The sequence below is a fragment of the Haliotis asinina genome, chromosome 6 (genome assembly GCF_037392515.1).
Source record: "Haliotis asinina isolate JCU_RB_2024 chromosome 6, JCU_Hal_asi_v2, whole genome shotgun sequence".
Lineage (NCBI taxonomy): Eukaryota > Metazoa > Mollusca > Gastropoda > Lepetellida > Haliotidae > Haliotis > Haliotis asinina.
This window is the reverse complement of record NC_090285.1, coordinates 53876116-54020294: the sequence shown is the minus strand read 5'-3', so window position 1 is coordinate 54020294 and position 144179 is coordinate 53876116. Positions and strand designations below refer to the sequence as shown.

At 39.5% G+C, this 144179-nt stretch overlaps 5 protein-coding genes across 10 annotated transcripts in view; 2 read left to right on the top strand and 3 right to left on the bottom strand.

Moving 5' to 3' along the window:
- LOC137287537 (uncharacterized) overlaps positions 1–5054 on the bottom strand; it is a 7127-nt gene extending 2073 nt beyond the window's left edge. The window contains exons 1-2 of the mRNA XM_067819889.1: positions 4692–5054; positions 1–4499 (exon numbers count right to left, since the gene is read on the bottom strand). The exon at positions 1–4499 is cut by the window's left edge and continues 2073 nt beyond it. Coding sequence (XP_067675990.1) covers positions 1–3626 — 3626 coding nt within the window. The 5' untranslated portion in view covers positions 3627–4499; positions 4692–5054. The remainder of the gene's footprint in view (positions 4500–4691) is intronic.
- Positions 5055–52281: 47227 nt separating this feature from the next.
- Positions 52282–62835, bottom strand: LOC137287512 (dehydrodolichyl diphosphate synthase complex subunit Nus1-like). Its single transcript, XM_067819850.1, has 5 exons — positions 62449–62835; positions 60980–61111; positions 56248–56406; positions 55835–55934; positions 52282–54987 (listed from the first exon to the last, which is right to left on the bottom strand). Exons 1-5 carry the CDS (start codon positions 62723–62725, stop codon positions 54897–54899), a joined length of 759 nt encoding a protein of 252 aa, XP_067675951.1. The 5' UTR covers positions 62726–62835; the 3' UTR covers positions 52282–54896.
- Positions 62836–66396: 3561 nt separating this feature from the next.
- On the top strand, positions 66397–80705 carry LOC137288214 (polycomb protein EED-like). Its single transcript, XM_067820656.1, has 12 exons — positions 66397–66506; positions 68547–68699; positions 71197–71289; positions 71768–71833; positions 72457–72579; positions 72714–72795; positions 73864–73955; positions 74478–74611; positions 75182–75287; positions 76578–76736; positions 77370–77443; positions 77961–80705. The coding sequence occupies exons 1-12, from the start codon at positions 66417–66419 to the stop codon at positions 78085–78087; spliced, it is 1299 nt and encodes a 432-aa protein (XP_067676757.1). The 5' UTR covers positions 66397–66416; the 3' UTR covers positions 78088–80705.
- A 984-nt stretch (positions 80706–81689) lies between these two features.
- LOC137286441 (src substrate protein p85-like) lies at positions 81690–102436 on the bottom strand. 6 transcript variants are annotated; one of them, XM_067818307.1, is made up of 16 exons: positions 102360–102436; positions 100546–100629; positions 99739–99812; positions 98578–98707; positions 97021–97131; positions 95988–96042; positions 95299–95409; positions 94704–94814; positions 93460–93570; positions 92914–93024; positions 91777–91943; positions 90579–90645; positions 90060–90208; positions 89418–89688; positions 87835–87890; positions 81690–86399 (listed from the first exon to the last, which is right to left on the bottom strand). In XM_067818307.1, the coding sequence occupies exons 2-16, from the start codon at positions 100624–100626 to the stop codon at positions 86319–86321; spliced, it is 1686 nt and encodes a 561-aa protein (XP_067674408.1). In that variant the 5' UTR covers positions 100627–100629; positions 102360–102436; the 3' UTR covers positions 81690–86318. The 6 variants fall into 6 exon arrangements, with proteins under 6 accessions (XP_067674408.1, XP_067674410.1, XP_067674409.1 ...); XM_067818309.1 differs by lacking the exon at positions 92914–93024; XM_067818308.1 differs by lacking the exon at positions 94704–94814.
- Positions 102437–110980: 8544 nt separating this feature from the next.
- Positions 110981–132276, top strand: LOC137286131 (uncharacterized). The gene is made up of 5 exons (XM_067817794.1): positions 110981–111155; positions 119314–119351; positions 123896–124089; positions 124981–125091; positions 130862–132276. Exons 1-5 carry the CDS (start codon positions 111124–111126, stop codon positions 131798–131800), a joined length of 1314 nt encoding a protein of 437 aa, XP_067673895.1. The 5' UTR covers positions 110981–111123; the 3' UTR covers positions 131801–132276.
- The last annotated feature ends 11903 nt before the right edge of the window (positions 132277–144179 follow it).

Sequence of the window (144179 nt, the reverse complement as noted above, 5' to 3'; positions counted from 1 at the left end):
ACGTCATGTCTCTCAGCTCTAGATGTCATAGTGTCCTTATCCTCAACCCTAATTTTAGGAACTATACTCTTTTGAGAGGAGGAACCTCCAAATTTACTATCAGCAAGCTGTTTGGTCTGACTAAATGTACTAGTTGCTTTGTCAGTCTTCGAAACATAGAAAGTCATGGTCCCTTTCGAAAATAAGTGTCGTATAGGTGTGGATGTCTCTTTCTCAAAAGTCATTTTCGACACTGTGTTCACACCAACACTGACGGAGTTCCCGAGTAGATCTTCGCGTCTCTTCAGGAGGGGACTACCCTCAGGGGTAGAAGCAGGAACGAGAGTCTGGGTTCCTGCTTCTGCAATTTCAAAGGAGTCAGTCCACGTTTCGCTGTCCACCATCTCAACATCTTCTTCATCAGTTGTCAGATCATCGAGCATGAAGTCAAAGTGTGCTTCAGGAACAACGATAATATCATCTACATCTATCTCACTTAGTAAACCTATATATGGCAATGATTCTGTTGAGGTTGCCGCATCTCTGCTCTCATATTTCAGTTGGTTCTCAAGATCGTCAAAGTCAGTGGAGGTTGATATACATTTGTCGTAAAGGGTGATGGTAGATGTTTGTGTTTCACAGTCAGTTACATCAAATGTATTTGATATTATCGATAAGGCCATTGTGCCGACATCTTGAGTCAAGGGCATCTGAGGCATGGTACAACTATCTGCGAAATGTTTCTCCTCCATGAACAGAGACTGGTGTTCACATATAGCACAGTCTATCTTACTTATATCTGTCTGGACTTCTTGAAACGACATCGTTTTGCCACTTAACACTTCACGGTCTGGTGTAACCTGAGTTTCCTTGCATTCTGTCTCCGGTTTGTCATAGACAAGGATCTCAGTTGTCATAGACCCTTCATCATGGAGTTTGATGATGTCTGTCGACGTCTCAGAGTCTTCGGTCTTTAACTCAACACCTGTCTGGGCATCGGTCATCACAAGCCTCTCCGTCAGTGTTTCATTGTCCGCTACTGTAACGAAGGTCTCAGTGCCATTATCTCGCATGGTCACAACTTCTGTATATGTTGAAGACTCCATGGTAATCACTGGGTTCGTACACACACCCATTTCTATGGTAGCCGGTCGTGGTGGGGAGACGCCAGTGTTGATCATCTGAGGTTGAGTGGTTGTGGTCCACTGGTCAACATAGTGTACGCGAGGGGTCCCTGTTTCCTTGTCACTGGTGTTCACGCCTAATGTTTCTGTACTTACACACGATGTTAGCACCTGCATGTCACATGTTTCGGTGGTCTTTGTCTCTCTTTCTACACACTCTGTGCCCACATTCATGTCCTGACATGGTGCTCGTTCATCACTGCTTCCACGCCTGGATGACGGAAGATCAGTGACAGTTGCAACTGACTGAGTAACAGTTCCAATGTCTCCTTTAAGCTCTTTAACAGGACTGGTCCTTGAATCTTTCGTATAGGATTTTGTCTGTATCTCCTTGTCATGGATCATAGTCTTCAATGTGTTGGTTGCCTTCAGTCTACTGTCGGGACTTGCCTGTGTAGTCTTGTCACCCTGGTTCACTTTCCCTGTAGAGGTAGCACGGTCAGAGGTATTTACACCGGTTGTAATTGTTGCTCTCTCAGACGTGGACAGCTTCTCCGTCCAAGTTACCTTACTTTCAAGGCGTACCGGCGCCATCGAGGTTTCCGTGTCCACGCAGTTAACCTTCTCCGTCCATGTGACTTTACTGGCCTGCCCACTGTAGTCTGTTCCTATACCAGTATCACGTCGCCGGACACGGAGTGTTTGTGTATTAATTGTCTTAGCATCTGGCACTGCCATTGTGAACATGTCCTTCATTACTAAAGGTTCGGGTGAGGTTTCTTTCTCAATCATCTCCGGTATGACTCTAACGGGATATATAGTGTTGGTTTCCACATCAGTCATTTCAACTGGTGCCTGCCTGTATCGTTCCCGTTCTCTCCTTGTCGACCTGGAATCACCTGCACGGCCACCAGCTGACAGTGAGCTAATAAAGTCATCTTCTGACTCAATGCCTATTGAAGATATCTCTGTCTGGATCCTTCTGCTACGTATGGGTGTTTTGGGGGATGATATCTCAGTCTCTGCTCTTCCTGATAAGCCACCAGTGGTGCTTGACGGTTTGGCTGCCGTGCGATTAACCCTACCGGATGCGGAGGCACTGACATCCTGAGTGGGCTCTTCAACTTTCATTGTTTGGACATATTGATCATACACGATCATCTTTTCTGTCTGAGTTTTCAGTGACCTTGAATCGGTTGTGGAGGTCATGGTCCCTTTAGTTTTGGAATCATAGCAATAGACACTGACACCCCTGTCTCTCATTTCCGGTGTCTCCGTGCACATTTCCCGCGACGTAAGCACGACCTTGTCTGTTTGAACTTCACCATCAACATTTTTCTTGGTCACATCGGATGACATTGTTGTGCCACTGTCAACCACTGTCCGAACATGGTCCGCATCTGTTTGTGTTTGCTGACATTTGCTCGCGGTAAAATCTTCTTCTACACCGTTGATATCAGAGCCGTTTGACACTGAAATATGCCCCAGTCTAACATCCCCTGGAATAAAATGTACCTGATTCATCATGTCACTGGGCACACAAGGAAGACTCGGCTCCAACAACAACGACATCTTCTGCTGAATTTCTTTTTTCAACAACAGCATTTCGACACCTTTGTCCTTCATTATTATCTGTGTCAAGTTGCAAGTGCTTTGCAGGTTTTCGTAATTCTCCTGCAGCCAGTTTTTGTTCTCAATAAACTGCAAAACATTGTCCCCTACCAAATCGTCAATCTTTTTCAGGAGTTCCTTCTCAGTTGAACGCACTTTAGAAATGTAACTTATGGCTAGATCACGAATCCGTTCCCGGATTTCTTTTATAACTGTTTCATACTTTTCAATGACTTTCAGCCTCTGCCCCGTCTCCCCCATCCTACCTTTGCACTGTTGGAGCAGCGTGTCAAGTGTCACCTTGTATTTCTCGAACCCCTCACTGAAGCAACACACGTCGTGATCCCGATGATCCTGGAACGTGCAGACAACACATATACACTTCTCACAAGGCTCGCAATAGAATCGCACAATCTCCTCCGGATGGCTCTTACACTCAATATCCTTCTCACCTTCAATATCAATTAAACTATGCTTCTGGGTAACCTTGGTTGTCATATGAAGCTCCACACAGTTTTTACATAACAACTTACTACAGTCCAGACATTTGGAACATGCCTCGTTCCTCCGAGGTCGAACAGTGTGACATATTTCACACGGGGGAACTTTACAGCGCGTACGTTTTTGCACCACCTCGGTTAGATTTGACACAAGGAAATTGTCCTGTAACCTCCGAACTCCGCCGCTCGGTATCTCGGTCTTCTGACGACACAGAGGACAAGTGATGTAACGGCTGTAAACTCCATACCGCGACGGTCGTGTCGAATCCGCGTCAATCTGTTTCTGCAAACAGCCGGAGCAGAACGTGTGTAAACACACCAGGGTCTTCGGCTCCTTAAAAGTCTCCAAACAAATCTTGCAGATCAGAAACTGATCGCTAATCTCCTTCATTAGTTTTGTGCCCGTAGCCATATTGGAAAGTGTTTCTCAAACAAGTTTGTTTATTTTAGGAAATTTTCTAATCTGGCATCTAAGGCCTATCTGTTGATGATTGTGCCATCAGTGATGAACACCACTGATTTATCGTGGCGGAATAAATCCATATAAAGTACTTTTGTATGATACGAAACAAATGTTCATACCTGTTTCACAGATATCCATGAATTTCACCACTGTCGTGTTCCGATAGTGAAACAAGTGTGAAACAATTATACAACAAACGCCTTCTGTTCACAGATTACAACGGGAAGGTGTACTCACAAGCTCTTTCCTTACTTCATAAAGGGGGGATTTTTCCCACCACTGTTTGATAGCTTGTCTCGGTATGGTGGTAGGTAGTTTTATGCCCGGTAATGTTTACGTGTCGAGTTCCGTCGACTGCAGCAGGCAGAACAGCTGATAAGTGCTGTAAGGTCTTCAACAACTTGTAATGAATTTAACAGCTCGGCTGAAGTAGGTAACATAGCATAATGCAGATATGTTGCAGTTATCCACACACAGGGTATCACATGCAGCAGGAGGGCTACAGGGGAGGCATTCAACCACCTTTAAGGTAATAACCGCGTCGGTCGAGCGAGTCCATAGGTTCTCACTTCCGAGTGCTGTGCTAGCATTGTTCGCACCACCTTCACAAGCGGCAATGAACATCTGGAATCGTTCTCCGGCCCGGTCGAGCTGGCATGGGAAGGCGATGCACAGAAATCAAACTTTCTCAATGTTTATCGAATTATACCTCGTGAGAAAGTTCCTCATGCCAATTAGCCCATGCGGCGTGCTATTGCCTAGCGTCAGAGACTGGCTGATATTACTAGCCCACAGTTGACGATGCCATCAAGATTCCATGATCTGTGAAAGAGATAAACCATGATTTAGTTACTTACAGAATAATTCCCTTGCTCAACTTCTATTCTGATTTTTCAAGATATATTTTCACAACGGTGAGGATAATGCTCATAGATTAAGCGTCGATAACACACGCGTAAACAAACGATGCATAAACACAACGGGAGAAAACACCTGTGAAAACATTATATTTACCTGACACACAATCGCACGCTACATGCGTCTTCGCAATCAATACAGACAGCCGTTGGTAGTAGGGTACTAGTGTGGACGTTTCATTGCAGCAAGTCATTCCATGGATCCAGTTAGCTTTGTCATAGTCTTGGTTATCTTAGCACCTTGTATGAGACCTTGTACTGACAAAACGGCCTTCAACAACCTCCACGTCCAGTCTTTTAATACCTGTAGCGTCCACTAAGTCAATAGGCAGCCAAAATGTGTACTCAGTCTCTTTTCTGAGTGACCATGGCTTAAACGATTAGAGGGACACGTAACAGCCGGCACTGACCATCCAGCCCCATTTTCGTCCTAGGTCGGCACGGTAGGCAGAGGAATGTTAGAACTTCTCCGGCAAACAGAGGCTTCGTTATGTTCTCGCTGGCTACAAATAGAGGTACTAGTGTTCCAGACCACCTCACACACGCCTCATGATATATTAATCTTCCTTCCGCTCCTCATATTTCTGTATCAGTTTTTTTTGTTTCGCAAATGCTGGCGAGTGTTTCTATGCGCTGTAACTCTATAATCCAGTTATGAGATAGTCCATTGTTGCAACGACTGATTCCGTGAAATTCATGAATGATAAATAGGCGAATGGTTGTCCTAGTACCTACATTATCCACCGCGTGAACGAATCACCGTCTTCTTTTACCAGGGTTTGGTTCGTGTATGCCGGTATGCATCACAATCGGCACCTCTCCATTGATAAACCACTCCGATCGCTGTCAGAGTCAACATCCCATCTCCACGTGCTGTGACGTCATCATCTCGCGCGTTCTCACAGACTGTTCCTTGCTCCTCAACTCCCAAGTCGCGGTATGCTGTATCTTTGTGTGTAGAAAACCTTAGCTCCGCCGTGCAGGCTGTTGACTAGATAACGCCATCCCTGAGGCTTCAAGAATGACATACGCACGTTCATGACACAAAAAACATCGTGTTTCTCTTTATCCTTAAGGGCGCCTCGCTTGGTCGATATGCAAGTGCGCGCAACCTTACGTATAAAACAGAAAAAAATGTTTATTTTATTTTAACGCTTGTAGTTTCAAGTTGTAAATAACTTGTAGAGCCCGTCTGTTATCGGCTCCCGTGACCGGTTTTTGATATGTCATCGCACGATTCCAAGTATAACCAGGCCCAGCGTGCTCCGCTTGTCTGTCAGGAACTAACCTACATAATCAGATTGTACACAAACACATTGAAGATGGTGCCGGCAACATTTAAATTTGAAAGGAGGAAGTCAAAGACAGAGTCATATTAGCTCTCTTGTTTTCTTTTTAGCCTGATATTTACAACTAAGAGACAACACGAACAATTTCCTAACGTGTGCTTGCATTCACAGGATAACGATTTTCTGAGTAATATTAAATCATTTTGAAATGGGGGAAAATTTGTTTGTTGTTCAACGCCACATTCAGCAAATTTCCCAGATATATGGCGGCGGTAAAAACCAAATGTTAATCCAGTAATTAACAGCATGAGTATCGATCGATGATGAACTGTGTCAACCACTTCAGCAGGTCTCACCATCCGATTCGGTTATTCGCCTCATGGTCAACTCAATTCTAACTTGAATCTTCGCGGGTCGAGTAAGCAAAGGAATACAATCTACAGACATAATACTCGATATGTAGAACAGAACACGCAGTATTTAGAACGCAATATACAACACGCAGCATCTAGAACACGATACATCATGCGACATGCACAGCGGACACAAACAATGTACAACAGTCAGACAAAAGGCTGCCGCAGCACAACAGAGCGTGTCATTCTTGGATCTTCAACACACCTGACCGTCACTCTCGAGAACACTGATTCAAACTGCTGACAACTGCTGGGTTAACTGTTTGTGACAATCGCCCCATCTCTTCGTCTGGGAACTTCATCTTCCAACGTGTCTGGAAAAAAGGTACAAATTCTTCTTACGTAGGGCAAATTACCCAATTAGTCGGACAAATCTACAAGGTCTGGCCCCACCGCCCCCCACAGCACTATTATAGGTGGAATATAAGTCTGTTTAAATCCCCAAGAGTTCAAAGCGGCTGATGGGATTCTTTCACAGCCATTACTTATTAAATTTGTGTTCTGGACTAAATAGCTCTGTCTGGCTGTGTGCAAATTGAACTGTATCTCCGCCTGAAATCGGTAATTATTTATCGGTGATAGGGTTATTGTAAACAGACCGCTTTTGTACAAGAAAAGTGTTTCTGAACCCATTACTTAAGGTGGGGAATCAGTGAAGTGATAAATGTGCTCAAGTATATCGTCACATTCATGTTGAATACCTCCATATTTTCGAAAATCCAGAATGAACTGTCACCCAGGTTTACCAGAAAAATGCATGTGCACATAGATGGCTGGAACACCGGTTGTAGTCATGGTAGTGTTGTTGTATCAGTGACACCGGTTGCATTAATGTAATCTGTCATACAGACCCTGAAGCAAATATCCCCAAGAAAGCCTACGCAAGTCTACAAAATTTGGCAAGTCTAGACAACCACAACATCAGGCAACTGAAGAGAGTCTGTGGGCTCCTTTCTGTTGTATGCATAATTTTAATTTAAGGACTAATTTTCAGTAAAATATGTTCATGTCAGAGACTAGGTGTTTCTGTAGCATTAATGTTCATGGCTGTTTTTAAGTGACAGTGATTGCAGTAATGTTGGTGTTGGTTGTTGTTTTATCAGTGACATTGGTTGCAGCAATGTGCAGTAATGGTGGTGCTTCTGGCTGTTTTATCAGCCACAATGATTGCAGTAATGTTGGTGTTTCTGGTTGTTTTGTCAGTGACAATGGTTGCAGTAATGGTGGTGCTGTTGGCTGTTTTATCAGTGACAGTGGTTGCAGTAATGGTGGTGTTTCTGGCTGTTTTATTAGTGACAGTGGTTGCTGTAATGGTGGTGTTGGTGGTTTTATCAGTGACAGTGGTTGCAGTAATGGTGGTGTTTCTGGCTGTTTTATTAGTGACAGTGGTTGCAGTAATGGTGGTGTTTCTGGCTGTTTTATTAGTGACAGTGGTTGCAGTAATGGTGGTGTTTCTGTTTGTCTTTTTAGTGACAGTGGTTGCAGTAATGGTGGTGTTTCTGGTTGTTTTATCAGTGACAACGGTTCCAGTAATGGTGGTGTTTCTGGCTGTTTTATTAGTGACAGTGGTTGCAGTAATGGTGGTGTTTCTGGTTGTCTTATTAGTGACAGTGGTTGCAGTAATGGTGGTGTTTCTGGCTGTTTTATCAGTGACAACGGTTCCAGTAATGGTGGTTGTTGGTTGTTTTATCTGTGAAAGTGATTGCGGTAAAGTAGTGTTGTGGGTAATTCGTTACAAAAGCTTTCAAGTACCTATAATGTCACTTATTGCTGTTCATAAGGTACGAACATGCGTGTACATCAGACATGTTGGTGGGGAAGGAAATCATGTGACAGCTGAGAGTCTTGTCGTGCATTATAGCATGTTTGTCACACAAAAAGTGTGACTGCCCTGCAAAGATATGCCACTTACTCACATCCATCATGTTATGGTACGCACGGGTGTATGTTTTTCATCACAAACATATCATACATAGGCTTTAAAACATACACATTAATGATTCGAAAAACAAAAAAACTTGTATTGCCACATCGCGTAGCTGTGACGTGAGACGTTTCCTACACACGATGACACAAAACAACGGCGTGACTAAGGTAATAGGCACTTTCGGGCAGAACGGAACGACTTCATTTTTTAAGCTTATCTCTAAACATCTGTTTACAACCAACACCCAGGATGTGCTACGTTTTGCTCATGCAAATAAGAATTTGATCCAAATAAACATTTAAACCCCCATTTTCTTATGATATCTTAAACTGAATTATGCATATAAGTCACACATGGCAAAGAGGTTCGTGTAGAAGAACTTGTGTCTTATACATACACAACGCTCCAAGGCTCATTAGTCAGGTGAATCATTTAAGAAGTAGAACTTGTATATATGATGAAAAAGTGGTTATCCAATATATTCGCTGTCCGTGATTTATATCAGACTCTACAACACATGCAGTTTTAGACTGGAATGGACGCCACATATTTGGGTAAGACTCTATACGAGTGTATTCAGTTGTTCCAGATTATTCAACAAACAGCGAAACGGATTAAACTGTTTTCGTAAAAATATATTTAGAGTGTTTGTGAACAAAACTATGGTGGAGTGGAGACGTCTCAATAAAAGGTATTCTATGTTTATTTCATATGCACCGGAGGTTAGCTGTCGTGTGATGAAGATCCACATATGTTATATAGTATTTTCTGAATCAACGACATTTTTGGTCTGTAAAGCACGCGATGTGTCGGTTCAACACCGCACTCAGTAATAATAAAGATATATGGCGGCGATCTGTAAATAAATCAAGTCTGAAACAGACAACCCAGTGATCAACAACATGAGCATCGATCTGCACTATAGGGATACGATATGAGTCAACCATGTCAGTGAACCTTACCACCCGATCCCGTTAGTCTCCTCTAACAACAGGCATGGGGTGCTGAAGATCAATTCTAATCCGGATCCTCACGGTCTGTTAAATTAGACAGGCATACGGAATACAATTTAAAATTTTATCTGGCAGACTGAAAAGAACGAGTACAGTATTGTTGAAACGTTTTCGTACCTCATGTTCATGTGCTACTAATGTTGTCCACCAATAATTTACCTGCCCAGCTCGGTGGGATCAGCTATTGGTTAAAGAGTTCGCTCGTCACGCCGAAGACCCATTCCCCACATAGGTACCAAGTCTGAAGCCCATTTCTGATGTCCCCCGACATGATATTGCTGGAATATTGCTAGCAGCGGTGCAAATATAACTTCTCTTACCTGTGATTACACGATGCCATTTCTTACCTGGCTAAGGCCGAGTGGTTAATAGACAATCGTGATAAATTTGAAACACTGCTTCGACTTAACACTCACAATGCTGAGAAAACACGAATGTCAACACTAAATAATGTTCATAAAATACCTCAGAACCATGAAGTCGAAATGCACATATCATTGATCGAAGATATATACATAGCCAGGTGAGAAGCCACAGGTAACATAAGCATGTAATATGGAATGCTTGTTCCAGTGCATTCCTGTTATCAGTGAAAAAAATCAATTTGCGTTTTCCTCCATGTCTGCAGCCGCAGAGGTTTAATGGAAGATCGGCTAATTGGAACTTGTTATCAACTTCTTCACATATTTGCACCCTTCCGTGTTCGAAAAACCCTTTAAAACAGAGAGGAGGTTAAGTCTCAGGAAAATAACACTTTGGGTTATACAGTCCTTCTCGAACAAAGGTTGCCACTGTAATGATTTAGTGAGAGTGGGGGTATTAGCGTGTCTTTAGACGTAATTTGACTTCTTGCTGTCATTATAACCAAAGATATTCCTTAAGAAATGGCGTATCCAGTTGCCAGAAAATCATAAGCAGATGGTTGTTCAGCATGTTGAAGTCAGGGAGTCATTTACTGCAGGAAAACACATGGTCAATATGAACAATATGTGTAATTTCAATTTTCAGGAGGAGCCATTCTTCTTTGAGTGAGTGAGTGAGTGAGTGAGTGAGTGAGTGAGTGAGTGAGTGAGTGAGTGAGTGAGTGAGTGAGTGAGTGAGTGAGTGAGTGAGTGAGTGAGTGAGTGAGTGAGTGAGTGAGTAGTTTTAGCCATGCACCATCAGAGCGTCAAATCATTTGTCATAGAGAGTTACGGATTCCAAACTTTAGGACAAAACCATCCTCAAAGTAATATGGTAGTCACGCCATTGAAATTAACAACGTTTAAAATACGAAACATGAAAAACAGATAAATGAAAACTCTTAGTTGTCTGTCATTGATTTTAACAATTTCAGAACAAGCTTTAAGTTCGATCTGTTGTGAAATACGTTTTGATCCTGTAAATTTAGCTATTATTCCCGTGTTGTTTACCTGTTGTGTAAATACATATATTGTCTTGTACCGGTCCTTGGTCATGGCTGCTTGGTGTTTATATGCTTGTGTGTGTTAGATCTGTGGAACATATTGATCTGTACTTCCCTTCAGAGTATATGAGTCGGAACGAACGCGTTCAGCAGTATGGGGCTCATAAAAATCGACAAATGGTGTTTGTAGTCCATGTAATATTTAGATCATGCGATTATGTTGTGAACCAAGTATTGTCCGCGTCGCCTTATATACCTGATCAATATTACCTGGGGGCGGTTGTGTGATGCATATCAAAAATACAAAAAACAAGTGTCATTCTCGTTCTTTCTGATAGGAACAAATCGCAATTCCAGAAATAAACTGAGGGCAAAAAATAAGGGATCACATGAAAGCACATGTGCTCCCTTATTTTGTCCAGGTTTTTACAGTTATTTCTCAAGCAATGCAATAAAAAAAAACTGAAAAAAGGAACACTTACCCTTTCACGTGTTCTTGTGTCCCATATTTCTTTTCCTTGAGTATAGGTACTACCACTGAAAATAGTTTTTTCGTTGAATAAATGTAAGAATGTTGCTGACTGCTGCCATTAGTACCATTATGCAAATTACTATTAGGGCGGTGGGCTAGCCTACTGGTTAAAACGTTTGTTTGTCACGCCGAAGACCCGGGTGCGGATCCTCAGGTTCGATTCCTCACTTAGATAAAAAGTATGAGTGGGTGAGTGAGTTTTGTTTTACACCGCACTCAGCAATAGTACAGCTATATGGCGGCAGTCTGTAAATAACTGAGTCTGTACCAGCCAATCCAGTGATCGACAACATGATCATCAATCTGCGCAATTGGGAACCGATGACAAGTGTCAGCCAAGTTAGCGAACCTGACCACCCCACCTCGTTAATCGCCTCTTACGACAAGCATAGTCGCCTTTTATTACAAGCGTGGGTTGCTGAAGGCCTATTCGTCCACGTACCTTTACGGGTCTACAAAGTGTGACACACATTTCTGGTGTCTCCTGCCGTGATAGTGCAGACTGTTGGCTAAAAAGTTCTGCCATGTCCTCAGTACTATTGCAACCTATCAGGCTTACACAAAGAAATGAACTTGCTACGTAGGTGCTGATATATTGCTAAAAGCGGCGTAAAACTATCCCCAGTCGCTGATGATATAATGGTTGCAGCATATTCTTTTACAGTCTGTCTCACAGTCCCTGAACCACATTATTTTCCCTACTGCCCTAGCCATCTCTGCAGTGCTAAAGTCCAGAATGAAGGAAGTCCTGATTTCCTCAGGTTCTGAAGCTCTGGTCTCCAATGGGGCTTTTTTCAAATCAAATGGGTTTGTTTGTGACTTTAAAAATTCTATATGCTCAGAGACTGAATTGCTTCTGTTTTGGTTGTTGCTGTAGCTGCTACTAACACAACTACCACCGCGACTCCTATCGTTGCTGCTACCTCTATGATTGCTGCTGCTGCTGCTACTACTACTACTGCTGCTGTTGCTGCTGCTGCTGCTATTACTACTACAAGTATTACACCTGCTTCTACTAGCATCATTACTACCACGACCATCAGTCAAACCGTTACTTCTAGCACTATTTCTACCAGTAGACTATTTTCTGCTGCTGTGGAACGCTGTCGGCACTGATGGACAACGGCTATCGTCCACTGATGTGATAAATATGATACAGGAATGTAGACATGTGAGTTTAACACATTCGTGGCTGGTAATCAGAGCAATAACGGTCACTCTCAGGCTAACACGCGTACGGACGAGGCCTAACACCCGTGGGGTCAAGGATACTGACCAAGAATTGCCTGCATGTTTTAAGATGGTTCAACTAAATACTTACAAACACTTGAATGTCTAAAACTATAAGAGTTACTGGTATTGGGTTTGGTTGTGGAACACTAAAACCTAATTCATTTTGTCAAATAGAACGTTACTTAATATTTTCACAGTCACATTTTTAAAGCAACAGCTATATATTTTCAACTATTACTTTGTCTTTTTAACGACATGTCTTGACTTGCTAAGTTAAGGTTTCAATATCATATATATGATATAGAATTTGGGCTAATTAAGATAACCCTGTAACCTTCCACGGAGCTTGCATCATTTAACCTCGACATTAACACAAAATTAGAATCGTTATTAAGTATTTCTGTTTGGTTATGCTTCTGATAAAACTACTGTCAGTTGTGAAACAGTAACCGATGTGGCCATTTAAGTTAAGAGAAAATTACTTTTACGTTCACGAAAAATCCAACAAAATCGGGCAAACGTGGTAGATTGCATACACACCTTCAGGACGAGACAGATAGGCATTGTGTCCACCCAGTCCCCATATCAGTCGAAGAATGCCAATGCAGAACTCGTACCCATATAATACCAAAAACCTAATGTGATGAATATAGTTTTGCAATATGATAACAACGGAACGTGTTATCATGCCAGGAATGTTATGTTTGTGCCCGAAGCCATCCTTTAAAGCACCAGATGACACTCAATGTCTGAGAGGTATATAAGTATCCTCGCCTTTCCTCGTCTATCTCTCATCTATATATCTCCACAAATACCCCCGTGCTATCATCTCACGGGAGCAGGTGGTCAGCAGTGCCCAGGGAAAGGTCAGCATACATGGGCTATAAAAGCCGTGTAATAGTGTAAACCTGATACTAGCCGCTACATGGGGTGGTGGGAGTCGATGTGTTGGACGAGCAGCTCACACTGAACCGATTCTCGGACCAGATTCATTGACCACAATGGAACCGAGATAACGAAAACTTTTTCGGAAACCCGCAATTCTAAAATTAAATATGCTTCTGATATATAAACAACATTTATTGGCCCACCTATTCTGAAGGTCATAGCGGTTCTGACCACGGCTTAAGGGTTCACAGTTGGACGCGGTGGGAGTGAAATTACCGTTGATGCTGGTGTAGTCTGTTTAATCAAAGACTTCAGCCATCAATACCGACCGCGGCGAGGGTGAGTGTCTTTAAACAATCAACACAGATTTATATCAAAATAAAAACTTATTCTGCGCCCTGATCTAAATGCGTTCCTGGCGTGTCTAAACACCAAAAGCAAAAATGTCATTTACCAATCCGCTTTTGGAAAATATTGTCACTGGATAGGCACTGGAGCAGTCTTATGAACGGCCCTGCAGTAATTTCGTTTTCTAAAAGAATTTAGGTAAGCAATGTATGTATACGGTAGTTGAGGCGAGGAACAGATGGCAGCTTAGGGGAGGAATGCACAGTAATGCAGGAATGCACTTAAGTTAAGGCTGGGTAAATATGAAAGTTTTGGGAACGAAATGCGCGGTAGTTTATGCGAGGAATAACTGGTAGTAAAGTTGGTGAATAAATGGTAACATAGGCGAGGAATAAATGGTAGCATAGGCGAGGAATAAATGGTAGCATAGGCGAGGAATAAATGGTAACATAGGCGAGGAATAAATGGTAACATAGACGAAGAATAAATGGTAGCATAGGCGAGGAATAAATGGTAGCATAGGCGAGGAATAAATGGTAGCATAGGCGAGGAATAAATGGTAGCATAGGCGAGGAATAAATGGTAACATAGACGAAGAATAAATGGTAGCATAGGCGAGGAATAAATGGTAACATAGGCGAGGAATAAATGGTAGCATAGGCGAGGAATAAATGGTAACATAGGCGAGGAATAAATGGTAGCATAGGCGAGGAATAAATGGTAGCATAGGCGAGGAATAAATGGTAGCATAGGCGAGGAATAAATGGTAATTCAGGAATGCAGGGAATAGTAGGCGAGGAAAACCTGAGGCACGATAAGGTAAGGGTATTGGTATATTTATGATTCATATTTCATCAGTATGTCAATGAATAAATAGTTCCCTATACATAATTTCAAAATTTACACATATCCCTAACCATTTTTGTCCAGTTTACGTAAAGAAGGATTCATACAGCATATATATGGAGTACACTCACGACTCTCAAACAATCGGATGTCGGACAAGTGTAAACTGGACCTATTGTTTGTACAAACAGAGTTGATTGACATGTAATTTGCAGGGCGTATCTGTCTGACAGTGCGTGTTTGACTTCCAATCGGTTATAACTGGTCTGACCCCCGACTTGGCCAGGCTGCCACTTACTGTATACCTGCCAAGAGTAATAATAACTGCAACGCCGACCAGAAAGGCCAGGGAAGCCCCGCAACCAATGTTAACATTATCAAAATTGATCCAGAAACAACAAACATTAAAACCACACACAGCCTGGTGGACGTTTGTCCTACTGGGTGAAATTACTGTCCGTTAACGTCATATGACGGAGCAGGACTGGTGTACAATACGTTTTCCGCTGACGCCGCGGGGACGACTTATTGTACACGGAGTGTTTGATGCTGGACTCAAGTCTGAGTATGCTTCTAAGAATCCCCACCTGTTTCAGTCTCAGTCTCGTCGTTAGACGCCATCTTTGTCAATCTCAGTCTCGTTGTCAGACTCCATATGGGTCAGTCTCGATCTATGATGTCACCATCATTTGTGTAAGTCATTCTAAGAAACTTTGTCAGACCCAACTGGCCAGCTTCAGTCTCTTTGTCAGACTCTGCGATTGTGTCAGTGTCAATCTCGTTGCCAGTCTCAGTCTCCTTCTCACGCTCAGTCAATGTGTAAGTGTCTGTCCTCAGACTCCATCTGTGTCATACTCAGTCTCGCTGTCAGACTCTGTATGTCTGTCAGCATCTTTTCGACCGATTTACTGAGAACTGTGACTTACTGGGGTTTTTTTCTAGTGAACCACGGTTTATTCGTCTACGCCATGGATCAACCTAACTTTCCCACAGAGTCCTAATCTTCGTTTCGGTTCAGCTAAAACCCCGATAAGTTGATAATAAGTCGTCGATAAGTTCAATATATTTGTCCAGCGTATATATTCATCCCATCAAAGAGTACTGCATAGTTTTCCTTCCTTCATAGGAAGACCACCACAATGATTCACCCACAGACACTGTAAGGCGCGATGATGCCAAGTATATATGTCTGGTAGTCAGTGTCCGTCAATATTTACCCTGTGTTTGCCGGTGTTGTAATCAAGGAGAGTCACTGATGCTAAACAAATTGGGTATCACTCCTTACAAAAATAACCAGCACTCAGATACACTGTTTTATCTGGACTCTGCTTATTTTCGTAAAGTTTGATACTCTGTTTGCGGGATATCTACATCTGATATATTCCAAAAGTGATGACCGGATGTTAGTACGGGTTTCAACACCGGTCTATTAGAGGCAGACGCTGAATGATGAAAGGTCGCATCAGACACACTCATGCAATAAACTACAGTAAACTACTTGATTCAGTTCGTAACAACCGTATTTCGTTCAACGCATTCCGATTGAAATATTCAGTGGTCAGGACAGAAAATCCATAAGTTAGTGTTCGTTAAATAAGAGAGCGGTTTACTTTTAATCCGTTTATAGTCATATTCCAGCTACATCACGGTGAGAGACACTAGAAATTGGCTTCACACATTGTACCCATGTGGGGAGTCGAACCCATGTTTGGCGTGACGAGCGAACGCGTTGACCACTTGGCTACCTCGCCGTCTCCATTTTCGTTAAAAACGTAGCTAACTGTACTTCAAAACATACTACAGTTGGATTAGTGGATAGTCATAAGACTACTGTCATCCTAGAAGCTTTCTCGTGCCAGCAACACTAGAAAAAAGTAAAAATAATCAGTGATATGGCTGCGTGTCACGTTGGTGTTTCTGTCAGCACCTCTCCAGAAAGAATGCGTTCCATGCTCACAGAAACTTTGGCAACAGAGAAGATATCATCTCAGTGGGTTGAAGAAGTTCTGATCGACAGACCCGTGAAGGTCCGGGTTAGAATAGGCTTTCAGCAACCCATGCTTACCATAAAAGGCAGCTATGCTTGTCGTAAGAGGCGATTAACGGGATCAGGTGGTCAGGATCCCTGACTTAGTTGACACATGTCATCGATTCCCAACTGTGCAGATCGATGTTCATGCTGTTGATCACTGGATTGTCTGCTCCAGAATCATTTATTTACAGACCACCGCCATATATCTGGAATATTGGTGAGTGCGGCGTAAAACACAACTCACTCAGATCGACATCTTACAGAAACGCAGCAGCCTCAACGTCACGTGATATTTAGCTCTGTTAGATGCTGATCCAGAAAGGTTCTTGCGACGGTTTTTGGTAATGGATGAAACCATAGTTCAAACAGCAATCACTTAAGTGGAAACATGAACATTTACCGACGAAGATAGCAAAGCCTGTGCCCTCACGTTTGAAAGGTTACGGCTTCCGAGTTCAGGATGTCAGCATGGCCATCATCTGAAAGGTCCTCGGTGAGGAACTGGGCCCTTATTCTCGAAACGCTCGTAGCCCTAAGAATTCTTAACTTTGACCGTATCCAATGTGTTAAGAATGGGCTTAAGAATATCGCAGGGCTACGAACGTTTCGAGAATAACTAGCCTGGTGTTCAGCAACCCATGCTTGCCATATAAGGCAACTATGCTTGTCGTAAAAGGCGACTAACGGGATCGGGTGGTAAGGCTCGCTGACTTGGTTGACAGGTGTCATCGGTTCCCAACTGCGGAGATCGATGCTCATGCTGTTGATCACTGGATTGTCTGGTCCAGACTCGATTATTTACAGACCGATGCCATATACCTGGAATATTACAGACTTCGGGGTAAAACTGAACTCACTCACTCTCGTATAACGTACAACCGTATAGTTTACAGTATTTCCCTACCCTCGGGGGCTGAGTAAGCCCTTTAATCGTAACCCTATCATTAGGTGATAGAGGTAATCTCCTTTCCTCGGGTCTTATATAAACAGGCACAATTACAGAGTTTTTCCCGACAGTCTTGAAACTCTACCTGTGTTTATCTTCAGGAAGCACACATAATTCACTCCAGGAACCTTGAACATTTCCTCACGAATCGTACCCAGATGGTAGATATCGTATATTGTCCCTACACAGGCAATAACACTATTGCTATTTCTGGAATGGAACCGACGTATTGCGATACCCAGCCGAGTTGGGTAAATGTTTAGATACGGAAGATGGCGCTGGAATGTTACATACATAAATGTTTAGATATACCAGATTAATATGGTAATGATACTCAGCTGATACTGTTCTGTTAGTTATGATCGAATCATTACTAGAGCGGCCAGGATATAATCGCTGAGGAAAACACCCAGTGTGATAGTTTCGTTATTATCGCAGAGACGTTCCTTTAACTAAATAGGCTTAAATACACTTTGCAAATGGTCGCTTGTAAGTTAGACAGACCCCAGTTCTATTTATACGCAAAACAAACGAATCGGCTAGGGCGAAATCCCATGGTGATGGAGGTTTCCTTGTTTTAACACGCCTCAATATATTTATTAAGAGCCTCTTGTTCTTTCGTGATGTAACTGGTTGCGGAATGTATTTAGTTTGGATGTTAAGTAAGGAATGATTCTGTCCCGAAATTAGGAAAGAACGTAACGAAGGACACAGATCATATACATGTATACTCAAACTCAAGGGGATCACTAACTTTAACACGTACGCTAGTGGTTCGATTCACCACATGGGTGCAATGTGTAAAGCCCATTTCTGGTGTCCATTATTGCTGTAATGATAAAACAGCTTAACACTAACTCACGCCGCACATAATCTAAATCTAGTTCGTTTACTTAGTTCATTTGACTGCATTTAACAACAAGGGATCTGAGGAAACCTACATTTATTTATTTAGCACGTTACCATTGCAGGGAGGGATAGTCAGTAGGGTAAATATATGCTTCACGGGCTGTGAGATAGATTAGTTGGGTGATAAGTACCGATGGGGCCGTCACACAACTCCCTCGAAGAAATATTTAATCTTCTCAAAAATATCACAATCGGGGCACATGTTTTGATGAGACGTTGAACATAAACTCACCTAACAGAATTATTAAAACTTTTCACCAGTATCACATCCATGCAGTACTCGAACCCAGGCTGTGGACAGTTAACAAGCAGAAGCACAACCCACGCCATAGCGATGTGAACGATCCCGCACACTGTAGCCACCGTGCACTACATGGCCTACATCCGTCTTCAGGGAGGTTATTTTCCGTCGGCACCACGCCTGGATGACTTACATAGGTAGTTGTAGACGTATATCGTAACATCTTCGGTAACATCAACGACCCCGACATCAACACGTCTAATTAAGGCACGTCGCAAATATCTCCCGACTCTGACGTCTTAGACTGGTTGATTCACCATGCGATTACGGTTTCTTCTTTGTCAGTGTCACTGATCGATCTCTGCGTCACCAGACTGAGAAGATTTCTTCTTGTGGTTTAACCTCACCCCATGTTGTAAATCTCCTGGACATAGAGTAGAGGGTGTTGAACGAATCTGCCCACAGAGCTCCCGGCGAGTGTATGCACTGGTAAACGGATGCAGGTAACAGTGGTGTCATGAGTGAGTATAATTTTACGCAATAACACGGCAGGCAATAACACATACCAGAAATGGGCTTCACACATTGTACCCATGTTGGGAATCGAACCAGGTCTTCAGCGTGACGAGCCAACACCCTAACCACTGGACCATCCCGCCGCCCCAGTGGCGTCTTCAAACCAAAGGTGGTCGTATGGCTCGGATGACCACGTTCATGGCGTGTCGCTGTGATCTCACGGCATGGATTGTTGGTCGTAATATAGATCACGGGTTTGTTTGGTTCAGGCAAGCAGACATTGCGCATCTTGGATATTGATGGGCTTGGTGTTAAACAGCAAACAACGCCCTAAGCATGAATGAGAGGACTGGGTTAATGAGTCGATGTTAACGATGAAATAACGTTTCCGGATTATCATCGAGTCCAGGGGAGTGAGTATCTGCCTGGAGAGTGGAAGGTTCGTGGGTCAACAACTGGCCCAGTCACACCAAAACACCTAACGGCATGAAACAAGGACTGATCGACTCAGGGGCTCTGAAGTGTGCCTCAGTGGGGTGACCATGTTAACTTTGGGCATTGTATCTTTGTGCGTTAGCACTAAAACAACGGATTAGTGCGCGCACACCCATACGCGCACACCCATACACGCACACGCACACGCACACGCACACGCACACGCACGAAGACGCACACGTACAGGGACACACGCGGTTATCTTCGAATAAATTATTATACATTTCATCAATCGGCGTCTGTTAGTCCAGGTTAGGGCGCACACACAAAACCTACACTCATACACAGCACACGCACGCACATCCCTTTGTAAGTGTGATATGTCTTATAAGCCAGTTTAAACTTCACCTCACCTATATATCGTTACAGCACCAATTCAAAAGGAACATTCCGGTTCTTAAATGCCACGTAATAAAACAAGATACCCTTCAACTTAAAGTAGAAACACGTGCGTGGCACGGTGGCAGCGTCTCCTCCTGCCACCCCCTACACCATGAAGACGTCAGACACCAGTCCCGCCCCTATAACCCAGCAGGGGGCGACAAATATACAGACGTATCATAGATAGTTGTGAGAGAGACAGTATCTGGCCTTCTATCACGATGTTGTTGAAGACACGTGCACGCGCCTTATATATGTTTTCATCCTTTTGATAAAACGGAAAATCGAGATGTGTGTATGAAATGTAAATAAAATGGTAACCTAGAAAAACACGTTTGGGGATGGCTGTAGTCTGTCTTGTAGTCCCTCAAATATACATAGTTTTCCTCCCGCCGTTTTTGGTGGTGTTAATTCATACGGTGAATGAAGTAAGGACATGACAACTTCATTAGGTTCTGAAGTTCGCAGTCTCACTGTGGTCAGTGTTCCCTATTAATGTTTTGTGGAAATATTTATTGTTTCTGTATGAATTATATATTTCCCTGGACTCAGCGTTTGTCTAAAAGCCTGCGGGGTTTTGTAAAAGCCTTGATTGTGATTGGATTGGACACTCGGAAATATATATTCGCCTTAAGTCCACACAGAAACGTTGCTGGTGTCCCATGTCCGATCGATCCTGACAACAGATTTTTCCACCATGCGTTTGCCTACATGCAGCCTACTAAATTATTAAATTCAGAAGTTTTACATGTTGATGTAATCCGTCATAAAAGGCTCTATGTTGAAGCATTGGTCATGTATGGTAGTACTGTGATTTTTAGCTTGGAGTACTCGGGAAGCTGAATTGAAAGAACATTATTTTGATAAAACTGCACCTGTCTAATCAGAAAAGACAAAAATAACTATTCGTGTCATCTGAAAAAACATGTCATGACTTCTATTAGTTTCTGCTCGAACTACTTTCTGTCTAGATCTGAATGAAGAAGAAAGTTTTTTAAAAAAAAATCATATTCATTTTTACAGCTATTAGGCAGTTTATGTCAAACGGGGTTGTAATTGTTTTGGTTGAAAGGAAATACTTAAACAAATATACAGTTAACTGTGTTTTTACTCTTTCTCTACTTATAGGATATACTGGAATAGATCATCACGTACAAAAAGCACATTTGGTGTGAAATTTGCACGATTTTCCGTCAGATATGTACTTCCCGGAAATAGGTCGTGGTGACCTTGACCTGAACCGAACTTAGTTTGGGAACTTAGCACGAGAAATATAACCAGAAGGCTTTAGAACATTCTTTGCATATTCTTTCTACTTCACATTCCTCAACGTATGTTGTCTGCACATTCTATACACCCATTGCAAAAATCAGTTGCGTGCATTTCAGCCCTGTCTGCATTAACAACATCCTTTCATCCATTATAAATAGAGAATCTCACCCAAGTGTCTACTGATGTCAAATATATCAACACAAGTTGATAAAGTAGCAAATATCCGAGGCTTGCCGAGGATAATTTTACCTTTATCAAAGAGTTTTTATGTAATTGATAGTTGTCACCTAAAATCATTCTTCATTAGTTTTCAATGAAAAATGTACATCTCTGAACACATAACTGCCATTAGATTTGCATTGCAATGATGTCATAGCATTGTGACGTCATCGAGTTCATGACGTCATAGCATTGTCAGGCCAGTGTGCAAAATCTACTGTCAAAGCGATATCTCCAACGAGACATCGTCTGATCTTACACAAGCGATATCTCCAGTGGGACACAGTTTTGGATGATAATTCCATTTATCATCATCACGGACATGCTCAGTCCAGTATGCTTCTGCCGACTATAAGTATATATACTACCCTTACTTCAGCTGCCTTGGTCACTACGGCGACATCCCGGGTTCCATGGGTGCAGTGTGTGAAGCCCAATTCTGGTGACCCCCAATCGTGATATTGCTGGAATATTGCTAAAAGTGGTGTAAAACACAATTCACTGATTATAATTATGTCCATGCAGACTTCAGCAATGACGTAAACTCTTGTGACCTGTTATGAAAACAGAAATATTGAATATTTCAGCGACATGTTCCTACTATGCCTCCGGTATCTACATTAAATGTGTGTATTTATGTATCATGTTTGCCACAGTCATTAAATAATTTTTAGTATCAAGCAAACTGTATATCTTTTTGTGTTTATATATAATTATCGGATATTGATGACAGCGGAGAATAGTGACCGTTACACATGTCACAAACACATGCATTGGAAAGTCAATTGACGACATGAAGAAAGCACGGGAACACAGGTCAAGGCCCATAACAGTCAAAAGAGGGTATTTCACCTGAAATGATATTTGTCATCAATACTTCAGTTTGGGATATAGCCTTCACATGTCTGCCAGTGAATATTATGAAGACCCTGAGCATTGTAACCGTGATTTAACAACGTTTGAGCAATAGTTATACATCATGGATCAAGGGTTAGATATCCCTGTCGGTGATGGTTGATGAATGCCTAAACGTCGTCTCACGGTTGTCACAATCTGCGTCTGTTGCAGATACATCTGTCTGGCGTTGTTGGTGCAAGGCTGTCCTAATACGCCAGTCATTTGCAGAATCGGTATCACATGCCCGCAGCGCATGTTGCACGTGTCTCTTGTTTACTTGCAGGATTCCTAGTGGCATTGTCAGGAAATGAGACAGCTGTATATTCTTTGTTCCAGTCTCGCAATAGATATTTATCTGTTGCGTTTTGGCACCGTTTCTTTTTCGTACGGAAATGTTCTTGACCTATATTAAGCTGACACGCCATGACATTTCAATGTGGTATTACTCACTGTGCTCAAGGAATATGTAGGTTAACGTTCTGATGGTGATGATCAGCATGTTACAGGCAGACTTTAATATCCATTCATCAATCAATTTATTTAAAATATGTGACTTAAAGACACTTGACAATTACCAAACGGAGTAATGTTTAAACTGCTTGGCAGAGGACTACCACACCCCCATCCCTCGTTGTGGCTGAAAATGAAACCAAATGTTTATGTGATGGTGGTGTAATGGGTATTCGTGCAAGTTCTGTGTTGGAGCTTAAGCCATGTTTCGGTAACTGTATTCATCCAAGTAACATGTTTCCCATATTCTCTTTCGCCCGGCATATTATTTATATCAGACAAATATATCAAATTATTGAAACACGGGAAAATGTTAAAAAACGTGTACTTAACACCTGATTGAATTAGTATATATTTGTTATACTTAATATTTGTGGTGTAGTGATTCGGCGTCCGTATCCAGACTAGACTTTGTCCGGGTAACAGAGGAATAATGTCACCTGCACGGTGTGTTGAGGGGTTTTTCTGGTTGGTTGTTGGTGTAAGGGTTGTTGTGGCAGAAGATTTGCCAGTTGTATAAATAACAGACGCAGAAGATACAACGTATTTTATGGTTGAGTGTATTTACGTCGTTGCCTTCAGGCGTTGCTAACAATAAGCTCAATGAACCATATAGTAATGAAATTGAGGAGAATGTTAAATAAATGTTACATGACCTATATCCGAAAGAAGGGACACATATAAATATGAAGATTCTATTAAAATATGTTTAAAACGTCAGCATCAGAGACAATGTCTGGTAGCACAAACTCCCACTAAAGCTGGTTTTATTGAATTAGAGCCATCAAGTCCCTGTTTTAGTGGGAGCGTTCGATTTTATGCCGCTTTTAGCAATACTCCATCAAAATCACGGTGGGTGACACCAGAAAGGGGCTTTACACTTTGTATCCATGTGGGAAGTAAAACCCAGGTCTTCGGCGTGATGAGTGGACGCATTGACCACTACACTACCCCAACCGCCCCATGGCCAGTCCGTGTTTTAACCACATTGTCGTGAGCCAGAGTAGCGAACAGTCAGTACCATTTTTAACGTATTTTGGTCTGACATATTTCGTCATAGCCCTGAAACAAATATATCCAAGAAATTCCATACACGTCTAGAAAGTGTGACAAGCCTAGAATACCACAGCTAGGCTCCTTTTCATTTTATTAAAGTTTTTTTCTGTAAAATATGTTTAATTTAGAGACTAGATGTCAATCTAGGTCTGAAAAAGGAATAAGATCGAACCGCCATCCTTCTCAACTGCGATAAGATGACATGTAGCGAGGCTGACCACGTCATCGGTCGCCCCTGACAGCAATTATGGACTGCTAAAAACCATGATTACTCAATGCCATTTAGAAAGTGGTAACATGCCACATGTTATATTTGGGTTTACACTTTTCCAGTGAAGTACAGATGCTAGTACCATTCTTGGGAGTCCAATCCGGCACACAAAGTCAGCCACCTAACCCCCTCAGCCACCGCGACTTCCAGAAAACCAGTTTCAGTAAACCTCGCTTTTAGTGATGCCACTGGCGGAACTCACTAGATCGGAATAACATCCTATTCCAGATGCTGCAAACCAACAACTGTGCTAAGTAACCTTAGTAACAAGAAGACAAAGTCATCAATATCCTCCGCAACCGCAGAATACTCTCCATGAACATGTCTACTAAATATGATTACAGTATGTCAATGTTGTGGAGTGCATATGGCAGAATTTAAGTTTTTTCAGTTCTGCACCACAAAGGAACGCTACCACTAAATCCAGTCAAGGTCGAACTTGCCGCCACTGAAACGCAAAATATTTTTTTCTTCAGAAATCCACACTTACCAAAGGCACTATTATACCACCAGATCTATCTATGTACCAAGTGTGGTGAAGAAATTATGAATGGCTCTAAAGTTCTGTTCCGCAAAAGAGCACAATCATCAATTTCAGTCAAAGTCAAACATGTCATGGAAACCACGCAAACTAAAATTCATGCACTGGTGTAACACCCAAAAGGCACATCTAAGGATCATGGTGAACATGGCGAACATTTGTACCAAGCTTCATAAAGCTTCCTGTGATCTGCTCCGGACAAGATAACATCCTCAAAGCTACAGTAATGTTTCCATGGGAACCGCAATAAATACAATTCATATCTGGGTCTAACCCCTAAAAGGCACATCTAGGGATCATGCTTGATTTGTGTACCAAGTGTGATGAAGCGAGCATGTACAATTTAGGACATCTGCTCCGAACAAGATAGCATCCTCATCATCTGCTAAAATAACAGCTTTAGTCATGTTTTCATGGAAACAACAGTTAATATATTCATACCAGGGAGTATATCTACGGATCATGCTTGATCTGTGTACCAAGTTTGGTTAAGTTATCACAAATAATTTAGGAGATATACTTCGGACAAACTGTTGCGGAAACTCGTTTCTGTATTCCCTGCAACTTAATTCGTTGTTGCGAGGGATAATGAAGTAAGCGAATAGAGTCAGTATCATAATAACCAACATCATCAGAAGGAGGGGTAGCCCAGCGGTCAAAGCGTCAGCTCGTCACCCTGAGTTCATGGGTTCGAATGTCAACACGTATACACTGTTTTCCGGTTTCTCAGTCGCTATACTACTGGAACACTGCTGCAGGACCCATAACAGATACTGCTAGCAATAATATTAATGGATCGAGATTGGTGTCTGTTGATCGGTGTGGTCTGAATGTACGCTGAATGTGGAACGGGCCGTGCATGCTGTTCAACGTCTGAACATACCAAATAACTCCAGCATCGTGTAAGCCACGTAGTTCCTGCCAACATAAGCCTCAGAGCTGTTTCCACCAGCATAAGAAATCCCCCTGAAAAGCAAGTCACGATTCAGACTGCATTACGCACATGTGTTTATAATTCACTCAACTAGTGATGATACAATAGTGGGTTTAAGGTGAGCGTCTGTCGACATCATGGCTCTGAGTTAGCAAACAATATTAGAAAATATGGACTGTTCAACAGTAGTAAACAACCAAACTCTTATAGCAGGCGCCATTGTGAATCCGCACGTTGGTAGGGTTTACCTCAAACCTGTTTCACGGGTCACAGCGAAATCAGATTGCTGGTTTACCTGAAACTCGGATCTGGAAACGAAATATGACCATTACATTAACGTGATTTTGTGAAAACACTACATGTTACATTTACATTCGCTTATAGGTTGACTTGAATTTATCACTGTGTTATGACGTTCAAACCACTGACGTCACGCAGGCAATATCTCCAAACTAGGTGAACAGGTCTGACAGATGCCATATCGTTATCAAAACATGGAAACAGTGGGACGCCATCGGTAGAAAAGGCCACCTGAAGCATCGGCATCAATTTCATTCGATAGCGAAAAATAAAGAATACCTATGATTATCTAATTCCGTCGGAAACAGCTGTTTTGTGGCTGTTATTCCAAAGCGGTCTATTTACGCCATATTAAATAGCAGACCCCCTGTCAAAACACCAGCCTAATGTTTCACTTCAGTTGACTTATCGCTCAGCGCAGTAATGCCGGCAAACCAGTCTGTGGCGTTACGGTGCCACAGTCTCTTCGTGGCTTTTACTGCATAAACAATATACTTGTTGCGCAGTTCACGCCTTTCTGGAAATAGATTGTGTTAGCAACAATTGGGCTTTGGTTCCAAGGGTTTACGTCAATTACTGCTAGCGAGCACAGTCATTGTGGAACGTACAGTGTATAATGGTTCCGTACAGCCAGGCAAATAATTTGGTATAAAAAGTGTAGGGTCGTACGTAATGAATTGATCGACTCAAACTGTTGTGCGTGTATCTATAATGCTTGGAACTGATGGCGGGGCCACGAAGAAATATGCTTTGTTTTTATGAAATCATTGTAGTATCTTCAAATTACTGGCATTCCAGTTAATTCCAAATCAGTTAGTGAGCTTAGGTAGGCCGCTATCAGTTATATTCCAGCAATATCATGACGGGGCACATCAGAAATGGGATTTCCGCAGTGTATTAAGAAAGACCCATCTGACCGTCCGAGACGGGCCCGATTTCTGACGGGTGGTCTTAATTTACACCTAGCCAGTCCGATATTCTGGTGAAAAGTTTTTTAAAAATTCCATTCATCTGTGTTGAGTTTTTGGCTTCTTTCATTCAGTGCTTCAAGTGTGTGGGGAATCGAACCGGGGTCTTGTCATTTTAAATATGCAAGACTGATGTCTCCTCGTGACAAAATTAGAGAAAATACATGATGAATATAAAATATATTTAAGTAAAAATACTGATTCACCGAATCTGTTATCAGCGTTATACTGATAACGTCACCAGAAATTTGCAGGAAGCGCCACATCAATCTATCCGTTAAAATACGGGAATTCTAATCATTGGTCTCCATCATGCTTGTCGTAAGAGGGGAATAATCGGGTGGTCAGGATCTCTAACCGATTTGACACATGGTATCCCAGCTACATAGGTCGATGCTCATAATATTGATCACTTGAATATCTATCATTTACAGATCCACGTAAAATAGCTGGATTTTTGTGGCGATATCGAGTACGGCGATAAACAGGTAGCAAAAACAAAACAAAGACACCAATGCCCAATACTATTCGGACCAAACCATCCCAAAATCAACCTAATTTAAAGATTATCCGGAAATGATCTATTTAACAAACTATTTCTCTTTTATTGGCGCTTTAAACGAACAGAGCGCACTCCGGACACCAGGATCCACCTGCAGACTGACGTAGATACACTAGCTGCTGAACCTGTAGATCCAATATACCATTTATATCTGGCTGACCTTGAGAAGTAATCTGTATCCATGGATACGGTCAAACGTAGGACAACGATTAACGCTGCGATATTTGGAACACTTGTTGTCAACTGGTTAGATTGTACTGCATGAACGTTGATATGGGTGTAGGGCTATCATGCGGTAACCTAATGATTAACCAATGGTGGTTTAGGCACCACAAAGAGATGATACCGAAAAAATATAACCACTCTAATCAGATTTAGCTTTTATCGTCCTAACGTTGATTCAATGCTTCGCTCAATTGGAAGCGAGTTAAGATTACACCAGCATCGGCGATTAACCAATGCAGTCAGAACTTTTTACAACCTTATTGCAGTCGTTTATGTAATTGAGTTTACGCCAGGAAAATCAGAGGTTTATGCATATAACATATATTATCCACAAGGTCGCTGATAGAGGGGAACATATTTTCAGAAATTCTAAGCGAGCTTAATAATGGTTGTTTCCATTGTCTGCTGAGAGACCATGGCAACGAGACGTCAGATGCATTTATAGTCGCAAATATATGAAAAATGCGACAGTGTCTTCAACGGTTTGTGTCACGTGACGCTTTAACAACAGAAGACACCGTGAGGATATCTCCGTTGGAATGCATGTTGGTTCGTTTCCTACGAAAGTATGGTAACATGGATAATGAAAAGAATTACCAATTATCTGTCCTTTGTGAATTGTTGGGAGTTCATTGCCAAGGCTTGCACATACAACCTTAATTCCGTAATTATTCATGGTTTTTAATCAGGAAACAACCAGCCCTGTCCACCAAACCTTCGAGACGGAACACCAAGGATCACTGACAGCTCTGACTATTTGGCTGCATGACACCTGCCACTTAGTGTGGCTGTTGACCCCAATCCTAATAAGTGAAGGGAGTAATGAGACTGGAACAGCCACATCGCGGACTACCGGCACTCATAATCAATCGCGGTCTAGCGGGAGCGGACTAGCGGGATGATGCCAGTGAAAGTCTCACTGAAAGAAATGCTGACCCGGCGTCCTCGTGTGGCGTTGTAGATTAAATCTCCATCTAGACACAGAAATGTGTCTCAAACTCAAAAGTAGTCAACATCATAGTTTATATATCATCTTTTCCCTTTCTGATTTAGCCTTTTCTCTAATGCCAAAGCATCACATAGATTCTTTGCAGTGTTTACAGCACAAGTGTTCCTATATTCTTTTTCCGGTTTCCTCACAAGGTAGGCATTGCACTGTGAAAGGAAGGAACATAGGAACACTAGTACTATCGTGTGTTCCATTATTCGCCTCCATGAGTTTATTTCAATTTTGTGTTTCGTCAAAATAATATCTTCTCCGCGGCTAAGCGTTATTCTAATACCGAACCTAAACCACCCTGGTCGGTATGTGTTTCTTTGTTTAAATTGATTATCGTCATTAACGAGTTTTGGTCAGGAAAAGTAGGCTTTTTGTAACTGTTGCTACTTGAACCACGAATAATTCATGATATACTACAGAAACGTAGTGCACACACCCCACATCCCGAAGTGAAGAAAACCAGTAAAACCGAGACAACAGGCTGACACGTGTCGTGTCTGAAGAGGGGTCGGGGAGGGGGGTGCGGGGATGGGGCAGGACCTTCCGAAATCCTCTGGATCCACCAAGACACATTCTGCCAGTGTCGAAGTACACTGACATTTCTAAACATTGAAATTCTTAAAAAGCATCAAACTCTTTTCATGTATTTAAAAGGTCATAACATACAGAAAAATATAGCTAACAACAAGTCCTCGTGGATATGTCTCTGTAAGCAGCAGCAACTATCAAGTAAATATCGCCATGAGCTGCTAACCTTGACATTCTGACTAAATTCTTCACGGTCACAATGTTTTCCTTGTACTGAAGTGACCAAATAGACTGATGACATACTAGGAGGAAGCGTGGTGTCTTGACAGCTTCACTCCAAACAGTGTGGGTGATATGTTTATGCCCGACTTCCAACAGCGTTGTACGGAGCCGTACGAATCGTACAGATTAACAGTAAACACGATAAAGCACTTAAATATCTAAACGTATCACTCACATTCATTTTGTATATATACCGCACTGGCGAACGAAAAAAATATAACTGGTGTAATTAGATTTAAGCTCTTTATCATTCATACGTTCCTTCAATGCTTCGCTCATTTGGAATCAAATTACGATTAAATCTCTCATCGGCAATGTTTTTAAACTAGGAAACTCACACAGATTGCTCTGCGTAAGAAGAAAAAAATAGAGGTAATTTCTGGAAATAAATCTTGCAATTAATTCCGCCAATCAGCAGACGGATTGGTCATTACCTGCAAGCTGTGTTCCAGCTATGTTAATTGCTGCACGTGGACCTCGTGAACGTTTACACTCACGCCAACGTTTCCGACCGATTCATCAGCAGCCCGTACCGGAAGATGAGGAATGTTTGAAGAGATTAGTGGTCAGTCTGGGATAGCCATTAGGCGACCTGGCAAGTTTAACGACTGGTCGGTGTGGCAACAGGTCGACGTATGTGGACAGCCGAAGCTTGTTTCCGAATTTGTTATTCACATGGGTGAGTGATTGAATTAGTTTTACGTCGCACTCAGCAATATTCCAGCAATATGTCGATGGTCTGTAAATAATCAAATCTGGACCAGGCAATCCAGTGATCAACAACATGATCATCGATCTGCGCAAATGGGAACCGATTACATGATTGTGTCAACCAGGTCAGCGAGCGTTACCATCCTACAATGTTAGTTGCCTCTTACGACAAGCATGGTTGCTGAAGATTTGTGGGATTAGGGTGCAAATGTTTAACGGGTGGGGATGAAAAGCGTGGGTTGTAGAGGTGAAAGGTAGTTTTCACTGCGCATCTTACTTTTCTATATGGTTTGTATACGTACTATGTATTGCTGTTTACGATCGTACTCAGTAACAGTCCAGTTGTATGACGGCTTGTATAGAGACAGTCTGACAATCCAGTGATTGACATCAATAAGAGTCGTTCTTCGGTTGCTTTCATATTTGTTTTTTTAACCCCGCTTTGAGCAATATTCCAGGTTTATGGCGGCGCTCTGTACATAGTCACGATAAACTCCATGGAATTTAGACACAATGATATGTGTCAACCAGGTCTGCGAGTATTCGATTCCGTCATGTTTGAGTTGTGCTCTAATTCGACAACAAATTCCATAACGCTTGGGTGTATCAGAGAATCTGTTCTGGGAATATCTACCTCAAACCAACGTTCACCCTTGTTACTTCAACATCTGGCAGCATTGATATTCCATGACAACGAGTGTTCCCTGTTTACTTACTTAAAGAGAGTTGTCATTAAGATGTTCAGCTGTGGTGGTGAAAGTAGATTGAATAGTTCAATCGTCACGCCGATGACCCGAGTTCGATTCCCCGCATGTGAACAGCGTGTAAAGTTCATTCTGGGCGTCCCCCGTCCTAATATTGCTAGGTGTTTGCTACATCAGTCGTAAATTCCCTTGGTCCATCAACAAGGGTCGACTAGTGAAAACATTGTAAGTAATCAACCGTAGCCAGTGCACAAGATTCGACATTGTTTCAAAAATTCATCTCCCGCGTGCCTATCATACGATCCGTAACCGCCATATCTACTATATGGAGACTGTTATGAGAAGAACAGTAATTTGCTACGATAAGTGTTTATGCGGCACTCTAAACATCGGCTTGTCTTTCATCTGACACTCTACTGTTACAACTAGATGGCCTATATCAATCTTTGTAGACAGCCTGAAATGGTAATTGAGTTCAGTTTAATGCCGCCTAGAACAGTATGCTATAGAACATTACATCTCGGTCCTTAAACCATTTTGGAAAAGCCGAAAATAATGCCAGGTTGGAATCGGTTTTCAGCAAGTCATGTTTGTCGTAAGATGTGACTAAATGAATCGGGTGGTCGGGCTCGCTGACTGTTGAAACCTAATTGCGTAGCTTGGAGCTCACTGGATTGTCTAGTCCAAATCCGATTGTTTGCAAAGCGCCGTCACAGAGCTGGAACATTGCGTTCAACGACAAGCAAACCACACATAATGCTGTTCTCAGATGAGTACCAGGTTGGTGTGATCTACGAGCTTAGATACGGTTGGGGCGTATCGATATTCGAACTCATAATGATAGATTTTACCTGTGCTTGTGGGTTTCGCCAAGGCAAGATGGTGAACCTTTGAAACCGGCTTCACTACCGGTTATATTCCGGTATCAAGCTGAGACGCTTTATTATAATAAACTATAACAGTAGCACTGATCAAATTCGGTGTAAACTTAAACTCACGTAACCACGTTTTGGAACTGTGGGGTATTTTTGAAGCAAGCCCTGCCGTCAATATTACAGGACAAACAGTTTCTATGCCTTCAGGGCAGAGTGTACGTATAGGTGTGTTCGGTATGTGATATAACCTACTCGTTCTAAAGCTTCCTGTTCTACGCACACTGTATATAAAGAGTAGAGGAAGTGGACATTCCTTCCCAGAGTACGGCATCAAGAACAAAAAGTCAAATATATGACATTATTTAAAGACAGGAAAGTGCAAGCACGCGACTGTACGACGCCTATTGTTACACCGCCGACAACGTCAACCACGACAGCACACCTCGTCAAGCGGCAACAGACTGTAAAGAAACAAACACATTACACAAGTCACCTCGAAGAATAATGGAATGAAGCCTGATGGGAATGTCCAAGGTTGGTGGTTTGCTTATTGTTTACACAAATGTTACCGAAAAGGCAAACAGTGCGCTATCGGAAGTATAGGATTTTGAGCGCCCCCTATTGGCATTTGGCGCTTGTTAACACGTGCGAAATGCACTGCGCTGGGGTCAGAGGTAAATCCATCCCTGCCCCCCAACGTGGGAGCACTTTACTGTACAGGATGTCGTGTCCATCACGAGCTTTCAGAGTGCCCGCAGAGGTTAGTGGTTGTGAATGGGTGGACATCTTTGTTGTTTTACAATTGTAATGGTAAGTAGAGAGCACTCAGAAACTTTGAGAATAATCTACTAGTCTAATCAATTGTTTGTTATTTTTCGTATACAATATTTTAACGAGAGTCGGATATTTCTAAGTAGGTTTACTATAATCTTTTTCTAAGAATTGTAGGAGCGCGTTTAGTAGATACGGGACAGCGTACTGTGTCGCAGTAAACAATGGGTGATGTCACTGCTTGTAATGTGTGAGGATCCGGATTAAAACTTGTCTGTAGAAACCCAGGTATACGGTATACGGTGGTCGGGGTCGCTGATTCTTGGTTGATACATGATATCGTAACACAGTTCCGAAGATCGATGATGCCCGTGATGCCAGTCACTAGATTGTCTGGTCCAGATGCAAATATTTCCCGACCGCTGTCATAAAGCTCGAATGATGCTGGTAGCGGCGTTGAACAAGAAACACTGCATTCGACACTGCCGTGCGCAGTATTGTTTATAAAGTGAAACAACAGCCAATCATTATGAAGCAACAATTGTAAATAAGAAACAAAACAAACTAAAGCCAATTACACCTGTATCTCACCGACCACAGCAGTTTCAACAGTGCTCGTATCTGATCAACATATAGTGTCACATCCTTTTCACAAGCGCTATGTTTCATCTGTACCCTTCTCACAGTGCCCAGTACCTCGTCTCACCGGTACCGCTGCCTCGTAACACAGTATCTTGCCTTTCCTTCACAAATGTCGTGTAAACTACACATAAGTCAACCAACAGATAACGTCAAATTAGGTATGACCTAATTTCTCACACCCTTTATTTGCCACTGAAAGACTTGTACAGGTACTCAGTTTTAAAGCACAACTCACTTGATGAGTCGGACATGATAATTGCTTTCGCGAACAATCCGCCGGTGCCCGCGACTCTCATTACCAGGGGCTGGACTGGCCACAAGGGATCCTGGAGTGTTTTACGACTGTTTTGCCATTATTTCAGTCAGATCACGGCGGGTGATACCAATAACGACTTTGACGCACACATGTGCACTGAACTCCTGTCGTTCGCGTGTACAATACCGATAACCAGTTCTCCTTACTTGCTCCAAATTGCTGACTCGCTGCTGAATGACAAAGGCTTAATATGATTACACGGCTGTAACTTACAGTAGTTACATTGTTTGAGTTACATAAACCAGGAGAACCTGAGTCAGCCCGTGTCAGGATATAAAAAGGTTTCGATCCTGGCAAAAAACTATGTGTTTGTGGTAAAGTTATATAACATCGCAAGATCGATAGCGATATTCGTGAATAATATGCCCGCGAGTTAGATCTTCAGTAACCCATACTTATAAGATGCGACTAACGGCATCGGGTGGTCAGGCTTGGTTGACACAATTATGTCATCGGTTCCCAGTTTCGCAAATCGATGCTCATGCTGTTTATCATTTAATATTGTCTGGTTCAGATTCGTTTGCATATAGCTGGAACATTGCTGAATGCGGCGTGAAAGTAAACTCACTCACTCTTGAACAATAGATCTTGGTCGCCTTCAACATTAACTACTACACAGGGTGTAGCGCCGTTGTGGTCCGTTCTTGGTCCGTTCTTGGTCAGTTCTTGGTCAAATGGCAAACTGTTCAAAGATTATGAGCGGTATTTTGTTAAGACTGAGGATACGGTGGTCGAGTCATATTTACAATTTGACATGCAATAACATCGACTTAACACCCATAGCAATGGAATTCTTTAGCATTGGAATGGTCAGGTCTAATTAATACAGAACAGTAAAACCTTTGCTTACCATTTAGGACTAACACACCGAAAGAAACTCAGATTCCGTCCACAAGGTGGCACTGTGCGTAGGTTCTTTCCTTTCCCTGGGTTACGAGTCCACAGAATGTGATCGTCTCGTCATTATCTGTCTTCGTGTTCAATCTGACATCAGCACGCTCTTGGGATATGGTTAACACATGTATCGTCTGGTTATGTGTTTTGATCACAGTGATACATCGGATCTTTTATATCACAATCTATAGTACATCGTGTCTTAGAGTACTGTACAGCGGTGAAATCTTCTGCGCGTTTCTGTAATAAATAAACATGACTGTTCGGTATCACAGCTGTCACTTCAATAGAGTGAGCAAGTGAGTTACCTTTACACCGCTTTCGGCATGACGAGCGAACGCTTTAACCACAAGGCTACCGAACCGCCCTTACTCCATCTGGAGAAAGATGAGTGAGTGAGTATGATTTTACGCAGCTTTTAGTTATATTCCTGCATTATCATGGCATGCCCTTCACATATTGTACCCATGAGAGGAATCGAACCAAGGTGTTCGGAGTGAACAGCGAAAACTTTAACCACTAGGCTGCCCAAACGCCCCCATTTCAACAGAGCGTATTAGCAATGGATAAACAAGTTTGTATCCCTTTGTACAGTTGTATTAAGGAAAAATGAGTATTGTTTTACGCCGCTTTTAGCACTATTCCAGCAATATCACAGCGTGGTAGCCCGAAACAGGTTTCACACATGAGACAATATCATACCAACAATGATAAAAACTATTAGAAAAGCAACAACATTGAAATATTTTCGTATACAATGTCTTTGAAATTGATTAGTATATTTTAGTAGACCGTGAAGAAGAAGCAACACCAACAATGACAACAACTCCACTTCACACTTGCCTGATTCTGTATACCGAGTGAATGTTCATGGTGGCTGCATAATTGATACCCCGGTCACTGCATCCGCGTGCATCGATTTTCATTCCCATCTGCCTGGGAAGTGTGCAAACTGAGCTGTCTTTGAGCAGCTACAATGGCTGATCATAGTATACATGATATTTATTACTATTGACACAATTTTAATATAAATAATTCAATTATTGAACGGTAATCGACATGTGTATCAGATTACTACGCATCACCGAGTCTTGATCTATTAACCCTGTATACGAAAGCACATTTTTGATTGATGTTACCGCCTCCCCGGAGCCCCTAATGGGCCTCGGTAAAGTAGCGTAAAGACCAATACAGGCTAATTCTAGCTTATCATCACTCACTGGGGGGTCAGCAGAATATGTATCACTTAAAAGGTGTCCTTTGAACTCAGTCATTTTTGCAACGATTATACATTTATCATTCAGGAAACTTCAAATGTGTATGTATAAGTGTATTAGTAAAATAGTTAATGTGAGCGACAAGTGATCTGAAATGCACTCGGAATATATCAAAAAGAAACTCCCTTGACATAAATTCTGTCAGTGTAGCAGGTCAGTCCCAAGTTCATAAGCATATCATCCCAGAATCCAATCCAGCCCTTTACACACCTGTTTCGGACCACTCTATACTGGAATGAAGTCCCGTATCCGACAAGGTCAGTCCCGCAGCAACACACGTCGGCCATTTTGAAGTCTCGCAGGGAAGAACCTCCTTGACTTGTAACATGTCGATTGTTTCCATCTCAACGACGGTTATATCAACACCGTCTGGAACATACAGACAGATTATCAGCAGTGTACTGACGTGTTACACACAAAACACATTAAGCAAACCATTAAAAGTGTAATAATGTGATTATTACTTGTAGTGATTGACTGCATGTTGTCATACGTTGTAGTTATATCCCAGTTTCCCTCTAACAGCGACGAAATAATCGAATCCTGATCTGGTAAAGACGTTGTTGGCAGAACGACATTTAAACTGAACTTTATTACACTGATTTCGCGATCACCGAGCCTGATTAGAGGTACAATTCAATTACTGATAATAGGAAAAGCAATGCACTTGACAACGAGGCAAAGGAGTTATCGACACATGCTCCCAGTAGTTGGATGAGGTACAGAACAAAGCTACTAATTCATGAAAAATTCTTTCCGACTTTGAAGTTTATCACGATTATTAAATCTTCGCTTATTAAAATGTAATTGCATTTCGTACATGTATTAGTTCGTTTAATGATGTTTGAATAATTGTTTTATCTATCTTTGAAATGCCATTTCTGGCGTCCCCCGCCGTGATAATGCTGGAATACTGAGTAAAAACAAACCCATTTACTCATTCGCTCACTGTCTTTTGCAGTACACATGATGATCAGATAAAAGACTATGGGCTTCGTACTTTGTAACCAATAAGGGCTCGAACCAGCTACCGGGGTGACGAGCGAACGCTTTAACCACAAGGCAACAGTGCCGATAAAGTATACCGAAACTGAGCCGACGCAGGTCCGATGCAGGGCCAGTGAAGGTTGCCAACGTTGGTGCGACGTCGATGAGCAAAACTTCATTTACTTTCATGCCGACGTTGGGTCCATGTCAGGCCGACGTTGGGTCCATGTCAGGCTGACGTTGGGTCCATGTCAGGCTGACGTTGGCATGATACTTGAGACCATTGACTACTCTATTATCAATAGTACGACTGAATCGTAAATGCACTACTCTTTTTTGTTTGTAAACATCATTTCCATTCCATTCACTCAGAAACAGTTTATACAGATATGAGGCATTTTACAAACTCATCTAAATTTTTCTTCAAACGTTTACGAAATAAAATTCCAGTTTAAGGAGAATGGATTGATATAGTCACGTGTACGGTTATCTAGGTCTCGAGCTGTGGTCAATTTAACGCATAAATAAAGCAGATTTTCTTGTCATAAAGACAATTTTATCAGATTGACATCCATGTTAAATGCTACATCCTCCACGGATATCTGCTGGTTTAGGAGCAATAGATAAGATATTTATATATGTTCCTCGTCTTTGACGGCAAAACAGGTGGCCGATGAGCTCGGTTCTTTGAGGATACGGGATCTGGGAAAATACACTTCAAAACGATGTTCACGTCATGGAAGGCTGGGATTGCACTTGGGGGGCAGGGGAAGGAATATACGTAAAAATGAGTGGAGGGAAGCACACATTGAATATTGATTCATAGACTTGGACACGTCTCTAAGGTAATAATTAATAGTGTAAATGAGAATTTCTAAAAAATAAATAACAGCAGACTAACTGATAGTTTAACTGATTTAATTTAAACATTTAATAGCAGACTGGCGTCTTAAACTGTCTGTTTATCTGGAATTGCCTCTTTAAATGACAGAATTACTATACATCCATGGGCTTAGCATTCAGTACAGTCTTGGAGTAAGTCTTGTTAATACCATCCTTCCCCCACCCCCAGGGAATATCTTGGGTCAATAGTTTATAGTTCGACACAAGCGGAGTGGGTGCTATCCGAAAACTTCCACATCCCAAAACATCCACATATCAGTACTACCACAGAATATGTATAACAACTACTCCTCATAGCCCATTTTTAGGTGATATATATGTTAGCCCAGCATGTACACTGAACTGAAGCATCATATAGCGATCCGGATCACCTGATTGTTTTACTCGTAAAGGCTTATATATAAGTGTAATTGAATAGGATAGGAACTTTAGAGGAATTGCGCTTTTTTTATGCCCTAAACAGGTAAAAAGGTAACACAAGAGAAGTAGAGACTTAGCAGAGTTGAGGGAGTGAGTGAGTGAGTGGGTGAGTGAGTGAGTTTAGTTTTAAGCCGCACGCACCGTCATTCCAGCTATATGGCGGCAGTCTGTAAATAATAGAGTCTGTACCAGACAATCCAGTGATCAACAGCATGTGTATCGATCTGCGCAATTGGGAACCGATGACATGTGTCAAACAAGTCAGCGAGTCTGACCACCCGATCAAGTTAATCATCTCTTACGACAAGCATAGTCGCCTTTTATGGCAAGCATGTTCTAGACAGACCGTTATTTTAATATATTTTCGTGTAATAACCATGCCTTAACAAAGTGTACAATCCATTACTAAGTGATTGTTTGTATTCATTACTGATTAATGGGCTAAACCATTTACAGACAAAGGTAATCAGCACGCCAAAGCGTGTGCAGTCAACCAGACATGTTGTTATAAGCTGTGGAAGTTTTGGGATTGGAAGTTTTGGGAAGATCATGTTGTCATTTGTTACCAATACCATACCAATCTTAAATCATAGTTTCAGTTATGAATAAAGAATGCCTGTCAAAATATTGCCAAATGTGAGACTGAGAAAGTGTAATCACAAATATAACGTATGTTATGTAGTCGTATATGAGTCGGCGTCGATTCCAGTCATGAATCATACTAAATCCACAGCCCAACGGTGACGTTACACCAATAGCCGGTGACAGTGAGTATGCTTCTTTGTATGTTGGGGTAGTGGCGTAGTCCAGTGGTTAAAGCGTCCGGTATGACTCTCCACATGGGTACAAAGTGTAAGGCTCATTTCTGGTGCCCTCGCCGTTATAATTCTGGAATATTCTTTTATTAATGCGCCGTAAAACTCAAAGTAGTAATACTCAGATTCAAAGTGGTATATGAGAATTACAGCCAGCTGCATTCAAAAATACACAGCCTCGTTTATCCAGAAATCAGTGCAATATGGAAAAGAAACTGACGCGTGTTTTGAAAGGTATTTTTATGCACTCGGTGTCCTTCGACTAGTTTGTTTTTTTTATTAATTTGACGACCGTCTGTCTACACGGTACGCACATGGTGACACCGCCTGGGAACTCGTATCAACCTCATCTGCATCATCCTCAACATCTTACAAGAATCATATTCCTTATCAGCCCGAAAGACAGATTTATCGGTAGATCTCTTAAAGCTATGTTTTATCAACCCGAGCGTACTCACGTCGAGATTGGCTGCCGAGTCTACCGGCAACATACTGCAAATGAAGTATTTGTGTCGAGGGGGTTACGGTCGCGCAGAGGCATGACTCGGATTAGGCTGACATTTTTAAAGATATATGTGTATTTAAAATTCAGAAGAAGCCGAGATGAGTTCTCAATTTCAGCTCAGGCAGTCTCGGCTTTTAAACTTGATTTGGACTCGTTTTATCACCTGTTGTGTCTAGGATCTCAAAATGATATGGGGTTTACACCGTGTTTTAGCAATATTTAAGCAATAGCACGGCGGGGAATAGAAAAAAAGTGCTTCAAACAAAGTATCGAGCCCGCGCCTTCGCTTGGCGATAGAACTAATTTACCACTCTGCCACACCACCGCCCCAGGCCTAATAATGATGCATGGGATTTATAAGTAGTTTATACAATGTATTTTAGCCGTTTTTCCAAGTAAAGGAGTTTTTTCAAATATGAATGTGTGTAGTTTGCTTGTAGGCAGAGTACCTTAAATAACAGAAACATGTTTTTGAAGGCCGGTATCTAGTCAAGTGGTACGTGTAGGAAGCATCAACTTGAACCATTGTATATCCATGACGTTCTATGGTTGGACACACAACCCGACATTAATCTGGCCTGTTCTTCTGATACGGTCTATCCACTGAAAATGTGATGATTATTTTACAACTCTCTCTAAATTTATGAAGACTCTGATTTTTTGTATGGGTTGAAGTCAGCATAAAAAGGTAATCGCACCATTAAGATATTGAGTTATCTTGCCATGACTGCAATAAATAACGCGATCTCGCTTTAAATGTAGTGTTATGTTTCTTCTCAATTCTGTGGGTGTTTTTTTTTCGTCCAGCCCCGTCGTAGTTGAATGCTTTTCTTCAACACGAGCACATATATAGACCTGAAATAAAACCTTTAGATACTTTTTATATTAAAGGTATAAAAGAGATAAAACCGAAATATACGCCGTGTACATGAAAGTAAATATGCACTGTGAATGTAACTGCAGTGGAGTTGCTGTGAAGTTACAACGTCTATGTTGTTTGAGACGCGGCCTACACGTGTCCTGCAGATACGCCTTGATATGACGTATGTAGTAGTGCATAATTTTGACATCAGTGTCTGTGAGTTGGTTTTACGCCTCTTTTAGCAATAATCCAGCAACATCACGACGGGGACACCTGAAACGGGCTTAACACATTGTATCCATGTGGAGAATAGAACCCGGGTCTTCCGCGTGACGAGCCAACGCTTTGACCATTAGGCTACTCCGACCGCCCGTACACTCGTCTGAAATACTTCTCCAAGGAGAACTTTTACGCCGCACTCAGCAATATTCCAGCTATATGGTGGTAGTTTGTAAATAATCGAGTGTGGACCAGACAGTCAAGAGATCAACAGCATGAGGATCGATCTGCGCAAAAGGGAACCGATGACATGTGTCAACCAAGTCAGCGAGCCTGACCACCCGATCCAATTAGTCGCCCCTTACGACAAACTTAGTCCGCCTTTTATGGCATGTATGGGTTGCTGAAGGCCTATTGTACCCCGGACGTTCGTGGGTCTTCTGCCACAATCAGACATGGATGCTCATGCTCGTCAGTTCATACAAAAAGCGACAAAAAAAAAATAATAACTACTAATGATTTTACAACTGTTTTTTTTTTCTTCTCTTGTTTCACACGGGGTCAGCAATATTTAAATGGCAACTGCCTCCTTTGAAAGTGAGTGTATATTTTCAAACACTGAAACTAATTCCAAAATGTTTTGCTCCAAGCAGGACAAGTGATTTTGAGAGTTTACCTCCCCTTTAACCTTAATTACGGCAGAAAATGCGATAATGGAGCCAGCGAGATACATACAAAAAAACGATGCACCGCGGCCCACCAAATTACCGTGGCCGACTATCTGATCCACTTTTGACAGGCTGTCTTGGAGCACTAGCCGGAAATGAAACACGGTTCTTTCGTAGTTGTCCTACTTTGGAATAGACTGGCAGCATTTTAGACAATGTGTTTGTTTTTGTTTTTCTTTTCAATCTAATTTATTTTAACATCAGTAGTTTATCTGTATTCGATCTCTATATATCAATCATAAATATATCCATAGCATTTGTGATCTCGGTCAGGACATCACACGAGCAGGAGAGTATGGACAGCATTGCTAACAGTACGCTGCGAACAAGAAAGCATTTCATTACTATTTCTATGTAATACTGTGTTCTTGTACGTACGAAACGCGGTGGGGTAGCCTAGTGGTTAAACGTTCCCTTGTCACGCTGAAGATCCGGGTTCGATTCCCCTTATGGGTGCAATGTGTGAACCATCCTGACGTGGCTGGAATATTGCTAAGAGCTGAGTCGAACCATCCGCACTCACTCATATTTGAATGGACAAATGTATGTGAAACGGAGAGAAAATATCAGCAAAGGCCTCCTCATCACTCATAACAAATGGTTTGCCCATTTCGCCTGTAGCTTATCGGTTCAAATCCAGAGCGGGGAACTAACTATCTTGAAATAAAATCCAATGAAGAGCTATTACTATAAAAAAAAAACCCACAACATTGATCTAGTCACTTTCATGAGGTTCGTTGCAGTCAGCATGTTCAGACAGGGAATTTGACAGATTCTACGACGCTTCGAACATTTCAAACACACGGGGCGTATTTTCTCTATACATTTCGAAATAAATTACTGGGCTAATAAGCTAAAACTGCACATTATTTTTTATTCATAAAATATGGGCGTATTCAGAGATATTAAATTTTGACTTTGATTGATATTTAACCCTTCAGAATTGAGTTCGGAAGCAATAAATACACCATTCCATTTAGAATGAAGTCAAATGCCACGTATATCTAACCCCAGCACACAAAGGCTGAACGTGTGGGTTCGGATCCCGGATGGCATTCAACCAAGTAAATTGTACTAAAGTCTACACTTTACTGAGAAAGTGTTATCCCAAGTATTACGTGCTACATTTAACGTGCTAAATGACTTTAACATGTTTTGTTTGGCAGCTGCTAGGAAATAGAATCTATGAGAGAGTGAGTTTAGTGTTACGTCGCAATATTCCAGCTATACGGTGGCAGTCTGTAAATAATCGAGTCGGGATCAGACAATCCTGTGATCAACATCATGAGCATCAATCTGCGCAATTGGGAACCGATGACATGTGCCAACCAAGTCAGCGAGCCTTACCACCCGATCTCGTTAGTCGCCTCTTACGACAAGCATAGTCGCCGTTTATGGCAAGCATGGGTTGCTGAAGGCCTATTCTACCCCGGGACCTTCACGGGTCAAATAGAAGGACACTAGATGGACATGAACAGTGATTCACGAGTTCCATGTGAACAAACTAGACAAATGTTCATTATGTTCTCTACCTCAAGCATAGGCTGCCACTTCAAACTCGAAATTTTCATGAAGTGTTTACTTTAATATTATTTTAATTATTTTCAACAAAACTGTTTTGAATCAAACTGTTGATTTCATTAAAATCCAAACTACTAACATTCACTGTACGTAAATCATTTATTAATGACCATTTTCATAACTACAATTTGAAGTTTAAAATGCGTGGTCATAATGTAATTTACTGTTAATGGCTTGGCAAAACAATATTTTCAATTCCAATGTAGAAAGTGAGAAAGGTTTGCATGAGGTAGCACAAAGCTTAAAGCTTTCACTTGTCATGCCCAAGGATACAATGTGCGAAGTCCATGTCAGGTGACCCTGTCATTGTATTGATGACATATTGCTAAAAGCAGCATAAAAACCCAACTCACTCACTCAGCAATAATGACAAATGCACAAATACAACATAAAATATGTCCTGTTTTATTTGGCATTTCTCTATCAAATACAAATTTGATGAAATGATACACCTACATTTCATGAACATTCATCTCACAAATTTAACAGTTACAAACAATTCATACAAGACACTCACAAAATAATTTAGCTCTCACCAAGATATCCTGGAGAATTATTGACCCATGTCTCTCTCATCCCATATCGCCAGCATCAACTCCTACAGGGTTATTATGAAAGAAGGCCTAAAAAACACAAACTTTCTCATTGTGCATCATGAAAACTTTCACCACAAATATCTCTGTTGCATGCGGATGAACAAGTATAAATACTATTAACAGTTATGCAGAATTCAAAATAGTTGTATTTAGACACAACATACTGCAAATACCAAAATATAACAATCTTATTTATAAATACAAATATTAACCACTTTTATCAAGCAAATTAATAAATTAACAAAACATATTTGCTCACTTTTCCCAGCATATTTGGTAGAACAAGAAGTCATGTTATAGAGAATGTTTAAGACAGCTTTACATAGGGCCAACCTGCTCAAGCATTTCCCTCTTGCTAGACTATAACTCTATGTACTATTTACACCTTGTATATACAACTGTATGCTCTTCTCCATGTACACACACTCTACTCTGTTACATGGCTAATCTATAGATCCTATTGATGAAATTCTAGTATGATCTGGATTTTCACAACCAGAACAGCTTGATATATGCAACATGAGCTTTCATGGCCAGCAGAGCATTAGACTACAAAATAAAAATATTTAACAAAAACAATGAAAATCTTAAACTTTCTTAGGGGACCTGACACTTTCTTCATGTATGAACAGGACGAGCATGATCTATAGTGGATTTGTTTCAGGGGCTATAGCAGACTACATCATCTATAATATTAGGAAGAACTTCAAAAGCTTCCATTGTCAAAGAAGTCAAGTGTGTCGAATGAATCTGTCTCATTCGTGTTACACATGACTGGGTCAGAGTTCAAAGTTTAAGTGTTAAATAGTTTATGAAAGAAAATGACCCCCAGTTTTGGGTGTTCCAAGTAGACTAAATTGAAGTAATCCTATCATAAAAGCACTAATGAGATATCATTCTCCTTTAACATTCACGTAATACGAGAATCAATTTTGTGCATCATGGAAATCTAAAAACATCCTTGTCAATAGTGAAGTAACACAGATCAACCGCCTTGCTCAAACTGGATCTTGCAGATGAGTTTGTCCTAATTATTTCAGTACCTTGATCAACTGCTTTTAAAAACTCTGTGTTGTAACTAAGAAAAGCACTGCAAACAATACTTAAGTAGAATGAGTACTTCTCAGACATATTTCCCACCCCTACCTTTCAGTTAAATCTGTTACACAGAATTATTGACTTAAGAGGGATGATAAACAGATATAAATATATATATATTACACATGAATACAGTCCCTGATCATCCGAAGGAAACAAAATTCAATCTCATTTAGAGGATACCTACTTTCATCATAGTGCATGTCCTGCTTGAAGGAGGAAGTGAATACTTCCGAGGACAAAGGTTGACTGTCAGCAGACAGACAGGGGAGTAGTAGTCACTGACAAACAATGTAATGCCATGATTTCACGAACACATGTACTTGTACATTCTGACTTCATACTGAATATGAATACAACCACAATGCATATGTTATGACATCAAAACAATTCCAAAGGATGTCATCTGTGTTTCTTGTTTAACGCCGCATTCAACAATCATTCTAGCCACGTGGCAGCAGTGTATACATTATCATCAGGTGTTGACTAGACAATGCATTGATCAACATCATGAGCATTGAACTACACAATTGGGATACGATGACATGTATCAACTAAGTCAGCAAGCCTGATGACCAACATCAATACAAGCCCTCAGTCACATGGAACACGGGACTAACAGCTAATCATGCTTCACCAAACCTTTTGCCACAGTTCACGTTTGATGACATTGGGTCATGTTTATACTAAGTGATTAATGTATGTTCATATGAAATGATGACGATCTATGAAAATTAATCATAAAATATCTTCAGAAAGCATGTACAGCTAATCTCAAGACACTAATGTATGATAATGAAAACTTACTCAACAGTTTTATATACATTGTACATTGTGTCCTTTGAAAATGATACAGAAGGCTCATAAAATGATAAATACGAAGCTTCATTGATTCACATGATGTTTGATCCTCACAAAGCGATCATAGCACTACTGACATTGCATTGCGATCACACTGAGGAATGGAGCACTGGACCATTTGCTGTAACAACTTCATGTTGAGTTTTGAATAAACTTGCATGATATATTTATAAATCAGACACCCAAGCAATTTACACAGTGCTTGATTTAGCCAACCAATCAAATTAATGGTGCTCAAATCCGCCATCCAGTCAACTTACACAGTGCTCAAATCAACCATCTGTTCAAATTAATGGTGCTTAAATCAGCCATCCAATCAATATGCACAATGCTTACATATTCCCACTAATCAAATTACACAATGTTTAAATTAGCCATCTAACCACATTTTATCCACTATGCCCATATTCCCATAGAAGTTGTGTGGTAAGACAGTGACAGAGAAGAGAATGGGGAATGAATCAAGAGTATGTATTATACAAGAATGAGTGAGAGAGTCTAGCTTGTAATCACTTTTAGTAACAATATCACCAGAGGAGACACTACAAATGGGCTTCCCACACTGCACCCATATGGGGAATTGAACCCAGGTCTTCAGTGTGACAAGCAAATATTTTAACCACTTGGCTACCCCACTGCCTCTATACAACAGAATGAAGAAATGGCACAATGATGATTGATTTCTTTATGATTTATCATTGTCAAATATGTGGATTCATACAGCTGAAGAAAACACACCGAGAGGAAATCATGATATAGTACATTCTCTGAGCACCAAGCTTTTGCTAAGCATCTCCATCCAGCACAATACAATAAACACCTGCTAACATTAATGCACCTGGTGATTTTACACTGCACTCAGCAATATTCCAGGTATATGGCGGCAGTCTGTAAATAATCAAGTCTGGACCTGACAATCCAGTGATCAACATCATAAGCATCAACATGTGCAATTAGGAACTAATGAAATGTGTCAGCGACCATCTGATCCCGTTAGTCGTCTCTTACAACAAGCACAGTCGCCTTTCATTGCAAGCATGGGTTGCTGAAGGCCTATTCTCTCCCCAGACCATACATCACCATGGAAAAGACAAAAGCTAAGAAACAAAAGGTTCCGTAATGTCACTTCCTTTCTATACCGCTTAATGACCACAAGGACACAGAATTAAGCTGAAAGTAAACTTTTTAGATACTGAAGCTCACACAACCCCGTGGTTGAAATATTTCGTCGATTCCAATGAACACCATTTCCCACTGGGTTTGAAATCATTTTTAATGAAGACACATGGTACAGTCTATGAAATCAATTATCTTCTTCAGTTATCAAATTAATTATTTCACCTCAAACTACAGACGATGTGGTGCCCCGTACCAAGTCAACCCAGTTCAATACCATCACACCTGGAGTATATATCATCATATTCACACGTATGGGCAGTTAATGAAGACCTCAGGCTTCTGCAAATGATAATGCCCTGAAAAATAACATTGCCCTTATGATATCCTTAAAGGAGCCATATGGATCATGCTGAGTGTGTAATACAGTACAAGTTATCCAGGGACTATTATTTTAACTTTGTTTTACACTCCAACCCAAACCCTCCAAAGTAATTGCTCAGTGGGTACATGGAATCCATCTGGTCCCAAACACAGTTAATTATCCTTCTCTGATCAAAATCGCAATCACCTGCCCTGATAAATATTACATATTTGGTCCCTATGGGTACTTGGTAACAAACCTACTTGTAACTGAACATTCATACTCCAGCCCCGTGTGGTGTGAGTTACTATGGCTACTACAAATTTCTGCTACACTGGGAGTAGTGTTACGTCGCAATATTCCAGCTATACGGTGGCAGTCTGTAAATAATCGAGTCGGGATCAGACAATCCTGTGATCAACATCATGAGCATCAATCTGCGCAATTGGGAACCGATGACATGTGCCAACCAAGTCAGCGAGCCTTACCACCCGATCTCGTTAGTCGCCTCTTACGACAAGCATAGTCGCCGTTTATGGCAAGCATGGGTTGCTGAAGGCCTATTCTACCCCGGGACCTTCACGGGTCAAATAGAAGGACACTAGATGGACATGAACAGTGATTCACGAGTTCCATGTGAACAAACTAGACAAATGTTCATTATGTTCTCTACCTCAAGCATAGGCTGCCACTTCAAACTCGAAATTTTCATGAAGTGTTTACTTTAATATTATTTTAATTATTTTCAACAAAACTGTTTTGAATCAAACTGTTGATTTCATTAAAATCCAAACTACTAACATTCACTGTACGTAAATCATTTATTAATGACCATTTTCATAACTACAATTTGAAGTTTAAAATGCGTGGTCATAATGTAATTTACTGTTAATGGCTTGGCAAAACAATATTTTCAATTCCAATGTAGAAAGTGAAAAAGGTTTGCATGAGGTAGCACAAAGCTTAAAGCTTTCACTTGTCATGCCCAAGGATACAATGTGCGAAGTCCATGTCAGGTGACCCTGTCATTATATTGATGACATATTGCTAAAAGCAGCATAAAAACCCAACTCACTCACTCAGCAATAATGACAAATGAACAAATACAACATAAAATATGTCCTGTTTTATTTGGCATTTCTCTATCAAATACAAATTTGATGAAATGATACACCTACATTTCATGAACATTCATCTCACAAATTTAACAGTTACAAACAATTCATACAAGACACTCACAAAATAATTTAGCTCTCACCAAGATATCCTGGAGAATTATTGACCCATGTCTCTCTCATCCCATATCGCCAGCATCAACTCCTACAGGGTTATTATGAAAGAAGGCCTAAAAAACACAAACTTTCTCATTGTGCATCATGAAAACTTTCACCACAAATATCTCTGTTGCATGCGGATGAACAAGTATAAATACTATTAACAGTTATGCAGAATTCAAAATAGTTGTATTTAGACACAACATACTGCAAATACCAAAATATAACAATTTTATTTATAAATACAAATATTAACCACTTTTATCAAGCAAATTAATAAATTAACAAAACATATTTGCTCACTTTTCCCAGCATATTTGGTAGAACAAGAAGTCATGTTATAGAGAATGTTTAAGACAGCTTTACATAGGGCCAACCTGCTCAAGCATTTCCCTCTTGCTAGACTATAACTCTATGTACTATTTACACCTTGTATATACAACTGTATGCTCTTCTCCATGTACACACACTCTACTCTGTTACATGGCTAATCTATAGATCCTATTGATGAAATTCTAGTATGATCTGGATTTTCACAACCAGAACAGCTTGATATATGCAACATGAGCTTTCATGGCCAGCAGAGCATTAGACTACAAAATAAAAATATTTAACAAAAACAATGAAAATCTTAAACTTTCTTAGGGGACCTGACACTTTCTTCATGTATGAACAGGACGAGCATGATCTATAGTGGATTTGTTTCAGGGGCTATGGCAGACTACATCATCTATAATATTAGGAAGAACTTCAAAAGCTTCCATTGTCAAAGAAGTCAAGTGTGTCGAATGAATCTGTCTCATTCGTGTTACACATGACTGGGTCAGAGTTCAAAGTTTAAGTGTTAAATAGTTTATGAAAGAAAATGCCCCCAGTTTTGGGTGTTCCAAGTAGACTAAATTGAAGTAATCCTATCATAAAAGCACTAATGAGATATCATTCTCCTTTAACATTCACGTAATACGAGAATCAATTTTGTGCATCATGGAAATCTAAAAACATCCTTGTCAATAGTGAAGTAACACAGATCAACCGCCTTGCTCAAACTGGATCTTGCAGATGAGTTTGTCCTAATTATTTCAGTACCTTGATCAACTGCTTTTAAAAACTCTGTGTTGTAACTAAGAAAAGCACTGCAAACAATACTTAAGTAGAATGAGTACTTCTCAGACATATTTCCCACCCCTACCTTTCAGTTAAATCTGTTACACAGAATTATTTACTTAAGAGGGATGATAAACAGATATAAATATATATATATTACACATGAATACAGTCCCTGATCATCCGAAGGAAACAAAATTCAATCTCATTTAGAGGATACCTACTTTCATCATAGTGCATGTCCTGCTTGAAGGAGGAAGTGAATACTTCCGAGGGCAAAGGTTGAACTGTCAGCAAAAAGACAGGGGAGTAGTAGTAACTGACAAACAATGTAATGCCATGATTTCACTAACACATGTACTTGTACATTCTGACTTCATACTGAATATGAATACAACCACAATGCATATGTTATGACATCAAAACAATTCCAAAGGATGTCATCTGTGTTTCTTGTTTAACGCCGCATTCAATAATCATTCTAGCCACGTGGCAGCAGTGTATATATTATCATCAGGTGTTGACTAGACAATGCATTGATCAACATCATGAGCATTGAACTACACAATTGGGATACGATGACATGTATCAACTAAGTCAGTGAGCCTGATGACCAACATCAGTACAAGCCCTCAGTCACATGGAACACGGGACTAACAGCTAATCATGCTTCACCAAACCTTTTGCCACAGTTCACGTTTGATGACATTGGGTCATGTTTATACTAAGTGATTAATGTATGTTCATATGAAATGATGACGATCTATGAAAATTAATCATAAAATATCTTCAGAAAGCATGTACAGCTAATCTCAAGACACTGATGTATGATGATGAAAGCTTACTGAACAGTTTTATATACATTGTACATTGTGTCCTTTGAAAATGATACAGAAGGCTCATAAAATGATAAATACGAAGCTTCATTGATTCACATGATGTTTGATCCTCACAAAGCGATCATAGCACTACTGACATTGCATTGCGATCACACTGAGGAATGGAGCACTGGACCATTTGCTGTAACAACTTCATGTTGAGTTTTGAATAAACTTGCATGATATATTTATAAATCAGACACCCAAGCAATTTACACAGTGCTTGATTTAGCCAACCAATCAAATTAATGGTGCTCAAATCGGCCATCTGGTCAACTTACACAGTGCTCAAATCCGCCATCCAATCAACTTACACAGTGCTCAAATCAACCATCTGTTCAAATTAATGGTGCTTAAATCAGCCATCCAATCAATATGCACAATGCTTACATATTCCCACTAATCAAATTACACAATGTTTAAATTAGCCATCTAACCACATTTTATCCACTATGCCCATATTCCCATAGAAGTTGTGTGGTAAGACAGTGACAGAGAAGAGAATGGGGAATGAATCAAGAGTATGTATTATACAAGAATGAGTGAGAGAGTCTAGCTTGTAATCACTTTTAGTAACAATATCACCAGAGGAGACACTACAAATGGGCTTCCCACACTGCACCCATATGGGGAATTGAACCCAGGTCTTCAGTGTGACAAGCAAATGTTTTAACCACTTGGCTACCCCACTGCCTCTATACAACAGAATGAAGAAATGGCACAATGATGATTGATTTCTTTATGATTTATCATTGTCAAATATGTGGATTCATACAGCTGAAGAAAACACACCGAGAGGAAATCATGATATAGTACATTCTCTGAGCACCAAGCTTTTGCTAAGCATCTCCATCCAGCACAATACAATAAACACCTGCTAACATTAATGCACCTGGTGATTTTACGCTGCACTCAGCAATATTCCAGGTATATGGCGGCAGTCTGTAAATAATCAAGTCTGGACCTGACAATCCAGTGATCAACATCATAAGCATCAACATGTGCAATTAGGAACTAATGAAATGTGTCAGCGATCCTGACCATCTGATCCCGTTAGTCGTCTCTTACAACAAGCACAGTCGCCTTTCATTGCAAGCATGGGTTGCCGAAGGCCTATTCTCTCCCCAGACCTTACATCACCATGGAAAAGACAAAAGCTAAGAAACAAAAGGTTCCGTAATGTCACTTCCTTTCTATACCGCTTAATGACCACAAGGACACAGAATTAAGCTGAATGTAAACTTTTTAGATACTGAAGCTCACACAACCCCGTGGTTGAAATATTTCGTCGATTCCAATGAACACCATTTCCCACTGGGTTTGAAATCATTTTCAACGAAGACACATGGTACAGTCTATGAAATCAATTATCTTCGTCAGTTATCAAATTAATTATTTCACCTCAAACTACAGACCCTGTGGTGCCCCGTACCAAGTCAACCCAGTTCAATACCATCACACCTGGAGTATATATCATCATATTCACACGTATGGGCAGTTAATGAAGACCTCAGGCTTCTGTAAATGATAATGCCCTGAAAAATAACAGTGCCCTTATGATATCCTTAAAGGAGCCATATGGATCATGCTGAGTGTGTAATACAGTACAAGTTATCCAGGGACTATTATTTTAACTTTGTTTTACACTCCAACCCAAACCCCCCAAAGTAATTGCTCAGTGGGTACATGGAATCCATCTGGTCCCAAACACAGTTAATTATCCTTCTCTGATCAAAATTGCAATCACCTGCCCTGATAAATATTACATATTTGGTCCCTATGGGTACTTGGTTACAAACCTACTTATAACTGAACATTCATACTCCAGCCCCATGTGGTGTGAGTTACTATGGCTACTACAAATTTCTGCTACACTGGGAGTGTTTCAAGAGTCATATTGTGCACACCAGGTGCATTAAGATTAGAAGAGTGCATTTCTATATGCAACAATATGATCATTATCACTGAATGTTGAAGTGACATAACTTTAGAAATAACAAAAATGAGTGAAGCAAGCAATACATAACATAGTGGCAAATAAACTGATGCCAGCCTGTCAAAATGTCTAGGCGAAACCCATATCTGAGCATATTAGGAATGTTAGTCAATGGCTGGAGGAAGATATCTTTACACTAATGCATGGGGCTTGAAAGTAGTTCCTGATAGGCAGGCGTGTTTGTATATTTACTGAATCATGACGCAAATTTATTTTTTCAGATATGTCAGTCACATCAACAAAGCCTTTGTACCGTAAATCTGGTTTGCTCCCAGTTAACATGTTTAACATTGAGGGGATAGGTAGACAAGATTCAGAATATGAGACAGACACTTGAATATAGTAACACACTGAACAAATCCTGTCAACCATCTTGCTGCTATTCCCCACTGCATTATTGCTTGAATTCATATATATTACACAATCTGTGAAGAAAATACCCAGTTATCTGCCATATTTGCTCATGAAAAAATCCTTAGCAATTTTAATATATACAAAAGATGACGTTTCATTTTCATGATATTGTACGATAAATCAAGCTAAGGAAATGAGAGCATGGGGTTTAACGCTACTTTGAACGCATTCCAGTAACATTGCGATGGGTTGGCTCAATCAGAGGAAAAGCAACAGTGATCCAGATCTCAGACTTTCCCCACTTGCAGAAGCCAGGTTCATGGGCAAGATGCTGTCAGAGCTGGAACGAACCAAGATTTGAGCATACAATGACAGATTTCCCCGAATCTGTGGCATGAACTGCAGTGCCTTAAACAACTTGACTGGATGTGCCCCCTACAGGGCTTTGTGGTGATCCCCTGAAGACAATTTGTGTATAAACTGACCTGCAATACCTGTGGCATGACAGAAGGTTTAACATTGTTCTAAAAAAATCTCAGGCTTGTGTTCTGTTACTTGTGTCTGACACAGTACGCTAACAAACCATTGTTCAAAATTAAGGCATAGAACTATCAGTTCAACAAATAGCAGATCCTTGCACAGAAAAGGGAAACAGTTGTGTACAGTGGAAGGCTGTATAACAGTACTGTGTAAGCCACGGATGGCGAAAGGAGATGAGTCAAGACATACAGGTGAGGGTCTGAACAGCTTTGCATATAAACCTGAATTTTAATGATGAACACTGGAAATAAGTCAAACCTGATATCTAAAACAAACAAAACTTGTTCATGATGACTACTAACATGATGGAAGAACAGGCTCTCACATTCTCAAAATTCAGATATCCAACAAATATACAGGAACTCATGGATGAGATTATATCATAAATCTTAGGCCAGTAGCGTGGGCCAACATCAATGATATGCAACGGGAAGAACGCTTGGATAAATGATTATTAACATTTGATTCATTTAATTCCGTAAACACTATTTGATAAATGTAAACTCACATCATAATGTTTGACGTTTATGCATCATCAGCACAAAATAAGACAGGACAGATCTTCATTTCTCTTGGTCTGTCTGACTTCTGAAGAAAATGTCCACTCGTCATCAACAGAGATGATGGGAAATATCAGTTACTGGGAGTGTGCTCATCCACATTTACGCTAGAGGGAAAGCATTAGTGTTGACCTGAAATACCTAAATATTTTATACATTGTGAAAACGTTTTCCTCAAAAACTGCTGCATGTTGCTTAATCATAAGAGTACAGGGCTAAGAGGAGCAAAATTCCATTTCTCTGTTATCAACTATTAGGCTCTCTCTTTAGGCTTAAATGTCATTAATTCCATTAAAACATCGCCTGTATCATTCACCAAAGAAAACTTAAAGTTGTGTCAGTCTGCATATGGTTGAGTGGAGTTGGGTACATACAAGAAGTATTTCACAATACCAAGACAGGAGACACGGCCAATGATCTTCACACACTGTAGCTATGTTCAGAATCAAACCTGTGTCTTCAGCAGAAACAGGCAAATAAGTCACTTGCTGGGCCAACCATCCAAAATCAACCACACGTCAGTTATGTACACTTGTAAGTAGATACATAGATCACTGTGGACTGATACACATTGCACAAAGCCACATGGCATAAAAAAATCTGTTTTGCTTTTTTTTCTTAATTTCAAATGTAGAAGTACTTCTGGGATATTTTCTACAGTATTGAACAAGGAATAAAATTTGAAAAATAGAAACATAACAACTATGAAATGTTACCTTAGTTAATACCTAATTACATGTATTAGCATGTTTTAGTTAGCATAAACTGAAAGGAAGAACCACCCTAGTGTTTGTCGATTCAGTCAACAGACAGTTACAGGACTTAGCACTTCACCTGGATCCACGCAATGTCTCCAGCTGTCACTCTGATGGAAAATGCGCTTTGTGCTAATTTATGACAGCTGGACTAAATTTTCTAAATCTTTGTCATGTCAAGGGCTTCAGTCAATTACTACACAGTTTATCTCTTTTAATCAATTATTACACAGTTTATCTCATTAACTGATAAAATCGTGTAACGTAACGGTCTAAACAAACCTAGCACATCCCCTTGCATTTTTCCATTAAAGAAAACTATCACTGTGTAAAGTACTGATACATGTGGAGAACATTTCTTTAACATGAGAACAAATGAAAGCAATTTTGGGGCATCAAATCAGCATTTCAATTTCTTGACTAAACTAAACGATGATAATCCAAAGTATGACATCTACATGATGCAGGAATCAGCTGTTGGTTGACTCTGGGTACATTGTCAACACAAGGAGCTGTACGCCAGGTCCCACCTACTTCTACAGGAGACTAGTGAGTGAGTGAGTGAGTGAGTGAGTGTCATGCTGAGCTGTGGAGGAGGATGAAGGACGGCGGAGCTATTTCCCGAACCGCTGTGTTGTGTCCCCATATGCTGATACCAGCGACAGGTAAGTCTTGTAGCTGATGTTCCAATGTGATGATATAGATCTGAAACATGGACACATCCTGGTTAACAAGGATCAGTGACACTCTTTAAAGGGTATTTTTATATATTCCACACAATGGTATGTCAGTTCAAACCTGGGTACATAGATGGTAAATGTATGAGTTTAGTTTAACATCACTTCTATAAATATTCCAGCAATATCATGGCAGAGGACACCAGATATGGGCTTCACACTTTGTACCCATGTGGGGAATCGAAACACTGGTCTTCAGCATGAAGAGCGAACGCTTTAACCACTAAGCTATCGCAACCCCTAGAGGGGAAAGATACTGTTTGGACTACTAACCTTCTAAAACCTCACTGGCAGCATGGACAGGTACAATGTTAGCTCTGTGAGTATGGATGATTTTGCATATTTGCATACATCATGCTCATCATGAAAAAACATGATTCCCAAAATTATCCAGAGACACTGAGTCTTTGGAAATGTGGAAAGTTCTCCATTCTCAGTTTTAAATGTCCCCGTGAAAGAGTGAAAGGTGTCTGCTATAACATTATTGAGTTTAGTTTTATGCCACACTCAGCAATATTCCAAATGACGGCGGTCTGTAAATAATTGAGTCTGGACCAGACAATCCTGTGACCATGAGCATCCATCTGCACAATTGGGAACTGTTGACATGTGTCAGCCAAGTTAGCAAGCCTGACCACTAGATCCCCTTTGTCGCCTCTTATGACAAACCTAGTCGCCTTTTATGGCAAGCACAGGTTGCTGAAGGCCTATTCTACCATCACAGGTCTTGCTATAACATTAACAAGTAGAGTTAGGTGTTCCTGAACTGATGATATAAGCAATTACAACCTGTGATTAAACCATCATGGACTTACAATATTTCACTAAGCCGGATTTCCCATGGTAAATATCCCAAGAGTGAATCTACTGGCCCACATCTTAACACCAGGTCTGGATCAGGAAACTTGTGGGCATCTGGAACAAAAACATGCATGTTGTCACTTACCATCTCCTCACCACATCCAGCCTATTTTGGTTAAAATGAGAATGATGAATGATTAAATAACTTGAAATAGGGACAAGTGTGCAAAACATAAATAATACACATAGTCCTCTGTACCCAACAGTATCTGAAATTTAACAATCACAGAAACTGTTGTTTGAGAAACTATCTTGTAACATTGTTCTATTTTTACTCTTCACACCGAGGAATGTGATTGATCATAAAAGTATTAAAACAACAGAAATTGGTCTCAGTATATATTAAACCTGAAGCAAAGTCCCTTACCTTGTAGCAATGCATCCACAGTACTAGGCACAATGTCTTCCAATCGGTACTGGTGCCCTGCCACTAGTTTACTAAGAGACTGTGTCATCTCAACCAGGTTCTGTCGACCATCATTGAGGGAGAGAAGCCGCACTCGTATCTGCTTGATATTTGAACAGCCTGAAAGAGACAGACACAGCTGCAAATACTGGAAACTGAATATGCACTGTTATTGATTTTACTAATTTGTTGATGGATGCTCATTTATCTTCTTCAACATAATAACACTATCACTTAAAGCTACAGTGATAATGCAGTTAGAAGAGCAGAATATTTGAAAGCTCTTACTTAAGCCCTATCAAAATTTGGGTGTTTCCATGAATCTTACGTTATGGACAAGCAGGGACAAGTATTTAAATCATATATGAAACAGCCTGTAAATAATCAGGTTGAGATATGCCAAACAGTGACTCAAAGCATGAACAGCAACTGAATACGACTAGTTGGGTTTTATGTCATTTTGAACAGTATTGACATGTTATCAAGCGCGAGTAAGTTTAGTTTTACAACACGTTTAGCAATATTCTAAACAAAATGGAGACACCTGAAATGATTTGACACATTATACCAATGTCTGGGATCAAACCAGCATTCATCTCCACCACCCATGTTATGATGACATGCCTGCGTCAAAGTACTGTAATACGGATCTTAGACATACACTTTTGTGAAACACATTCCCGTGGGTATAGTGCCTAGAAACCTGGAAAGATAACCCTGACAACCAGGGTTCAAACTCGCAATCATAGGTCTCTGGCATGAGCAAGGGACACAACTGTGTACAACAAATGGCGAACATACCATTAGAGCACAATGACCACATTATGCCAATCACAGAACCACCTTTTACAGTATTCCTAGTAATAAACCTCCATTGAATCTAAGAAAAGGGTGAGGAGCCATTTGAATTGCAGGAGAAAAAAACATACCAAAAAGTTAATTTGTTTCCTGAGATCAGCTGGTACAGAAGAGGGCAAACTTCATTCAAATATAAAAGAAACTAGTTTGAGACTGTAAGCTGAAATTATCTAATAGCCCATGGATAAATAACATACCATTATTTGATTGTCAGATGAAAACTGGCTTGTCCTGGGCTTCTAGCAATGGGATTTTTTAACCCCTGAACAAAGGACATTATTTGACCTTTTGCTGAAGATCATAGTTATCGCCTGTTTTAAACATTGATATACAAGAGAGGTAAATTATGAAAAACTTCTATATGGCAGGTGGCAGTTTTAAATTTACATTTTGTTGTTGATGAAAACACAATGTCAGTAAGTGACAGCGTGAAAATTTACATTTTGTTTGTCAGCAAGATAAACCCTACACTGCAACAGCTGGGAGGCCATCAGTCAAAAAGTCCAAACTTTATCACACGCCCATCAAGAAATACAGTTGATGTACAATGTAATACTCTCATAGTATTGCCACAATAGTGTGGCGTACTACTGCAATACTATAGCAGTGGAGATAGGTCCAACAGTCCCTCATGTGCCCATGTGATATCAGTATTTATGTAGACATGAACACGATGAAACATACTGCAATGAACATTGTCAAATATGACATGGATAATTACTTAAATTTGAATGACATATGTTATCATGAATATGAATCTTGACAGTTGGATGGGTTTTTTTATTGGCTTTTTTTCCTATTCTGTTTTCCCAGCAATGAGTTCGGAGGATATACTGACACTTTTAACAGTATTACATGAGATCATGGTATGAAAGACTGAAGTGATACAGGTCTCAGAACTTTGCCACATTGGTGTAAATCCAATCATGACAGGCAAGGAGTTGACAAGCATAAACTAAACTGTCTGCAGGGTTAAACTGTAGGCTTGCCCACAGGCCCAAGGCTTGTGAAAACTTTGTCAGGCAATGGAAACATGACTGCACTAGTCTGGTGGACTACTAGTTTTTCAAAGTGATTATTCACTGCAATGGAGGTCATCCACTTTCAACTCTCACCACAATGATTAGTGAATCCAACTCTGCTGAACACCAATGTTAGCTATCCATTTCCACATGTTCAGTTATTTACTATTCATGAAAGTTGTCAAACGTACATTAGAAGTTACTACAGTGGAAGCTGTCTAATCTGGGACTAACTGGGACTGAAGAAATCATCCGTTTTAGACAATATGCCAGATTGTAGAACTGATGATGAATGCACAAGCCAATGTTGACAATTTGCTGGATTAGACAGATGATGGTTTTGACAGCTTCCACTGCATTTCTATCTTTTCTTGTGGGATTGTGTAATGGAAGGTCTGTAACACTATAAAGGGAACAGCAGCCTTGGACTAATAAACTTTCTCATGTCCCTGTTAGTGTCATTAGTGTTAATAGTTAAAATATAGTCACACATTGAGCATTTCAAGTCGAAACATGTCATATCAAGGGTGAGTGAGTGGTGTTAAAACAGCCTTCTAAGTATTTTAGCTGTATGCCATGATGTCAGTTCTTCAGAGAAAGAAAGCCTCCTACACCACATTGTTAAATAGCTCTCATTTAAATGGGGAAGCGGATATCGAAAAACCCCATTAGCAGATCGTTGCACAGGCTAAGGGATTAGCATTCTATAGTCTAGGTTTACACTGCACACAACAATATTCCAGGTATATGGCAACGGTCTGTAAATATGCCAGTTTTGCACAAGACAATCTAGTGATCAACAGCATGAGCATCAATCTGCATACAGAGTTCCCGTTCTCCGGTAATCACTGGTTCTTAACAATTGGGATGATCCAGTATTTTCAACTGCCGTTGGTAGCTGATGCCGGTAAATTTTTCATTTCATTGAATTGCCTTTTACTGGTAAATTTATAATAAGTGCAGTTAAAAACAATGTCTTGGTATATCTAGATATAGACTTTAGCACACTGTGTGTACGCAGATCAAGCCATGCCATGTGATTGGTTGATACAGACAGTCGCACACTGCCATGCCCTGTTATGTATTTATAGTCATAGCACGTGGTAATCATTGCGTGCTTAGTGAAAAAAATGGCTTCAAATGGCTTAAAAATGAACAGCGTACACTGGCAGGGTCCTTTTCGGGAACAAACAAGATGCAAAATAAAAGTCAAACATCTAATCCAGTGGTTAAGGGTATGGAAAAATATGGCAATGTTTTTTCCAATTGTGATATGTCATAACAGCCCCGTGCCTTTTCTTTCATTTTGTCATATTTACGTAATCAGAAAATTATCAGAAAAAGATATCTTAAATAGTATATATAGTCGCCCATTTTCCGTTATCAGAAGCATTTCACTCGCTAACATGACACACCAGTGGAAAGCTTCATATGAATAACATGCGAGGCAATTCCCTCAATGGCAGGTATCATTCAGAAGCTGTGATTATCAACTATATCAGTGTACCCCTACCAAGAGTATTTTCACAGTTGTAAGAAGTGATTTTTTGGGATAAAAATTGGTTTGTAATGTCGTGTTTTCGACACAGTCTGCTATAGGGATTGTGTTTGGCCAAAATCAGGCACATGACCAGAGGCAGCCAATCATATTACAGTAATGTCCTCGTAAATGATAACTAGACGATTTAGATTTAGAGGAACGTCTTGGGTAAAATAATGGTATTTTGAATGCATTAAGCAAGAAATCGCTATCCATGTGTAAATTGTGGAACTTACTGGACGTATTAATACGAGCTGTGTTATGACCTGTGACAAATATACTTCACGCAAATTTTCTTCATTAAACATCGTGTCAGTTTATTCAGTTTATTTAATGACATTCTGAACACATTTATGGAATGTAGTTTGACCACTTGAAATCATTTTCTGATCGCCTCAACATAGCATGGAATCAATAATTTTATTTAGTGTAGGTCTAATGAACATATTCCCAAACAACAGACAGCACACCCTGTAACACATTTATTGACAGTATTTCATTATGAATACTGATTACTTTCTCTCCAAATAAAAACTGGTTCAGCAGGAATTTTCAGACCCTGTCGGCATAAGTTTCTGGCAATTTTCAAAACCATTGGGAACACAGAGCACAGTTGGGAACCGATGACATGTGCCAACCAAGTCAGCAAGCCTTACCACCCAATCCCGTTAGTCGTCTCTTACGACAAGCATAGTGGTCTGTTATGGCAAGCATGGGTGGTTGAAGGCCCATTCTACCCCTGACCTTTGCAGGCCTATAGTCTATAAAGTGAGTGAGTTGTTGCACCAGCAACTGGGCTGCTTGTGGATTAACCCTTTTTAAGTTAAACAAGTGTATCACACATGCCAAAACTACATCCAGACATCAGAGCTGGTAACTCCAAAATGTTACCAGCCCGGAATGGATTTACCAAGACCAAGATATGGCAAATTTACTCAGATGTATGGAACATGTAAAATGTTTAACAGACCATCAGACTGTTTAGCTGTTAATTTAGACCGTCCATCAGAAATCTAGGCTGTCTAGGGTGGTTTGACATCACCAGGACTTGACAAAGACAATTCTAACCCAGATCTTCTAGGGTGACTGTGTACCGAGTCACTTATGTATCACACTGTGGCCCCTGCACTGTGGCAGCCCTAGTTCTTTTGGTAAAGAAAGGTCCTAAAAGCCTCAGTTTCAATTTATGATGAAACCTGAAGGGGTAGAATAATCATAAGTATCACTGTAATTAGTAATTTAATACTTCTGGTAAAGCTCATGTAAATCTCACCTCCATCTTTTTTCTCTGAGCTGTTCTTGGAATGGAAATCAACATCAAATTTATTCTGATCTGAAGCTAAGATATGCTCTTTACTCTTCTGTACTTCAGACTGCAGTAAAAAACTATTTCTTTTTATTTCGCCTGAAAATAAGAGAAAATAAACTATTAGTGGAATATATACAATTATGATCAGTTGAAGAGAGCACATTTTCAACTTCAACAATGGATGTCAATGTACACAATAATATAGCAAGTACAACATGTCATATGCTGTATAATCCTTGCACATTTGGTTATCAGAATCTGCCAAGTTTCAACTACAGAGACTGTAAGAACCACACACAAAGAATGTGTATAAAAGATGTTGGACTGACATGTAGAGACAACATACAGCTGTTGGGACCACAATTCCTGGTTTACTGCTTTTGGTGATGTTTCACAGTACATTCTTAAACTATCATCCACTCAAAATTGAAATGTGAAAGAATTTACATGAAAATGCTAGGCTCATTTTAATGCTTTGTTACTTGCTCTTGTGTACCCCAATATTACAAAGTGCAACCTAGTCGTGAGTCAAGGTGCAAGTCAATTTTTTAGAAGTAAATGAAATATAAATTATCATACAATCATTATTGTACATTATAATCATAAATATGTCAGCTCATTTTTCTTCTAAACTTCTTCTTTTAGGGCAATAACTGAGATCCAAAATGTCCTACTGATAATTCAAAATTTGGTGATTATATATTAACATTTGAGAATATGATATAAAATATGCTGAAAGGAGAATGTCCTTCTGACCTATCAGCAAAATAACTGCCAGTGGATAAAGCATTGATAATTTATAGTGTTTCAGCAGTAAACCAACTCTGAAAGCAAATTTAAATCAATCATGTGCCAGGGGAGGTAGATTATGGTGCAATGCAATTGTCTTTGGAAGGTTTTCAGGTCAGTGTGTTTCCAAAGGACACTCACAACTGCTGACTGTCAACCTTGTCAATGACTTACATTTCCAAATAATTTTGTTTTTCAAATTTGGTAATGACAGGAGGACGCCCTATCAAGTATAAGGGGACAAAATCAACAAATTATTTTAACAACTTGTATTTAGCTTAATCACTGCATGAGAATCAAACAAGGAGAGACATGTATACACTCTGCCACCCAGAAGAGAGGTGCATGCTAACACAGCATGTAGGACCAGTATGTTTGCTGACCGAGAAATAATAGATATGTGCAACAGGCACTTAATGAGTGACTGATAAATCAATAAAGACCCCAAATTACTTTGATCATTCATAAGATTTACTTGTTAGCTAGACAGGGGTCACGGGTGTCTAAATAAACAATGTGGGCGACTCTGAGAAATCGTTTATCAATAACTGTCACTATCGTCTGTCCATGTGACACATATCGATACACGCAAAATCTTAGGAAAGGACAACAGACGGTCAGAAAAATATCAGGTTCATACTTACCATTTATATCATATACACTTATATAGGAGATACCAAATGCCACCGACCAAACAATAATGTTGGCAAGATCGGAGTAAGAATATTCATTTTCAACGACTACAACTCCCACGTGGAGAGGTAATTTCTTCAAACTTTTAGCATCAGATCTTATTTTCGTGATAGCAGTTTTCTTCCCCAACACGCTGTAGGCAAGAGGAAATTGGAAAATGATCTGTCGCAAAAATACGCCAAGTCCCAACAAGCAGTGTATCAACTGCAGTAACACTGTCCTTAACATTTTACTGTGTTAAGGAACTGATGCAAGTAACATAGTCCGCTCTCCAAGCTGATCCCGAAAACCGGCTTCCGCTGCGTGACTGTACCGGAAGTTCCTCCAGCGAGAAACGGCAGTGACGGCTCTGATTGGTAGATAATATTATCTTGCATCAGAAAAATAAGTCAAAATAAAAAGTGCCGACTAGCACATGTAACACATATGGCTAATGGTTCTAATATATATGTAATTATTTTGTTATATGTATTGATGTTGAATGACGTGTATCGGCCACGACGGGCTCTCGCCAGTTGTATCCATCTGATTGGATGGAAGTTTGTTCGGGCACCGCCTTCATGTCAAAAGTGGATTTGTAAACAAATGCATTTAAATGATATGTATACACAGTCGGCATCTTACATAATATGCACGGTGCACCAAATATTTAATTTACACCACAGACGTACTCACGTGTTTACATCTGTGTTTGAACGTATGTTCTTATATAAGAGTAATTTGACAGGTAAACATGCCGTTACATCTGGCTTATAAATGAGAATGCCCCGCTAGCTGTTACATGCGTTTGTTTTTGGAACTAAATTTAATCAAACATATGGAATCATAATGGCAAACCCGCATGATTAATAAGTTATTTACATCTGGAACTTAAAGGAATAGTATACTACTTAACAATATGAATAAACTTGCATATTAGAAAATAAAATTGATCTAATACTTTAATGCATATCATTACACCTGTTGATTCACCTGAATACTGTAATCTAACTATACAGGTTCGTAATAAAACACAATGGCCCGTGTTTTTTTTCTTAAATTAACGTTTGATAGACACTTATTCAGAAATGGTTTAGGTTTAAGATAATAATTAAGGCAGCAGCGGGAAATATAAGGCTCCGATTTGAGGATATACGCAAAACGAGCAATTAGGATGTGAGGTGACATGTAGTTTCCATAATGAATGTGAAACCATTGTGTTTGTTAGCTAGTTTCAGCTCTGCAAATAATCCATAAAACATATTTGATGTATCCTAAAATGCACTGAAGCAGGTACTAAGTAAGGTTAGACTGGAACGTCCCATTTCAAGCTTGTTTCACCCCTGCATTTGTTCTATTCGTAGCACCAAAAGTGGCAGAAACCTACCAGAAAGTAGTGACAGTACAGTTCGAACCTCATACTGAGTGAGTATAGCTTTACGCCGCACGCAGCAATATTCCAGCTATATGGCGACGGTCTGTAAATAATCGAGTCTGGACTAGGCAGTCCAGTGATCAACAGCATGAGCATTGATCGGCACAATTGGGAACCGATGACATGTGCCAACCAAGTCAGCGAGCCTGGCCACCCGATGCCGTTAGTCGGCTCTTACGACAAACATAGTCGAATGGCAAGCATGGCTTGTTGAATGCCTATTCTACCCCGGACCTTCACTGGTCAAATCTCATATTGACCCAGATGATCGTTTGCTCATGATTCAAGAAGCTGGTATCTATAAGTTGCATGTTTCTTTATTCAATCAGCAAATGTTTCTTGGCTAAATTGTCATAATCGATCATGCCTGTGTGTGAGGGGTTTACCAAATAGATACATATCTAAAATCCATATGTCGGGGTGGGCTTAATACGTTCAAGCCATGTTCAACAAACGCGAAGTCAAGCATGGGATATTTTTGTCTCGCCATAAAAAAACCACTTACTGTATTTTCACATATGTGCATTAAATTTACTTTTGTGTATATGCAAAACGTTTTCAGTGGTTCTTTGCGCCGTTTTCGCAATCTCTGGTGTCACCTCGTGAAAAGATCTAAACTGATTCTCTACTGAAAACGTTTGTCGTTTAACGCCAAACTGAGCAGTGTTTCAGCTGTATTGCAGCGGTCTGGACCAGACAATTCAGTGATCAACAGCACGGGCATAGATGTAGCTAAATGGAATACATGGCATGTTATCTTTACTAATATCTAAGGTTTATACCCGGACTGTCGACAACAACGAACAATCCGTCCAAATTATTTGTCGACAGTCCGGGGAAAGGGAGATGATGTTCCACATGAGTGACCTGACGCCCAGTGTGCTCGCAATTAACAAACCAATTAAAAACACAACGTGATATCAACAGTGCACTATAATATACCCCCGCTAACGGGGCTATGTAATGTTCATTCTGACCGTATGTATTCGCACAATATATTTTCATATATATATATATTTATATACATGAAAAAGATTTTAACATTTGAGAATTGTGATGATAAAGTCCATTTCAGTAATCTGAATGTTCAGCCAAGATGAAGTAACTCTGACACGTGGTCTGTGTAGTTCAAGTCAGTAAGTCTGTCGGCAAGAAGGTCGGCTTTCAGCCAAATACGATGGACAGGTGGCATCTGTACATCTCCAGTATGTTTTCCGAGCTCTGCGTCTGTTGACTGTGTACTTGAATCAGTTATCCATTATAAATGTTGTCAGTCAGTGTAACCTGCACCATAGCATTTGCCATTTTGACAGTGATAACAACATTTTCCTGATCTATTATTCCAAATAATACATGTTTTAAACAGGATTTCAATACTCCTGCTACTCCCAATTTCACAACATAATTTCCGGGATTTTTTTTGTTTTGTTGCATGTGAAACTCCAAAATGGTAATCCTTCAACTGGCATAACGTAAAATAAGAGTATGTTTGCAACCTCATTTCTCTTACAATTTTTTAAAAAGGTTAACTTAATTCCATTACTCATGATTGACTAAGTCACTAAGCGAACATTCTCCTTAACACCGTCACACTTTTTTGAGCACGCTATGTCGACACTCCGGGCTTTTACTCTGTCGACAATTAGCAACATCATAATTTTCATTTGTCGACAGATCGGGAAGACACCGTATTTAACCTGTTGTGAAAGCTGCTTCAAGAGTGACCTAATTAATTGCTGATGGGTTTTTTACCTGACAATCAACAAAAATGAGGTGCGTTCACATGTATTGAAGTTCGTTGAAGTTTGGTATGCAGTAGGAGAAAACGCTACTGGTCCGCTAGTCAATGGATAGTAAAAATCCAGTCAGGCCGGCAAATCTCCACAGTCACTGGTCCGACTGGCTAGTGAAATCTCATGGTGTGGTTTAGTAAATATATCACCCTCTCCGACTTGTTAAGCTTAATGGTGAGATCCGTTCCTACATTCCAATTTAAGGCAAGTGAATTATTTTGTGAGATAGTAACTTGCAGTTTATGGTCTCTGCTTTCAGGCACAACTAGCCCAACTGGCCAGCAAACTGTAGATCTAGAAAACAATTCCTCAAACGGTGGAGACTACGTTAAAATTAATGTTTAATTATGGCAAAGTTGATGCTATTATTTCCTCATCATATTTATGAAAAGCACGGTCGAAACCCGTCGCTGTTATGGTTAAATTTTAACTCTATGTGGAATGCAGAGAATACAATGGAAGTGAATTAACAAGCTCCTCACAGACCGGTATATTTGACCCCAACCAAAATCTTCTTTGTCTCATTTCAAACTTCAGTGTTCGATAACCAGAGAGAAAATATAATTGAAAATGTGCGTCTTCTAAATTCTTTATCCCGGAACAACTAACCGTGAAATATCGTCATATGCATTAAAAGCTGATAACTGTACATAAAAACGGGAAGTCGCGACTGTGCCAAGTCATGTGACAATCACGTGATCACAGTTTCAAAATGTCGGACAGCGAAGAAAGTGTACCGCCTTTGTCCAAAAAACAACGTGTGTTCACTCAAGTGCAGAATGATGGGTCTGGCGATGAAATGGTAATGAAAAGGGGGATGGTGACATAATTCCAAAGAAGTTTCGTAAACTGAATTTTAAATCCATGTGTTTGTAGTCTGCATGTATCTTGTCGCTTTCAATCTCCCGCGAAATTTTGATCCATTAACAAGCCATGTGAAAAATACAAAATGTGAAGAATGATTCTGTAGCTGTAATCTAGCCATATGTGTTGAATGAAGTTCTAGTTTCTAATGCAGGAATGATTACTGACGAGCATTTATCAACTACATATGTCTGTGTGATTGACAACACAATTTTTTAAAAGCAAAACAGAAATAAGAACATCCATGTTACCAGCTGATCTGGGGGACATCATCACATATGTATTCTATTTTAATTTCTGTCCTATGTTAACGATTACAGGTTGACTGCATTTAAAGAAAATGTGACAGTTTTATCTATTTTCTAACATGTTCAGTGTCAATCAAGGTTGTCGTGAGCACACCACACGTGGATGTGTTAGAACCCGGAGTCCAGATAGTTTTTCAACATCAGGAGCACGTACTCATTATTTTTTCAGTACTGGAAAAACCTAAGAGTGTATTTAGGGCACTGAATGGAATTCAATGGCGCACCAGTACTCTTGTATTTCGTTTCATATGTGAACCAAAACACTGTTACTCCTGAGTAAACAGGTCAATATTTTAAAGCAGTAGAACAAAACCTTTTAGATAAATATGTCTTTAAATGATTCTAAGACTGTGTACCATTGCTGTGATGTGTGTCTGCTACATTTGCAAAAATATTTCATTCCTCATCACAAAATATTTTTTATCCGTACATACATCAGTATGGCCTTTATCTGGAGCCCTGTAGAACACCAGTCTAAGTAAACTTAGTCTCAGTGTATTTCGTTACACTCCACCACTGAGTCTAACAAAACCTAGTAGAAGGTCGCATCAGGTAACCTTTGAGCGACCAATGACTGTCCAATCAAACGTGAGATGGTTAAATAGATTTAACCAATGACACAACGGCTGCTATTTAGGGATCGGAGGGACTTTCAAAATATTCAGGTCACTGACAAGGATCTCTCCACAAACAAAAATCTGCTTATAACACAGTTATTTGATCTGCGGTATATATGCTTTGGGGTTTCCGTTGACATGGTTACCATTAGCTAATATGTCCGCAAGATAACATCCTTGAATATTGCCAAAACACTATTTTTAGGGACTTTTTACTCACATGTCATGGTTGTATGTACGCCATGTGTGTCACATGAAAACGAGTGTATGCTAAATAGCATTCGGAATCGTTCGGGTACGAACCTTTTCGAGATAAAAAGTTCAAAAGGTATGTACGAATGTGCACTTTCGTGATTTGGTAAGTTGTGTTCTGATTGGTCAGTCTCAAAGGTTACCTGACGCAACCTCCCATAAGGTTTTGTTAGACTCAGTAGTGTAGTGTAACCCCTACTGCACCACAAGTAACTGCAGTAGAAAGGCATAGCCTCACATTGATGAACAAGGATTAGAGGCAGTTTCTTCTTGGAATTAATTGGGAAATTGTAGTAATGTTTATGACACCCTAATATTTCTGATTTTTTTTGCAAACTGGATACAAAGGATGTCTATCTGATTTATAATGATAACAATTCCAAACATTTTGAAGCTTGTCTTCATCTTCCAGTGACTAATGAGTTAGGATTGAGAGAAAACAGACGTTAGTGTGTACCTTAATCTACATACATTTTTAGCTTATAATCCTTAGACACTTTGGAATGTTATGAAAAAATCATCTCTGTTTGTTAGTTTGACTGAGTCTTGTTTTTGCCACACCCAGAAATATTCTAGCCATGTTGTGGTTGTCTGTTAAAATGGTAAATAAATGATTTTACAGGCATGTCGCTAGTTGATATTGATGAATAAAGTGGATAAAAACTGTTTTTCTTGTTTCACGCTTACATACCTATGAGTGCATTTAGACATCTTTAGGAGAGTGGCATACTTGTATTCATGTCTGTTCAGCTTCTAAATGCCTTTCAAAGACAGCATTCGTGTTTGTACATGCTTAAACAGGATGAGATATCAAGCACAACAAGTACTAAGGAGGAGGAGTCATCGCGTAGCGACACACCCACATTGGTATCTCGAAGGATGGGGAGTATCGGCAGGATGAAGAAGGGATGGAAGAAATGCAAGCTTCAGTACAAGTGTACTAACTTCCTTAAGGCAAGTATGGCTATTCTTGGATGCATGTCTTGTTTCAACCCCAAATTTTTTTCGCAAAAAGGGGTGTCAAATTGTAAAAGCTGTAATTGCAAGTGGTTTTCTCTAAAAGAGCCCTGTATTTAACACAACTTGTCCAGTTATTATTTTTAGCAGAAACGTATGCATGATAAAATGACAATGGTGTTAATCATCTCCATCTCAGCAAAGCAGTGAAGCTAAGAGTTATCTCCCTCTACTGCTTGGTCCCACATTTCACCAGCCAAGTGAGTGAGTGAGTTTAGTTTTACGCCACACTCAGCAATATTCCAGCTATATGGTGGTAGTCTGTAAATAATTGAGCCTGGACCAGACAATCCAGAGGTCAACAGCATGAGCATCGATCTGCACAATTGGGAACCAGTGACGTGTTAACCAAGTCAGCAAGTCTGACCACCCAATCCCGTTAGTCACCTCTTATGACAAGCATAGTCACCTTTTATGGTAGGCATGGGTAACTAAAGGCCTATTCTACCCCAGACCTTTACGGGTCTCACCAGCCCAGGTACTCAACTACTTATGTGTTTCTATAATGGTTAAGTTGGCCTTGAAACGCCCATAAAAAGGCCTTAAGTGACATGGCTAAATAATAATTTGTATGAACCCTGATCCCATAGAGCTCTCATAGGGCCCAATGATTGGTGTATACTTAAGATGTGATACTATTTTGACTGTGTCTGTAGTCAAGCATACAAGTTAATTTAAAATATGTAACAAAGTAAAGTGTCATTTTTATGACATGGCATGTAATGCGGGGGGATATAGCCGACGCCTCATCTGTCTGTCCGTTCATCCAACCGTCCGTCCGTAATCATTTTGTTTCCAGAGCAGAACTCAGAAACCGTTCAATATTTTTAGACCAAACTTGATAGATATAGTAATCTCAGCCTATGGTTGTGCCTTTTGCTATTTACAGATTTTTAGTGTTTATATTTTTTTGGTTTTTCCATGGAACATTTTGGTGTTAGTCTTATAGTGGGGTGGGCTTCGTTTCCGAAGCAAACCTCAAAAACCGTTCAATATTTTCGTGCAAAACTTCGTAGATATATCAGTCAGAAGCTGAAGTGGTGCCTTTTGCTATGTACAGGTTTATGTGATTTATTGTTTTCTTGGTTTCCATGGAAACGGTTCGGAGTTAGTCTCAAAATGGAGGGATGTGCTTCGTTTCTGGAGCAGAACTCAAAAACCATTCAATGTTTTTCTGCAAAACTTGGTAGATATATCAGTCTGACCTATAGTGGTGCCTTTTGATATTTACAGGTTTTTGTGATTTATTATTTTCTTGGTTTCCATGGAAATGTTTCAGACATAGTCTCAAAAGTGAGAGGTGTGTTTTGTTTCTGGAGCAGAACTCAAAAACCGTTCAATATTTTTTTGCATAACTTGGTAGATATATCAGTCAGAACCTGAAGTGGTGCCTTTTGCTATTTACAGGATCTTGTGGTGTATTGTTTTATCGCTTTCCATGGAAACGTTTCGTACTTAGTCTCAAAAGTGAGAGGTGTGTTTTGTTTCCGGAGCAGAACTCAAAAAGTTCTTAATATCTGTCAGTGTAACTTGGAAGATATGTGTGGCAGACCCCAAAGTGGTGCCTTTTGCTATGTACATGTATTTGTGATTTATTATTTTCTCGGTTTCCATGGAAATGGTTCGGACTTAGTCTCAAAGTGGAGGGATGTGCTTTGTTTCCAGAGCAGCCCTTAAAAACCATTCAATGTTTTTCTGCAAAACTTGGTAGATATATCAGTCTGAACCTATAGTGGTGCCTTTTGGTATTTACAGGTTTTTTTATTTATTTTTTTCTTGGTTTCCATGGAAATGTTTCAGACATAGTCTCAAAAGTGAGAGGTGTGTTTTGTTTCTGGAGCAGAACTCAAAAACTGTTCAATATTTTTCTGCAAAACTTGGTAGATATATCAGTCAGAACCTGAAGTGGTGCCTTTTGCTATTTACAGGATCTTGTGGTGTATTGTTTTATCGCTTTCCATGGAAACGTTTCGTACTTAGTCTCAAAAGTGAGAGGTGTGTTTCGTTTCCGGAGCAGAACACAAAAACTTCTAAATATCTGTCAGTGTAACTTGGTAGATATGTGTGGCAGACCCCAAAGTGGTGCCTTTTGCTATTTACAGGTTTTTATGATGTATTATTTTCTAGGTTCCATGAACACGTTGCTGACTTCGTTTCTGGAGCACAACTCGAAAATCATTTCATATCTTTCAAAAGACCTTGGCAGATATACGAGACAGAAATGGTGACTTTTTCTGATTACAGATGTATCGCATTTATATTTTGCATGAATTCCATGGAAACAATTCAGACTTGGTCTAAAAACACAATAAGTAACTGTCAGATGATTTGTCCTTTCAAATATGTGGGGGCCGGGGGGATATGTCATCTTCTGATGACTCTTGTATTATAATGTCTACACAAATTTTAATGTCGAAGACCCCTTCCTTTCCAGGAAGACCATGGACAGCCCATATTTGGTATTCAGGTGAACATGAATGTCCGTGATGGAGAGCCTGTCATGTTTGCCACAACTGGTTGTAATAGGGTAAGAATCAATGCTATAGTCAGTGGAGGGCACAATTTGATCAGATGTAAATCATTGTAAAATGAATAATAAAGGTTAGAAATTCTTTTCACTGCATATGATCATTTTTTTTATAAAAATCCAACATCAATATTAGTAAATCATTGTATTTTAATTCTTTGGTTGAGAAAGCTAGGAGTGAATATGATAACATTCCATTGAACAATAATAAATTGCCAACAGCTGAATTATTGACTCACCAACTTCAAGAGTGCCAGTCAAGCAATACCACTGAAAAGTTTCAACAGCACCATCTCTCAGTTCTACTCTTCAGGTTAATTTCTATCTGTAAACTGAGAGGCCTAGTCTCAGTGATAGTGGTCCCATGTTGTTTCGGAATCAAGTTTAGATTTTTCAGGGACAAATGGCCAATGAAGCACTTCTCTACCATATGCTAGATGTTTCTGTCTTAATTTTACCATGTCTTACTATGTTCCAGGTCACCATATACGAATGCCTGGATAATGGCAAGGTCAAGGTCCTTCAGGCATACATTGATCCTGCAGTATCCTTCACACAGTTCAAATCTACTTATGATCTGGATGGTGGAGTAGCCTAGTGGTCAAAGTGTTCACTTGTCAGACTGCAGACCAAGGTTATGTTCCCAACATGGGCACAACGTGTGAAGCCCATTTCTGGTGTCACTTGCAGTGATATTACTAGAATATTGCTAAAAGAGACATAAAACTAAACTCACTCACTCACTATTTATGATCTATCAAATACATTTACAGGTATGCTTAAATTGGCTAAGTTGAATTCCTAACTCTGAAAAACAATATTCAGAAACATGTCCAAGGAGAGCCAGCTTGTAGACAGCTCCATGCACTGAGCACTAACAGAAGAAATGAGAAAATCTAAGTAGACTGGTAGAAATGGTTCTACATGATGGAACCTGTCTCCTGACGTCATTTTCAGTAGTTTTGTGTTAATGTGTAGACTGCTGTAGCTGAGGATTCTGGGCCTAAATGCATCTTTCTGAAGTTAAATTATGGACTAGTTGCTGAAGTCAGTCTAATGATATATATATGACAAGCAGTGCTGGTTTGGTGAGCATGCAGATAGTTTTGCAATCATGTAAGTTCAAACATGATGCAATTGATCTTAGTCTTCCTTTACCTCCTTTAGAATGATGAAAACTTCTATTGTTGTGCTTGGTCCTACGATGAGGTGGGGCAGCCTTTGTTGGCGGCAGCCGGTCTGCGAGGGATCGTACGGATCATCAGCCCACTTGCAATGCAGTGTATTAAGGTAGGAAAGGGGAGATAATTGTTCAAAAGAATCTGTCTAGTTATTCTGTCTGTGAATCATATACTTATCCCGTTTAATGCTGATGGTTTCTTTCCTGATGATGCAGTATACCAGCAACCCTGATTTTGTTTCAGCACTTTATAGGCCATGGAAATGCAGTCAATGAATTAAAATTTCACCCTCGGGATCCCAACCTCCTGCTGTCTGTCAGTAAAGGTGACAATACTGATTTTGTGTTTAACATTTGTTAAATTTGGAAATACAGTGGAATCTGTCTATTACAGACTGACTGGGACAGACCGATTTGTCCGGATTTTAAAGAGTCCTTATATTACAAATACTACCGTTACTGTAGACACTCACATGACGAGTTACCTTCCTTTGTTAAGAACGACCAACAACTTGAATGCGTGTATATTAGTTCTCTTTTATTTATACTATATACTCGATATAATTATACTTTCACAGGGAGATGTCTGTTAATGTGGTAACCTTCTATGTAACATGATGTTTTCTGTCATGTCATGCAGACTGACACTGAGTTAGATGACACTAATTAATTAGCCCATGTGAATAGAAGTAACAGGGATGTTTATTTATTGTAGTCATCTACTTCTGGGTTACAGAGCCTTGTTCTGCAATACAAAGCAAGCCTTAGTGATAAATTTAGAACAATTTTACCAGTACTCAGAGAGTATTCTGTATTTGACAGAATTCACTGTATGTTTGTTTTGATAAGTATGATAAAGATGTAGCAGAATGAAGTGAAGTGTTTATTTGATCTAGACACTGCCAATCTTGAGAAAGGAAGTTTGTGATTATGCGTAACAAACATGAATGATGAGCATGTACATTTTTTTGTGATTGTCAGCAATACTCCGTCAGTATAACAGCATGAAAATATATAGTCTTACTTCAAAGTTTGTTGGTTCTTTAGTGCTGCACTCAGCAATGTTCCAGCTGTATGTCTGTGAATAATTGATTCTGGACAATCCAGTGATCAACAGCATGAACATCATTCTATGCAATTGGGATATGATGACATGTCAATGAAGTCAATGAGTCAGACCACCCAATCCCATTTGTCACCTCTTATGACAAGCATGGGTTGCTGTAGACCAATTTGAAAATGGATCTTCTCATGTTTCAAAGATAAGTTTTGTGGACTTAGTCTAGTCCTAAGTTGTTCTGAACGGGGAACATTTTGGTGTCATATGTTTATATTGTTTGGATAATTATTTCCAAGTGGTTTCACAAGTAATTTTGAGTGTATTTTCATTTCAGATCACACGTTACGTATCTGGAACATCAAGACTGACCTGTGTGTCATGATCTTAGGTGGGGTCGACGGACATCGGGATGAAGTGCTCAGTGCGGTCAGTACGTCTTGAATTACATTTGTGACATCATTCCATTGTTTTGCTCGCTGCATTATTTTTCAGGAATGGAGAGTTACTCAGAAATTATTGTCTACATATTTCATGTCATTCAACCGTTGTGGTTTTTAGGACTTTTGTGACAAGTATATCTTTTTCAAAAAGGATGCACTATGTACATTAAGATGATTTCATAAAACGTGTGTGAGAATTTATTAATCACCCATACTTTTATTACAGGAAACAGTGGTAAATGAGGGCTTTGGTAAAGTTTGTATGACAATTGTGCAAGTGTAATAATCTGTATAGAACACACTTTATGGCTAAGAACTTCTTTTATTATTCTTGTACCATTTTCAAGCATAAAAGCATGGTTGACAGTGGTACATAAATGTCTACCAAAAGGTTGCTCTCATGAATAAAAGAAGTTGTTATTCAAAAAGATTGTTCTACATTGTTCTTCTTACAAATGCCACCCAAAGAAATGTAATAATCTGTTTGTTTGTGATGCTGCCTCTGCAGGATTTCAACATTGACGGGTCTCGTATCGTGTCATGTGGGATGGACCACTCCCTGAAAATGTGGAAGATAGACACAGAGATGTTCAGAGATGCAGTCCATGCATCATACACTTACAACCCTGCCAAGAGTAACACGTAAGTCAGTGCACTTTTTTGTTAAAGAATGAATAAACTCAAAAGTTTTTGTACTCTCTTGACCATTACATATGAAAAACTTGTGGTTATTCTTAAACAGAACACCAAACTCAAAAATCTTGTGGGTAATTCATACCAAGCGATTAAAAGTTGCCAAAAAGCCGCCTGCTTCACTCTTGCCTGCCAACAAAACCACAGACAGGTTACATAACTCTGTCGCACCTTTTTGTTAAGTCTCTTTGATACACCTTTCTACTAACAATGTGCAGACCATGGTAGAATTTTTCTGAAAACTGACGTGATTGAGGCTCACTGCCTTGGTTAATGCATGTTATCATTCTGATTACTTAGGCATTTGTTACAAATCTGACTCGATAATGGCTCATTTCATTCTTTCATTCAGTTTCTTCATTCAGTCATTAAAGGCTTTGTTTTAACATACAACAGTTGTCTCCCCTCATTTTCACGCTCAAGACACCTAAAATCATACCTGATAGTCAAGGTGGTTCACAAATTGAAAGGCCCAGTTGGATGTGATTTATCCATGTAAACTGAATGTGTATTTTGCAGTCCATTCCCAACCGTCTCCAACCATTTCCCAGATTTCTCAACAAGGGACATACACAGGAACTATGTAGACTGTGTGAAGTGGCTTGGAAACTTTGTCCTTTCAAAGGTTTGTATGACAAAGTCCACATAGCAAGGACTGATTACTAGCTTCTGAATTAGCTTCTGGAAGCAGTCTAGATAGATCAGTAGTGACTTGGCTGATGTTCTCCTGGTTAATGACTTTAATCCCTTACTTTCAACTGTTGGGACCCATGAAGGTCCGGGGTACAAAAGGCCTTCAGCAACCCATGGTTGCTATAAAACGCAACTATACTTGCAACTATACAGGCTCACTGACTTGGTTGACACATGACATCGGTTCCCTATTGTGCAGATGGATGCTCATGTTGTTCAATGGATTGTTTGGTCCAGATTCGATTATTTGCAGACCTCCGCCATATAGCTGGAATATTTCTGAGTGTGGCGTAAAACTAAACTCACTAACTCATTCAACCATTGGTTTGTCTGAACCAGGTTTTGTATATATAGACTCAATTATTTCTAGATTGTTTTATATCACCAGTTTCAGAAATGCACTGTTCTATATGTTGAGAAGATCTATAGTATAGTGCATTTGTAACAGTTAAGTGGGTGGTGTAGTAACTTCTAGTTTAGGCAACCTCTCATCACACTGAAGATCAGAGCTTGATTCCCCACAAGGGTTCAAAGCCCATTTCAGGTGTCCTTGTCTCTGATGACACTGGAATATAGTTAAATCGTTAGAAAAGTTAAACCGAAGAAGCACTGCCCCTAGGTTGAGACTTCTCTGGGAGTAGATGGAATGATGCTGACCATAGTGTCAAACACCCATAGTCCTGAACACCAGGTAATATTGCTATTTAAACACCAGGTCTTATATTTCCACCTGTAAACACCATAACAGGAATGCCAATCTCTAAGAATGTATCAGAGTCGCTATGAATTCTGATCTCAAAGTACACCAGGATTACTGTACTGGAAATTCTAAGACATTTGAAGAAAATTCATTAAAATTTGATTGTAGAGACAAAAACATATGTTTTCCCAGATTTAATACACTTTTGTGTTTGCTTAGCTTCCATTCATCAAATTTTATGACATATTTCGTCTGGAATCATTGCAACTAACAATTTGGAAATTTGTTTTTGGAGGTATGTGGAATTAAAGCTTCACTCTTGATTAGTGTCATATTATCATTGTCAGAATGCATCATGACTTGAAGTATTTAGTTGACTAATTTTATGGTCAAACTACTAAATTTGATTCTTGAAAACAAAGTGCCTTGAGCAGTCGAACTGGAGACTGGCATTATACAAATGTTAGTAAGTATGGATGGATGCTTGTATGTTCTCACGCACATCAATCCCAAACCTTTCAGTCTTGTGAGAATAGCATCATCTGTTGGAAGCCTGGCAGTCTGGACTATACAGACACCAACATCAAGGCATCTGACAACACTGTGTCCATCCTACATAGGTTCGAGTACAGGGAGTGTGAGATCTGGTACATGCGATTCTGTCTTGACTACTATCAGAAGGTGAGGGGCAGAACGTGTGATGCTGTTTTCAGGATTTCTGAACTTGACATTGAAGTTTATGAATTAAGTGTGTATCATTTCAGTAAATACCAATGACTTTATTTTGTTATCAGGTAATAATGTAATGTTTGTTCTCACTAATTACAGAACTTATACACCTTTGATAATAAGGATGTTTTTCAGTCACTGAATGCTAAGGGACCTTTCATAATTTATGGCTGGGGAAGTGGTGATGATTTTAAAGAGGGGTCACCTGTTTTGTTCTGAGGAGGAAGGGTGAAATCAGTTTGGTAAACATGCACTGAGGGAGGTTAGCAGTTTTGTACATAGACATATTTAAAATTTGTGCTTAGAATTATGGGAAAGGGGATGGGGAACATAATTATTATTATTCTTTAAGAAAACGAAGTGTTTCTTTGGACTGAATATGCCTTGGGTATGATGTAATAGGCAGTAGGATTCAGAATGTTTGGCACAGCCACATGTATTAATTAAGGTTAACATCCCTGGTACCAACCCTTTCTCAGCAGAACACTTTGGTTATCATGTATTAAGAAGGTTTGAGATAAGAAGAAGTCTGTTGCTAGAGCACTGCTGTGCACAAGGTTTGACATACGAGTATTTGTTTTGTAGATAATGGCACTAGGAAACCAGGTGGGTAAGATCTTTGTATGGGACCTGGATGTGGAAGACCCAACGCTGTGCAGGTGAGCTATCTGTCTGTTGTGGGAAGGTATTCTTCAATCTCCTAGAGGAGATTTGGTTGTAGCTGTGTATATGCTGTTAATTAAGAATGTACATATAGGCTGAGAAATGTTTGTAACTTAAAAATCATTTGTGACATAAGAATCATTACAAATTTTATTCACTCACAAATTGAATTCATGAATCAGTAGCTGCATACATGTGATATCCAGGACCAATGAATGCCGTGAGTAGTGCTGTCTAATCATGAGATTCGGCCACAACCTGTATTCTCAAACCAAGACAGCTGGTTGTAGAGACACTATGACAATGTGAAACACTGGCTTTCAGTCATACATGTTTTTGTTTCTTATTGATTGGGTGTCACCCTGACCCAGCTATGCACTGTTTTGTTCATGCTGTCAACTCCTTGTTTGTCAGGGTCAGACTGGGGATTATTCCTAGGCAGCTATCAGCTGACAGTGTTGTAACATCTCTTCTTCTCCAGCATTCACTGACTGCATGATATAATCTTTTCAGATTTACGAAGTTGTCTCATGCAAAGTGTTCTGTCGCAATCCGTCAAACAGCTTTGTCAAAAGATGGAAACATCCTATTGGCTGTCACTGATGATGGAATGATATGGAGGTGGGACAGAATCAAGTGATCAGCTAATCAAATTCCCTTGACTCAAGGGAGACTACTAGGGATCAACAGTTGCCAAGCAACCATGGAAGAGAAGACATGCTCAGACAAGAAGTGTTGAACTTAGTTCTATATATTCTACTCTGACCCTTTTATATGACTAGGAATCTTAATGCATCTGAACAGAAACATGCAATGCAAGGGGACATGTAAATAATAAATAATAAGCGTTAACCTTTATGTACTTAGATATAGATGGACTTATGAAGTTGTAAGTTTGTCTTAGGAAAGTTGAGTTAAGTCATTTGAAAACTGCCTAACTGCTTTTAAGCATCAATTACTTAAATGCATAATGTCTTACATTTATACAAGTCATTATGTCAAGATTATGAGACTGAAATTTGGTTTCACATTCAACTTTTTAAATTCTTAAATTCTGAAAGAGGTTGTCATTGTAGAGTTGACAATTGTTTCCTTGATTTGGTCAATAGTTCAGCTCAATCTGACATTGTACAGTGGTAGAAGGGGGGGATGACCTAAAGTCAAAATGTTAAGAAATATTTTTCCTCGAAAATGGCATGTGCATTTGTGCCTGTGAGACTTACATGGACCAAGCCATAAGTTGCCTCAGCATGTTCAGAGTTTTTAAGGCCAGGGTCTGTCTGTCCTATGTTATGTGTGGGTTTGCAGCAAACCTGAAAATTTTGATTGAACAAAATTGATGTTTATGTGATGATGGTGAAGAACATAGTAGGGGGGTTGTTCTTTTGATGTCATGGCCTGTGGAGAATCTCAAACTGCACAAACTCATTTCTCAACAGTTTCATTGGACCATTTTAGAGTTATTTTTACAAAAAGAGGTCATCATTTCATTTGTTGGATCACACTTGACAGAAAATGAATCACATGGGCAAATCCAGGATTTTGGAGAAGGGGTTATACATAAATCATGAAATCCAAAGGTGGCGGTGACACCCTCTGGATTTACCTCTGGATGTGGAAAATAAAAGAAATTGAAACCCTTTCTTTCACCAACATTATACTTTTGGATTAATATTTTTATTTAGATTATTCAAAATTTTACATTCATGAGATACAAAGTCATCAGTCAAGCAGATTCTTTGTCCACAGAATATGGAGTTTTGTCACTTGTACATAACAGACAATTAGTGATTTTTCCAAGAATAGTTCAACTTCAGGCTAAGTTCTCCAAGTTGAGTCTAATGTCCACTTCTGTTCCCTCCCTCCCTCCCAACTTTTTTGATACATCCGAGCTCCAACAACACTTTATACATTACACTGTGTTCCACGTACATTGAACAGCAACCCATGCTGAGTGCAATGTCTGTGTCAATATTGACTCAAACAGAACAGTTAGAAACTATTGGGTTACGTTTGATAAGTATTCTGTATTGAGTTAAAAGTAAAGTCACTAAAACATGAAGAAACATGGATGACAATCAAATCATGAAAGTGGATGTACCTAAAATATCAACTCTGAGGGATCAAACAGTAACATATTGATATTTTATGGTGGCTATTGTTCATATCCTAACAACTATTTGCCCATACATCTCCAGCTGCTGAAATGCCATCCTCAATATCTCCAGGGTATACGCTCTGATAAATCTCCACTAAACCCTGGATGGATCTACGGCTCAGCGCGATATATATTTAGTACCTCCCTTGGCTGGCTTTTTATCCAATCAGGTGTCTGTGCTGGGAAGTTGACAACTCACTTTCACTTTTTAAATCATCTAACCAATTAAACTTGGCAACACAAATCATGCAGAGGTTTTCTGAAGGAGCAAGAAAGAGTTCTTGCATATATTTTTTAAAGTTTCGGACCTATCAATTTGTCTGTGTGAATTCTCCGATTTCTGAGTCGCACTGCTAACAAATCTTCCCAGCTGTGACCACTATCTTTTTTGACTCTGGCAAGCTTGGTTGTAACAATGGCTTAGCTGATTGGCTGCTGTGAAAATTCGATGCCAGCAAAGGGAGGTAATATAATTATTTGGCCGAACCGTAGATGCATTCAGGGTATAGTGAAATTTATTGGAACGTTTATCCTGGAAATATCGACGATGCTTAAATGCCAACAATTTCAAAATTGTCTTCTCCATGGTGTAGCAGAAATTAATTTGCCTCATGTTACCAGAAAACATCAGCAAAAGAACAAATGCCACACAGTGTATATATCTGTACATACAGTAAGATCTTGGTTGTTTTCAATATGTTGTAAAAGTCAGTCATAGGTTTGTTAACCCCTGGACTGAAATTTTCTGGGCAACATTCCTGAAATTCATTAAAATCTTTTAGAAAATTAACTGGCCTGTCTCCATGCTATTTGCAAAGATTGAAACAGGAAACAAAACTTATCAAATGCAAGTTGGGATTTTTTTAATCCAATGTATTCTAGTAAACAAAATAAATGTAGATCTTATTATATTTATTCATGTGCACACTTTATATTTTTAAGTAGGGATGTGTGTTATATACTTTCATGTGTTGTAAAAGAATGTGATACTAATGGATTTATCAGAATGTCCCAGATAGTTCAGGTCCAGGCTGTCACCTGACTTTGCCACATGAATTCTCTGTGCCTTATATTTTATGACAATAAAAGGCATAATCTTAGTGCTGACTTATTTTGATTTGAGCATATGCTGGACAAAAATAGTTGGGGATATTTGTGCATTTTGAAATTAAGAATAAAGATGTATTTATTCAAATGTCAGCCATAAAAATACCAATATCCCAAAGTTATTTTGTCCAGTATACATGGACACCCTTCGGAAAGGAAATTGGTGCCTGCAGTGGTACTGTTGAACATGAGCAAGTGAAATCTTACATAACATCTGCCAGCCTGGTTCCGTGCAAGCTTTGATGTTCATGATGTTGGAGATAAAGAAGTGGACTGGGTCGTCAGGCTTGGTTCTTTCATTGACTTGTAACGTGTTCAGAGCTCATCACCCATGGAGATCCATGTCAGAAATGGTCATCAATAAACCATGTGTTGTAACAGGCCCTGGTCGACATGTCTTCTTATTCTAATTGCATAGACTTATGCACATGCTGTTGATCACATGATCGTCTGGTCCAGACTATTATTTACCGATCGGTGCCATATACCTGGAATGCTGTTGGGGGCGGTTTAAAACTAAACTCTTTCAACAGTGATGTCAAATATCCCTAGTCATTAATAGTTTTCCGATTAATGATAAGGTGTATTTCAAATTATCAATCTTTTTCGCCTAGTGTGCTGAACAAGCTTCTAGCCCAATATGGCATGCAGTTAGATATAACGAACAGTGTCTAACCCTGGCTGAGCTACAGGAAGAAAGGAAAATCAATTTTTGCCATTCCTGTGTTTTGTGTTCACAGCTTTTGGCCACAAGAGCTAAGTCAGTTGGCACTCCTCAGAGTGGTTCACAAGGATCAATTGTCACACTTCTATTTATATGGAAGCCGTGCTGGCCCTGAGGGTTAGACTGCTGACTTTTTGGGCTGGATACAAGGTGCCTCACTCTGCGAGTGGGTCAAGGCTCATTTCAGTAGAATTGTTGTTCAAAATCCATTATAAAACATCATGACCTCTGACATACTGATAACAACACAACATGAGACAAAATATTTTTTATTTTATCATATAATTTGTTCAATGTGCCCAATCAACCATAAAGCTTACATAATCTTTCAGTTCAAACACACCGTGACTGATAAAATGCACAGACTACTCTGTAAAGGGAGGTAACTCTTACAGTTATGTCAACTTGAACACTCCCATAGCAACTGCATAGAGAAAAGCTTATTCAAAAGCACAGAAGAAAATCCAGCCTGTGTTGTTTATACATAAAGAAGGCTTCCTGTTGCAGTTATCTCCCTTTATTTTGTTGTACGAATCAGCCCTTTACATTCACCATTAATATTCCTTATTGTCTCACATATGACAATGTTTGGGCTACGGCCGTGCTGATGTGTGGCCTTGATACAAGAAATCTTTACTGCATTTTCATTAACAAAAACTGCTGATACATTCAGATGATGAATATCTACACCTGTCTCCTGCATTCAATCCATTCAGATACATGTATTTGTCTAATACAGGAAGCTATAACACAGACTCAAGGCTGTTAAATATTTCGGGGTTGGCCAGTTTGGGATTCTTCATTCCAATGTTAGCAATTTAGAACATGAAAAGGCTAATAGTTTGCCTTATGTCTGACAAATGCTGCAACATAAAAATGCTAATAATGTAGATAAAAAGGTGTTACACAATTTTGACAGAGAAATGATAAAACAAAGTGATAAATACATAATTGAAACAAAATTTTAAAAGGAGTATATAGACAAGGATCATTACAGCAATCATCAGTGGTGTGGATAACAGCATGTAAGTAGAAACAAAAACATAACAAACTATACAAATCAATTTACTTGCAATTTTGAAAATATTTCTCACAAGTATCATGTAAGAAATAAAAAGATTGGACCTGCCAAAATGTATATGAATTAATTTCAAAATTTAGAGCTTTGCTAAAGAGATAGTTTAACTTCTGGCCTAGATAAGTTTTAAAGAATTCTTTTTTAATCATTACCTCCAAATACCTGGATAATGTGATACAGGTCATTATATCTACATTGTACAATGGTATATAAAACCTGTCAAAGAGCTTGGAATATATTTCATTCCATTCACTGACATTAATATAAAATTGTATTACAAACGTTTCAATACATATACATAGAAATACAATGAGACACAGTATATATACATACATACATTGCAGCTATCCTACTTGGAGTGTTTGTAAAAGGCTTTCACATTTATGGTACATCTGAATGTAAATATATGGAAGTACAAAATACACCTGTTTTGGTATGCTGGTTCATGTCGCTTTCAAACAAAAATATCTGGCAGCAAGACTGGCACACACTTTAGGTAGTCACACATTTACCTGAACATATGAAATTAACTTTGGTCATTAAGTCCAAAGCCAGCTGAAAGCCACTTGGATACACAGCTCTTGGTTTCTGAAGGTCCTGTTTCATCTCCAATGACTAAGTATTATTTTCATATTAAAAGGCCTACACATTTTTATGTTATGGTTCTGGGTTCTTAAGGTCTGCAGCTTTTCAGGGTTAAGACAAATACTGCATTACCATACACTGGCAACTGAGTAAATCGAAGATACAGCACTTTGAAAAACATTTTCGCAATATAACTGTACTGTGAAAAGTCAGTTCAATAAACAAATATTTTTGCTTGTGAATCTGAAACTGAATGACAGGCTAAAGCAGGTGCCATCAAAGAATTATCTTTTGGAAATGGGTCACTTCTATCCTTTGCATCAAAGTAAAATTCAGTCTTTATAAAGTCAATGTCACTTGAATGCTCTAAATATCTTTCTGAAGATATAACAATGGTCTCATTGTAAAAGCACTGAAATCATAGCTACCTCATTAACGCTTCAGTTTTATTCCACACTGAGACATATCAAGCAAATACATTAAAGACCTTTTCTGAGTTTTCATGTTTATTTCATCCAATACTGTATTTATCTAAATACCTTTATAACATATTTCTCCTTTATCCTGAAACGTTAAGTTATGTGTGACCCCAAGACGCTCTCATTTTCACTATTGCTTGACTTGTAACAGTTACCCAGACACGAGGATCATGCAATGTGACCAGGTTGCACAAAGCAGACAATTGCTGCCTGGTTTCATGTAAGAATGAAACACGAACAAGCCAGTACAACATCTATTGCTCCACTTGCTAAACAGGGCTGTACAATACAATATTATTTCTACATGTATTCTGGTGCAAATAATGCTTAAGGGTTCTGACCACCTTCCCAGTCGGATGTTATAGTTGCAAGGCTGGTGTAAACTCAGCTTTTATTGTGCTGTAGTAGAAATTTTATCAAGTTATCATGTCTCGAAGAGAACATGAGACAAAACCTCTGTGAATGTCATGACAGGTGAACCTTTCACTGAACATCATTGCCCTTGCAAAATGACTGAGTGAGCATAGTTTCACGCTGCTTTTGGCAATATTCAGTGTTCGCATTAATGCAGAAATTTGCATTATCCATGCAAAAAAAATAAAAAACATGCAAAAAATATTTTGCGTGTGTGTTTTGGATGCATAGGCTCTGATCTACTTAATTTTAACAAGAAGTCAAAATCATCAACATCCCTTGCAATGGCAAAAATATCCTTCATGAACATGTCTTAAAGTTACGATTATGCCAGATGTTTTGGTGTGTATATAGAAAAGTGGAAGGAAAGTATGGAAAGGTTTCACCATGTCCAAACTTGTTGCCATGGAAACGCCAAAAAATTTCAATCAGAATTTAAAAAATAAAAAGTAGCTTAAAACAGCAAGATATCTAAAAACAATAAAGTTTGAAATTCTTCATGACTGCTGTGAAAATTTCAAGCGCAAAAGATTCGAACTACATGCTTATAATATTATTTGTGCATGCACTTGTACAAACCCTACCGCAAACACTGAATATTCCAGCCATATCACAGCTGAGGACAATTGGCTTAACATAAAGTACCCATGTGGGGAATCAAACCGTGTCTTTTGTGCGACTCGGGATGTTGCAACCACTAGGCTACCACACTGAGTCCCAAGTAAAATGAAAGATGCCTGCTTGAAACAGTTTGGTTTCATTTCTATACCACCATGATTAAAAAATACTGATGTCAACAAGAGTAGAAATGCACACAAACAAATACAGTATTACTCCAATGGTTTTCCCTTTGGGCTACAGATGAGTGCTCTGAGACAACAGGGTTTAAAATAACATCCACAACAATAAAATGACTTTTGCATTATTTAAGTTCAAAACATATCATCTGACTTCATTTTTGAAGTACAGAAGTCAAAAAAAGGGACTTTACAAGTCTGTTCTGAGACATAAGTGGCAAGATACAATCACTGGATCTGAACTGTTACAGCCCTGTTATATGGTAACATACACCAGTGTATGAAACAGAGTCAGTATATCTGCCCGAGATGGGCTAGATTTGTGACAGACGGTTTGAATTTACAGCCAGCCAGCATGATGGTTTGGTGTAAATTTTAAATGTTCATACATCTGAGCGGATTCTTTGTGGCTGGTCTGGTTAAATCTATTTTGGGCTGTGACCATTTTGATGTTAATATCCTGATGTCTGACTGGGTTTTTGGCTTATTTTATACACTGCATGCACTCACACTAATACTGAAGATGCATTAATTATATCATTCACACTTTGGACACAAAAGAGAAGAACTGTTCAGATTATCATCAAAATCTTGTCACTGGCACCAAGAAATACCGAATAAAAATGACTGATCTTTATTAGAACCCTCACAGAACGGACCATCAGTGTGTAGAGCTGTAGAACATCAGATTTAGTTCCCCACAAGAATTTTAATAGTTTGATATATTGATGTTCCTTTAATCAAAAGCTCAGTCATGATTGAGTTAACAGTTCATAACATCTAGAAATGCAAAGGAGCCAAGTTATCTCCTGTACAAAATGACTTCATTATTTGACTAAAAGACTTACAACAGTATCTATCAATGAATCTGTTTGGTCATGATCTGAAGTTAAGCTTTCAAAATGCATTTGAGCACTCAGACGTAAGTCACATGATATGATGAATGGCTCAGACTGACAAATATATTCGTGTCTTGTATCAGAAAAGTAATTCTGATAAGATTCTTCACATTTTGACTAACATGAACAGTAAAGTGAAGCTAATTAGGTCAAAACATGGCAATTACCCTGTTTGTTTCCAGGGTTTCACCCTTGCCGGGTTCCGTATCTTCTCATGATGAATTGGTTTAGTGCTGCTTCACACGTATTTCCGTTACAACCAAGCCTGTCAGCTGATTGTGAGACGAGAGTTCATAGATGCTCACCGCTGAGGTGTAATACAAGCACAGTTATACCTAGGTTATATGTTAACAAAATTATGGATCCTGGCAAGGCAAAGGTAGGTAACTCTGCACACTGAATTACAATGCTACAGAACATCCAGTCAGTGCCTATGGTGTATAAATATGATATCAAACTGTATAAAAAGCTTATGAAAATAACTGTTGATATTAGTGACAAAATCACATGGACTTGAAATAATAACACTGTAAGGAACTTGATCATTTCTTTCATTGTAATTGCTGCATGAGTCTTCGTTTTCTACCATAACAAAGAATTAGAACAATTTCAGCATTCTGCAAAGGGAGATCACTTTGTTTCTTCAACATAATTTGCAGGAAACAGGCCAATCTTCCCATGGCATTCACCTCGCCACCATCCATCGTCAATCTGAAAGCAATATTGTTTTGCTTTATTGTGATGTCATTAAATATAGAAAATGAATTGTGTATTGTGATGTCATTAGAATATAGACAATGAATTGTGTATTGTGATGTCATTAGAATATAGACAATGAATTGTGTATTGTGATGTCATTAAATATAGAAAATGAATTGTGTATTGTGATGTCATTAGAATATAGACAATGAATTGTGTATTGTGATGTCATTAAATATAGAAAATGAATTGTGTATTGTGATGTCATTAGAATATAGACAATGAATTGTGTATTGTGATGTCATTAAATATAGAAAATGAATTGTGTATTGTGATGTCATTAGAATATAGAAAATGAAGGGCTTTAGAATTAGAAGATAAAGCTACACTGTTTTCAATTTTGAGGTACTTTATTGTTGATTTAAGTCTGCTAAATGTAATTTAAAAAAAAAACAATCACATAAGCGTGTGTTTTTTAAATTGAATATTTAACAGATTTAATCTATGATAAACGACAACAAAATTGAAAACAGACTAGCTATATTTTCATTATAGCCTGACTGACATTTTAAATACAAACTCTTTGAGTTTGAAAGGGCCTTTTTCATGGAAATCTCTTGGAATCGTCCAGTTGTGGGACAGGTTAACAAAATAAGACATTTTTAACAACATAAATGCTTCATTTCAGGAACAAATGTGATTTTATTTGTAACACGTAGCGCAAATAACTAACAAAAATACAGTTTATATTGTGAGCAAGTCCAATTCTTTGATTTTTCTCCAGCAGTTATTAATCTCCCTCATTATAGGACAATCCATTTGACTCAACTCAAGCCATGAACTCAGTAAGTTTAGTCACCCCCAACTTTATGCAAGAAAGTAATTGTCGATAACCACACTACTAATCCAAATTTGGAAAAGACCTTCATGTCAGCTTTTATGTGGGAAACACTGACAGTGGAAGTGGAAGGCCCAGACTTAATGGCCTGGGTGAAAGCTGACAGGATGGGACAGGATGGCAAACGTGTCTTGACGATGTCATGCCTGCTAGATCTAGGCCCAGCTTGATGCATGGCAGAATACTGCCGCTTTTGCACTACTGACGAATTTTCCTGCCTTTAAGTTTCTTCAAAGGGATTAGACTTAAAAAATTCTACTTTAAACCATTCACATTTTACTTCAAAAACATCAAAGATACCGCTGAGGTAGAAATCATTGATGTTTGACATGTTTGTTTACAAACAACAGGGTCAACGTGTTCACTGTATTCATACCCAGTGAATCAGTCACTTAAATTAGGGTCCTTAAACTGCAATTAAAGTACGGTTTTGGAGATCTCTCAAGCAATCAGAACTGAGTATCACACAATGTTATGCTAGAATTCTCAGTTAAGGCATGGAATGAACAATCTAGCTGCCATAAATACAAGACAAACTGTGATAATTACCTTTTCAATATTAGTGATGATATCATCTGGATCAAAGCTGAGTTCATCTTCATCAGCTGCAAAACAAGACAAATATTTGAATCAAAATGTAACTTGTTTGAGAAGCACTTTAGAAGCTGAGACATACAAATGAGAACAAAGTTTTATGGATAACAACTTCTTTCATTGCATGAGTGCAATCTCTTGATACAGATTCTTGTATTATTGTCAAGCAAATTCACCAATATTCAATGGATAATGACTTCTTTACCTGCGTGAGTGCTACACCTCGATACATTGTACAAGAATCTGTATCGAAACATCACACTCACACAATTACAGAAGTTGTCCATAAAATATTGTTCTCACTTGAATCAAAATGTGTATCATATTCTTTATCAAAATAATTCCAAAGAGAATCATTACTATTACAATACCCAAAGGGATGCTTTCCAAAACTTGAGAAACTTTCTGATATTTCCTTGAAGTGTTTTACTTTGACAGGTACTTTTTTTCAAGCAATTCCCACCTGAATTTATTCCTCACTTTTTTATCGATATCACTCAATAACAATTCTTGATCACGGATCAGATTTTCACCATATTTCACCAAATTGCTGAAAGAAACTTTTGTCACTTGCGCTGCCATTTGCATTTACCGATGTATGACTAAAACAGCGATTCTTATCGGCTGCATTGACCGAAGTGATCCAGTGTCATGTTAGCATAGAAAGCAGTTAGGAAAGTGGAAGCATGGCTTTGTTTACCAATTTTATAATCAGTTTTATGTGATGTGAAATTCTGAAATTTGATAGCCCAAGAGACACAGATGTGGGTACTTGACATTGATAAGTGTGACCTCACTACCAATAAATTATTTCTCCTCACATGTAGACGAATCTCAAGATCAACTGATTTGCATTTAAATCCGCCAATTTCCACGAATCTGCAGAAATTTGACATCTCTGATACCCATGATAACAGATACCCATGATAACAGATACCCATGATAACAGATACCCATGATAACAGATACCCATGATACCCATGGAAGCTGTCTAAACCAGCACTCACTGGGACTGAAGAAATAATCCGGTTTAGACAGCATTACAGATTGTAAACCTGACATGGTTACTCATGACTAGAACTGAACTCATATTCACTTAATAATATAAACATGCTGAATCAACACATTGCTACAAGTACTGGTATACAGATACTGAACAAAGATTAAGTTATCTTTGTCTGTAGTTACTTCATGTGTGATGGCTTCTGCATGCTCTTAGTCCCTTCTTATTTTCACGCAGGATTCATTAGTGACAATAAACATCTGTCAGACTCCTCACCAGGAGCTGGATTGGACATTGCTGAGTACTATATAAACACGTGTTGGGGCAGATTATTTCATCTCGGGATTTGGAATTGACAGCTGCCAGACTGCAGAGCTTTTAAATGATGAAAATGTTCTAGCCATGCACACGACCAAGATTTATGCCAGTGTTGACAATTTACTGATTGGACAGCTGCCGTTTTTGACAGATGGTACCCCCAAGGGAAATATGAAGTATTATCATGTTGATAACTGGATGGATCTGGAAGACTTACCAGCCTGATAGTCATATAAAGCTACAGCACTAATGCCTGTATCTCCACCTCCAGGGCTGGCATCGTTGTACACATCCTCTTCTTCCTGCACTGTCGCTGCAACATCTTCTGCCGTGTGGTACGTATCATCTGGCTCATAGTTGTCAGCAGTATTGTACACATCTTCTGGAACATGTTCTGGTTCTGGTTCCTGTGCAGCAGGTTCTGCCTCCGGCTCCGGTTCCTTGGACTGCCTCTCTTCTTCTTGCCACCTCTCCTGTTCTAGACGAGCCTGGAAACAGGATACGTTGTGAAACAGTTGCAGATACTTATGAAGGAACTACCAACAAGTTTAAACCTATCTTCATACAAAACAGAGATATCAATATTAAAGGGAATGGTATGTGAAAATCATGTTTCACAGAACAGTAATCTGTGACACACCAATCGTAAGCTTGAAGAAATGTTTAGCTTCCGAAAGGGAACAACTTGACTCATACTGAGAACTGTGTCGCATAATGTTGGGAGAAAAAGCAAACTTCACCACATGTAGAACATGGAACATGTAGACTATTTGAAACACGAGGCTGAAATCCATTTCAACTTGTCTCCCATTTCAACAAAAATGACTCATGTAAAGGGAGGTAACTCTACTTCACCTACCTCCACCTGTTTCTTCTGTTCCTCCTGCTCTCGCTTCTCCCGTGCCTCTCTCCTTGCCCTCTCTTCCTCAGCCCTCTTCCTGCCTTCTTCTTCCCCAGCCTTGGCCATGTTCTCAAACCGAGCCTTCAGACTCTTAGCACCTTCTGAACCTGAAACATCCAGTGTCACTCGGTTTTAAGCCTCATTTAATACCTTCCTGTTCATCGCAGCCTGTTTGTCCAATGTCACATAAAAGCGACACTGGTCTTCTACATGATCCCTACCATTTCATCCAATTTCATTAGGGTATTAAGTTTGGATCAGACAAGACAGTGATTGATATTGTGACCACTGATCCATTGTGCACAATCATGTCAAACCACTCAATCTCTAAACCCACTGTCATCTCATTTACAGTGTTGCTGGGAAAATACTCTATTCCACAGGTGTCTTGTACATGGATCAGCCAGCAGGTCCAAGCATCCGTCAGTTAATCAATAATTATTCTTTTTTTTATCATAATTGCAGATGCCAACTTACTTGAATCAGCTCTTGTTTTTGTGTAACTGGTGGAAGCACCTTGCATATCTTCAAAAGTACCCGCATTCTGAAGAAACAAATTCAGAATATCTACATAATGGACAATTATGGTCACTCAATTGCCCTGTAGATCACCTGTACATACAGTCAAATATATATCATGAAGTTCTTGAAATGCATTTAGACATTTAGGTATTAAAGTGAAAGGCAAGTTTTACGAATGACAATTTCTTTATTGAGTGAGTGAGTGAGTGAGTTTAGTTTAACGCCGCATTCAGCAATATTCCAGCTATATGGCGGCGGTCTGTAAAATAATCAAGTCTGGACCAGACAATCCAGTGATCAACAACAAGAGCATCGATCTGCGCAATTGGGAACCAATGACATGTGTAAATCAAGTCAGTAAGCCTGACCACCCGATCCCCTTACAACAAACACAGTCACCTTTTATGGCAAGCATGGGTTGTTGAACGCCTTTTCTCTTCTTTATTGTATGTCACAACATTTCTGAGCTATTTCTCACTTGACGGAGGGGCAAGGAATAGCACAGAATCGTTGTAACATAAAATAAAGAAGAAGAAGTCATCCATAATACTTGCCTCTAAACATTTGCAATGATAAAGACACTTCCAATGCCACTGATTATTACACTGCTTAACAAAACAGAAAACAAATTATGAGTTGACAGCTGACATATTATTTTGAATGGTACTTCAGTAGTGTCAAGGATTGTTAGCCTCATGTGTAAAGAGCAATACATGTCTCTAACATCTTCTACTTTGGTGAAACCCACAATGCAAACAATTTTAGAAAAACATTCTCTTGCATTTGATGTTTCTTCTGGCATTGACACACATAAGGGACATAACTCTGCAAAGCACACAGGCAACTGGTTCACTCATTACACAAATGTTCTCATGCTTTGGAAAGGAACTGGGTATGGCATTGAAAAATGCTGAAAAATGGTCAATGAGTACCAGACTTAAGTCCATGTTCAAAGACATAACTTTACGAAACCATGACACCACTGTTGGTATAAGGGGCCATGATGATAGGGCACTGGTGAGCATAGGGGGCACAACTCACAGTGAACTGACAACTGCCCTTGGAAAGCTAAGACACATGCATTTAGACCATTGTGTCCCCATTCGGTTTGAAGTGTGATATTCCTTATAACTTTACAAGCAGTTGTGCATACCTTGTCCATCTTGTCTTTTTCCACACCAAACTTTCCCCCAAAGCCTTTCTTCATGTCGACCTGGGAGGAATGAAGTTCGGTCTTTTCGATGCTGTCATAACCAGCTGCAGTCTTGTCTTGTCTGTCTTTCTGAACACCAAATTTCCCACCAAATCCTTTTGAATAATCTGCATGCAATTCAAATTAATAATAATCAGTTTAACATTAGCATTTTCAAATTGAAGCCTGAGCATCCAAATGAAAGGACAAGTCAAGCAAAATCTTAAAAGTAGTACACGTTTCTGTATGCTTGTTATGTTTTGATGACTGCCATGGCAACTGTGGGTGACTGATCTCTGGCATCCCAGCATTTCTTCACACTACATGCTGTGACGACCATGTTTAAAATTAGATCTGATTTCAGTGTGCCTTTTCCACAGACCATTTCGTAGCAAGGATCCTTCAGACACCTTGGAAGAGAAAATGGTCTGAACAAAAATGGGCCACATTCATGTATATCATAGCTGGGTTGACACTTCACATGTGCAGTTTTCAAGGGTTTATCAATGGCACTGCTTTCAAGAAAACACACCACTGCTCCATGTTAGCAAGCATACAAGAAAGTATGAACTATTGCAAATAGTGATAGTTTGACAATACTTGTTGCAGCTCCATAACAAATATCATGACAATGCAAATCAAGTTTCTGCTGAAACAGGGGCGATGGGATAGACTAGTAGTTAAAGAGTTTGCTTGACATGTCCAAGACCTGGCTTTGATTCCCCACATGGGTACAAAGCGTGAAGCCTGTTTCTGGTGTGAGTTCAGTTTTACAATGCACTCAGTGATATTCCAGCTATATAGCAGCACTCTGTAAATAACTCAGTTTGGATCAACAGCATGACCATAGATCTATGCAGCTGGGATATGATGACATGTGTCAACCAAGTCAGTGATCCTGACCACCCAGTCCCATTAGTTGCCTTTTACACCAAGCATGCTGACAATAACAATAATTATCTCAAAAGTTGATTCATGGTGTTTGTATATGAAGCACAACATCAAATGATGTTTAACTTTATCCAGGTGTTCAAAGGCTTGATCAGAAATACATTTCCAATCCAAGGGCCATAAATGTATCGACTGTGAGACAAGCACCTGTCTGAGACTCATGTTTTTCAACTTTCTCCTTGTGATCCCAGCCAACAGCTGATTTGTCCATGTTCTCTTTCTGCACACCAAACTTCCCTCCAAACCCTTTAGAGTGATCTGAAACCAGTTCACATCAGACAATGACTGAAAGTCCGGAGTCAACAATATTAAGCAAATTATATAATCAAAACAGACACTTTCCAAAACCTGATCCAATGCACCTGTACAAAGCTGAACGATCTTCATTATAATCAATGGATCAATACGTCTTTAAGTTTTATTCTCATATCCCTGGAGAATATACTACCCCAGCTGGCCATAAGGAAAAAGAAGGTTGATAATCACATCCTACAATATTTAGGAAATTAAATAATCAATTTGCACAATCATTGACAGATCTTCATTATCACAAATAGATCAATATGCCCCTAAATAACATTCTCATCTCCCTGGACAGTATACAACAAAAATTGTCGGTGGGGAACTAGAGGGTTAATAATCCTATCAGGTACCCCTTCACTGCTGGTGAACGGCCCTTCCTTGCTGACCTACCTGTCTGTGACTCGTGCTTCCCTAGCTTCTCTTGGTGGTCCCAGCCTAAAGCTGACTTGTCCATGTTCTCCTTCTGCACACCAAACTTCCCTCCAAACCCTTTAGAGTGATCTGGAACATGGCAGAGTAAGACAATGAGTGAATGATGCTAGCGGTTCACAGATGGAAAGTCTAACAGACCACAATATAGCATGACCATCAGTGATCTGAAGCATATGAGGGTGTTGTGCCCAGCAGCAACTAGGCCATACATGTGAGTGACAATCAAGGCCATTTCTGTGAGCCACAATCAATCCATAACCATGAATGGCAATCAAGGCCATATTTGTGAACAACAGTCAAGGCCATATCTGTGAGCACCAAGCAAGGCCATATCTGTGAGTGCCATTCAAGGCCATACATGTGTGTGGCTATCAAGGCCATACCCACGAGTGGCTATCAAGGCCATGCCTGTGAGTGGCAATTAAGGCCATATGTGTGAGCAACAATCAAGGCCTATGTGTGAGTGGCAATCAAGACCATATATGTGAGCAATAATCAAGGCCATAAGTGTGAGGGGCAATCAAGGCCATAAGTGTGAGGGGCAATCAAGGCCATACATGCCTGTGGCAATCAAGGCCATAATGGAATAATGACGCACAGCAAGCAAGTGTTACTTTTTGACCACCTGGTTTGGATCACTGAAAACTTAATTTGCTCAGAGTGCCAAGCACAGGGTACAAACCACAGAACTTTCATTGGTTAGTATAGTGAGTTAACCTCACCAAACTGAAGATATCATGTGGGTGAGAGATTCCTGCTCCCTACTAGTCTTGCCTGTCTAGGAGCCATGCTTCCTAAGGGATAATCCCTACTAGTCTCACCTGTCTGGGAGCCATACTTCACCCAAGTGATAATCCTCACTAGTCTCACCTCTCTGGGAGCCATACTTCACCAAGGATAATCCCCACTAGTCTCACCTGTCTGGGTGACATGCCTCCCAAGGGATAATCCCTACTAGTGTCATCTGTCTGGGTGCCATGATTCCCAAGGGATAATCCCTACTAGTCTCACCTGTCTGGGTGCCATGCTTCCCAAGGGATAATCTCTACTAGTCTCACCTGTCTGGGAGGCATGCTTCACCTAAGGGATAATCCCCTCTAGTCTCACCTGTCTGGGACCCATACTTCACCAAGGATAATCCCCCCTAGTCTCACCTGTCTGGGTGATGTGATTCCCCCTAGGATAATCCCTACTAGTCTCACCTGTCTGGGAGGCATGTTTCTCCACCTTCTCTTTGTGTTCCCAGCCCACTGCTGACTTGTCCTGCCTGTCTTTCTGGACTCCAAACTTGCCGCCAAAACCCTGGGAGTAATCTGGATTACACACATTACAATTTCAACTTCAACCCAGACATCAGCAAAACATGTATTTAAACGGCTCTGTACATTACTGAAACCTTTCTCAAAAATATGTCAAAACAGCAGAATATGCACCTGAAATCAAAATGAGGATCCTTAGACTGTTCCACATTACAATAATTATTACCGTATATTAGCAAAACATAGTTGCTATGGGCACTAGAACTATGGTATCACTGACTTGTATATTCAAAATATCAAACTGATAAAGTCAGACATCTCAGTTGAAAAGGTGGCATATAAGATCAAGGGTTATAGCAATGCCACACGAGAGAGGAAATTTTGTTTTAACTTGCACACTGGAAAAACATTTTTCCTCTTACATGTCAATGACACTGTCACTGTCAATGTCATGTCAATGACACTCATGTCAGCTACATGATGCAAGTAGTCACCAAGCATTATATGTACATATAGTTTATAGCTTTTGACATCTTACCTGTCTGCGACTCATGTTTTCCCAGCTTCTCTTGGTGGTCCCAGCCTAGAGCTGATTTGTCCTGTCTGTCTTTCTGCACTCCAAACTTTCCTCCAAACCCTTTAGAGTGATCTAAAACATCAGTGAAAGTGTGAATGAGTCTGTGGGTGGGTGAGTGAGTGAGCATCTATCTCATTTAATGACACACTCAGCTATATTCCAGCTTTATGACAGCAGTTGGTACCAGGCAATCAGTGGTCCTCATTAGAAGCATCGATCTCCTAAGGTGGAATATCAAGTCGGTGAGTCTTACAGCCTGATACTATCGGTCAGGCATGGATTGCTGGAGTGTGTGGGTGGGATTTGGATGGACGGGTGAGCGACCAACAGTATGTAGACCGTAACTCACATGTAGCATCCACTTTGTACTGGGAATTAGTGCTAAATAAATTTTCCGCATTATTATTATTATTATCATAACTCATATCAAGACTGTACATGGAACTATTCATAAGAGGACAAAGTCCAATAAACTTTCCATTACAATCTGAGAATTACTTATGAGTTGAAAATGGGATTTTGAGCATGTGATGAATGGTTTCACGTACTCAAAAGGGCACAAAAGTAGTAAATAGGACGGTCAAGCTGAAAATGTAGATAACTGTCTCCATTTTCCATGAACCTTCAAGAACTAACACTGTTAACACTACCTTTTGCTGAGGCATGTTTCTCAGTTTTGCCTTCATATTCATATCCCACAGCAGACTGAAACACAAGATAAACACAATCTCACTGAGGGCATGTAATAATAATAGTCAGCTTTATGACAATCCTGTCCAGGCACAATGCCTGCTGACGGGGCTACAAACATAACTATTCCCAGTCATAAGACACTATCAGTTATCACACCTTCCAATATTTTTCCGATGCCCTCGGGATCTGTTAGATGCAATGACCTGAACATTCACATTGCCAGCACATCCTCACGGGTACCCATTTTCTAAGCAGGGTGAACTGAGACAATGTGGATCTAGGTATGTTGTCCAAGGATACAATGCAAATGTGCCCACCTTGGGACCTTAACCTAGGTGCCTCCAATGGGGATCGAACCCAGGCCTCCAGTGTGATAGGCAGACACCTTACTATTGCACTATTGTGCATGTGAGACTAGAGGGGGTACATGCTGCACTCACGATGATTATGCTTTCATACCGACATACTTTCACACTGACATACATCTGTATTGTGTCTGTAAACTAAAACTATACTTACTCCAAAATAAAAACCATTCTCCTTTCTTTCATCCTTAAAAATCATTCACACAACAGGGGTTGAACATTTTTTTTAAAAGCGACTTGCCACAGGGCAAGTGGCTTCAAGAAAGTAACTTGTCCTGACTAATGTTCTACCTAACCTGATTTTATGACACAATGTTTGATGTTAAGGTTTACTGGACTATTCATCTAAGAGTGATAAATTTCAAAGAACGATAGGTCTAAACTACTACTATTGCAAAATGTAATAGCTACATCATCAGCAGATATGAAATGAAATCCAAGTTTATCTGCAGTTAGAAACCATAAGTGGAAATCTAGTAGTCCATGGACAAGTAAGATACCATAATCTGACTGCCCGAAATGAAAACTGACTTGTCCCGAGCATCGGAGGATAGGATTCTTGAACCCCTGCACAATTTACTGTGGCTTAATATGTTTGATAGTGTTCTCAAGAACCTGTACAAACCTGGTCCTTCCGGTCAGTCTGGACACCATACTTGCCGCCAAACCCCTTTGCAGCGTCTGTCTGGCTAGCGTGCTTGGACAACTTCTCTTGGTAGTCATGACCAACAGCAGACTATGAACAAAACAGGGAATATATGACTAAATAAATAAGTAAAATGCTTCCTGGGCATCAGTTTTATTTGTTTGTGGAACAATTTTTTATTGCTATTTGAAAAAAATAATTTTGACTTGGCCGCATCATTAATTTGTACACAATAAGAATGAGCATCTTTAAGAACTAGTGTGACATTTTTTTTATCAAAAATTTAGAAAAAGTCCCACTACCCTCATCACTTGAGAAAACAATGTGCCAAAGAAACATTCATATTTTTTATGCAGCCTAATATTATTGAACACAAATTTTGGGCAAGCAATTCTGCTTCCAACAATGTGTTGGAAGTATGAATCTGAGAGGTAGTTGATGTAACACAATGGTGAAGTGTGGTATTTTTGTAAGATCTTCTCCAAGGTTGGGCCTGGTGTGCATCAAATGGCTATTCCTATTCCAAACTGGAAATACAATTATCCAATTCATGTGCATATACCTATAAGATATTGTGGCTTTTAAAAGAACTTGGATTTGAATAGCAACAGTGCCACAAAAGAGACAGAGGCCTGGAATCATGTTTAGAATCCCAGATAAATCACTGGAAGAATGGACAATGTTCTGTAGCATTAAAGGGTTACAACCACAGAAAATGAAAGTGCCTAAGACTGATCCTCTTTATAATAGATCTCAACAAAGTGCGCAGTCCAGACCATCACTTCACTGTATCTGTTCAGTGTTTTTCAGCATGACAGGAGAGGACCAAGTGGTTACACCCATGGTGACCAGTCTATGTAAACTTAGTCTCAGCATTATTCTCTACACTTCCATGCTGAGTGTAACAAACCCTCGCACTCACAGATGGTCACTTCAGCTAACCTTTGGGCGACACAACACAGTCAAATGCGAGACAGACGAACAGATCTAACCAGTCACCCAACAGCTACTGTTAAGGGTTTGAAGGGAGTTACAAAATTCTCCTCTGAGACTAATCTCTCCACGAACAAAAATCTGCAAAAACACAGGTATTTGACCTGCAGTATATATGCTCAGGGCTTTGTGATGACATGGTTACCATTACCATATTGACAATAACTGTACTTTCAGTGACTGTTTACTCACTGTTGCGATGTGCTCCATGTGCATCACTCTGAAATGATTGTACTTAAAATAGCATTCAGAATCATTCGGGTACAAACTTTTTCGAGGTAACAGTTCAAAAAGTATATGTGAATGTCAACTTTCACGATTTGGTAAGCTGTGCTCTGATTGGCAAGCTGAAAAGGTTAGCTGACGTGACCTTCTACTAGGGTTTGTTAGACTCAGTATAAGCAGTGCAACCAATAATGCTGAGTTTCCTTAGACTGACAAGTTGGCATTCCCAAGATACATACCAAAGATACGTACCAACAAAAATAAGGTCAAATTCTGCTTTTTCCATCTCCAACTCAACTCTCTAATTTCCAAACATACCTTGTCCATCCTGTCTTCCTGCACCCCAAATGATCCACCATATCCGTACGATGCCTTTGGCCCTTTGTCAAATTCTGCTTTCTTCGCAGTTTTGTCGTCATTCTGTACCTCCTGTCTCAGTTTCTTCAAGCTGAACAAGACAAAAGAGTTTATACACTGTTGATGGTATTGTCTCCCTGTGTCAAGTGGGCTGGGTGCTAGAGTGATACAAATCTAGTTGTTGTAGCAGTGTGTATGATTGCAGCATTATCATGATTATCTGAGAAACAGCAGAGGACACCAGGATTAGGCTGCACACTTTGTTGTACCACTGTGGGGAATCAAACTCAGAACTTCAACATTAAGAGGGAGTACTTAAAGCACTAGGCTACCCCACCATAGTAGTAGTAGTACTAGTAGTAGTAGTAGTAGTAGTCGTCGTCGTAGCAGCAGTAGCAGTAGTAGTACTAGTAGTAGCAGCAGCAGCAGCAGTAGTACTAACAGTAGCAACAACAGTAGTACTCAGTACTAGTCGTAGCAGCAGCAGCAGCAGCAGCAGTAGTAGTGAAACAGGATCAGAAGCAACACAGGATACATGGGGTTCTGATGTCTCTATTGCCAAGCTGAACGTCATATATCTAAATTTGGACATAATAGCAGCCGCAGTAAACTTAGTCTCAGTGTTCATTACATTCCCACACTGAGTCTAATAAATCCTTGTAGGGGGTCGCATCAGGTAACCTATGTGTGACCTATGACCGTCCAAACAAATGCAAGATGGATGAATAGATATAACCAATCACACAACAGCTACTGCTTAGTGTTCCGCTGGACCTACAAAATTCCCCGGTTAAAGACACTGATCTCTCAACAAACAAAAATCCACATAAAACACAGATATTTGACCTAGTACATTACGTATGTTTAGGGCTGTTTGTTGACATTGTTACCATTAGCTAACATTTCCACAAGCTGACATCCCTGAATATTGTAAAAATACTCAGTATAGGAGTGTAACAAATAATACTGAAACTAAGTTTACTTAGACTGGACATGACAGTAAACAAAATCATAAATAGTCTTCTCGGCAAACTTGGTGAAAAGAAAACCAGCTATTTAAGTTCAGAATCCCTCCTAACAACAGATCTCATCACATGCACCTATTTTTTTAACTTTACTCACTCCAGTGACTCTTGATGTCCGGATCCCTCCACCGTCTTGGCACCCCATCTCTGCTCCTGCTCACTCACATCATTCTGGGGAGAAAATGTGAGAGATTAGATGCATAGTTTTTTGAATTGTTGCTTGCATGGTTACTGATTATTCCAGGAGTTACCTGACATGTAAAAGTGACAAAGCCAAGGCTTTTTGTAGTCAGCTGATAAAAAGTGAATGTGAAACCATATTGTCATAACACAACAAATTTCCATGTAGTGAAATACCAACCCAATAACGCTCCATAAACTATGGATTAAAACTATAGGAAGCTTAAATGATTTCTCACAACAAATTTCTGGATCTACCATGTATACGAGACATCAATCTGTAAAGGATGTTGAAGTCCACTAACTGCAGATCTATCAGTAATACCATTTATCATCCAGGCTGATGGACAACTAACTCCATATACATAATACAGTGAAACCTGTTTAAAGTGGCACACCACAGAACCATAATAAAATACTGGTTTTCACAGGGTGCCAGATTAGATAGCAACAATCGTTTTCCAACTTGGGTGCCATTTACATGACACTCACAGTGACCAAAGGTCAATAAAACCAGTGCCTACTTATTTACTCTCTGACAAGTCACTTACTCAAAACAGTTAATGAAATCCCCTGGTGCTTATCATGTTTATGAAGCATACTACAAGTGTTTGATTCACCGCACAATTACCACTTCTGATTGTCTAGCATATATGGAGAGTATTGGATTAAGGGACCATTCAGCATCTATCATTAATAATTGGCATCAACAACAATAACTCACCACAAAGTCCGGATCTGTCTCCCAGTCATCATCATCTGCCACATTGACCTGCACATTCTTCCCAGCTGCAGCCTTCCACATGATCTGACAACAGCACATCAACATGACAAATTTAAAATATACTCTCTGTCCCCTTTGATCCAATCAGACAAAGTCAACATTCCATAGCTTCTTGTTAAAAAAGGTACATAACCAGTGAGTTGACTTGGAATATTCTGTTTTTACTTATATTTCAGTATCATACTATAGACATGCTAGAATATCATCAATGAGTAAGTTCGGTTAAACACTGGTTTGTCTTATATTTAAGTTATATCATGTGGAAATACATTTAAGGTTGAATTGGGATGGGAGACCAAAGGGAAGCATGTATTACATTCAAACCCAAATTGGTTGATCTGAGCACAACAAAGATAAGCTTTGCAAAGTAAACTGCACATGAAATTGCTGCACCTCGGCTATACCAGATGTCTCGGTAATACACATCCAATTTAACACCATGACAGCAATATTGTTGTTTGATATTACAGTTTACATAATCAACACATAGTTAATTGGCAACATGATATGCAACAATTGGTTTTCCATTTTTCATGCAGGACTCAATCTCCACAGCTGTACAAAAGGTGTATGTTAGTGTTGATTAGGTATTATTAGGTGAAAAGTATTATATTTATTTACTCAGTTTAGGGGCTGAACAACCAATACACATTACATTATACACACGATACTTGTAAACAATGACTAAACTAAACACTGGAGTGGCTACTTTTCTAGTCAAGTACATACACATGTTGAGCACTGACCCTGGCCCCGATTTCTCGAAACAAACTTCAGTTTTTACTCAAATCTCAAACTGAGTTTGAAAATTTGAAACAGCTGAACTTTTAACTCAGCTGCATTCAAACCACTGAAGAAATCTGTCCACAAAACTCAGATTGTCTACTAAGTTTGACTTTCCTACCGATTTCCGTCCATTCTGGAAAATGCATGTTCCTGTATTTTCTCAAATGTGAGCAAAAACTTGAACTTAGGTCAAAACTCAGACATAAGTTTGTTTCAAGAAATTGAATACTTGTCACTTTGTTAACATTTCAACAAGGAAGTACTGGGAATAGTTCATATGATGCACCCTTTCCGGACATGTAAGCATATTCTAACAGACAAATATCAAACCACATCCTTGAGTATGTTACTTCTGCAATTACTATGGCACTTGTTGCAGTTTCCATTACAAATAACAGTTTTAAGCTCACAATGCATACTACATATTTACTAGTATACTATGGACAAATAATTGATTAATAACAAGTAACAAGTAAGTGATCAACATGGTTTAAGCTTTGGTCACCATATTGATTCTTTATTAGAATATACTTTGAACAACTGTGCAGTAAATCTGTCAATCCACAACGCCAGATTTTTAAGGAAATATTACGAAATCATTAGAACCTAGACATTTGTTGAGATGAAGTTGAGAACCACACACTGATGAAAGCATTATTACTATACTATCATTGGTTAATCATAATTTAGATTTTGTTAAATGATGCCCCAATTCCACAAGTGAAGCCGTTATGCTACGCTGAGCATGATTCACGTGCGATAATCTATGACTTCAGAGGAGTGGAAATGTCAGAATTGTGAGTCGTACCAGGCTTCCTCATTTTCACCATAACAAAGTCCCGCGTTCAGAACAAGTACCAAAATTAAAAACAAATCAAGTAAACAGCTACAACAAAATGCATGTATATATAACAAGACAACTAGTAAACAATCCCGGGATTTTGATGAATAAAATGAAGTTTAAATACCGATAAGGCAATGCGTAACCCTCTTTCCGTGCACTTCCTCCTCCCCTTGATTTAACTTCCGGGTTAATCACGTGATCGTAGATACGCAACAACGACCGGCTCGGACACTTGATTGGATGAAATGAAACTTTTGCTTTGACGGGAGAATGAGGATAAGCATTAACTTCTTCTTCAACGACCAACGCACACTGTTAATAAATGAGATAGTATCAGAAGAATCGGATGAATGACGAATGTGAATCGTCGTCATTATGTGACAGTAGAAGTAGTAGTAGTAGTAGTAGTAGTAGTAGTAGTAGCAGTAGTAGTAGCAGTAGGAGTAGTAGTGAGTGAGTGAGTTTAGTTTTACGCTGCCCTCAGCGATATTACAGCTATATGGCGGCGGTCTGTAAATAATCGCGCCTGGACCAGACAATCCAGTGATCAACAACATGAGCATCGATCTTTGCAATTGGGAACCGATGACATATGCCAACCAAGTCAGCAAACCTGACCACCCGATCCCGTTAGTCGCCTCTTAGGACAAGCATAGTCGCCTTTTATGGCAAGCATGGGTTGCTGAAGGCCTATTCTACCCCGGGACCAGTAGTAGTAGTAGTAGTAGTAGTAGTAGTAGTAGTAGTAGTAGTAGTAGTAGTAGTAGTAGTAGTAGTAGTAGTAGTAGTAGTGGTAGTAGTAGTAGTAGAATGTAATGTTATCATTGTTAGTTTAAGATAGTACAGACACCGGTTGCGAAAGAAAGAATTCGCTTCAATATTGTATCTGACGAAAATATAATATAGTACGTCCGCAAAACGCTATAAGAAGTCTCCAAACCAGTGTCAGTTTCAGACCCCAAACACGGTTGTAACAAATACATAATAATATTTTTTTAAAATTCTCGTTTATTTCATTTTTAGTCAACATCTAACAAACATGGGTGTTTAATTTCTTTTGCCCGTCAGTTTATATATATTTTCAGTCCAAAAATATATCAGTCTAAGTATCCTTATCATGAACAACTGTGACCTGAACGACTTTTATGAAACCAACGATATTGTGTTGATAAACCTAGAAATATAATCGCAGTGCACGTGTGCGTGTGCGTGTGCGTGTGCGTGTGCGTGTGCGTGTGCGTGTGCGTGTGCGTGTGCGTGTGCGTGTGACATTTAGAATATATACATCAGCAGAAGGTAGCAGGCCCAAAGGTTCGTAGACCTGCCAGTTTATTTGTTAATCTCGAACATCAACGTGCTCGCATACGGTGCTACATCGTCGGCCGTGCTTATTCAAGAGTATGATTTTATGTTAAATCAATATTTCAGAGCAAGCTTCACTCGTGCGCTAAAACGAGTTCCAAAGACAAGCCGTGCGCGCATATGTGTGGTGTGTGGTGTGTGGTGTGTGGTGTGTGGTGTGTGGTGTGTGGTGTGTGTGTGGTGTGTGTGTGTGTGTGTGTGTGTCTGTCTGTCTGTCTGTCTTATGTCTGTTTTAGTGAGGTACAAGCATATTAATATTTTTTTTGTAAAAAAACTGGCGGGTTACCGTGACACTAACTTCAGAAATCAGGGAATAATACGAACATTCATTTTTTATAATGCATGTAGCACTGTAGAATGCGTATTATACGTGTTTTGTGTGCTATGTTGAATTAAAAACACTACCGATGAAAGGTTTTGATAAAAACGATTTCGAATCCGCGTGTATCTTGAGACATGCTATCATCACAGGCGTCGGTTTTTGAAGAGTAATCGTAAATAATAGACACATAAATTGATATAGCATGAAAGGTCTATTTGTTCCTTTAAATGTTTAAACAAAGGTGGACTGTTCTAACTTACGAGCCAGTCTGGTCCTAAACGATAGCGTTTATACGCAACATCATCATTAAAGCATATAGGACCTTAGATTCAGTTAACTGACAGAGTTGCCACATCTGAATTACACTGTAAAATACTGTAAATGGTACAGAAAAGGTATGCATTGCGTATATTAAACAATCAGTTATAGCCCCTTACAACTTTAGAGAGAAAAGGGGAGAAATCTGATCAAAATAATATGTACAAAATAAATATCGGACAAAGTTTAATGTCTCACACATCCTTTTCTAGCTGATCGACGGTGGCTTGTACTAGTCTGTATGGACTGATCGGACAATATACTGATTGATGTAATGAAAATCGATCTTAGCAGTGGGGTTACTGTGACATATGTCAACCAAGTCAGCGAGCCTGACCACCCAATCCCTGTCGTCGTTTCCTAAGACAAGCGTGGATAACTGGACCTTACTGTCAGCCCGAACTTGCAAGATCTTTTTTTTTATATATCTGAATCTAATGATTGTTTATATAAGAGACAGGGCATATCATGTTTGAAGCAAAATTTAAGAACTGGCTGTATATAGTCAAATAGACAGGGTGTATTGTTTTTATGTTTGTAATCATGGTTACGACTGAATGGGTTTCAATTCATCTGCAAGTTTCATACCATTGGAAACTTCTAGACGGCCATTTTCACTGACCGTAGAACACAATATTTTGCATCGAGTGAAATAGGAAAATAACATTGACAGGGGGTAGCTACCATTATATGAAAAAGCCTGGGTTTACTCATGAGCTTTGCTAAAAAGGTTGGACAAGCTCTCAATAATATCTGAACATAAAACTGGCTTACACGAAAAACATTGGCTGGCTATATGTCCGTGGTAGGTGTTTGAGAAGAGTGAGTAAGTGAGCTTAGTTTTACACCGCACTCAGCAATATTCCAGCTGTATGGCGGCGGTCTGTAAATAATCGAGTTTGGACCAGACAATCCAATGATCAACAGCGCGAGCATCGATCTGCGCAATTGGGAACCGATGACATGTGTCAACAAAGTCAGTGAACCTGGTCACCTGATCCCGTTAGTCGGCTCTTACGACAAGCATAGTCGTCTTTTATGGCAAGCGTAAGGGTTGCTGAAAACCTGTTCTACCCCGATCCCTGACGAGTCATGTTTTGAAAAGAATTTGGTAACCTATATGTGGGATACCGTCTATTACAGCATTGACGTTGGTCATGTGGAGTAGCAAAACGAACCTAAAAGTGACGGCTGCACAGGAAGCCACTTGTCTTGATGTTATCTGAATTTGTTTGCAGTTCCGGTAGTCACATGAGTGACGGAAGGTCGGGGATATGCACATGTCGAGTGGCACCGTGCAGTCTGCGACAGGCAATGATCGTCACGGAAGTTCAGTAGCACACTAAGAGCGGACTGTATGATACAAGTGAGATCTGGTCGATTTTGTGCCACGACCCTACACAGGCAGGGTATATAAGGACCAATGTAGAATATATTCACGCCCACACCGTGGGACATGGCATATAAATGAGATGTCGATGGTGCTACGTCAAGGAACATCGCATGACCAGATCGAGTTAAGGCTAAATGACAAACACCAAGTTGATCACTGATATTCAGAGAATTTTAGGCCACTACAAGTCATAAGAGCAACGACATTTATGGTCTCGGAACACTTGTAGACCTGGAATCAATGTTTTCTCTCACGATGTTGTCTTAAAGATGTCAAACGTGCTTATTATTCATGCATCACTCGCAGTGTCAAGATGTCTTCATCAGTCGAGGCACACCTTCACCATTAGCCGAGTCAAATTGTCACCATTGGTCGAGTCAAGTCATCACCATCAGTCGAGCCAAACCGTCACCATTAGCCAAGACAATCCTTCACCATTAGCCGAGTTAAACCTTCACCATTAGCCGAGTCAGGCCTTCACCATTAACCAAGTCAAACCTTCACCATTAGCCAAGACAATCCTTCATCATTAGCCGAGTTAAACCTTCACCATTAGCCGAGTCAAGTCTTCACCATTAGCCGAGTCAAACCTTCACTTTTAACCAAGTCAAGTCGTCACTATTAGCCGAATAAAAGCTTCAACATTAGCCGAGTCAAACTTTCACCATTAGCTGAGTTAAGGTATTGTCATCATTCGCTGAGACAAGTCGCCAGTTCAGCGGGGAGTTTGGAGGAAACCATCAGTGCATTATCAGCGTTACGTTGTCCAATCCCCCTTACCGCGGTGTATTACTTGATTCTTGCAACAAAATCCCGTTTCATCAAGATAGCACATGGCCCCAAACAACATCTCGCCTTGGCTCCATAATCACCAGACTTATCACATATAAAGCACTTGTGTGATGACCTTGACCGACAAGTAAGTGCACGGCCAGGTTGCCCTTGCAAGAATAATCAGTTCTCACAATGCTCTCAGAAATGAATGGCTTCGAGCTCCATTTCATGTGATCAGAAGTCTCACATCGTCTGCTTGTTGTCTGCCTAATGTCGCGGCGAGCAGCGATGCCCGTGGCGGGCCTTCACGCTAATGTCTAGAAAGTGTGACATTCTGAGCAATTAAATGGAGTACCATTTACTGATTTCAGTCTCGATAGTTGATCACTTACTGAAAAAGTGACACTCATCTTCAACTTATGGACACTATACCTGTTTGTTCCCATTGAAGACATAGCTTGTAATGATGTTATTAATCAAGTCTCTTACCATCATCAGCAACTCCTTTGATAGACTAACAACTAGTCTCTGAAATGAACATATTTTACTGAAAAAAAGTTCATCATAAAAATATAATATGATGAAATGTAGCCCTGAAACATCCTTCATTTTCAGAAGCTATGGGGATCTAGACTTGCCACATTTTCTAGACTTGCAAGGGCTTTCTTGGATATATTTGCTTCAGGGCCTGTACGACAAAGTACTCCCTTGACTATTGTCCTGTTGTTTTATAGCAACCAACAATCTTGGTTGGAAACATTTCTCTATTTAATTTAGGGGCGGTGGTGTGGTGTAGGTGTTAATTGCTTTCCCTAGTCACGCCGAAGACCTGGTTCGATTACTCACGTGGGTACAATGTATGAAGGGCATGTCTGTTGTCCCTTGCCATGACATTGCTGGAATACTGCTGAACTCACTCATTCTATTATTCCTTCACTTCCAGAAATTGCAATGAACAATTTTTATTCAGATATATGTTTCCATTGTATTTTCCCAAATAATTGTAAATCAAGTTAAATGGGAATTTCACCCCCGAGTTAACAACCCTTTCAGTAATTTAACAGCTGGACCAGGTAGTTAATAGCCCTTTCCATGGATGTAATGTTAGTGATAAGTACGACGTGACATCTGATAATGGAGGCTTTGAGTTCAGTATTGATAAATATGAGTTACTTGCATGCTATCTCGTATAGTTATGTCTCGGAGTGTGGCAAATATTATGGCTTTTCTCACGAAATAGCATGTGGTGAGGAGTAAGCTTTAGATTTTACGCCATTTTTAGCAATATTCCAGCAATATTTCAGCAATATTTCAGCAATAACACCAGGGGCTCCTTTCACAAAGGAACCTTTACTAAGGTTAACCTTAAGTGCCATTCTTTAACATTGCACTAAGGTTAGCTAAGTCTAAGAAAACTTAGTACAGTGTTAAAGAATGGGAGTTAAGGTTAACCTTAGTACAGATTGCTTTGAAGGAGTCCCAGGGAGCCAGAAATACGCTTTACATATTGTACCCATGTCGAGAATTGCCGGTCCTTCGGCGTGGCGAGCGATGGCTTTAACCACTGGGCTACCCCATCGCCTCTGATTTCAAGCAAAAGAGGCAGAGTTTACAATTTACACACAAATGTGTTGTTTTTGAACATGTACCCTGTTTCTTATTCTGCCTTGAAGCAAATGTTTCATCCCCAACGTCTATGCACTGTTATTTGTGACGTACACATACTATACTTAATTCCGCTTTCGGAACTGGTGGAAATTTGGTGCGCGTTCTGATATAACCTGTATTCGATTTTTGCGTTTTATTAATTATTTAACACTGAAGTTGTAGAACTATATTTATAATTACGGACCAGGGTCGCGCAAGTCCTCATTTGTTCATCGTCTAAACTATTAAGGATAAGGTGCACATAGCTATATAGAGCAGTTTTATACAGTTCGAATACAAGCTATGTATATCCTGCCCGTCATTTTAAACTCACCTAAAGCACTCACTATACGTTATGCATATATATATATATATGGTTACATCGAAGATGACTTCTCCACTCGGGGAAGCAACTGCAAACCTTATACAGATGAATGGCATGAAGATTATGCATCATATTGTTGAAAAGCATTAGTCTGCCATAATCATGCATCATAGAGACCCGGATGCAAATATATCCACGAAAGTCCACGCAAGTGTAGAAGATGTGGCAAGTTTAGATTTCCACTAAAGAAAATCTCAGGTCTCACTTTTATTACATTAAATTTTGTTTACTGTGAGCTTTTTGTGTAAAATGTGTTCATTTAAATATTGGTTCTTAGTCTAATCGCGTATGTGAATACATGTTTTTAGTACACTTATAAAGATGTTTTTCACGGAGTTTCATCATTTATTGACCCTATGACAATCACGTCACGAATTTGTTTTACAATACATCACTTCATGTGTAAACAGTACCGTTAAACAGTATGGAATATTTTGTAAAATCTAGTTCAGGACAATTGACTGAAGTAAGTGACAGCATTTACACATGTGAGTCTAAACTTTTGATGGGCAGTGTATAAACAAAGACAGCGTTAAAGTCATACGTCATGGGCTTGTAACGATGAACGATTATGGGGCAAGGGCGTCCTAGGTACCATGCTGATCACTGTACAGTCCCATCATGAAATACGCTGCTAAACCACTGTTGGTCTAATAGAGAGTATATCCCTTGTATATTCTTCACGATATATGATAATAGTTATTCGAAATATTTTATTGTAGAATATGCCAACAATGATAAAGACTTTTAGTACATACTGAAGCATTGACAAAATAATGAAAGTGAGGTACGGCAAGGTTCCTGGCACTATTTACTTCAGATACATACAACACGTTTTGTTTTTTTTTATTTTCAAAGTGGAAATGTATACAACACAGATCATGCAAGTCTAGAATATGTGTAAACGAGAAGATCCGGGTTAGAACTGATGTTCAGTAACCAATGATTGTCGTACGACATGAGGTAGGGTATAACTCCCGGACTGGGAGTAATTTTAACAGGTTTTCTTTTGGCTGTTTAGATTTACTTTTGGAAAATATATCTGGTTTACATAACTAATTTTGATGTGCCGCATTTAAAAGATTCAATTATAATATGTTACTGTTTTTCTCCTTTAAACGTTCGCTTGTCACGAAATGTTTTCCCCGGGTTCGATTCCCCACATAGGCACAATATATGTAGCCCATTTCTGGTGTCCCTCGCCGCGATGGCGTTTGTGGAATATTAATAAAAGCAGCGTAAAATCATACTCACTCACTCCACTCTGCAATGATCTGCAATGATCTGCACTGCACATTGGTGGTGCAGCAACAACTACCATCTTTAGGCCACTGGTCTTAATAACGGAAAAAGAGGTCCGGAAATATCCCGTTTTTAAGCCCACTGGCGTAATTTTGAGTGGGAAATCTTGGTACACCTGAAATCGGTCTTCAGCCACGAATTGTAAAATTCGCAAAGCGCCGTTGGTGATAAGGAATCTCGCGTGACTGAAAAAAAGATTAATTAGATATGTGTAAACCGTAACAGGGGCCGAAGGGTTACACAGGGCTACACGGGGCTAGACAGGGCTATCACTTCCACTGATTATCTCTCATCACGTCAACCGAGCGGAACTAATTAGTCGCGCTCTACGCTTCTTGCAGGCAGGAAGAGAACATTCGACTCAACTCCCGGAGTCGGTTTTTTATGTGCGTACCACGTCGCCTTTGATGATTTTATTGCCACAGACAAGTCGCTCTCTTCATCAAAACGTGAACCGAAAACCCCCTGGTACTAAACTGGTCAAATGTGTGATGTTACATCCCTGTTACTTATTAAATTGACTTTTTCATGGCCAGAACTTGTTTTATATGAGGATTACCAATAAATTACTTTTAGTTCGTTATGTTTTCACTTTGTAGCGGTATGGTCGATTCAAAATGAATGGTAGAAAATTTATTTTTATCCACGTTCTAGCATATATGTTCACCGACCACCACAGCAATAAAAATAGTGTTCCGGAGGGAAACGAATTAGTATTGAGCGGTTGTCTTCTAGCAGTTTTCATCTGTTCCTATGATTTTTAAATTAACGTCTTGGTTATCTTTCACACTGACAGAAAAAAAGAAAAAAAAAATACGCAGTGAAAAAGTACAAGGGTGTTCATGTGATATTTATCTAATCTATTTTGACTCCATGCATAATGCACATTTTGAGCACATCATTTATTCGTAAATATTTTCAATTTCTGAAAATAAGGCCTGATATTTTCTATTTCTAATTCTGCTGGTAAACATGATTATCGTATTTCTGTATAAAATTTTATTATAAATATTTATTATGAAAAACAACGAGTTATCTTCCTTGATATTTGTAATGGAAATTTACTGAATCTAAAAATATTAAACACATGTGTCCTGTGAACCGCAGACGTCTTATCACTGGAGACATCCTGACCTTTGGCAGACAGAGTTATCGTACTTGATAAGTGATCTTTTTTCTCTAAGGGGATCGTTTTATGCTGGAATTGTAACATTTGTTTTCATTGGTTATGTTTTTTAGCAGTGGGCCAATCACATTCCTCGTTGGGAAAACGCACCTGTCTGCTGCAGGGATCGAGGATGGCAGTCTGGGAAGTGAGCTGTCTAGCGGAGTTGCTCTCAGCTCAGTCTTTCACACTTCAGTGATGATAGCTGGGATTTGACAAGATGGTTGTGTTTTCTCTAACCCTAATTAGGCAGTAAGTAATCGTTAGTAAGTCAGTTGAGCGCAGCGATTGCGCAGAATTCGATTTCTTCAACGAGTTGTTGAATGCTTGAAAATCGGGCACAGTGACCCCCCCGATGGTACTCATTGATTTGTCGGTGTCTCGCCTGTGGTGAACATGTCTAGACAGTTTAGCAGGAAATGCACTTAAAGTGCTGTTTGTTTCCTTATGCATGTGTAGTTGCGTCGCTTGGGTCCTCGACAATTCCGTTATAACGTATAATTGACCAGTTGAACGCTTTAAATGCCTCCCTGTCGACCGGAGTTTACTTTCAAATTCAGTATCATACAAATTTTAATTAGGTCGTGATAACATTTCGTTGCTTGTAAATGTCGATATGGTTGACATTGTGTTTTGTAAATTTGTATTGATGAATTATCAGGACTATTGGTTGATAAATGTAGAGGAAGATCGAGGTAGGATATATGTATGTTTGTGAAGGAAGGAGATATATGTGGGCCAATCATCTCATAATATGCATTCAGTTTTAACTTGACAGTTATTGGTGCTATATGTCTGTGTCACCTTGACAATTTTGAACACATTACGAATCACATCAATTATGTGTCTAGCCGTCTGACATAGACGGGAGACGTGGATGCAACTGCTAATTACGCAGGTGTATTTCCTACAGTCTTTATGTTCTTGGACAATAATTTGTCCTTAGTGACAGTACTAACACAAAGTAAAGATGTTTTCGGCGTTTCAGATAAATAATGTTATGCACCATAAATTCTTAACAATTTACGCTGATAACGGAGATACTACTATTTATAACTTGTTGATGTCATCCTCCGACGAAGTTGTTGATTTCCATGATAATGTGTACAGTACAGAGTGAACTTCTCTGAAACTTATTACTAAACATGAGATTAGTTGCAACATAAAGAGTGAGTTTCAGCTTTCATCATTGCTTCCAGTGATTATTTTACTACTGTATGACATAAAGTTGGAGAGTTGGTGTAGATTGTTTGTTATAGTATATATTTTTGACCTGAGATTTCTTAATCCAACATCAGATCATTTTAAACAGCATCTTAGAATGGAATCTCAATTGCATGGATCATTTCTCATGCTATTGATCACATGATTGGTCCAGATTGACAATTTATACACCACCACTATGTGTATAGCATACTGTTTAATGCGGCATAAAGCAAACTCGTTCACTTACACTTGCGCATATTTTATGCACTGAACAAATTTGAATCAAAGCTTAGTGACTGAGTAACGAAAAAGTGATGTGGACTGTTCAAACCTTGATTGTATGTCTTATCATGCTTATCAGAACAGAATTGTCAAATTATTCTGTTTGAATTCTCTGAACACAGTGACCTGTGAAGGTCTGGGATAGAATAGGCCTTCAGCAACCCATGCTTGCCATAAAAGGCGACTGTGTTTGTGGTAAGAAGCGATTAACAGGATCGGGTGGTTAGGCTTGCTGACTTGGTTGACACGTTTACGGTTACCATTTGTGCAGATTGATGTTCATGCTGTTGATCACTGGATTGTTTGGTCTAGAGTCGATTATTTACAGACCGCCACCATACAGCTGGAATATTGCTGAGTGCATTGTAAAACTAAACTCTCTCACTCACAGTTTTATATCTAATAAAGCGAGGCGTAAATACTGCATAGGTTCATAAGTAACATGGGGGCATAGGTGGATCAGTAATTTGAGGTGTTGCAATTTGCTAAGCTTAGTTGCCTCCCTTTGACATTCCAGAAACCAGTGGTTATGGGTTTGTATTCAGTTTCCTGATTTCATATTTTTAGGTTTGTAAATAATTCACACAATGGGTTTCTCTTGGTGTTTAATGTCTAAGACCTGCATCACTCAGGGATTCCCTGCCATATCCATCTGTCATACCGAGATATAACAGGAATAATGTTGAAAAGTGCATAAACGACAACTCCCTGAACTTTCATGTCTGAATTTTTGCATCTTTGAAAACCTAAATTGACAATGCAAGCATGATAATGAGTGTTCACATAGAAGCCACCATCCAAATATGTCATTCTTTAGGAAACGTACACTCCTGTCGTGTAAATCATTGTCATTATTCCATTTCTGATTTTCCTCGCCTTGATATTAATTTAATACTTTTAAAAGTGATGTAAAAGTAAACTAATTCACTCATTGTGACAGTTTTGTCTATAGTCTGGCAGAAAATGTTTCAGGATGGTGTTTGGTAACTTTACTTTAAAACTATAAGTGCTATCCGTTTCCAGTTTGGTATGAGGCTTTATAATACTTCTACCATTGAGGATTTTAATTGTCATTATTTATCACTCGATAATAAGAAAGTTGTCTATAAGAGCTGTCATTATTTCAAGTCACAACAACACTTCACAAGTCAACGGTGTTGAGCTACTTACCGGAACAGCAACCCGGTCATGCAAATAGGCAGATCATATGTCACATTCTTACATTATGCTTGGCAGGTCATGTCAGGTGACTTAAAGCATGTGCATTTTGCGTTAGTTAGCTGTGTCAATACCGGTGTTGGGCAGAAGGGATCATCTCAAAATCAAATATGTCGCATAATTTATATGATCTTTTCAAATTGCTATTGCGATGTCTTTTGCATGTAAATAACAGAGAATTTTGATTGTGTAGTTTCCATGAAAATATTTTGAGCTTGGAAGTAGTTCGGGGACTGGTATATTTGCTTAGGCATTATTATTCACAGTCCATTAATCATATTTCTGTGAAACTATGCATGTACACATTACTGAAGTGGGTCTTTGATTTGTATTTTGGTGGTTGATCACTTACTTGTTTTCCTTGAATTTTTCAAGATATTTCAATCACAAACCATCTCTTCTTCGGACAGGTCAGTATCTGATTCATCTCCAAGATGTATTAAGATAGATGGGATGGTCTCTTCTCTAATACCATCTAGTTTCCATTACTCATTTTCAACTGCCAATACATGTTTGATACAGGCTTCCCACCGACTGATATCAATCTCCCCTATTGCCGTGTGAACAATTTCCCATGTCAATGTCAGATAACTTGAATGCCGTGTTGTAGCGTGATACCTTCCCCTTGATATCCCCCCATATCTGTTCAGTTGGATTCAAATTGCAATGATGTGGCGGTAGTCGTAGAACTTTGTGACCAGCGTTCTTCAACATATTGTCGATGGCATAGGAAGGTGGTGGTTTGTGCTGTAATACAAGCTCATACTATACTGGTTTTGTTGCCTTGTCAGGTCTTGCAATGTTGTTTCTGTTAAGCCATTCAATGATCTCTGCTTTATGACAACAAACTTTTGAGATGGTCCCTGGAATGTCCGTAGAAGAGGCATAGATAATTCCACTCAACACGCCCTTTGAGAGATCTAAGGCATGTTGGGTCCATTTGAAATACTTTTCAGGAGCTACAAATGGACGGCCCCTTTCACTTTCTCGTTTGAAATAATTATAGATTTTTCAAATAATGTCTTTTGCGTAAGCTGACAAATTGGATGTGGACATTTCTCTATGTGTAGATGTGTGTGCACTTCTTGAAATACACATGCTTGAAGTCACGTGATCTGCCTAGCATAATGTAAGGATTTGACATGTGATCTGCCTATTTGCATGACCAGGTTGCTGTTCCGTTAAGTAGCTCAAAACCCTTGACTTGTGAGGTGTTGTTGTGACATGAAATAGTGACAGCTCTTATAGACATCTTTCTTATTATCGAGTGATAAATTATGACAATTAAAATCCTCAATAGTAGAAGAATTATAAAGCCTCATACCAAACTGGAAACGGATAACACTTATAGTTTTAAAGTAAAGTTACCAAACACCATCCTGAAACATTTTCTACCAGACTATCATGACTATAGGTGAACATTAGTTAAAATGGTTTGCGACATGCTGTCAACGCTATCAAGCAAGAAACATTTTGAGTAGAAATGATCAAAGCTATCTGTATTTAAGTGATGTCAATTGTATCTTTCTCTTTGTATTGAGATATATATATATGTATGATGGTTACTCAAATTGAGAGAAAGTGCCACTTTTCGAGTCTTACTGACATGTATTGTTTCAGAATGTGCCCCTAAATTTTGAACTTTTTAACTTTCCTCATTGTTTTGGAGTTTTGTCATTCAAAATTTTGAAAGTTGTTAAGATTTTTTCCAGTGTTGATCTCATAATTGTGTGAATTTAATATAAAGGTTTCAGTTGTTTAATTGATAGATCGCAGACAGCAATGCTCCTGATTTATTGGATAATGCCCCTTTGCCTACAAATATTTGTACTCCCTAACAGTGACCACAATAAATGCAGCAGTAACAGATGGTTTCAGGGTAATCATCATGTTTTAGAAAATGAGTGAGTTAAGTTTTATGCCACACTCAGCAATATTCCAGCTATATGGCGGCAGTCTGTAAATAATCGAGTCTGGATCAGACAATCCAGTGATCAACAACATGAGCAGTGATCTGTGCAACTGGGAACCGATGACATGTCAACCAAGTCAGCGAGCCTGACCAGCCGATCCTGTTAGCCGCCTCTTACGACAAGCACAGTCTCTTTTTATGGCAAGCATGGGTTGCTGAAGGCCTATTTTTCCCCGGGACCTTCATTGGTCTTTAGAAAATGAAAAGGGGTTTTCAAATACGTGAGTCTACTGACCCCAACTTGGGTATAATCTCATGGTGGTTTTGATGCTTATTCATTTGATTGTAGTTGTTCTGTTATTGGTCACATTGATAAGAATAGAAAGTGTTTGGAGTACGCATGGAGAAAACTCAAAACATGCTGTTGTCAAGACTTTTATGTTGAAAGGAAAGATATTGAATGTAAATACCATAGGACTGTTTAAGTTGCCCATATGGGGGTAACCAAAAAGTGAAAGTGTTAGGTAATCATGTCAAAGACAAGGGTTCAATTTCCCAATGTAATATTGCTAAAAACGGCATAAAATCTTGGTGTTCCCTCATTCGCTGCAGGGTACTTATAATCAGAATTCAACTAGTCAGTCAATCATTGTGTTTATATGTTACAGTATTTCTGCTGTATAATCAATAACATTTTAGCAAGGACAGTATTTTCTGTCAAATATTCCTGTATAGAAAGGCATTAATAGTACAGCAGTATAAATTAACATTAAATTCATTTAAATATTGTGAAAGGCTGTGCAGTTAAGCGTTATGTGAACGACAGAAGCGAAGTAAATTGAATAGTTATTTTGTACTCTTGGAATACTGTAAGGTACTCAACATCTGTTACTGTCTGAGCCACTACAGAGTAGGTCATATTGACCCTTTACCTGTTTGACAAGTTTGTTATCAGTATATTCTCATTAAAATAAGATATTTAACTGCTAAGACGCCTCTGTGGAGAGCTGGTTGACAACCCTAAGCAAGCTGACTGGCCGATCTCAGTGAAGGATATAAGGATTCTTGAGCCGTTGGATTTCTAAAACCATAAGTCTTTACAAGTTCCAGCCTTGGTTTGTGAAATGGCAATCATAGCAAATAGTGTCAATATCAGTTTTATACTCTTATGATATATCATAACCAGAAGGCCAGATAAGATGCGTATCTGGGTAAAATATGCATAGAAAGTTTAAATTACGCATTAAAAAATAATTATTGCATACAAATTACCCAATGGTAATGTTAGATACTCCAAAAGTTTAAAACATATGCCTACAGAATATTTTCAAGAAAATCATTTTGTGTAATAAAAAAGACATCATCAAGGTGTACTGTTAGTGTAGGACTACTATTGTAATGATATTCGTTTGTTATGAAATCATTTCCATTACTGGCATAAAAGTAAACACATTTATGTTGGCACCATATTGCTGATATATTGCTGAGTGCAGCATAAAAGTAAACACATTTATGTTGGCACCATATTGCTGGTATATTGCTGAGTGCAGCAGAAAACTAAACACATATTTATGATGGTTTTGATTAGGTATGACATAACTTCATAAGGCGGAGTATAGTTACTTCACGACAAATGCTTAGGTTGACACTGAAATACCAATATATTTGAAAGTAGTGGGTTCTGGTAAATGAAATATCTACTCAACATTCATAATACCCAGTCCAGAAAAATACTGTGGGTATAGTACTCATGTGAGCTAAATCTTGTCTTAAACTCTGGGTAACATATAAATAAATATTTTGTGTGTTATCAACTTTGATCTATGATAGCCCAGGGCCCTTGATATTTTTTCAACATCTGGAGTATGTGCTCCATAGTTTTTTCAATACAGGTGTACTGGAAATACTTAGGTAGTACATTTAGAGTACTGAATGGATTTCAAAGGAGTACCAGTAATCAGCGTTTCATGTCATGCATGCACCACAATATTGCTACTCTTGTGTGAACAGGTCAATATACATTTTAAAAAAACACTTTTTCTATTAAATACATCCGTAAATGATTCTGAGACAGTGCATCATTGCTGTGGTGTGTATCTGCTATGTTTTTAAATTATTTCCTGCCATATCCTGCATATTTTTGATCCGTACATATGTTGATGTGGCCCTTATCTGGAGCGCTGAATATCTGTATTGATACAAGTGGTAACATAAAGCATTGATGTATAAGTGTATCGTCCCGAACAACTGGTTTGTATGAACAAATACAACTTTTTAAAAGTTGTGGAAAATTTCACTTAAAAACAAATGTGATCAACAAATATGTAGTCCCCTGGTGACATATCTGGCTGAGCTCTCCGACATGTTTTGTAAACTTATGACATATAGTTTGATTGATGGATGTGAAAGTGTTGATTCATATTTTGGTATTTGGTATTTACAGTGTTTAACTTGTTTATAAAATGTGCTTATGTCTGGAACAGCATCAGCAGCAGTGTTAGGGCTGCTCCCCACCAAACCACCAGCAGTGTCCGTTTCCTATTAGATGCTTTTTAAAAAGAGGGTAGATGGGTGTGTATGTGTAATTTTTAGTTGTGCCAGTTGTGCACTTAAGAATGTCTTCAAGGATACAATATTTTGTTGTGACAGTGCCTTGGGGTGACCCAGTACAGGGCTCGATTTAGTGCTTTCTTACTTGCAGAAGTGCAACCATATATTACACATTGCAACCTAGTTATTACACGAACTTGCACCAGGTGCAAGTCAGTTTTTTTGAATGGGTAATCATCTGCATAAAACATTTGAATAATTCATAAGCATAATTGTTTTATTACATATTGCAATAAAAGCAGTGCAACTGGAATTTGACTGGTGCAACTAGGTTTTTATCTTAGGTTGCACCAGGTGCAAGTAGGTTATCTCTTACATGAAGCCTTGCATTAAAAGATTTTTCTGACAGATCATTATTCATGTTATTTATGGGCAGGTTTTGTCAGTGAGTGCCCTTGTGCCAATTCAGTGATATCCACTTTAGCCCTGCGTACACTGAAAAACATGAAAGTATCTTACTCAAATGAGATGAAAATGAGTTGAATTGCACCCTTGTCAGGATTTTGGTTTGGTTGAAAAAAGGTTAGGGTTGTAGGGTTAGGATAGGGTTTGGGGGGTGACCTTAGTCTAATTACAGTGTATTTTTTTTACAGACAGCAATAGGACATTTTATGATAATATTTGGCTAGAGACAAATAAGGGAATTTTTTTAAACAGATCCTTCCTATTTTATATATTTCCATATTTGATAAGAAATATGTAGGACACTTCAAATTATGATTAGCCAATGCAGGTATTTACCCAGAAATCTTAACTGAGACCCCAGGCGGGCGAAAATCAGTATTTTGTTCAAAACAAGACTGTTTTATTATTTTATTATTCAAAACAAGATTGTTTTATTATTCTTGTGTTTTTTTTTAAGTTCAGGGGAAAGCTAGCAGGTATATTCAGATGTTTTTGATTCCATTTTTTGGAATTTTTAGTGACATATCATCACAATATGCATCAGACTCACGGCCAAATGTTGGTCTCTTGGCAGGTCAAGGTGAACAGCCCTGTAATGTCACAGAAATTAGTCAACCTGACAGCTATACTCACAGAAACAGAGTTATCCTGTGGGAAATGTTATGTTAGGGATCGCTGTAGACAGTAATTTTATGTCATAACCTGTGATGTCTTTTGCAGTGTTTCTTGGACAAAAGTGAATAACCGTTGTTAATTTTATGACCTTTTATTTTTCAGTGGTGAAACTTTGGCAAATCGTGAAAACATCATTCAAGGTAAGATGTATCATATTACAAGCTACTTACAAACGCCAGGATATTTAGTTGAATAGACAGCCCATCTGATTGACTGTCCTACATTCTGCTACTTAATCGTGTTAGATTCTGTTTGGCCTTGATGCAACTGAGTGGACCTGTGAATACCTGTGTTAGAATCAGTGATTGAAATAACGGCATGCCCGCCTGCCCAAGGCTGGCAAATTTCATGTTGGGCTGCCTGAAAATAATCTCCACCAGCCTGATTATCTGACTGATATTTTGAAATACCTCCCTTTTGGAAGCTTTGTATGAATAACAAGAGAGAAGATATATATTCACATGCAAAAGAAATGCAAGTTTTCTTAACCAAATGGGAAACAAACTTGGACCTACATGGATGTGGGTTTTGGGCATATAGTGGAGCCTGATGATGTTACCAATAATTTTTGTCCCGCGCAAAAACACATCAATAGAAGGAATTACCAAAATGCATCATATCAATGTCTGTATCATGCACACACTTTTCGTGAAATTGAACATGCACGAATTGTCAGCACCATTAGTGGGTTAAGACTGCACAAAAGTTAGGTCTGTTACTCCTTGTTCAACAATGCCATGCCTAAGTCAAATTGAAAGAAACCAGAAATCAAACATTCTCCAAAACTGGTGCCCATTATCTTGATATAAACATAACCACTATCTACCATCTCCAGCATTGATACAACGCTACATAGACCACAAATGACCTTCATCGGAGCGGTTGTCCAAAGGTCACCACCCCATGACAATATCAGCACACTGGTCATCAACACCAGCAAGATCAATACTTATCAACCCCTTTACCTTTAAAACATAATAATGTCACTAGTCTTGGTAGCCAGTAAGATGTCTTCACTCAATATTTGTGACCCTGTATTTTTTGTGTTTAATATTGACAACTGCATACATGTCTGGTTTTTACATGACTTGCATTGTTTTTGTTCGTGAGTATGTTTGAGGCAGAAATCACTCTAAATTTGTGCTATTATAATTTTTCAGAAAATAAACCATTGTAATGATGTGAACCGATAAGTGGAATGTTGCAAGGATAGCAGGCCCTTTTCAAATGTAACAGGCTGGGGATGTGACTTGAGTTTCAGTTCATACATGTTAATTTTAATTTGCTGAATCAGTTCACATCTAAAACAATGATACTTGTCTGTTTTTGTTAAAAAAATTTGAGTCAAAATTGTGAGCAGGCATAAATACTTTTAATATTATCATTATTATAATTTATTATAGGATATTTATATAGAGCACATATCCAGGCAGCTAGTGCTTGCCTATCCTATCGAGGTACCCATTCACAGGTGGAGGGACTGGGACACATAGTCACAGGGTTGTGTACTGTACACTATGGTGATGACAACACGGAAAGAGTTTACACACAAAGTTGACTCCAAGGTTTTTACACTCAGTCAGAGGTGGGCTCTATCCTGACACCTCCACCTTGCTGGATCACTAGAATGGCCCTTTAGCCAGCTTGCCCACCATACCCCATGCTTCCAAAACAGACAGTCAACTTTTATTGGTTACCTGCCTGACTGACTGGTTGAGTTTGCAAGGGTTCAAAAATCCCATCACCCGACTCCCAGGACAAGTCTGTTTTTATTTCAGGCAAACAAATAATGGTATCTAACTTGTCCGTGGGCAACTAAATAATTTCTGCTTACGGTTTCAAACTGCAAATAAACTTGGAACTCATTTCATATCTGGTCAAAATGTAGGTATTAAATTTCACAATGATAATGAAATAGTTGTCTTTCTTAAATATTTATTACTTCCCAATAAATAGTCCACTTAACATTAACATCATGTACCATGTTGATCCCTTCTTTCATAATTACATCATGATTATGTCATTAAAGTCAGGGCAAATGGAAAATAAGTCAGGATAAGTTACTTTCTTAGAGTCACTTGCCCTGTGGCAAGTGTTGTTTTTTTTAAATTTGAACGCCTGGTTTGAAAGACTATTTTGATCACTGGTTAAAACTGTTCTTCAGCAGCCCATGCTTGTCGTAAGAGGCAACTAATGGGATTGGGTGGTCAAGCTTGATAACTTGGTTAACACATTTCACTGTATCCCAGTTGCATAGATTGATGCCTACGCTACTGATCACTGAAATGTCTGGTCCAGACTTTCATATTACACCACCATCAAGTAGCTTTAATACTATGGAGAGTGGCATTACAGAGCAAACAAATGTGAGTGATTGAGTTACAGGTTTTACAATGCTTTTAGCAATATTCTGCAACATCATGGCAGTTTACCTCCAAAGTGGGTTTCAAACATTCTACCCTTAGGTGTTTAAGTAAGGCGTGATGAATGAATGCTTGAACCATCAGAAAACTGATTCAAATTCTCAGTTGGAATTAGTTTTCAACAAACGTTGCCACTAATAATTCAGTGTGAGTGAGTGATTTAGTGAATGAGTATGGTTTTATGCCGTTATTCCCAAAATATCATGACTGGGGACACTAGAAATGGGCTTCACACATTGCACATATGTGGGGAAACAAACCTGGATCTACGGTGTTCATTGACCCATGTCATCATATGTTTGTAGATTGAAGATTATGATTCAGAGGTACAGATAAACTGCGAATATGTGTGATGCAAATATTTATGTAAAAACTTAATTCCCATTAAGTCCAGTCTGTATTATTTTGCTTGATTCGTTGTAAATAAATTTGATCTTACTTGCATACACGCATGTTTAGTTGTTTCGGACATTCACCAAACTAAATATTGAGTTGGCCAACCCATATATCACAGAATGATGACAGATAACATACCTGAGGTATATCGAAAGGTTCATTTTCAGCTCATGAACTTGAATTTGCAATCTTTATTATCGTTTCTCATATTACAGATGAAATAAAAATAACAATCATGGAAACCAATATTTAAACTTTATGATATTTTTACAGTTAATTGAAAATAGCAAAATCTCCAATTGAGTTTGAGTGAGGTGGGTACAATTTATTTGGTTGTCAAAGGAAAACATAGAACATGTAAGCTTAGTTGTGCTAAATTTTGAGGACCTAAAAATGCAGTCCGTAGAAGAGAGTCACCTATCTTTGGGTTACACTTTCGTCAAACTTTTTTCAGAGGGTAAGAAAACGACATTGTACCGTTTCACATGAATGAACAAATGAGAAGACAACTTTGACAGTAAAGACGTCAAATTTTCAGTGAAATAACGACCAACGAGATAGGGTGGTCAGACTCGCTGACAGGGTTGACACCTGTCATCGATTCCCAATTGCTCAGATTGATGCTTATGCTGTTGATCACTTGATTGTCTTGTCCAAGCTTGATTATTTGCTGAGTGCAGCGTAAAACTAAACTCACTCACTCACTCACTGTACATTGGGATGTAAGCAGTCACTCCAGCTTCCTATTGATTCAATAAAAGACATCCCTTACAACTGACCTGAGATTGATAATGAAAAATTTGAGGCGCACAGTTTCCTAATCTCTATTTCTTACCATGCATCCTACATAGAAAACTGTCACACTAGGTGGTGTCGGTGTTTGTTAAACTGGTTTCGGTCACAAGTTTAATGTAGGATATTTGTAAAGTGCGCTCCAAGGGACATAACTCTAGGGGGGTCTGGTTTGGTTGATAGAGGGAGCAAGTGTTAATCTAATACAGTGATGCGTTAATTCTTTTGAACTTTTAATTTAGTATTGTAATCTAAATATGTAATATAACCCTGAGGGCTGATACTATAGTTAGTATTGAGAGAAATACATTATTATTTTGTTTTTAGAAAAGTGTGGGTTGATATAGTGCCTTTAAAGAATACTTGTAGCTAAGTTTTTGTTAGTAGAGCCAGATGTTTTTGTCGCTTACAGCATTTGTCATCCATTTTTATATGTATTTTCTGAGGACAACACTGGACCAATGATGCTTCACTAGGTATTTTTGTGATAACGTGTGATAAACTATCATTTTGTTCAGGAGCTTTACATGTCACCCTATTTATGTCTGTCATATTTTTGTACTGTACACACCCTGTCTTAAGATAGCAACATAATTACTGAACATATGCATTTTGAGTAGACAACAGTGGCCCATTTAGTTTATCACATGTGGGCACAGGTGTCAGAAAATTACTAATGAACATTTACAAAAGACGATCTTGAATAAATGCAGTTCCTCAGCAAAACTTATCTTACCATGAGGGAACTGAACCCAGGCCCTCAGTGTTACAAGTCATAATGAAAATTTACAAAAATATGATGTCATGACCCCCCCCATCACCCCATAATTAACATTTACAAAAACATGATCTTGCCATGGGGGCAATCAAACCCACATCTTAAGCATGACAAGAAAGCATGACAAGAAAGCACTTCAACCACCAGGCTACCCCATGAATGGAATGGATCACTCATGCTTAATGTTGTACAGTTTGTACTTTTATTAATTTAACTTTCGCTTTGCACACGGTCAGATTAGTTAAAACATGCAAAAAAATATTTTGACACCATGTTGACTCTATTGGTTTTTCAGGTCAGTCGGACGTCCCTCTGTCAGACGTGGGGATTCAACAGGCAAGGCTTGTGGGTGTCCGTCTTCAGAATGAACGCTTAACACATGTGTTTGCAAGTGACCTATTACGCGCAGCTCAGACAGCTCAGGCCATTGTTGAGGCCAACAAAGTGTACGTCAACGCCGTCATCAAGGACAAAAGACTCCGAGAAAGGGTATGAGGAAAGTTATGTTGTGGAGAGAAACTTCCGACAATGATTGTTCATTTTCAACCCAAAGTTAAATTTTTTAAGAACCCCATCTGCCATTAGTCCTAAGTTTACACAAGGGGTGGTGGTAATGTTTTAGTCATCTTCTTATTTTAGTTGGTTATTTGTTCTTAAGGTGCTAGTATGCATTTTGAAGTTTGAAGAACACAAACTCTGTAAATTGTTACAAGTGATAGCTTCTTTTTTGTTTGTACCAACTCTTCAGTGTCTAATCATCCTGGAATTGATGACTTGATTGACATGTCATCCCATCCCAGTTGCATAGCTCAATGCTCATACTGTTGACCACTGGATTGTCTGGTCCAAACTCAACTATTTACTGACTACTCTCTGATGGCTGGTATGTTGCTAAGTCTGGCATTTATCAACAAACAAATGAACTTAAAGATGTATCTAAAGTCAGCTCACTCAAGATTGTCATGTAAAGTCATTGTTGTGTTGGCGGGATATGATAAAGTTAGGTATTGTTGTGTTGGTTATGTTGTGTTGGTTGCTGAGGAGATAATAGGAACCTTCTGATCTCATCGTGCCTTTTTATGTATCTGGAAAAACAAACATTTTGTGTAGGATATGGTCAGAAAAGTCTTATTTTGCATGGAAGGTGGGATTGAGGCAGTTAAACCACAAATGAGTCACACAAATCACACAAAAGTGTCATTTTGGAGTGTATTGTACTCTCAGAATGGTCATAATCTTTCACAGTAAATATTTTCGAGTGACTTCAACCTGGCATGGGTGAAATTCAATGAGTTGCTCGTTGTGTATAGCTAATCATTTGCATGATGGTAAAGTACAGTTGGTTTTCAGTGTAGATGCTTTATTTTCATTTCTTTTCAGAAATTCGGAGTCGTAGAGGGCAAAACATTCAAGGAACTGGCAGCTGAAGCAAGGAGAAACAACAGCTCTATACCTAACTTTACCCCATACGGTGCTGAAAACATAGAACAGGTAGGGTCACTGGTCACAGTCTTCATTTGTTTCACCTCAAAGATAAAATGGGGTGGATGTGAGTTCAGTTCTTCTGAAATAGGAAGTGCCACTTCATAATTAACTGTACTTAAGGCAGGTTTCCATGGCAACCCAGTCAATGTTTTTCACTGCACTGGCAATCCTTAAAGTTAAAGTCATTTATGTCACCTCATACTAAGAGGAAAGTATAGTTGTGTCTTATACCCCTGAACAAGGAATTAAGTTGAAATTGACTGTACTTTTGGGGGGGCCTGGTTGCCATGGCAACCCAGTGAAAACTGCTAATGTTTTCCATTACACAGGCAGTCAGTGGCATGTACTGATAGTCTATTCTGACAGTTCAATCTAAGGTAAAGGTATATATATTACAGAGAAAAATTTTGTAATGGACAAATTTGAAATTGAATAGTGTGAATGAGTTTAGTTCTACGTCACTCTCAGCAATATTCCAGTAATATCATGGCAAGGGACTCCTGAAATGGGCTTTACACATTGTACCTGACTTAGATCAAGACACATTGAGTAACTACTGTCTGGTATCAAACCTCAGCTTTCTCTCCAAGATTGTGGAGCGAGCAGTTTGCACTCATCTGTCTGATCATCTTCAAGAACTAGACCTCCACGAACACTTCCAGTCAGCATATCGTGAATTTCATAGTACTGAGACTGAAAGTGGTCTGTGACTGACGACTTGGAATTGACAAGAAGCAGCTTGTTCTAGACTTAAGCAGTGCTTTTGACACTGTAGACCATAACAAACTCCTTCACCATCTCAGATATGACTTTCACATCGGTGGGGACGCCTTAGATTGGTTCCAATCATACCTCTCCGCCAGACATCAGTGGTCATAGATGGCCATCGCTCTGATCAAATTGATCTTACTTGGGGTGTGCCACAAGGGTCCGTCCTAGGCCCAGTACTTTTTACTCTTTATGTAAAAGAGCTGGGAAGTGTCATTGATAGACACCATGTCTATCGCCACTATTATGCAGATGACTCACAGTTATATAATCTCTTCAAACCAACCTCCACTCTGGCCAGCTCTGCTCTAACTGAACTTTCTGTGCTGTGAAGAAACAATGACTTGGATGCATGACAACAAGCTAAAACTCAGTAGCTCAAACACAGAGTGTATCATCCTGGGACCTGTAAAGAGGCGAGCAATATGTGATAGTAACTGTCTTGAATTTGACAATGCATCCATTGCAGTCTCAGACACAGTTAAAGGACCACTAAACTCAATTTTTGGGTACTCTTTTTATCACTGCATACGAAAGACTTTTGGTTAGTCATAAACGAAACACCATTTGTTTTCTAAAAAAACTTGTGGTTAATTAATACCAAGCGCTTAAAAGTTGCTAAAAAGCTGTCTGCTTCTCTCTCGCCCGCAAACGAAACCACAGACATGTTACGTAACTCTGTCGCCAGAGCCCTACAGTGACGTCATAGAAGGAACGATATCCAGTTAAATGTATATTAAATGTGTAGGAAGCTCTTCATTTTGCTGATTTCTCGACGTCACCAAAGACATGCCGAATTGTTGTGTTGCCGTCAGTTGTTCCTTGGGGTCGGGTGATGGTGTCACTATGCACAGATTTCCACCAGACTTCATAGTTTGTGCTTAAATTGGTTGTTAGTGTGTGCGAAGTGAGCTTTTTGGAAGCCTGTGGTATATACTAAATCGGATGGTTCGCCCCCTACCACGCTTCCAGGATAGAAAATGGAGTTCAAGTATCATCGAGTTTTTGAAATAAAGACTGCTTACTACACATTGCTGACCAAAAGGATTTTGCATGGATATAACGCTTTCTTCCCCGAAAACGAGGTTGTGGTCGAAGTGACAATATTATTGTAAGTAATATTATATTGACCCCTTATATTGACCGATTCCAAGAGTGAAATTGTTATGTTATAAGCAATGGCATGTAAAATCCTAATGTCCATCAATAAAATACATATTTTATTACCAGTAGAAAGTAATTTTGATTTTGTAAGTCGGTGAAAACAAACTTAAATAGCATTCATCCCAAGACAGGGCGCCACCATTTTTGAAAATCGTGAAGTCACGGGCTAAAGTCCGTTAGAATTATTGAGGGTATGATTTGTTCTCATCAATTAGAAAATCAAAACAAGTATTTACTGGTAATTAAATATGCATTTGAATCATGGCCAAAAGGATTTTGCATGACACAACTTTTAACATAAGGACTTCTTCCAAGGAAGCAAGGTGGGGGTCGAAGTGACATTTATATTGCAAGCAATGTTAAATTGACCTCCACCTCACTTCCAAGAGTGAAATTGTTATGTTATAAGCAGTGTCATGCAAAATCCTATTGTCCATCAATAAAATACATATTTTACTACCAGTAGAAAGTAATTTTGCTTTTGTAAGTCGGTGAAAACAAACTTAAATAGCATTCATCCCAAGACAGGGTGACGCCATTTTTGAAAATCGTGAAGTCAAATCCATATGAATTAATGAGATTATGTATGGTTTGTTCTCATCAAGTTAGAGAATCAAAACTACATAAATGTGTATTTGAATCATTACCAATAGGAGTTTGCATGACTTTATAATCATACTTGTATGCATTTTGAAACTTAATAAAAAGAAGCGATCTGCGAATGTATAACAGAAATAAAATATGTAGACATTTCATAGTTTTCCTATATGAATCATAATTCGCACGCACGCCCTAGTGTATGTCGTCTGCATCATTACACTTAACGATGGAAACAATGAATATGTTGAATGCTACGGCAACTTATTAAAAACAAAAATGCAAATATTAAAAGTTATGGGAGCAATGTCAGGCTATTACCTTCTTCGAGGAATGTATCCATCAATATCCACAAAAACAAGTGATATATAATTCATCTGCAGTTTTCCCAAGCGATGTGTCTTTTAACAGACAAATATACGAAAACGTGATGTATCGTTTCAGGTTTTTCACACTGCTGTATAGTTTCATTGGTTACCCAAGATAGCACACCTGGCAACTAATTGCATAATGTGCATCATTCGTTTTAAAAAGTTATTTAGTTAGCCAATAATGAGAAATCAATCAATGTATTGGCGGTTAATCCTTTGAAAGAAGGGTGTTGTTTTACATAGACACAGACATGACAGAGTGTATTCAGTATAGATTAGTAAATGTACATACATAAACGCTACCTTTTGACAAATCCCCCATTTAAATCCCCATAAAACTAATTAATCAATCAGCGTGTTATCGGTTCATCCTTTGATGGATCCAGACACCAGAAATGCCAAATTGGGGCCTTTGTCGGGTAATCTAAGTGGCGTTACCACTAATTATACCTGTTATAAATTCATTAACTGAGCATCAAGTGAATGATGACAAATAACGTGTAGGGTTATACCACCCAACAGGGATTACAACCTAGCGACACCAAGTGATTTTGACAAAATCGTCTATGAAAACAAGGGTTGTAACTCGAAAACTAGGCAAAGCAGGAGACAAAACTAAATGATAGTAGATTGTGAGAACATATGGCTTTCATTTTTCTCAATAGCTTTCGCGATATCAGATTTGTACAAACCTGTAAACGAAATAGTTTAACCCCTGAAATGTAGATGAATACTGCACAGACCCTCATTTCTATACCCACTATTATGTCACGGAGACGCGCCGCTCTGATTGGTTAAAATTTCGTTTGCGTCTGAGAATTGTGTACTGTTGACAAAAAGGTCGATTCAAGGTATTTAAAGATCGAAATGAGCAGTTTTAATGGCGGGGTTTCATTTATAACGATGTCAGCAAGTGATTTTGTATTTGTACCCTATTAGAGTATATGTGACCTTTAAAGACCTGGGCGTTATTCTGGACTCTAGTCTATCACTTGACAACCATGTCTCACACATGTTCCGAGGCTGTTTCTGTCAACTCCACAACATCGGTCACATTCGTTCGTGCCTCACCACTGAATCAACTAAAATCCTGGTTCTAGCCTTAGTCATTAGTCGCATTGACTATTGCATCTCCTTACATGTTGGTGCAACCCAAACCCAGATAAACAAACTTCAGTGCATGCAAAATGCAGCTGCTCGCATTGTCACGAAATCTAGAAGATACGCTGAAGTTAAGCCTCTCCTCCAGTCCCTCAACTGGTTGCCAATCCAGTACAGGATACAATATAAACTTCTATGCCTACCGTTTCAATGCCACTCTAGATCCACTCCTTCATATCTTGCTGCTTCACTGACCGTCCATCAGCCTTCTCGAACACTTCGCTCCCTGGCAAGAATCTTCTCGTGCCCCTTTCAGTCAGTACAGCCACCTATGGTAAAAGATCCTTTGCATACGCAGCATCAACAGCCTGGAATCAACTGCCTCAACATCTGCAGGATTGTGATGAACTCCCCAATTTCAAGTCCCAACTAAAAACCCTTCTCTTCAAAACTGCCTTTTGCCTGTAGCTTTCCTTTCGTCTGTTAGTATCTGTGCTTTGAGCATGTATAACACATGGAAAAATGTGCATTATAAGTATATTATTATTTAAGGATTGACTTAGTGTTTCTTTCGTTGCATTGAGGTATGAAACTAAAAACCAATGTGCAAACCTTATGAATCTGCGTTCTTACTTTCATACGTCAATGCAACGAAAGAAATACACAGTCAATTCGTATAATTAAATTCAACAACAAATACTATAGGCTTTCAACAATTTATCTTTAAACATAATCAAATTCATCAAAACAGGTATCTTTGTTACCTCCGATTAACAATTTCGGTGTAAGAATTCGGTAATGGCATGACATGACTCAGGTGACTCATTTACAGGAAATGACATGCCTACCAAACCATTAGCCAATCAGCACAGAGCACCCCCAAACAGCTGTCAATCAGCCTAGCTAACATCGGGTGGCGAATAAAAACAGAACAACACAATGTGATGCGTTCCAGTAACAGCAAATTCAGGTTCAAACATTTGAATTATTACCAGCGAACTGAAAGACATGGTTTTTACAAGTGAGAATTGGAAATGAAGCCTGATGACATGAAGTTAGTGGAACTGAGATTGTTAGTGGCAGCAGTATTTGCGCAAGTGGAATTAGGCTGTGATGTGACTGGGATTGCACTGCCGTGAACTGATGTTCCAATTTGTGCATACTCTTGTCGAGGCGTTACAATGATAATTATGAGTTGTTTGTTTATGTTAACCACAATGTATCATTTCAATGTTTATCCAAAGTTCATTAGGGTACCTGAGTGCATTGGAATTGCCTTGCCGTGAAAAGGTATTCCCCGACATTCCTCAGGTCCAAAAGTAGTCTGGTTCGGTGGGCGTGACTTAGCTTTTTAGATTCATTGGGAAATGAAATCAAAAGAAATGTTCCCAGTTAACCAATCAGATTGCCAGAATTTTAATGCACACAATAAAAAATTAATTATTATATTATATTATACCCATTTGGGGAATTGGTGTGATGAGTGAGCACTTTTACCATTTAGCTACCCCATCGCCTCAGGATATGTAATATGTAACCATGGGGTTAGTTGATTGTATGTTGTTGTATCCTTTTACCTGGATCAGTGGGATAGTTGTTCCTGCATTAAAGGATTATTACAGACCACCTACATATATATCATTTTGCTGACTAGCATGAATCCAAACTTGGGTGAAATTTGTAAAAGACATTATTGTGTGCTCTGTCTTGATGTAAAATATTAAAAATGATTTTAACCTTTCCGTAAGCTTGATGCATGTTCCTGTGTTTTCCAGGTTCGTATCCGCGCCAAGTCTTTCTTCCATGACCTTTTAACCTTATTGAAGAACAATGCCCATGAAGATGGCAACTACATCCCTGCATCCATAAAGAGGCGAGCAGACCATAGCTCCAGTCACAGCTCAGACCGTGTGCACTGCTTTCAAGCAGTCACTAGACAGACCTCCCAGGAGAACAATTTAAATCTAGACGTGGGGGACAAAATACTGACTGTGTCGAAACGTCCACGCCATGACGATCAGGAGGTGGTAAATGGCTTAAACCAGGAGTTTTTCCCGTTGGATCTGGCTCAATCAGATAAGATCCTGTCCCAGACAGACAAGGTGTTTGACGAGAGTCAGCACCTGGACATGCCTCAGACTGCCATAGCCAGATCCAACTCCAGCAGCTCCTCGGGGTGCTCCAGTCTCCCGGAGAGTGCTGAGTCTCAGGAACAGGCCTCAGAACTCTCCACACCCACGGAGGAAGAACAAAAAGACTTTGATCCTCATGATGTTCAGTCGTCGAGTCCTGTCGCTCTCGATACTGAAATCAAGTCAAATATCCGATCCTCAAGATCTGATGCTTTTGGCTGTCCGAATGTGTCATTGTCACCTCTCTTAGAACACAGGCTATCAAGCATCTCAAGCATCAGTTCTGGAAGGAATAACAGCTTCGATGATGCTGATGGAATTCCACCCAGTATAGCAGATGTTATAGTAGTCAGTCATGGGGGTTTTCTCAAAGAACTTATTCGTCATTTTGTTGAAGACCTTAAGTGCAAAATGCCTGGTGGGAAAGGATATGCCTTGCGTGTTGGTCCGAATGCAAGTGTGTCTAAATTCACAATAACTATTGATGACATTACGGACAATCCAATCATTACATGTTTATTAATTCATGACAAAGAGCATCTGCTTCCTTTAGATATTTCTCAAGCCCCAGGAACGTTTTAGACAACCATAATTCAAACCGCATTTTTTAAGGAAAAATTCATGTTTGTATAGTACTCAAACGTTTAAGTTTTTTTCTTTTTCTAAAATACAAACAAAAAATAATCTTTGTAATCAAACATGATAATCTTTGATATATAAGTATTTTGATGAAATGCTTACTTGTGGAAATGTATCACATCTATGTTCTGCTTCGTTATGGTTCAGATCAGATATTTCATACAAAAGCAGCAATTTGATTTCGTCAAATTATCATGCTTCTGTATGCTTGATCAAGACCCAGTAGTGAACCTGTTTAAGTTTTTCTTGTATATTTGCTGATTGATGGACTCCATTTGAAAAGAAAAAAATGAAGAAAAACTGTGTCCTTGCGTACACTCGTCTTGTACTATCATGAGATCAAGATCTGGTTTTCTTGAATTGTACATTTATGTTGGGTTTTTAAATAAACATGGAAAACACTGCATAATATCCTCGGATTTGTTTGTGTTGATGACTTCTGTTATAAAATCAGTACCTCAGTATTAATCATCGCACGTTTTAGCATAGTGACCATTCATGGCTTGTTTTTGGGGGAGTGATGGTGATTTTAAATAGGGTCACCTATTTTGTTCAGGCGAGGTGGTTGTCAGCAATTTTCAACACTTGAACAAGGTCTTGGGAGGGCGGGGGAGGCATCACTCTGTACGTGCATTGTAGGGATTGTCATTCACATTGAACATGCTTCTCCATATGAACCATCCTCATACTTTCCGTGTGTGTCCAGATTGCACGGGTCTTAGTTGGCCCACGGTTACTCTTTACATATCTGAAACGTAAGACCTAACAAGGCTTTTAGCAAAACCCCTTCAGTGAAATTCAATTATTGAAACTCCCTGAAATTGAAACACAGGATTTGGATAGTTGTAGTTGTTTTGAAGAAAGGCTGATGTTATCTGAAGTCTTCCTGCAGTAATTGTCATTCCCAGTGAACGAAGACGCTCCAGTTATAAGGCATGCTCGATATCTCCAGAGAATACAGTCCGTTTGAGTCAGAAACGGACCGATGAATTGCAAATTTTATCCTTGTACAAAACTGCCACAGAAATATAAATAGTACACGTTTACCATTTACTAATACCCAACAGCTTTCTGATATTTGAACATTTTCCGGACTCAGCCAAAAAGTTGTTTAAGAAACTGTCATCATTGAAAACGCAAGTTGTTATCTGTCGTGGGGATGTGAAATCGCAGAAACGGAATAGCCAGTCATGGCGGGGGACATCTCAAAATCTATTCCGGGAGACCTGTCGGTTCTTCGTTTCGTAGTGTCATAGTCACGACTTAAAGGGATGACAATGGGTGCCACAGGTGCCAGCTTTAAGCCATGACGTGATCAGTAACCTTTTCAATGACGTTAGCTGCCATGTTGACACGGTTTTGCCAAGTTTCAGTCATGATTTTGTTAAGGGATTCCTTAACTAAAACCTCTACGTCACGTAACCTAAAAGTTGTGTTTGATCTGGCAACATCTCCTCTGACAATGGCCCTTATCATGTCAGTAGGGTTAAGGTCACAGTGATAGGGTGGAAGTCGTAGAATATCGTGACCCGTACTTTTTATGTAACTGTCACCTTTGTAGAAAGGTTCACCTTTGTGGGTTTTTATGATCTCGCGTAACTGAGGCTTCGTTGCCTTTGAAGGTCGCGCGATCTGAAATTTGTCAGCTGTGATATCATATCACGTTTTCGACTGTTCGATGTCGGGCCTTTACTGTCGGGATCCTGCACGCTGTGGTATGGGGCATTGTCCATTACGGTGTAAAGTCTTCTCTTCTCTTATAGCTGGTACCAACTTGTTTTTAACCCAGTCGAGGAAAACCGGACCATTCATCTCGGAATGGTAGTCTCTGTCATCTGTGGACTTTGCCTGAATATCAATCGCTGCCTGAGAGAAAGCCTTTGCTGGGGCAACCAGCATGGAGAGAATGGAGAGACTCTCTGCTTTTCCTAGAGGCAGCTTTCAACGTGACCCCTTATCACCCCTTCCGGGAACCCACTGACTGCTGGCAGTGTGCGAGGCATTGGCCCAGGTCTCGTCCAAGTACACTGGCTCGAACTTTTCCTCGCGCTCTTTCTTTATTACCCGGTGAGAAAGCTATTTCTCAAGCGAACGATATCAGGGCGTTCACAGAGTACTGACCTGTTCTCCCCCGAAATTGTCTTATAACGATACCCGAGTGTGAGAGTCGCCAGAGCGTGTACTTTGATGCCCTGAGATTGTGTTCTTGATTCAAATACTTTATAAAAATTTTCAGCGACATATGTTTGTTGATAGACTGCCTTACAAGGTTCTTTTGAAAGTTGTCCAAATGTTTTAATTTGTGTGATTTTGACAAGCCCCCTACCTCTTCGCATCCTCGATATCTCCAGGGTATACATTCCCAAAAGTCTCCAGTATACCCTGGATGCATCTACGGCTCAGCCCGATAAATTTATTACCTCCCTTGGCTAGTTTTTTATTCAATCAGGTGTCTACGCTGGGAAGTTGAGCGAACCAATCACAACTCACTTTCGCTTTTTAAATTATCTAACCGATTAAACTTGGCAAACAAAACATGAAGAGGTTCTCTGAAAGAGGTAGATGGGGTTCTTGCATATATAATTAAAAGTTTCGGACCTACAAGTTTGTCTGTGTGATTTCCCCAAATTGTGAGTCGCACGGCGAGCAAACCTTCGCAGTTGTGACTGCTACCTTTGTTGACACCAGCAAGCTCGGTTATAACGGCAGTCTAGCTGATTGGCTACTGTGAGAATGCGGAACCAGCAAAGGGAGGTAATAAAATTATCGGGCCGATTGGTAGATGCGTCCAGGGTGTAGTGGAGACTTATCGGAACGTTTACCCTGGAGATATCGAGGATGACCTCTTCGCATCAACCTCACAATGTTTGTGTTCCACAACATTTGTCAGTACCCGTGCTGATACTTCTAAAGCTTTTGATGCCCGCTTACGGAATTTATTAATGACACAAAAATGGTTTGCCTCTTTCGGCTTCAGCACTGAAAAAGTGTACACTTTAATCATCAACTGTTTCACAGCAGCAGTCATTTTCATTCAAAATCATCAACTGTTTCACGGCAGCAGTCATTTTCATTCAAAATCATCAACTGTTTCACAGCAGCAGTCATTTTCATTCAAAATCATCAACTGTTTCACAGCAGCATTCATTTTCATTCAAAATCATCAACTGTTTCACAGCAGCATTCATTTTCATTCAAAATCATCAACTCTTTCACAGCAGCATTCATTTTCATTCAAAATCATCAACTGTTTCACAGCAGCAGTCATTTTCATTCAAAATCATCAACTGTTTCACGGCAGCATTCATTTTCATTCAAAATCATCAACTGTTTCACAGCAGCAGTCATTTTCATTCAAAATCATCAACTGTTTCACGGCAGCATTCATTTTCATTCAAAATCATCAACTGTTTCACAGCAGCAGTCATTTTCATTCAAAATCATCAACTGTTTCACGGCAGCATTCAAAATTGTCAAGTATCAGAAAGCTGTTGGGTGTTAGGAAATGATACAAATGTGTACTATTTATATTTTTTTATGTATATATATTATATTTTTTGTATTATTTATATTTTTGGCAATTTTGTTCAATGATAAAATCTGCAATTCATCGATCCGTTTCTGACTCAAACGGACTGTACGTCCCATTAAAGAACGAATAAACTCTTGTTTGTACTCTTTTTACCACTGTATATGTAAGGCGTCTGGTTAGTCATAAACGGAACACATTTTGAAAAACAAACAAACAAACTTGTGGTTAATTAATACCAAGCGCTTGAAAGTTGCTAAAAAAGCCGTTTCTCTCTCGCCCGCAAAAAAAACCACAGACAGGTTACGTAACTCTGTCGCCAGAGCCCTACAGTGGCGTCATAGAAGGAAGGATTTTCAGTTAGTTGTATAGAAACTGTGCAGGAAGCTCGTCATTTTGCTGATTACTTGACGTCACCAAAGACATGCTAAATTGTTGTGTTGCCGTCACTTACTCCTTGGGGTCGGGTGATGGTGTCACTATGTACAGATTTCCACCGTAGTTTGTGCTTGTTTGTGTGTGCGAAGCGAGCGTTGTCGGAGCCCGTGGTATATATACTAAATCGGATGGTTCGATCCTACCACGCTTCCACGATAAAGAAAATGGAGTTCAAGTGTCATCGAGTTTATAAAATCAAGACTGCTTACTACACATTGCTGACCAAAAGGATTTTGCATGAATATTACGCTTTCGTCCTCGGTCGAAGTGACAATATTGTCGCAAGTAATATTGTATCGACCCCCGCCCCGCTTCCAAGAGTGAAGTTGTTATGTTATAAGCAATGGCATGTAAAATCCTAATTTCCATCAATAAAATACATATTTTACTACCAGTGAAAAGTAATTTTGATTTTGTAAGTCGATGAAAGCAAACTTAAATAGCATTTATCCTCAGACAGGGTGCCACCATTTTTGTAGTCATGGGCTAAATTCCGTTAGAATTATTGAGATTATGGTTTGTTTTCATCAAGGTAGAAAATCAAAACTACGTTTTACTAGTAGTTAAATATGTATTTGTATCATGGCCAAAAAGAATTTGCATGACACAACTTGTAACATAACGACTTATTCCACGGAAGCAAGGTGTGGGTCGACGTGACATTAATATTTCACCCCGCTTCCAAGAGTGAAATTGTTATGTTATAAGCAATGACATGCAAATTCCTATTGTCCATCCATAACATACATACTTTACTATCAGCAGAAAGTAATTTTGATTTAGTAAGTCGGTGAAAACAAACTTAAATAGCATTCATCCTCAGACTGGGCGACGCCATTTTTGAAAATCGTGAAGTCAGGGACTAAAGTCCATTTGAATTAATGAGATTATGGTTCGTTTTCATCAAGTTAGAAAACCAAAACTGCTTTCCACTAGTAGTTAAATATGTATATGAATCATGACCAAAAGGAGTTTGCATGATACAACCTGTAACATGACATAAGCGAGGTCGGGGTCGAAGTGAAAATACTGCGCATTAAATTTCTTCACTTGCTCAATTTACTTGGTTTGTAAAGGTTCACTCACCAGCATGTAGACAATTGTTAATACTATACGTCTTTATATTTGGTCTCAGAATCCTAATTACTTTATAACCATACTTGTATGCATTTTGAAACTTAATTATTTTGAAAATAAAAAAGAAGCGATCTGCGAATGTATAGCAGGAATGTAATATCTACACATTTTATAATTTGTCTATATGAATTATAATTCACATCCTAGTGTATGTCGTTCTGTATCATTACACTTCACGACGAAAACAATGATTCTGTTGAAAGCTGCGACAACTTAATAAAAACAAAATGCAAACATTAAAATTAAAACAAATTAAAATTATAGGAGCAATGTCAGGCTATTACCTTAAATTGTTCGAAGAATGTAGCCATCGATATCCACAAAAACGAGTGATATATAATTCATCTGCAGATTTCCCAAGAGTTGTGTCTGTTAACATGATGTATCGTTTCAGGCTTTTCACATTGCTGTATAGTCTCACTGGTCACCAAAGATAGCACACCTGGCAACTATTTGCACAATGTGCGTCATTCTTTCAAAAAAGTTATTTAGTTAGCCAATAATGAGCAATCAATGAATGTATTGGCGGTTAATCCCTTGAAAGAAGGGTGTTGGTTTTACATAGACACAGACACGACAGAGTGTATTCTGTCTAGATTAGTAACTGTAAAGACATAAAAACTACCTTCTGACAAATCCCCATTTAAATCCGCTTAAAACTGATTAATCAATCAGCATATTATCAGTTAATCCTTTGATCCATTCAGACACAAGAAATACCAAAAAGGAACCTTTGTCGGGTAATCTAAGTGGCGTTACCACTAATTATACCTGTTATAAATTCATTAATTGAATGATGACAAATAACGTTTATACCATCTAACACGGATTACAACCTAGCGATTGTGATTTTGACAGAATCGTCTATGAAAACAAGGGTTGTAACTCGGAAACTAGGCTAAGCCGTCGTTACAACCGAGCTGGCCAGAGTCAACAAGGATAACGGAGTTGTGAATACATTCAATAACTCCTTCTACCTCTTTCAGAGTTCCTCTGAAGATAATTTAAAAAAACGAAAGTGAGTTGTGATTGGTACGCTCAACCTTCCAGCGGAGATACCTGATTGGATAAATAGCCAGCCAAGACAGGTAATATCGTCGGTCAGAGCCGAGGTTGTTGAGTGAGGTAATTTCAGTGAGTCCAACCCACCAAACCACTACACAAAGAAATATACTTGCCACCAATAACCTGCTTCATTTACTATTATGAAGAGGATATGCTATTGAAAAGGACTACATAATATCTGGCCGTCCGTTTGATCAATGTTTTGTAAGACCAATTCATTGACAAAACACAATTGCTCACAGGCGACACGCCCTGAAAGAGGCCTGGTAAACCGCTCAATTTATATACTGTCCATATCGGGGGTGGCCTTCATTTGCTTTGATCAGGCAAGGCAGCAGGGGAGCATTGAAGGGACATCAGAGTCGCAGACGCCATTCGATGTCACAGACCGTGCAGCAGTGGTTTTACAATAATGTAATTCTATAATGAAAAAAAGTCTGTTACAGCATGTGCAACATTTGGGAGGTGGTTTTAGAGAATTTGGGATAGTAGGGAGGGATAGGCTACATGGACAAAATATATCAAAATTCTTCCATTCATTTTGAATCGCAAAAGAAACGCAACAACCAAATATTTTCTTCTGACAAGGTTCTGTGCTCTTTATGATTGTCTATCGGGACTCTCAAGAGACACATTAGTACCGACACAGAGCGTCGGTTTTCCAATGCGTGTATTGTTGGAAGAAGGTGGTCCAAGCATCATGGTGTGGATTACAATCAGAACGAGTCAGAGAGTTGGCCTAAATGCGTTCCAGAATCACTGTCCAGGATGAAGATATGGCGTGACAGCTGCTCGCAATACTGACCAAATCATAAGACCGTATGTTGTACCACATTTTGGACGTTACAGATATCACATCCTCCATCAAGACAACGCTCGTGCCCACACTGCCACAGCAACATTGGACTTCCCAAGACAGCATGGGCATCCAAACCCTTCAATACCATGCACTCAGTCTGGATTTAAGTCCAGTAGAACACTTTGGGACGAGCTTCAAAGAAGACTGAATCACCTCCAACCACAGGCAAAGTGTAGCGCAAAATGGGTTGCGCAGCAGAACGAAACTGGCCAGTCTTCGTATATGCGAGCGAAGCGAGCAAAGGTTGGCAACAAACTTCCCTCGCTTCGGTCCGAAAAATATTTTTCATGTCAAAATAAAATATCGCCACCATCAAATATAGACACACATTTACTCACAGGGTTGTGCTCTCAGATTTCCAACCTCATACTTAACAATTACTCACGTGAAATATATTTTAATCAACGTTTTAAGCGCCTCTGATGCTCTCACAGAGCGTTCTTCGCCTCCATTACCCCTGCCAGCTTCCGGTTCAGCGGAATGAAGGAACAGGTTAGGTAACTCTGAAAACACTTGTCGAGTCGCATGTCCTCCGCAAAGTTCGCAGATGACAGTCGTCGTGCATATTAACCATGAATGAGGAGCAAAGGAACTGCATTGCTGTTGCTGAGGCAGGCCACAATCTCCTTATAACAGGACAATGCGGGACAGGAAAGACATTTACTTTGAGGTATGGATGTTTTGTTTTTAAATTTCAAGTCATCAAGTGGATTTGTCGTGAGGTGTCACGGTTTTCGTTTACAGTGAAAACGATCTTTTGCTTTGTAATAGAACTATTTTGTATTGATAAGAATTGATCAAGAAATGAAAAGAATAGCTTTTCGTCAAATCGGTACTTAGATCACATAGAACACTTTTTCTTAACAAGAAAAGAAATAAGTTTAATTTTACTTCATATTACGTACCAGCTGACGGCATCTGTCCCAGCATATGGCCACATTTTACTGTGTTTGTATTTCCCTCAAAAATAACTACTTGCGCAATTACCTCCCTTGCATTCATCCACTCGCTACGTCAGGAGTGAGCCTTTTTAGAATAACTGTTACTAAAATTTTAACAATAACCACAACATATCAGATAAATAATCTGGAACAGTTTAATGAGAAATTTGGGCAATATGACGTGTCCTCTTAATTTCTGCTTATTCTTGTTCCTTCATTCCGCTGAACCGGAAGCTGGCAGGGGTAATGGAGGCGAAGAACGCTCTGTGAGAGCACCAGCGGCGCTTAAAACGTTGATTAAAATATATTTCACGTGAGTAATTGTTAAGTATGAGGTTGGAAATCTGAGAGCACAACCCTGTGAGTAAATGTGTGTCTATATTTGATGGTGGCGATATTTTATTTTGACATGAAAAATATTTTTCGGACCGAAGCGAGGGAAGTTTGTTGCCAACCTTTGCTCGCTTCGCTCGCATATACGAAGACTGGTCAGTTTCGTTCTGCTGCGCAACCCATTTTGCGCTACACTTTGCCTGTGCTCCAACCAAGGCCGACAAGTCCGGCTGAACGTGAGCAGACATTTGCAGAGTACGGACCCAAGTGCCTGTAGCCTTCATCAACCGACTAATTCATTTCTTGCACCACGATACTGAGAAACTCTGTGGTCAGGAGTCATGAGGGTATCCAAGAATCAAGACATGACCCTGACGTGTTTCCCTTGCCCAGAAACTCTGTGGTGAAGTCACGAGGGTATCCTAGAATCAAGACATGACCATGACCATTTGCCTTGCCCAGAAACTCTGTGGTCAAAAGTCATGAGGGTATCCAAGAATCAAGACATGACCCTGACGTGTGTCCCTTGCCCAGAAACTCTGTGGTCAAAAGTCATGAGGGTATCCAAGAATCAAGACATGACCCTGACGTGTGTCCCTTGCCCAGAAACTCTGCGGTCAAAAGTCATGAGGGTAGCCTAGAATCAAGACATGACCCTGACGTGTGTCCCTTGCCCAGAAACTCTGTGGTCAAAAGTCATGAGGGTATCCAAGAATCAAGACATGACCCTGACGTGTGTCCCTTGCCCAGAAACTCTGCGGTCAAAAGTCATGAGGGTATCCAAGAATCAAGACATGACCCTGACGTGTGTCCCTTGCCCAGAAACTCTGTGGTCAAAAGTCATGAGGGTATCCAAGAATCAAGACATGACCCTGACGTGTGTCCCTTGCCCAGAAACTCTGTGATCAAGTCATGAGGGTATCCTAAAATCAAGACATGACCCTGACGTGTGTCCCTTGCCCAGAAACTCTGTGATCAAGTCATGAGGGTATCCTAAAATCAAGACATGACCCTGACGTGTGTCCCTTGCCCAGAAACTCTGCGGTCAAAAGTCATGAGGGTAGCCTAGAATCAAGACATGACCCTGACGTGTGTCCCTTGCCCAGAAACTCTGTGGTCAAAAGTCATGAGGGTATCCAAGAATCAAGACATGACCCTGACGTGTGTCCCTTGCCCAGAAACTCTGTGGTCAAGAGTCATGAGGGTAGCCTAGAATCAAGACATGGCCCTGACGTGTGTCCCTTGCCCAGAAACTCTGTGGTCAAGAGTCATGAGGGTAGCCTAGAATCAAGACATGGCCCTGACGTGTGTCCCTTGCCCAGAAACTCTGTGGTCAAAAGTCATGAGGGTATCCAAGAATCAAGACATGACCCTGACGTGTGTCCCTTGCCCAGAAACTCTGTGATCAAGTCACGAGGGTATCCTAAAATCAAGACATGACCCTGACGTGTGTCCCTTGCCCAGAAACTCTGTGGTCAAAAGTCATGAGGGTATCCAAGAATCAAGACATGACCCTGACTTGTGTCCCTTGCCCAGAAACTTTGTTGTCTGGAGTCACGGTATCCAGCAGCAATAGCAGTATCTTTCTAGCGGATTTCGCCCTGAAACTAACGCAGTATCTGATTATCTGATTGAGATCAAAATGTGCCCATTTGAAATTCAGTAAACTTCTTGTCTCACGAATTCAAAGAGACCAAAAACAGTACGTTGTTATAACCCAAGTTCGTCATAAGCATTTCGACTAAGATACGCAGCCAGTGCCCAGGACAAAAGACGTTCGATACATCCACCTGTACGTTAGAAGCGTGTTCACTTTCGTGCCGACAAATACGTGATACTCAAGACGAGTGTAGGACATTTTGCCACCAGGTCAATTCCCCACAACCAGTAGGACATTTCCCCACACCCACCACAGAAAAGAACAGACACAAGGAGAGATTGGGTATGTATGTATATATTGTATTAATATAGTTATATAGTTATTCATAATTATATAATGAGTTAATTTTTCACCAGTTCACACAGATGAACTTGGCGAAACATAAGCTGCGATAGCGTTTTTATGGCATTGACCTTATCTTCACTGCTGATATGCGAGTGTCATTCATTCAATCAATTTTGGGATTTAACGTCAGCTTCCGGCTGGCTAAACGTCGCCGACGGGGTAGGTGGGTGTTGAATTAATAATTTTAATAATTTTGGAATAATTACCACCATACCCCCAAAAATTAAAATAATGGGGCGTTAACCTATAAACAAATTTGGAAACTGGTTAGTGTGTGTTTGTCGGCACCCCAGTTTGTGCCTCTTCTGGCTCTCAATCAGTTGAGGTCTTCTTGACGAGAGTTGACCAAATTATGACATGTTGGTCAAACGTTACTCCTAAGAATGTGGCTTCCTTTTTGAATTCAATTTTTGGATTATTTACTTTAAAAGTTTGGGTGTGTAATATTGCATTCGTTGAGTTTTGAAGCCTATGCCCACGGTTTTCCTTTATGACATTTATGAGGAACCCCCATGGCTGGGCCCAATTTTGAATATGGTTGAGCATTTTTTGACAGTTTGTGGTATCTTGTTTAACTGAAGTGGAAGAGGTCCAGAAGGAGATGTCATCAGCAAATTCAGCTTTAGACAAGTTAGAGCATTTATCATTGACCATGAAATCAAATAGCACTGGAGATAGTATACTGCCCTGGGGGTCCTATTTTCTAAGGGATAAGGGTCCAAAAGGGTGTTGTGAGATCTGAGAATTATGTGTCTGTTGTTAAGAGAGGATGTACAATCTCTTCTTGTGTTTGTTCACTTTTTTCTGATAGGTGTGGGGAATTACAAAACAGGTGCAGGAAAATGTCAAGATGGCTAAATATCTTGAGGGGAATTGTCCTGATCTGGAAATGACCGGACCCCCTTCTAGATGATATAGCTTGTGTGAAGGGACTACCCACAGCAGCAAAAACGTACCAGAATGCACCACTTTCACATAAGCTGAATCTGTTTCCTTTTAGTAATATTAGTTTTACTCCCCTTTAGCAAGATTCCTGCAATATACCGCCAGGGGACACCAGAAATGGGCTCCACACATTGTACCCATGTGGGAAATCGATCCCAGGTCGTCAGTGTGACGAGCCAGCGCTTTAACCACTGGGCTACCCCTCCGCCCTCAGTGACCTTAGAACGGAGCATTCTAAGTACATGAAGCACCAGTAAAATCAATGGTTAAGCGCCGTGATTGTTGTTGGTTTATTTATTCGCCATGAAACGGTAATTGTGCTTACGGTAGGTATGAGGTAGTAAAGTGACCGAGTCATCTAAAGCTGTGTGGTCGCGGGCACAGTTTATAATCATGGGTTCGATTTCAGATTGGCCTTGTTTCTCGGTGTGTCAGAACCATATCTGGACATGCTTGTACAGTGATAAACGACTAACATCTGCGTTGTTTTGACGTATGTAATCACACAATGTGCCACAATTCATTATAGCGTAAAAACCAACTAACTCACTCATTCAAGCGAAACTCAACTGAACATGATATTTTCTGTATACATGTATATGTGTATGTTTATGGGCATACGCCCACCAAAAACGCACGTACACGCGCACGCGCACGCACACGCACACGCTCACGCACACGCACACGCACACGCACACGCACACGCACACGCACACGCACACACGCCCATTCTTAGAAATTGTTTCTATTTGGACTTAAACAGTATGATCTTGCAACATTATTTTGGAAGTTTACAATTTTACCCCGTCCGGATCTTCACAGTTTATGGACTAAGTGGAAAGTGCGATGTCACCAGTCAAAACTAAACAGAATACACGCCAGGCTGTTATCAAAGAATTCACTGGGTGACCTATTTGTTTTTAATGCATTACGACCTCAGGTGCACCCATTGGACATACTTCCCAAGGGAAAGTTATGACGACTGCAAATAAAGCTGCATATTGAATGTACGTCTTTACAAGAAATCATTACAAATATTTGTATTGAACAGTTATCAATTCTATAAAAAA

Bases quoted from the DNA above. Each gene is read 5' to 3' on its own strand.
- LOC137287512 (XM_067819850.1), bottom strand. From the start codon at position 62,725: ATGTTAAGGACAGTGTTACTGCAGTTGATACACTGCTTGTTGGGACTT. The intron at 61,112-62,448 runs GTAAGTATGAAC...TCTTATTTTCAG, and splicing joins AAGTGTATATGATATAAATG to GCGAAATAAAAAGAAATAGT. The intron at 55,935-56,247 runs GTAAGGGACTTT...TTTTTGTTCCAG, and splicing joins TGTGGATGCATTGCTACAAG to ATGCCCACAAGTTTCCTGAT.
- LOC137288214 (XM_067820656.1), top strand. From the start codon at position 66,417: ATGTCGGACAGCGAAGAAAGTGTACCGCCTTTGTCCAAAAAACAACGT. The intron at 73,956-74,477 runs GTCAGTACGTCT...CTGCCTCTGCAG, and splicing joins GGGATGAAGTGCTCAGTGCG to GATTTCAACATTGACGGGTC. The intron at 75,288-76,577 runs GTTTGTATGACA...CAAACCTTTCAG, and splicing joins GAAACTTTGTCCTTTCAAAG to TCTTGTGAGAATAGCATCAT.
- LOC137286441 (XM_067818307.1), bottom strand. From the start codon at position 100,626: ATGTGGAAGGCTGCAGCTGGGAAGAATGTGCAGGTCAATGTGGCAGAT. The intron at 99,813-100,545 runs GTGAGTTATTGT...TTTTCTCCCCAG, and splicing joins AGACAGATCCGGACTTTGTG to AATGATGTGAGTGAGCAGGA. The intron at 87,891-89,417 runs GTAAGTCTTCCA...CTTGTTTTGCAG, and splicing joins TTTATATGACTATCAGGCTG to CTGATGAAGATGAACTCAGC.
- LOC137286131 (XM_067817794.1), top strand. From the start codon at position 111,124: ATGGTTGTGTTTTCTCTAACCCTAATTAGGCA. The intron at 111,156-119,313 runs GTAAGTAATCGT...TTTATTTTTCAG, and splicing joins TCTCTAACCCTAATTAGGCA to TGGTGAAACTTTGGCAAATC. The intron at 124,090-124,980 runs GTATGAGGAAAG...ATTTCTTTTCAG, and splicing joins ACAAAAGACTCCGAGAAAGG to AAATTCGGAGTCGTAGAGGG.